General features: G+C 40.7%; 3 protein-coding genes across 5 annotated transcripts in view; 1 reads left to right on the top strand and 2 right to left on the bottom strand.

Moving 5' to 3' along the window:
* Positions 1–246: 246 nt before the first annotated feature.
* ddah1 (dimethylarginine dimethylaminohydrolase 1) lies at positions 247–87,311 on the top strand. Of its 2 annotated transcripts, XM_085252802.1 has the most exons (7): positions 247–2,513; positions 2,651–2,977; positions 60,452–60,551; positions 66,350–66,423; positions 73,068–73,187; positions 78,490–78,633; positions 83,763–87,311. In XM_085252802.1, exons 2-7 carry the CDS (start codon positions 2,684–2,686, stop codon positions 83,877–83,879), a joined length of 849 nt encoding a protein of 282 aa, XP_085108928.1. In that variant the 5' UTR covers positions 247–2,513; positions 2,651–2,683; the 3' UTR covers positions 83,880–87,311. The 2 variants fall into 2 exon arrangements, with proteins under 2 accessions (XP_085108928.1, XP_085108927.1); XM_085252801.1 differs by having other exon boundaries at positions 248–2,977.
* Positions 87,312–88,141: 830 nt separating this feature from the next.
* On the bottom strand, positions 88,142–95,135 carry mpl (MPL proto-oncogene, thrombopoietin receptor). Its single transcript, XM_085252771.1, has 12 exons — positions 94,965–95,135; positions 94,593–94,710; positions 94,088–94,257; positions 93,475–93,626; positions 92,467–92,602; positions 92,264–92,375; positions 91,863–92,032; positions 91,279–91,421; positions 90,734–90,914; positions 90,417–90,498; positions 90,166–90,253; positions 88,142–89,487 (listed from the first exon to the last, which is right to left on the bottom strand). The coding sequence occupies exons 1-12, from the start codon at positions 95,056–95,058 to the stop codon at positions 89,029–89,031; spliced, it is 1,905 nt and encodes a 634-aa protein (XP_085108897.1). The 5' UTR covers positions 95,059–95,135; the 3' UTR covers positions 88,142–89,028.
* Positions 95,136–99,914: 4,779 nt separating this feature from the next.
* tie1 (tyrosine kinase with immunoglobulin-like and EGF-like domains 1) overlaps positions 99,915–121,896 on the bottom strand; it is a 24,356-nt gene continuing 2,374 nt past the window's right edge. Inside the window, exons 5-24 of one of the 2 annotated variants that reach the window (XM_085251595.1) lie at positions 121,524–121,655; positions 119,632–119,772; positions 119,370–119,498; positions 118,763–118,908; positions 116,048–116,192; positions 115,802–115,966; positions 115,116–115,256; positions 111,884–112,186; positions 111,177–111,467; positions 110,665–110,861; positions 110,436–110,582; positions 110,286–110,349; positions 110,018–110,128; positions 107,526–107,716; positions 107,163–107,276; positions 106,380–106,450; positions 105,325–105,365; positions 102,423–102,519; positions 102,230–102,329; positions 99,915–102,046 (exon numbers count right to left, since the gene is read on the bottom strand). In XM_085251595.1, coding sequence (XP_085107721.1) covers positions 101,975–102,046; positions 102,230–102,329; positions 102,423–102,519; positions 105,325–105,365; positions 106,380–106,450; positions 107,163–107,276; positions 107,526–107,716; positions 110,018–110,128; positions 110,286–110,349; positions 110,436–110,582; positions 110,665–110,861; positions 111,177–111,467; positions 111,884–112,186; positions 115,116–115,256; positions 115,802–115,966; positions 116,048–116,192; positions 118,763–118,908; positions 119,370–119,498; positions 119,632–119,772; positions 121,524–121,655 — 2,798 coding nt within the window. In that variant the 3' untranslated portion in view covers positions 99,915–101,974. The remainder of the gene's footprint in view (positions 102,047–102,229; positions 102,330–102,422; positions 102,520–105,324; positions 105,366–106,379; positions 106,451–107,162; positions 107,277–107,525; positions 107,717–110,017; positions 110,129–110,285; positions 110,350–110,435; positions 110,583–110,664; positions 110,862–111,176; positions 111,468–111,883; positions 112,187–115,115; positions 115,257–115,801; positions 115,967–116,047; positions 116,193–118,762; positions 118,909–119,369; positions 119,499–119,631; positions 119,773–121,523; positions 121,656–121,896) is intronic. The other variant, XM_085251596.1, reaches the window with a different exon arrangement.

The following is a 121,896-nucleotide window of genomic DNA, read 5'->3' as shown; positions in this document are numbered from 1 at the left end:
GCTTTCACCATTTTGATTATATAGCTGCACATTGTACCAGCCAGGTGTGCCTGAAGTATGAGGGCTTTCCTTCGTCTAAAGTAAGCCAAATTCCTCAGCTTGGAGAGAGAAAAAAGAGGCTTTCTTTTGTGCCACGTCCATCTGCGATCAGGAATGATGGGGAAGGGGAAAAAAAGAAGTCTGAGTGGGGGCAGGTGTTAAAGCTGGGCAAGTGTGGTGGTGGTTGGTGATCCTGGCTGGGGTGGGGAAAAAAGAAGAAGGAATGCGGGGCTTCTGGAATGTACTGGAATGTTTAGAGCAGTCGAGGATAATTGAGTGAATCTGGAACAAGAAAAGACAAACCCAGGTCCCGCAGTGGAAGAATGTGCTTCTGGGACGTCTGAAGAAACATTCCATCCATTCAGACAGCTTCACCGGGCCCAGAACCTTCCTTAGATGGCACCGTAGGGAATACAACTCCACCAGCCCACCTCCACCCATGCACCATTCCTTCTATACATACACATTTAACAGTGAGCTTCCTTTCAAATCCTTCTTTCCCTACATATCATACAACAAACTTCTCTTTTTATATATTTATAGTCTTTCCCTTTGAGTTATGTGTGCAGTATTTGTTTCAAGTCTGCCAAGATGAAAGCAGATACACGTCTCAAGAATATCAAGTTCAAGAATGAAGGTGTGCACACGTTTCCTTCATTTCGAAATGTATTTTGACCCAAGTTGGAATGGTGTGGGAATCAAATAGATATCTGCTACTCATCTGTCTTTATGTTCCCAGTTTTATCAAGATCCACACGCTATTCTTTTTGTAGTGAAGGTCTTTTGTGAAATGTATTTCTCAGGGATACAGTTATTTTTTCATTACCAAACTTAGTGTTGAGGTCAAGGAGATTCCTTACTTTGTTGGCAGCTCCTCTTCTGACATTACACTGTGGAGCTGTTTCACCTAAAATGTGAAGATGCGGGAATACTTATTATCAATCTGTCAGTGCAATCTCATCAGTGTTGTAAAGACGCTTGTTTTTCTTCATTCAAGGCATGATGATCAACTATTTATTGCTTTTTTATTGATGACAAGTAAAGTCAAGTAAAGTTTTGTGCTTTTAATATTTCTTCCTACATTTAAATTCCAAATTAAATGCTAAATGCTCTTTTTCAGTGCAACTAACTAACCTTCACTTTCTGCTTGTTCCTTTGATAAGCACCACCAAGAGGAGTCATAAAGTAGTTACTGCAGGTTTAATATAAATATCGATTTACCACAATGAGGATCATAATCAGAGGAAATAACACCACATACAGTGGTGAACAATGACAGCATTTCCATAATTCAGTAGTTCCTAGAACCAATTTTTACGGTAATAACTTGGAGTAATCGTTTTCTGCGTCTCACGTCACTGTTACACTGTTTCTTCTATGCGTTGAGGTTTATGTTTATGGACAGCTCTCTTAAGGTCCTGCCAGTCAGGTTGATGTTTGAACACTGTAAAACCTGTCGGTCTCTCAGGTCAGCTGACCAGCTGCTCCTGGAGGTACCGAGATCCAGGAGGAAGCTCAGAGGGGACAGGGCCTTCTCTATTGTGGCTCCAAAATTATGGAATAATTTGCCCATGCATGTTAGAGAGGCCCCTTCACTGTCCACTTTTAAATCACGTCTTAAAACCCACTTTTATTCCTTGGCTTTTAACCTCAGTGAGACTTAGTTTCTTTTTTTAATGCAGTAGTTATTTAATTAATGATTTCACTCTTCTTTTATTTGTTTTTTATTTATATCTCATGTAATTTTATTTTACAGTTCCAATGTACAGCACGTTGTGTCAGCTGTGGTTGTTTTAAAGTGCTTTATAAATAAAGTTGATGATGATGATGATGATAATCATGTGATTCAGGTGTGTTGACCCAAGGTGAGATCTAAAACCTGCAGGACACCGGCCCTCGGGGCCTGGAATTGCCCACCCCTGGTCTAAGTATTCCATTTATTAATTTTATTATTTATTTATTTATATTTTTATATTTCTATGGATGATGCACTGATCGCAGACCACTTTTAATTTCGTTGTACCTGTGACAAAGACAGTAAAGACATTCTGATTCTAATTGACCAGCCAACAGTCCACAGCATTATTTACAACCACATATGAAGGGAAATGTATGTCCTTCTATAACTGAAAAGCTACATCCGGGTAGTGTTTTGCATTTTCCTTGGCAAAAAAAAAAATCTAACAAACCCTTTTTGTTTTGTTTTCTGATTTGTCCCTACAGAGATATGGAACCTGTATTTTTCCTTGTTAATGATTTGAATAGACTGTTAACTCGGGTTTTACTATCAGGTTTTGCTCTGTTGATCCAGTGGATAATGATTGAGCCATAGGCTCATGGGGTCCTGGGCTGAGCGCCTGGCTGAGGGCTGACAGACTCAGGCTACACGTGATGGTCGGTGCGCGTCACCGAAGCGCTGTCGCTCGCCTGGAGACTGGAGCAGGGCTGACTGACACTGTGTGCAGCAGGCTACTGTAAATAAAGAATAAAAGCCCAACAAACTAACAGGGAACAAATAAGCAAGCCAGGAATTATCGAGTCAGCTGACTCTAGTATTTTTCTCTCTCATTCATTCGCCGAGTTGTCTCTCAGGGTGTTTTTTTTTCTCCAGATTTGAACGTGCCAAGTAAAGGGAACGCAAAACATGGCTGGTTTGATGGCAGGTTTCGGTCATTACACCCACGCCGTCGTTCGGGGAATCCCTGTGTCCCTGGCCAAAGAAGCGCTGCGGAGCAGCCAGACGGAGGTGGACCTGGCCAAGGCGGTGAAGGAGCAAGAGGCTTACGTCGAGGTCCTGAGGACGAGGCTCGGGCTGGAGGTGGTCGAGCTCCCCGCGGACGAGTCGCTCCCGGACTGCGTGTTCGTGGAGGACGCGGCCGTGGTGTGCGGTGACACGGCGCTCATCACCAGACCCGGGGCTGAGAGCAGGAGAGGAGAGGTAGGGCAGTGTCAGCATGATTCAGTACGACGAAAATAAAGTTTGATGTGAAAGTGGAAAGGAAGGCGTCCTCCCGCCTCCTTTGTCCGCTGTGCTCACTTGGCATGCAGTTAAGCTGCAGGAATAAGCAGCTGGATGCACTGGCATCAAGATATACAAGTGGGTGATGAGGGTCACAGCACGTAGGTGGGTTATAAACATATATTTTTACCAGTTAATAACATCAACGAAAACGTAAGCATGAGTCAGTTTCTAATTAACTTAAATAAAATCGGATGTGTAGTATTTAATTCATCCTTAAACAAGCTTGGATTCAGATTTTGAATTTTACAGCCTGGAAAAGAGCTGCACTATTCAAAGCTATACGTGAAACCAGCTGTATGTATACTAGGCAACACATATTAACCCAGTGCACTGTGCACCAGCCTTTAAACAGGAATTATGCTCATTACTTATATGAGGCAACGCCCATATTAAAGACAATGCTGCTTTTGTTTTTAACATAGCACACTACAAAAACTATATAAAAAAGTGACAGTTTAAAAAGAACTGAGATGCTGAATGTTCATGCACTTTTAGTATGTGTTTCTGTGGTATGGAGAGCATTAATGTCAGAGCATCCTAGAAGCCAAGTAGCTCAGATTCTGGCTGATTAGGAGTCTGATGAGATGTCAAGAGGAAGAGCAAGGGGGAGGTGAATTTAGGACTCCACAGAAATGAATCAATCAATCCATTTTTTCTGAAACAAGACAACAGTATGAGTGCACTTGGTTGCCTAGTGAGGCTGGCTGAAATGTAGGGTGTGTGTGTTTATGTGTGTGTGAATGACAATGAGGGAAATGGTAGGATGGTTTCTGTGAAAGCCCCTGTCATTTCACATCAGAGTTACTTTGCTTGGCTCACTGGTGCTAATGGTCCCCGGCCTCACTGGCGGCGGGGATATTGATTGAAAAGCTCGGCGCTGCTACCTTCAACCACCACATTTCATTTATGTTGAGCGCACTGCCCATTATATTTGCGTGAACATGTTCCAAAGCCATCAGCGCACTTTCACTGTGATACTTTATAACCTTTAAATGTGATTTTTTTTTTTCTTCTAGATTTCATACACAAAATTGCAGCGGTTTGGTGTCCAGCCTGTGTTCAGCTCATGGGAAAGTTTCATTAATTAAAAGAAAAAAGCAAAAAATTTTGGAAACTTCTGAGATATAAGAACATAAATGTTTGCAAAACAGCCACAGATGGATTCTAATGAGTAAATGACTCCTGTCTTGGGTGGAATTATAAATGACTTGGCTGAACTGGATACTTATATTCGTAATGAGATATAATTTTCAGCGCAAATGACACATCATTATGATTGTGCGAGTTAAAGCCCCGTGGGCCGTAGGATACGCTGTGAAAAATCAACAAATGGCTTTCCACACTAAAGGGAGCAGAAAAGCTTTTGTTCCACAGTTAATGTTATGTGGCAGCTTGGCAGTGAGTGATAAAGGAATGTTTCTGCTTGTTTATGTGTGCGTGCAGAGATGAGAAGCTTTTCTGTGTAATGTCATTTTGGGACTTTATATATACATGGAGCTGAACAACCGTTCCCAGTGTAATGCTCTGTTTTTAACACAGCTATAGGGTTTTAAAAAATGGACAAAATGCTCTGCTCCTTGTATCTCCTGCACACGTATCACCAAAACATGTGTCATCAGCTTGTTTTCCTGCCTTTCATTCAAACACAGTCCGGTTTTCTTCACGCTCTTATCAAAGTCAATGCTTACAGAGCTCGACTACAACATATTCATGTCTCTCCTTACCAATTATTGCTGATAATTTGCTCAGACGAGACAAGGGTTTATTGATTTTTACTTATTGAAGATGTATGAAGGAAGGCTCAGTGCAGGTTTCAGGAAAAGCCTCGTCGCCGCTCGCGATTAAGAAAGTAAGCGAGCCTCTATCATTGATTCTTTTGAAATAACCATTCAATCAATCAAAGCTTTATTCGCCACATGCAGGTTGCCCTGCAGTGAAATGGGACCCCCCCCCCCCCCCGGGGTACACGTCCTTTGGATTGTCGAGGGAAAGCAAAACTTTGTTCCGAATGTAAAGTGTGTTGATCAAGCGCGTTAGAGAGCTCGTGTGAAATGACACGAGGAAATTAATGTGGGAATTCAAAGGTGTCACTTGCTGTGTTGTTATTATTTTAGTCTTGGTTATTGGTTTCTGGTCCATTAGATCTGCATCAAGTTTCATTTGCTCATGTTATTGCAATCCTCTTGTCACTACATGGCAGATTAACAAGTTGGTTTGTGTTATCTGACTTTTCCTCTCTGTTTTTCAGGATACTTTTTTTTGCATTTGATCAAATGCATTGTAGATTTTAAAATTGTTCAGCTCTGTAATTTCTCAAAGATTGCTAGAATCTTTTCCATTAGGCTTTTGCTTAAAAGCTTTTCTATGAGGAGAAATGTTAGTCTAAATTGATTGCATTATTGGGTACTACAGCCTGGAAGAGCCGAAGCTATTTTTCCCCTGAATGCCGAGCATTAGTATGAATGCTTAACTGACAGAATTCACTGAAAGAGGAGCTGTGGATTGTCATATGACCTTTAATTTCTTGCTTATTATGAACCCATTTATGCGTCATAATGAAAATGGCTCTGTTTTGTTGGCTTTAGTTACTCCGTGAGGAGCTGGGATGCCAAACCGTTTGCGTATAATGCCGAACATTTTCGAAAAACAGAGATGGAAAATATTTACTCAAGGTCCCCAAGAACATACGTCTGAAATACAATTTTCAGCTTTGAATGCATTTTGTTCCCAGAAAAGTAGTAATTATAAGATTTTGCTTTGACAGCTTGCGAGCTTCCCTTTTCAGATTGCAAACAGCCACCTTGTGCTGTGTTATTACGGCAAATTGGTTAGCTTTTCGAGGCCAGTGACAAACATGAGCAGAGCTTTGTATTAAGGATGACTTTCTCTTTGTGACAGATGTTTTTATCAGGTTTTTTTTGGTAATTTTTTGTCTGTTTCTGCTATTCATTGAGTCTTTTTTTTAACCATCATTCTTGTCGCTTCACCAGAGCTGTTGCATGTAAAGTCCCATGCCACCATGGCCCACTTGGCTCATGACTGGTGTTGACCGCTTGCGAGCTGAGGACTCACACAAAGTACTGACAGCACAGCAACAACAGGAAGTCTCACTGAGCTGTGCTCTGCATGCAAAGAATGAATAACAATAAATAAGGAAAAGGAAAATACCCCCGTGACCCACTGACCACATTTCAGCCTATAATTTAATGACAAGTGAATCCAGCAGAAATGAGCGTGCTGCAGATGTGCTGTGGATGAGCCTGCATGATTGTGTTGTTGCTCCTCTCTTCAGAAGCTCTGACGCAGGTTTTGAACTGCTGGCGTCCTCGTGCCAATCAAAACTCGCATGTTTTCGCTTGCGTAAATACTTTATTGATCCTGCTTTCAGCAGCAGCTCAGGTTCATCTTTACATGGAGGACAGTTTTGCAAAGGATTTTTAAAGGGATTTTAAAGTACAAGCTTATTCAACTGAACTGAAGTTAACTTTTGGATAAAAAGGTCACAAGTTAGAAATATGTCTAGTTTGTCCCCCAAGTACAAGGTGTGATCAGTTCCATATTTGGGCTGGCTCACATTTTTTTTTTTTTAAACACAGACAACAAACAACAGATAACTCATTTACAGCATAACAAAGTGTAAATAATCATGTGGGTTTAAAATTTTTTTATTTTTATTTGGTTGATTGATGGCTGCTGGAGCAAAGCGTGGCTTTTCCTGCATTTTGGGACTAAAGGCCGGCATCCAGAAAGCAGAAACTGACTGCGTAAAGGGTGTGAGTCAAACCAGCCAGCCACTCAATGTGATAGAGTGAGTTTGTGTTTCTTAGAGATAAGTAACAGTGATAACAAAATTAGGTCAAAGAGAAGTCAAAAGGGCAATAAAATCAGGTCGATGTGGAAATAAGAAAAGTTCTTTAACAGTTCAAAAAAAGAAATACCTGATACAAAATGTTCCTCTTTGGGGGTTCTGTCTTGTGTATGCACATATGTGATTTCATTGAGGGTACCAAAGAAAGCGTATATGTGTACCAACTTTTGTGCTGTGACCCAGACCGAACAGCAGCTGAAGAGTCAGTAGCTAGAAGCTGGAAGGAGAGGGACATGACGGCCTTAAACTTCCCATTCATGTTACAGACGTGCCCCCAACGGGCAAACTGTCGATGAGGAGTTCTGCTGTAACATCCTGAGTTGTCCAAGTGAGACGTTCCCACTGGAATTGAGTAGCACACAGTGGACTGCTCTTTTAACTCTCTGGGGAGATCCAGGACGCATCACGGACACAAAAGTACAAATGAGACCTGAGGCTAAAAAAAAAAAAAAGAGGAAAAAAGGCTCCCCAGATCAATATAATATAAAAATGTTTCTATGATTTTTATGCTCGTTCTCATTATTGCCAGTTTTTTCTTTTACATTTATCCCAAACATGTTGGTCAGGGTATAAAAAATGTCTTCATTTGACCCTTGCTGTAAGAAAACCACACTACCAAACAGAATCTTATCATTTAGTCTCCACTCTCACTGTGGCCACAGCCTCGCATTGGCCTCTGAAACAGGCAGCTGTTGGACATGGCACAACAAAATTAGTTTTCCTCCAGAGAATAACTGGGTTCATTCTCTGTGACAGAGTGCAGAGCAGAGTAATCACAGTCAACCTGCTGCTCTTCACATTCAGTCCAGCCCATTAGTGCACATTAGAAAAAATGGTTCCTTTGCCCTTGGTGATCTGCTGTCTGGCCACAAAGATGCCAAAGTTGAACATGTGACATGGATTGTGTGTAAAAATGTTGTTTCGAGTCAAGATATGTTTTTTCTTTTTTCTTTTTTTTTAGATTCAAATATTGCTTTTTGTCTGTTTTCAAGCTGGAGATGAAAGTGCAATTTCACGGCAGAACAGTTCTAAAATTACACTGTAACCTCTAATCTGCTCGAACCATAACCTCCGTTTCATCACTTCGCCTGCTGCCGAGCGAGCAGGTTGTTCAGACTTTCATAATTACGGCACAAGCACGGAAATGTGGCATTTCTGTCTGTGAGAACCCAAAGGTAGATAAAATTTGGGTTGTAACTTTTGCTCGAGAATTAGCCAGCCGTAACAGTGTTGCTTCAGCAGACTCGTGGTTTTCAAGCGTCTCACTCTGGGATTGCTTCCTCTCGTAGGGTGGATGGAGATGCTCTTCAATCCTTGGGAGTGACGCCTTGGTGGATAGAAGGTGTTTTCACAGCAGTGATTTCTGCTGAACTTTTGAACTGCGCCGTATAATTGTAACTACAGACAGCTGACTTTTTTTTTTTTTTTTTTTTCGTATTCTTACCTGGAGCATCAGGTTGTGCTGGCAGCCTCTGAGTCTGACAGCAAAGTCGAGTTTAATTGCCTAGAAAGAAAATCCCTTCTCTGATCCTCGACCCTCACTTTTTATGTTTTTGCTCAGGCAAAAAAAAAAAGACCTTAACTTGCAGCAGCTAAGCAGGCAGGCGTGCGGGATTTAGTTTTATCAAGTAGAATTCAAAGCTTCAGTGAGGTAATTACTGAACTCCTCCTCTGACACTGATGTTTTAAGTGTGGCCCCTAAATATTTAGAGTGTGCTACTTGAGACCTACTGTATCTTGTAATAGCACACGGCTTAAAGGGCGACTGCAAGTTGCCTGGAAAATAGCAATCATTTAAAAAGTGCTAAAAATCTGTCATAACTGAGTGTACAAGACTTGGATGTCTCCAGGTGTGGAGACAGGATGGAAAATCCTGCTCCACAGACACAATATTTAGGTCATGTTTTTATAGACGTAATATTTAGGTTCAGTCCACGTAGTTTATGCTTCCACGTGGGCCCCCTTTTCCGGTCATGCTTCGTGTAGCTACCCCCACAAGCGAACACCAGACAGCACATGAGCCTTGTTTTGACTAGACGGCCTTTTGCAGATGCCGATTCCTCGCTGCCCTCCCCTGCTCTTATACGACTTCCCTAACAGAACCGAACTGGCTTCCTTTGCGGAGACTTAACATCCGAGTGCGAACATCGGAGAAGGGCGAGACATCTGAAATCCGCCAGCAGCGTGTGGGACGGGGTCTACGTGCATTCCCCAACTGTCTGTAACATTCCTACCGCATTTAACTTGCCCTTCCTCCCGCTGTTTGCCTGTCTGATTTCCTCGTCTGGATCTTTCATTCGTAACATCTTGGTGCCGCTGCTTTCTCCCATCCTCATTCATTCTTGAGACCGTCAAAGCATTAGCTGTACAGTCTCGCTCACATAATTGCCTACATTTATATTAATGGACTAACTGTTGTGTTAAATCACCCACTTAGTAATGTAGCTTGTTCGCCACTCAAAAACTATAAGTCTCCTTTTGACTGACTTGTATAGGATGTGTAGAAAGTGCTATAAATGTTTCCCTCGCTGACTTGAAATGAAAATACACACATTTTACTAGATAAAATAAGTTAATTTGTAAAGGTGTAGTAAATCAAATCAAACCACACCGAACGTTAAGTGATCCACCTCTTTAGTTTTCTGCATGGGTCAGCCAGCACGTGCCGGGGCTTTGCCTCTCATGTGGGTTGTGCAAAGATGGAAGTGGGTGAACAGCCTAGACAACCCTCCCCAATAATCTTGGACCACGCCCACTTTTAGCCCCAGGTTCACCCACCGCAACCCCTCCAACTCAGCATCAGCGCGGCAGCCTGGGAGACAGATGTGGGAGACTCGTGAACAGGAACTCCTCTCAGCCTCGCGGGATGACCCGGTCACACTCGGCCGTCACCGTGGGTGTGCGAATGTCTGGTTTGGTATGTGAGACCAAGCAGTGGAAGACATAGGAAGTAGGCCAGGCATAGACAGCCTTGCTGAGGTCAGAAAGGGTGCAGAATAAGTAAAGAAAAAAAGTTGTCCTTTTTTTCACTTGAAGTTTTGGTAATGTGAGAAAGGCCCATTTAGTTTAGAAAAATGATGTGCTGTGTAGTTTTCTCCTTACTTTTGAACATTTTTCTACTTTTGTCTACTTTCTGATCTCGGATCCATCAGACTACAAATTCAGAGTAAAGTAATACTAAGTGGAGATTGATACATATTTTCACTTTTCAGTGGGCAAAGAATTTTTCATTCTAATTTAATAATTTAAATTTCCTTTAAAAATGTCCTTGCCCTTGCAGTCTTAGCAATGTTTCTCTTGTGATTTGAAATATTTGCTTTAAGCTTTGAGCTGGTGCATTGCCGTTTTTACCACATCTAAAGGGAAGTTTCACTGACCTTTGATTCCAGGAGTGCCAATGAAAGTAAATATGTAAGCTCACAATCCCTCTTAGCACCTGTACTTCAAGACTTTACCATTTATAAGTGGAGCAATGCTGGCTTTTGGGGATTTGTACTCTGAGGCATGCATTAATATGGAAAAAGTGTTAAAGTGATGTGAATTCACTGACCATGTATTAGTTACACATTGCTAATATTGGGTTAGCTGCCATTTTTGCTTTCTGAACTGTCTTAATTCATCAGTGCATCGATTACAAAGGTGCTGGAAACATTGAGAGATGATGTGACTCTCCTGTTCTATCACATCCCAAAGGTGCTCTGTCCAAGTCAGATATGGAGACTGTGGAGGCCATTTAGATACACAGAACAATTTGGCATGTTCAAGAAATGTCATGCCGAATTCTGACCCTGTTGTCCGAATGTCACTGAAATCGAGACTCATGAGACCAGGCTATGTTTTTCCAGTCATCTATTGTCTCATTTTAGTGAGCCTGTGCAAGTTCTGTGTTCTCAGCTGATAGGGGTGACACCCCGTGTGATGTTCTGCTGCTGCAGCACACCTCCTTTAAGGTTTGACATGCTGTCCATTCAGAGATGCTCTGTGTGCTTTGGTTGTAGTGGGTGGTTATTTGAGGTTCTCTTGTCTTCTTATCAGCTTGAAGCTGTCTGGCTATTTTCCTCTGATCTCTGGCATCAATGAGGCCTTTTTAACTTAGTTGTGTAGGAAAATCCCAGCATGTCAACAGTTTTTTGAAATACTTAGATGAGCCTGTCTGACACAACAACCATTCCACATTCAAAGTTACGTAAATCCCCCTTCTTCCCCATTCTGACACTTAGTTTGAACTTCTTTTTTTTTTTTTTTTTTTTTTGCCTGTCCCGTTTGGCTCTTTTGCCATCAGAATTGTTGTCTAAAGGCAAAGAAAGATGCCCAACGGATTTACTTTACCAAACTGACCATCCCAGCCTTGCCGTAATGGTCCATTTGATTCACCTTTTATTGTTTATTTTATTTTCACTTACTGAATACGGGACAGACTTGACTGGGGGAAAGAAGGGGAGAAAGAAAGAGGGAAAGAGAAACAGCTGAGAAGAGGGACGGGGGAGAAGGGCAAAAGACAAAAACCAACAGAACGGGCAGAGAAAAAAAATGCATATATCAATCACCTGGATCACCTGCTGAGAAAGAAAAAAGAAAACAAGCAGAAGAGAACAAGAGTAATAGAATAAACAACATCACAATGATATATGGGAATATGACAGTAAATACTAAATGTTAAACATTATTGTGCAGCACATAAGATCAACAGAACACAGTGTGCTTTGAGGTAGGAGCCAAAAAGGGTGTAGTTTGTGGGTGTGATCACCCGTGTGTACACCTGTGAGCATGGACGCGCTTGTTTTTTGTTTTTTTAAAAGGTTCCTTCATGTAATAATCTGCTAGAGGGTGTGGGGGGGCCACAGCCCCGTCCTCCAGGGCGTGAAGCAGGTGTGGAGGAGATCAAAACTCCAGACATCCAGAGGCCCCCAGAACACAAGAGACCAAGGAAGACCAACAGAGGGGCAGCTGCGCCACTGTCCCGGAAAGAGCTGAGGAGAGTCCCAGATGAGGGCTCACTCAGCAGCCGCGGAGCAGAAGCCAGGGGGAGTTGCAGTGACGCGCCCGTGAGCTCCGCCGGCAGCCAGCTGCGCCTGAGTGACCGAGCCCCAGGCCGAGAGGCCGGGGGCACCCCACCTCCTAAGTGGCCCGAGCGAGCCCCAGGCTCCAGGCCCCGATAAGCGGCCGCCAAGGAGTGAGCCGGTGTGTACCTGGACGCCCATCCCCGGACACAAAGAACCACCAACGCACCGATGTCTGAGGGGGTCCGCCACTGGCAGGGGAAGTGGTGGTAGGGGGAGATAGGCCTCCAAACCTTGGAGGGCCTGAGATGTCCCCAGAGAGGTGGCGCCTGACACCCAACCTGACATATAGACACAGACATACAGGCACACACAGATACAAACATCCATTCCCACCCTCATGCTCTCATATGCACTTACTCCACACTCAACCAACGTGGAGACAGACATAAAGAGACGTTGTACACACGATCACACTCCCCAAGCGTACTCTACAAACCGGGTCTAGGTGCCCCCGCCCCTGGAGGGGGGAACTGCACCCAGACCCAGGTGGTGTTTCCCTTTTCCCTGCGGTGGGGGGAGGCAGACCGCCCCGACTCCGCAGCAGCAGGAAGGCTCCACACTCCAGACCGCAGTCTGGCCAACTCCTCCTCCTAGTCCTAGCCCCCCTGCTCCAGCAGGTCGCAGAGAACGGGGGTGAGAGAAGACTCCGAACCTCCCTCCACCCGTTCATTGTAATGTTGATGCATGTGTGTTCTAAGGTGCATTTAAAACCCAGGAGGGCTTGGAGCTACCTGCCAGAGAGCAGCAGGTAAGCGCATGGTCCCTCCTGCTAGCCCTCAATGTCTACGTGTATTTAAAATTGAGAGGTGGGCAACGATGCCAGGGGTGGGGTGTACACCCTGATGGTACTTTGGACTCCGTGTATCGTGCCCACCCCCAAGATCCTATATGTATGTGTAATGAGAGTGTGAGTAATGTGAATGTCTAAGTTGTGGGATAAAATTGAGGCAGAGGCAGCCAGAAGGGGACAGAGGGGGGGGGGGGGGGGGGGTAGCCTCCTCTGCACCCTGGTGACATACCCCTACTCCAGAGATGGGGAGGGAAGGAAGGGAGGGGCAAGTGACCCCTCCCTGGGGCCAGCTCCCCCGCTGACCCCAGTAGGCACCCCCATACTCCGCGACCCGCCAGGGAAAGGGGGCCCAGGCCCATCCAGACCGGACCCAGTGCAGCAGCGCCGCCCGGCCCCACAGAGCCCGGGACAGTCCACCCAACCCCACCACAGAGAAAACTGCACCCACCCCACCATCCACTCATCTTCCAGACTACATAAGACAATAAACACCCAGGCTGAGATCTTCCTCCACCTCTCCTGTATCTCCCCCTCCTGCAGAGGCAGCTCCTGAGGAGAGGAAAGCTCCTGCAAGATGTGACAATCTCCCCCACCAGTTGAAGAGCCCCCCAGGTGGCTCGACGCACCGGCGGCACCCTGCTCCAGGGCTGGGCCCCCATGCACCCACCCGCCCACAACCCCGGCAACACACCAACCAGGACCCAAGCCCCCGAGGCCCGGTCCGGGTCCCAGCCCAGAGACGGAGCGCCCCCAGAACCTCACGCCCATCCCGGACCCACCCAGGGGCAGCCAGGCTACCAGGTCAGTAACCCACGTCCGTCAGCACAGACCCTCCCCTAGCCCCGCTGCACGCAGCCGCGAGGAAACAGTCACCGGAGAGCCAACAGAGCCCCTAACCGGACATGACCGCTACCCCGGGTTGAGCCCCCCAAGGAAGATGCCTCCGGGGAACCCCCCGACGCCCTAAGCCTGTCCCTACCCCCACACCAATCACAACAGTGAAGGCGGGACCAAACTATGACCCCCCACCCCCACTAGTTTGAACTTCAGCGGGTCGTCTTGACCATGTCTATTTTTTTTGAAACACAACAAGCATCTCTAATACTGAAAACTCCAGTAAGCATTTATCTTGGTATCCCGTAATAAACTAAAAGCTGCTGATGACAAAATGTTTGCCTCTGCCACATTTTACTACAGTTAGTAAATCAAGCTGAAGTCAGAAGGCTAACTGAAATATATTAATGCTCATTTTATTATCTTTCTCTCTGCTTTCTCTCTCAATGTTTGACTTTTCACTCTCACACGTATCTTTTATTCTCAATCTTAAAAACAAAATACTCTGAGAGACACAAAGGGAATATCTCAAGCCTTCCAGGCTACAGCCTCTTGTCTGTCAGGCTATTTGACAGTTGTGTTTAAATGCCGAGTTTCCTCCGCTGTCACTAAACAACAACTTCATGCACTGGAGCTGACATTCAAAATGCAAAAGGTTAAAGGTCATCTTCACTGAAACACCACGATATTCTGCATGTACATTTTTCTGGTCATTAACCTGTAAAACTAATAAAAAAAACATATGATGCTAAACTTTGTTGTTCTGCTATTAAAATCCTTCAAAGTCTTTTGCTTGGTGACTATGAGATGCTAGTTATAGTTTTGATATATTTATTTGAATAATTTTAGGACAGCCGGAGATTTACTGACCCTAGTTTGCTTCCTTTCTTTTTTATGTGAAGACAAAAGTGATAAATTGAGGGTGAATAGCCAGCAATAGTGGTGAAACAATTGTTTACTGCTCTCTATGTTAGCATGCTAATAAGCATTAACACAGAGTGCTGCCCATCAGGCTGAATGGAGTCCACAGACTGCGTTTAACCAGATGAGAATGTTACAGACTGTCGGCCTGGAGCGGAAAAACTTTGGAAAGCTCCCCCTTTCCCGCCTACCTCTTTGGACACTATTATTTAAGTTTCTAAATTCAGATTTTCTCCTTCTTTGTTGCCTTAAAGGTGCAGGCTTCTCTCTTATATCTTCATATCGACTCTTTCCACTTTACCTCCAGGTAAACCTCTTTCCTTATGTAGAAAAATGGGGGTGTGGCTGTATGCACATAGTACGCAGATTGAGCCTATTGATTTAGAATAACTAACATGTGCATGTTGGTAAGAAGATAATCTGCTGGTGCCCACATGCCTTAAACCTGATATGGCATGCAAACAGACTTTTGGGGCGTTTTTGACACACTTATTAATAAATGAGGGTCAATATGAGGATTGTGTTTCTATACTGATTTTTGTCACCACCACAAGTGTTCAGACAAATCTGTTCCATGTGTTTGAAGAAAAATTGGTGGATATTCACTGCTATAAAGATTTACTCCTTCAGGACCATGAAAGTTTGCAGTTTCGAGGCAATCCAACCCAAAGTGGTGGATAAGTCAACAGAGCGACGGAATAAAATTGTCCACAAAGCTAAGCAGCTAGCATGCTTAGAACGTATGGCTTATACCTTCTCTGGTAAAGAACTTTCTGCTGTTGTCTCTTTATAATAACTGATCATTTGCTGAAGCTTTAACTGCTTTTATTTTTTCTGGATTTTAACATTCAGACAGATGACTCTGTGTTGATGAAAAGAGCGTTCAAAGTACCCCAAAAAGCTAAAAATGTGTCTCCACAGTGGGTTTACAGGTGTGACTCTGTCAAAATACTGCTCATATCCTGCATGTAATTATCACCAGGCGCTGACGTGATGCTGTTTTTTCCTCAGTTGGCAGTTTAAACCGACAAAACATTAAAGGAAGTCTGTATCAGGCTACTAACTTAAATAGACTTTTTTTTTTTTCCAATGAGCTCATACGAGCTGAAATAATGTAATTCTGCACATAATCAGTAAGTGTTGTAAAAGCAAGGTTCATTATAGTGTTGATAGAACATGGTCGAAACTGTTTTGCTTTTGGCGCTTGGTTTCTGTTCGAAACAGTGCCTCGCTCCTGGCAACCTGGAGCCACCAATAGTGAAGTAAGTGATGAAACATTGAACTCAACCAATTAAAAACAAAAGTAAATGAGGCACAAGTTGAAGCTTAACTTCAAGGATTTTGTAACTACTTTAATTTTTCCAAGTGCTACTGTAACTTTAGGCCTTCTGTGTCAATTCCACTGGAAGTACACACGGCACAAATTATTAACCCTTTTATTTCACGTGCTTGTGGTCACATCAGAAGATTAAGCGTAACCAAGCCCTTGATGGCAGCTTAAACTAGGTAAGCCTTTCACACTGTTGTTAGCAATTAACAATATAACTACTCTTTGTGCGGACCAAAAACAAAAAGGTGGCACTCACACAGAGCTGCATATGCTGCTTATGAATGTGTGTGTTCAATTCCACCCATAGAAAAGCACCTCCGCCTGCAGACACGTGTATTTAAGGCCATATTCCCCATCTTATCTTTTGTCTCTGATGTGAACAGCAGTCGTGTCGTGTAGATTTTGTGCTTCATTGCTGGATTGAGTCCTGGGTTTAGTTCTGTTTTCTACTTCGTTTTAGTTGAATATGCAAAGCCTCCAGAGCACTGCCCAGGCAAAAAAACAATGTTTTTACATCTGCTCAGCTCTCAGATCACAGAGCCAATATTGTTTCAAAATTATCTTTCTGACGGGAACATGAAGCCATTGTTTCTGCAGCACGTTCCAGTTTCCCCTTCATTCCTGTCATCATATCTCTCCTGTTGTCTCTTGTCTGCAAAATGTCCTTTTTCTTTTTTTCTTTTTTTTTCTTTTTTCCACAACAAACATGTATTACTGCTGGAGATTTGTATGGAAGATCCACGACTGAACAGGAATGCATCTTTGCACTTGTTGAAATGTTCACTAATCATAAACTGATGATAATCATCACTCTGTCAATGATGAATGCTTCACGTGTCTTCGCTTAATTTTTGGTTCATCCATCACAGCCTGGAACAAATACTTCTGTCTCTGTATGAACTTCTCCTGCTCTCTGCCTCTTTGGAAAGGCCCACCCATTGGTCTTTGATGAAAGTGATATATCTCAGGCGCCCTTTTTCCTCCAGAGCCGCCCTCTCTGAGTTAGCACTTTTTTGGTCTCCATTATTTAGTCTGACTAATGCGGTTTGCAGAATACTTTTTAATTGTGCCGCCGTACAAGGCACACTAGAAATTGAATTTAACAGCGAGTGAATCTTGGCCGATGTAATGAGATAATCTCAGCATTTGAACAATATGTGGCCATGTTGCTGTGCCTTATTGTCATGTTTCTGAGTAGAATGATACCATCACCACTCCTATTCCCAAAAGAGGAATTGCATGACACTCCTCAATTGTGTGAGCAATTTAAAGTAAGTGGATGCCAAGCTAATGATGCAGTTAATTAGAGGATTCAAGAAGATGACATTCATTATGCACTGGATGCTTTCTGAGCAGAAATGCTGTCAGCCAATGAGTTCACGTGATTCCATTCCAACCATGAGACAATATCAAAATTCTGCTTAGAGCCACAGAGGTTTAGGGTGTCAGAATTAATTGGTAATAATTTATGTATTTCACAAACGATTTGCTTAAAGTAGATCTGCATTACCATTGGACTTCAGTTAGCTGAATCTGCTTTGGCCTTTCACTATGAGTGTTTGATTTGTTGTGTTTGCACATCTCTTGTTGTGTTTGCACATCTCTGTTGCTTGTGGGGCTCGCACACAAGAATTTCACTCGCATGTGCTGTGCCAGTGTGCCTGCACATGTGATGTGACAATAAAAAGTGATTTGATTTGATCCTTTTTTGGTTGACATTACTGTACCGTCCAAAAAGTCTTGCATTACACCTTATTCCTTTGTATTTTGCTTCCAAGCTGCTATATTGGTGTAATTTTTGAAGTGGTCTTAAAAATATGGGGTTTTTTTTCTTTGGACTTTGGCTGTTTTTCCCCCCCTTATTTTCAGTCCAGTCTTGTATCTGAACAGTTTCAAGGGATCCTTTTAAATTGTAAAGTCACTGACCTATGAATCATTTAAACATAAACACCAATTTCATGGGATCGTGTCAAAGGTAAGACAGTATTACAGGCATAAAATAACATTATAGCACCAGCATTGTGATTCCCAAAGAGCTATTAGCTGTAAGGTAAAGTAAAGTAGGCATGGTGTGTAATTTGTCCTTAAAAAATCTGAAGAATCTGGACAAGTGGAGAACAAAAGAAGACGTGCCAGACATAAAGAAAAAACCTTGTGCATCTTCAGCAGATGAACAGCATCTGAAAGTCATGTTCTTAAGAAATGGATAAAAATCCAGCAAAGAGATGCATCTGGCCCTTCATTCAGTAAATCTATTATTCAAGAAAGCCATTTTTAATGAAAAGAAACAGGGTAAAGCCAGAGGAATGCCAAATTACACAAGAACGTAACTGGAAATCAACAGGTCTTGTGGAGTATTGAATCCAAATTGGGAAATTTTGGTTTAAATCATCACCAATATGTGCGGAGGAGGTCAGGAGAGAAATACATCAGCAAAGGTCTTTAGCCATCTGATTAACAACTTAATTTTTCAAGATGAAAATAATCTCAAGCTCAATGCCAATGCTGCAACATTATACGCCTTTCCCGTTTCTCTAGCAAAATATATAGAAATGAAGTGTGGTTCAAGGATTCTGCACAGTACTGCATAATATCAGGATGTCACATAGATATGCTGGAAAAATAAGACTGGTAGCACGCATCTTTTTCTTTTTGAATTGAGCTCTTCGCAATAACTGTGGCTAGGTGCTGCTAGTCCCGTTTCTTACATACTCAGGCCAGAAAGCTAGCACAGCAAAGAATCTAAATTACAGAAATGTTTCTTAAAGGAAAGGCCTCAGCTGATAATTAGAGTATAGGTTCACCTCCAATTTCAGCTTCTTTCTTTAGTTAATCATATGCACAGTGCATTCCAGGTCATGTACTAGCTGTATAAAGGCTAGAGTGACTGAAGCAGACAGTAAATGCTGTTTCCTGCTTGGTGGTCTGCATGAATTCTTATTATTTGTCTTTATTCAAGTAAACATGATTATACCGTGTGCATTTATTCTCAGACAGAGGAGGTGATACGCTGGTGTCTGCCGAACACGGGTGAGTCAGGAGAGGGTAGGAGGGTAGAGGACATGATGGGTGAGATCGGCTGTTAACTCTCACACTGCGTGTTTGAGTTTTATCTATTCTTTGTGCTGCTATTATACATGCTGCATTTATCTGTGTTTTCTATCCTATAGATACTGATACATTAGTGGATGTTTATATTACATTACATTAAATTGTTAAAAATTCTAATAAAGTCCTCAAATGTGTAAGTCATCCATCCTGTTTCAAACACTTAAGAGTTTAAGTTTACTCTTGCATGTAATTGAGAACAGATATCTCTAATACGGTCATACACACATAGCTCACGTCTGTGGATGTGGGCACTGAAGCGCCATCCAATTCTTATTCAAACCTTTTGTTTACAAGGGGCATCCAATCAGAAAAGTAATGAATTAAAAGTAGAAAAAAGTTTTTTTTTTTTCTGATAATGGATAAACTGAAGGGTCATATCAGGTCCCAGTGTAAGGTAAACAAGGATGCAAAGTTCCTTTTCAAACCATGTAGTTTTCATTAACAAACCTTTCTACAGAAAAAATGTCTTAAAGAATAGAAATTTCCCACTTTAGAAAATGCCATTCATCCCTAGGTTTGAAAGAAGTACTCTGTAAAGCTCAATTTCTGGAGCACAAGTTTGATCGTAGTCCTGTGGCTCGGGGCTAAAAGCATGTCTGTACTCACCTTCATGTTCACTGGTTTACTAAACAGTCGCAGTCACTGTTTCTGCCAACACCTCTGATGTCATATTGCATTTATGTAATTGAAAATAGGAGTGCACAGACTTGAAGAAGATTTCTCAGCCAAAATAATCATTAACAGTTCTTAACTATGTATTTTCATAGATGCTTGATTTAACGTCTGGTAAGGTGTGGTAATGTCTGGCTGCAGTTTCTTTCTCCTTTTTTTGGACATGTTCACATACTGCACCTTTGTGTGTGAGAAATCTGTGTAATCTGTGCAAATTAGGTTAAGCAAGTAGTAGCAAGAGTGCTCCTATAGCGCACCTATGAGTTATATAGATAACCCATATACCACAAGGCTACGCAGAGGCCTACATGTGAACACCCCCTCCCAGTCTAAAAATAAACGAATGAATACTAGTAGCAAATCTGTCTCAGTTTAGTTAGCCTAGAGTTTACACCCAGTTGTAAACTGTCTGTATTTCGATTCATGAGGGTGCCTCTTGACCTTGACAAAGATACTGCGCCTACCTCCTCTAAAAGTGTTCTTGACTTGGCTAAATGGTTTTAGTTCTGTTTTTTAACCATGGAAATAATTCTGTCATCATCCACTTCAGCTGTCTTCTGTGATCTAGCCGACCTTTTGGTGTTGCTGAGCTGGCCGGTGCATTCCAGATTGTTAATTTGGCCACTCCTAAAGTTTTTGCTATGTTTACTTTGTTTGTCTCTTGTGCTAACATCTCTTCAGGCCTTATATTGTCAATTACAGTGAAAAGCTATAAAATACAAACACCTTCAGATATCATATCTGCTTCATTTGTCACAAGGGAACAATTGTCCATTTAGTTTTCAGCCTCTGACGATCGGAGAGCACGTATAAAAGTTAGTGCAAACTTTTGGTAAAGGCTTTGAATTAAAGCTGAAATCCTGCACTGTAATCGCTTAATGAATGTTTAAAATCCACCCTGATAGTGTAGAAAGACAGAAATACTTCAATTGCGTCTTTTTCCAAACGATTATGGACCTAACTGTCTGTATATGCTTGTATTCACATGTGTGGCTGTAGCTCATGTGGCAGAGCAGGTCAGCCACTAACCAGAGGTTGGTGCTTCGATCCCAGGCTGCTCCAGTCTGCATGCCAAATATCCTTGGGCAAGATACTAACCCCATGTTGCTCTCTGATGCGTTCATCGGAGTGTGAATGTGTATGAATGGTAGATACTTAGCACTTAATACTCAGAAAAAAGTGCTTGTGTGAATGGGTGTAAATGTATTAGTTGTATAAAGCTTTGAGTGCTCAGAAAGAGTAGAAAAGCGCTATATAAGAACCAGTCCATTTACCACATGTGTATGATGGTGAGAATTTGTATGTGCGTGGTTGGTGTGGCGAGTGACGAGATGTGTGTTGCCTCTTCTGTCTGCCCTCAGCTGTCACAGTGTGGTGTGATGTCCGCTTTCAGTCAGTTCTCACGCCAAGGATCATACTGAAAACACACTCTTCTTCTATGTTACCCTTCACACACACAGCACTCGCAGCGGCAGCCAAACTGTGTCACTGCTGAAATGATTTGTCGAATAATCCAGACAGTTAGCAAATAATTGACTCATTAAATTATTTTTCTGCCAAACATTTTCTAATTGTCGGCTTCTCAAATCGGGGGAATCTTTCTTGTAGAATTGAAAATCTTGGAATACGATGGATTCTTGTTTATTTTTTATTTCATATTTAAAAAATGAAGGACATTTTTATTTCTTGCTACAATTATTAAACCTTACACTGTCAGATAAAGTGCTCTTTACATTTAGACCCCTTTCTGTTGTCAGGCTGGGCGGATGTTAATGACACAGCCTTGATTGCGTAGTCACACTGATTGTATCGCCTACTGCAACAGCCACAGTTATGTGCAAGACAATACAACATGAAGTATTGTATGTTGTGAGTTTAACTGGTGTTCCTCCTAAAGTCTCTTATGTTAATTCTAGAAAGTAAACTCTTATCAGTCTGGTCTCAAGCACTGAAGTATGTGAGGTATTGTGTCACTGCATAAAACACCCAATTAACATCAAGAATAGTTTAAGTAGGGGTTGGAGCCAGCATCAATATATTTCACACGGGTCCTTAAGCAAGATCTAAAAATGTTTAAAAAAAAATGTTTAAAAGCAGTCAGTAAACAACTTCATCTCATAACTTTATGCTGGGGTCCGCCAAAGAGAAAACATATTATTAGATGCTGAAAAGATGAACGTGACTGGAAGGAGATTTTATGTGCACAGTAAATTTTAGCAGTAACCCCCTGGTATATTGAATATTAGCTTGTTGTGAATGGGTCTGCACCTCATTGTTCTTTACGTAAAATCCGCATTAGCTGTCTCTCTGCTCACATAGGTCTGCCCACCTACTGTTATTTCTCAATAATCCCTGCAGATAGAAAAGAAAAGAAAAGAAAAGAAAAGCACTACACGCTACATAGCTGGTTAGCTTCCTATGGGGCAGTGTGTGTGTGTGTGTGTGTGTACGCATGCTTGTGTGTGCAAGAGAAGGTGTTCAAGTTCAGAGCCGTGAAAATTGTTACATTTGGGCCACGGCATGGCCAGTGTTAGTTACATAAGACCCCCCTTTCCATTGTGCAACTGTGTTTATTTGGTTTTCCAGCAAATGCTTTGGTAAAGAGGTGAATCTCGTAGAGAGGCTCAGGAGGATACACAGGCCTCTGAGGTGGAGCAGATGAAGTATTTTGTTGGCACTGCACTTGGAAAAAAGACATCAACAGTGTTGGGAAATGCTCTGGGGACTGCATGGGGAGGTGCTGCATTTTCTTTCTTTTACATTCATGTAGAGAATGCTATGCTAGTGCTCCTATTGTGTATAATGTTTTCACTTTCCCTGTGGAAAGAATTTTCGAATTTCACTCCTGTGTCAATCTGTGGCCAAATACCTCACCTTTATCTGATCCTATATTGCCTCTGTTGGGTTCTTTTGAAGCTGCTGTATGTTTATACAGACTCCCTGTGCAGCCTGTGAATACCTACACCCTTGCACAATACTTGGATTATATGATGATAGACACAGTAAAAATGACAGCAGGCTGTGGTTCACCGCAGCTGATGCTCCTTAATTCATGCGTGCATTTTGGTGCGCATATAATTTGTATCTTAATGTTGTTACCAAGTATTAAATACAGCTGCCCTCAGCAAGCAGCAGGCATGTTTTGCCTTTTGAAATCACCTAGCAACAAAATGCAGCTACAGGAAGTAAAAGTTGATTGACTCCAGGGTTTCAAAAACATCCTTTTTTTGTTGTTTTTAAATCTCTGCTGTGGCCCGCGTCCACCCTTGGCAGCTCGGAGAGGTCGGTGTTTAGCGCGAAGGGGAAATTGGCTCTGACAGAATGACAAGGTTCTCCGCTTCTTAGTGCTTACCATAAACTCATCTAATTGCTCTGAGGCTCCAAACCCACAATAAGAAGTCATCTGCTGGGGCCCACAGCAGTGGGAGGCTCCAGGAGACTTCCGGAAAACTGGGAAGAAAAAGCCTCACGCATGTCTCACACACACACACACACACACACACACACACACACACACACACACACACACACACACACACACACACACACACTGAGCTTGTAAGTTTATCATTGACAAACAGAAACTTTTCCTCATGCAGCTCCTTGTACAGACCCACGTTTGCTATTGGCTAATTCTCTTCTCCTTTGCAGACTTTTGATGGGATAGACTTAAACATATGTATTTGCTTGTGTGTTTATGTGTGTGTGCCATCTTATCTGTGTCATTAGACCAGACACTGTGGGGGAGAAGTCACACCAGTCTGGCCGGTCTCTCTGCCTTACTGGAAACAGTCCTGGCAGGTGATCACAGATCAGGGGCTGCAGGGTCAGGAGGCAGACTGGGGAACTGGAATCCTGTTGGCCAGCAGAGGATGTTCATAGCAGCTGGTTATTCGACTGGATCAGCACATTAACCCTCCAGGAAGCATGATTGCCAGTATCAGCTTTAAAGGTCAGCAGCAATAATTGAGTGCCTGTGTGCTAGTGCGGCAGGGTGTCTTTTCTAAATTTGTAGTGATTTCCACAAGATAAAACCAAAAGATAACCACCAGTTCATAACCCAAAGGTGTCAAAGTCTTATGTTCACATTCTCAAGAAGCAAAAATGAAAACTTTTACAAGATTGTACAAAAACTGTTTTGCATTTGGTTTCTTGACTACTGTAAATTTTTATATTACACGATATTACATGAAGGTCTTGATACCTTTAACCAGCTGTTAACTGGTAACTGGTCATGGCCACTTTAAATAGATAATTCAAGTCTCTGAATTGGACCCTCATTCTGTGCTGTTGGTCACTTTTATTGAAATAAGTTGACAAATAATTTAGTTTTCTGTGCTGCAGCAACAGATTGCCCAAACCTAATTCATTCCAATCCAGTCCAACTATTCTTAAAGCACTTTAAAAACACATATTAGACAAAAATAAATATGTCACGGCTGCGGCAGAGGTCGTGTGGTATGTGGGAGAAAAGGACCCAAAATGCAGGTACTGGCTTGATGCAAGTGAGGGTTTTATTTACAATAGGTGAAGCACAAACAAAAGCGAGGGTGGTAAGGACAGCACTAAGAAATGAACCTAAACTGGGAAAAACTAATAAACCTGGAACATGCAACATACAGGGAGAAACACAGAACAAACAGGGAGAAACACTGGATGAGGGCAGAGAGACGCGGAGAAACACCAACTAACGCAGACGAACCGACAACGAGCACAGGAAAACACACACTATAAGTACAGATGGAGGGGAATGAGGAATGGCAAAACAGGAGCGAGGCACAGCTGATCCTAATTGACATGACGAGACAAGAGACACAGACCTTCAAAGTAAAACAGGAAATATACGCAGACAGCGAACAGAGGAAACACATGGGACGGGATGACTCGACACTAAAGAGAGGGAGCACAAAACCAAAATCTAATTAGGAAAACCTTAACAGAATACATAACCAGAACACAAGATAAGAGTCATTAATACAACAGCCCTGAGTCAACAGACACAGGACCATGACAAAATAGCAATAAAACATGGAAGAATACAAATAAAAACATTAAATTTACAATAAATAAAAAGTCTAACAAAAAAGATTAAAAAGTAACTTAAAACTGACTAGAAGCTAACTCTGGTATTAATCTTGAAAGGACTGGAGAAAAGGTGTTTTTAATGGAAGAAAAAGTGCAGCCTGGGGCAACTTATTCCAGGCCACAACAGTAAAAGCTCACCCTCCTTTTTTTTCTAAGCTTTCCCCCCCACATCAGTAGCACTAGTTTCCCATGTTTAAATGGTACTTCTATGTAGTCTATGGAGGCTTTTTTGCCAACCAAAGTCACTTGCTAGCTGATAACGTCACACTCCACTCTGATCCAAATGTGGTCACTCTGTCTCCAGAAACAAACGACGGGAAAAAAGTGACGACATAAGGTCAAACTCAAATAGGCCAGGAGTCGACATTGAAGTGGTTAATCATGTCTTTCCATTTTGCTTGAACAGTCTCTGCTCACATTTGAAAGCACCTGAATCAGACACACGTAATTTACTTTTGACCATGTCCTTAAAAAATCACTTCAAAACAGTGAATTATTCAAACAGCTCATAAAGTGTTGATTAAATGATTTCCTACGGAGGAACTGAAAAGTCAGTGTTTACAGTCACGTTCCATTATTTTGCTCCAGTGATGTGCTGCTGTCTTTGTTGTTAAAAGGTATATATCACAGGCACGTCACACTCAGTCACTGTCCTAGTTAAAAAGCCTCGCAGGAGGATTTGTGATTGACTTGAAAGGTGGTGATTACTCAAAAAGCCTGAAGGCAAATAAGCTCGAGAAGAACTAATTTAGGTTTGTTGTGATCTTTTATGCATGTGGGTCGCCTTATCAGCGCATTCACAATTCTCAGCGGAGACCTAGCGGGGCTGATTGATAGCCAAGTAGCTCTAGTAATGTTTTGGTGACATCACAATGCCGTGTGTCATTACAGCAGAGCTATTAGGAAGATTCTGCCATCCTTTCCACGGTTGTAATTGGTCCATTTACCTTTAAGCATGCTCTGCTGCAAAGGTTGAGGCACATGGATAGCACCGGGTTGAATACATTTTAAATTACACTGCAGAAATAATCTTCATCCTAAAGCAAAGTCTGGTTGATGATTCCATGATAATTGCATAATATTGGCAGATGCATGACAGTAGTCATGCAAAAATTGAACTTTCATACGTAATAAAAGAGAGAGTTGCTGCCGGCACCTGCTGCAGTCAGTCCCAAATATCAGACTTTAGCTCTGCTGCAAAATTTATTTATTTAAGATGGAACATTGAGAAATCTGTTCACAAACAGTTGTTGAAAGTCATTTATCAGCCTATGCAGTGAAGTGTGATTTCAAGGGAGAAGAACATGTGATGGAGAGGAGCACACAAGGTCATGTTTTGCGTCTTGTTTGCCAGAGATAATGAGAACAAACCACCGTGAGAGGTTCACTCAGCAGTAGCAGCTGCGAAAATAGAAAAATGACTCAGGAGTACCTCGGTAGTTGTCTTCTAACCACCAGTCAGACAGAGGAGTGCAGCTCAACATACAAATAGAAGGAAACAACGTTATATTCAGACCTATATGTACTGTACAATATAGACTACATGTTCTCAGACATCTGAGGTCTGATTTGCCCTCCTTATTAGGATTTGGAACAGTTTTACCAGCTGTGACACGCAGCTAATGAAGCAGTTCCAGTATTTTAAAACCCATAGTGCTGTCATGTGAATGCTCAGTGTACTAACTCACTCATATCTGAACACACCCACATGATGGAGCTCAGCTGATACTGTATTTTTTTTATGGGGCATTTTTGTAAAGAGTAACAAAAAGAGCACATACAGTTTGCTTGAATTCAAGTTGAAACACGTGATAGGATAGACCAGGGTAGGTTAATTCAATTCAATTCAATTCAATTTTATTTATATAGCGCCAAATCACAACAAAAGTCGCCTCAAGGCGCTTCATAGATACAGAGAAAAACCCAACAATCATATGACCCCCTATGAGCAAGCACTTTGGCGACAGTGGGAAGGAAAAACTCCCTTTTAACAGGAAGAAACCTCCGGCAGAACCAGGCTCAGGGAGGGGCGGCCATCTGCTGCGACCGGTTGGGGTGAGAGAAGGAAGACAGGATAAAGACATGCTGTGGAAGAGAGACAGAGGTTAATAACAGATATGATTCAATGCAGAGAGGTCTATTAATACATAGTGAGTGAGAAAGGTGACTGGAAAGGAAAAACTCAATGCATCATGGGAATCCCCCGGCAGCCTACATCTATTGCAGCATAACAAAGGGAGGATTCAGGGTCACCTGGTCCAGCCCTAACTATATGCTTTAGAAAAAAGGAAAGTTTTAAGCCTAATCTTAAAAGTAGAGATAGTGTCTGTCTCCCGAATCCAAACTGGAAGCTGGTTCCACAGAAGAGGGGCCTGAAAACTGAAGGCTCTCCCTCCCATTCTACTTTTAAATACTCTAGGAACAACAAGTAGGCCTGCAGAGCGAGAGCGGAGCGCTCTAATAGGGTGATATGGTACTACAAGGTCAGTAAGATAAGATGGGGCCTGATTATTTAAGACCTTGTATGTGAGGAGCAGGATTTTGAATTCAATTCTGGATTTAACAGGAAGCCAATGAAGGGAAGCCAAAACAGGAGAAATATGCTCTCTCTTTCTAGTCCCTGTCAGGACTCTTGCTGCAGCATTTTGGATTAGCTGAAGGCTTTTCAGTGAGTTTTTTGGACATCCTGATAATAATGAATTACAGTAGTCCAGCCTGGAAGTAATAAATGCATGAACTAGTTTTTCAGCGTCACTCTGAGACAGGATATTTCTAATTTTAGAGATGTTGCGCAAATGGAAGAAAGCAGTCTTACATATTTGTTTAATATGTGCGTTGAAGGACATGTCCTGGTCAAAAATGACTCCAAGGTTCCTCACCGCGTTACTGGAGGCCAAGGTAATGCCATCCAGAGTAAGAATCTGATTAGATACCATATTTCTAAGATTTTCAGGGCCGAGTACAATAACCTCAGTTTTATCTGAATTAAGAAGCAGAAAGTTAGCGGCCATCCAGGTCTTTATGTCTTTAAGACATTCCTGCAGTTTAACTAATTGGTGTGTGTTATCTGGCTTCATGGACAGATAGAGCTGGGTGTCATCTGCATAGCAGTGAAAATGTATGCTATGTCTTCTAATGATACTGCCTAAGGGAAGCATGTATAATGTAAACAGAATTGGTCCTAGCACTGAACCCTGTGGAACTCCATAATTAACCTCAGTGTGTGAAGAGGACTCTCCATTTACATGCACGAATTGGAGTCTATTAGATAGATATGATACAAACCACTGCAGCGCAGTACTTGTAATACCTACAGCATGTTCTAATCGCTCTAATAGGATATTATGTTATCACACTTCCTACTGTTGCATGAATTGCTGATCATGGAACTATCCCCATAGTGCAACCTAGCTCAGAACAATCACCAAGTAGTTGTGTCTAAATACTTTGCAATCAGGAATTCCTCATACTGAACTTGGTATTATTTTAGCAATGCCCATTTGCCAAAATGTGAGCAAATATGAGCTGAAAATGAATGGGCTGCATTAGTGCCTGCAGGTTAGGATTGTGGGAACTGTAGTTTCAAACTTGAAGCTTAATCCCTTCAGTTGTTCTCATGCTGCATTATCATTGTTTGAATTTTACTATAGTCAAGAATGTCCTATCAATGTGGTGCTTATATATTTGTAACACTGACATTCTCATAGCTTATCCCCGTGAAACCAGTGTGACCGTATAGACACAAACCTAAAATAATGCAAAGCTGTGTCTGGAGGATGCAGGTGTGTCATTTTGTTTGAGGGAAGTTGTCACTGTCAGACTTTGAAAGCCAGTGGTGTAGACTACACAGACAGTCCTGACATAAGCAGTCTCAGGGGAAGTACTAAAAATGTGCTGAGCTCAAGACTGCGAGCCTTCGTCTTTACATGGTACTGGAGTCTTCTACACTTGCACAGACAGAATAATACACAAATGCGCTCAAAACCAGACAGACACACACAAACGATCAGATAAGAGACCAATCTCCAAAACAAACGTCCAAAGAACAGCACACACTTTCAAAAGCTTCCTCCAGTCACTGAAAAAACAAACCAGTACACACAGACATCCCTTCCAGACACACACAGGTTGATGTGTCCCAGCATGCACCAGGGAACGCTTTGTTTCCTCTTGGCTGAAATCTGCATGTACTGTCCAGCCATAACAGACTGCACAATTCCTCATCGTTACTGCTCTGGAATAGTATTGTTTGACCTATTAACCAAGAGCATCAGGTCAGCTGCTGCTTCCATCCTTATGTATGTATGTATGTTTGTGTGTTTGTGTGTGTGTGTGTGCGTGTGTGTGTGTGTTGTTACAATATGAACCTGAATACCAATTTATCTGATCAGTGGCTTCTATATATGTTCCTGTCAGAGATCTGCCCTGAGGCGTCACGGCCCTCTGCTAATTTATCTGCCTCATTAACTCTGGCTATGTAATATCATCAGCTGCAGTGTTGGACTGCATTATATAATGTAAATGCTGGTGTAGTTGACAGGCAACCACGGAGCAACTCGGGTGACGACCCGCGAAAGACAGGGTAACTGGATGCAACATAGCGTGATTAAAATAAAAATCTAAAAATCTTTTTTTTGAAGCCTTAAAAAGTGTTTCAACAATTCATGTTTATGTAGCTTGTGGGAACATTAGGGTAAACTAGCAATAAGCTGGACTCTTAAGTGTCTGTTGTTGTTTTCACATGGTTATGTTGAGCTTTTAATGTTTAACATGCGTATGCTGCAGTATTTCTGATGAAATTTCTTTTTGATGATGATGGAAATTTAGCCCATGGCATGATGATATTGCACTTATGGAACAAATACTTTATGCTGACTTTACTAAGTCAAACCTGGAAGATGGCTCTCTGGGAGACATTCAGGCTCACATATTAAGATTTATCCCCAAGACAAGAGTGTGAGTTTTCTTTCATCTCTGTATGAGTTCTGGTATATCATGAATGTTTCTGACAGATGATGGAGTTGGGAGATGTTTACTGTGGCTTTTCTGCTGGTCTCTGCAACATTTAGACCATTAAAAATATTCTCTGTGTGGCCCATCAGATGCATTTACCTGTATCTGACAGAATTGTGATGCCATCTTTAACTATTACAGTAAAAATACCTTCATACCTGGTTCCTGCCAACTCTCTGAATGCACTTGTGTTTTTGTTAGCTTTTTTTCCACAGCATATAGTAAAGTGAACTTGAACAAAACTCTTAATACATATAGACATATAACAATACAGTCTGAGCCTTGGGAGTGGTTATTGATCACAAAAGCAGTGTCCTGGATACTTCATGAACTTCAGCTACATTTTATGTAGACTGCCTTGAGCCTAATAGACACTGTCTACACATCCAAAAGTAAAAACTGAACAAAGTCTAAATGCTTTCTGTTGCCTGCTACATAATGGTCTTGCCACTTTTCACTATAAAATGTTATTTTTGTTAGAATCCTGATATCGCATCACTGAATTAGCCTGCCTTATTAAACTAGGCGGGTGTACGAAACATCCATTGAACTTTCATTCTTCCTGCTTCAGACCTCTGAGCAGTTGCTGTGCCAGCTTTCCTTTCATCGCAGCATAATTAAAGCCCCCCAATGTGACTTTGCCGCGTCACTCAGTATTCACTTCGCAAATCCACTATGAATAGCAAGGAGAGTAAAATGTATAAACTGAATGGCTTTGGTGTCACTAAAGGCTTTACATTCATGAATGCTAAATGAGAACCAGCGATGTTGTGCGCCTAGCTGTGACATTTTTTTTGTGATTGAGGTTGTAGCACTCAGAGTTTGTTTACAAACTCTTATTTTCTGAGCTGTTAATAATTGTGACCCGAACTAATGACAATGATTATGCCTGTTTTATCTAGTGATTAAACTCTTGTCACATAGCATTATGTAATGTATTATTAAATCACCTGGTCTTAATTGAAATAGGAATCTGTTCTCTGTTGTTACTGAATAGCTGGATGTAAATGTGTGAGGGTCTGCCTGTTGGCTAAGATTAAAGGTCATTCCTTGAAATGCTCACCTGAGCTTTGAACTCACTCACATGCTTTGTGTCATATGCACACGCATTCAAGCACATTCTTTGCACGCAGTCATCAACTGTAAACAGTGCTTCTCTTGGCTTGTTTTTAGTAGAGGTCATCAGTAAAGTAACATGACTTTGCCCTCTGAACTCATCATCGGTTGAGATGTTGTCATCACCCCTGCACCCCCCTCTTTTTTTTTTTTTTTTTCTCCTAATGGATTCCCCTTTGCTCATGCATTGATTGTTTCTCCAGGCTCCAGGAAGATGACATCAGTCCCATATCTCCTTGAAGGCAATTCCTCCCTACAAAGCGCAGACAAAATATCCCCATCCTCCTCCTAGTTTACTTTTCTGTGTACCTACACATGAGCAGACTTAACCTAATTAATTTTGTCTCATCCATCCATTAGTTATATGGTAGCTCTGGCAGGGAGGCAGACTGAGAAAGCAGGTAGTTGATTTCCCTACATTTCATCTGAAGAGAAAGTAATACAAATATATATGGCCATGTCAAAAATAAAGTTTCCATACGATTCTGTGCAGGCCTGTGGAAAAATAAGTAAACACTTGGTGCTTCCATAGGAACCAAGAGTGTTAGTAGCAGCCAGGTGCTGCCAATGAAATACAATTGATTAACCAATTAAAAGCCATTGTGAGCACCTCTATAAACATGGAAAAATACCCAAGAGCTAGATCTCAGACTTTACAGGCCTCAGTCAGCACATTAAGGGTTCATGACAGTATGATTCGAACAAGTATTTTTTGGTTACGGGAGCTTTTTAAAGTTGCATCTGAACAAACCACAAGACAAGATTAAAGTGGAGACAGTCCCACGTTTCGTGAACACCAAGCACAGCATATCAGCACACCTCATGCCAGCTGTCAAGCACGGTGGTGGAGGCGTGATGATTTGGGCTTTTTTTCAGCCATAGGACCTTACAGTCAACCATGAACTCCTTGTATACCAAAGTACTGCGGAGCCAAGTGTGAGGCCATGTATCCAACAGCTAAAGCTTGGCCTAGATTGGGTCAAGGAGCAGGACAATGATCTGAACCACAACCACAACTGGCTGAAAAAGAAAAGAATCAAGTTGTTGCAATGTCCTGTCAAGCTTCCGACCTCAACTTAGTGGAATTGCTGTGGGACCTTAAGAGAGCTGTGCACGAGTGAATGCCCACAAACCTCAATGAACATTAAAAGTCGTACTACAACCTGATGAATGATGAATGATGAGGTATGCTTAGTTTTTCCCTTTCACATGACTGCTTGAGTAGCTTCTTACCAGAAGTTGAGCAGCTAATTGTATTTAACGTGGTGTATAAAGTTTTTTTTAAACAGTGTGTTCACAAAAAATGGCTTAAATATGCCTGGCAGGTGAAACCTGATGAGATGCTCTTAAGAAAACCTAGTAAAATGTAGGAAAGACCTGATAACATTGTTTCACATTTTCTTTTGTTTGACCTCTTCAGCTGTGAAAATGTGGATTTTTCCAAGCAGAGTCAAGTGCAGATGGTTTTGGTGCTGGCTGATATTCCAGTCTGCACATTGATCAATGCATCAGTCTGGCAATATTGTAAACATCCAACAGAGTTTAGCCAGTTTTTCTAATACTTGCGTGTTTCAGAGTAGGGGTGGTTTTTGAAGACCCTTTACTAAATAAATGATCATTGTCTTGGTGTGTACGACCCATAATGATGCACATGTTTAGGTGGTTCTTTTGCTGTACTCATTGAAGATGTTTTTAAGGCTGATAAGGTCAAAGTGCAAGTGTGAGCAAAGGAGCAAAAAGGCTTTTGGCATGACTGCATCTCTTTTTTCTTTTTAAGCTTCCCTTCTCTTCATTGCTACACAAGTCGACAGGCGGATGTATCATGTGCATGGTAGGTGAAACCAGCCGATCAGATAACAGGGGAAAGTGGAAATAAAAAACTAATCAGACAGAGATGTATTCCAGTCAGAGCAATAGGGTCAGAAAGCTCTGACTGTTGCAGCTTCTGCCCCTTGCTCTTTATTTCTCGCCGTCTCTTTTCTCACTCTCTGGCGCTAGAGTAGCTCCAATCATAGCACCTGGTTTCCCCATTATCTCTTCCCACTCGGTGCGGACTGAGCGCTGTGCTGTTCTACAGCCCGTTGACTTCAAACATGAGCTACTCCAGGAATGATAATGACAGAAACATGCCTGGAAAAATAGAATGGTCCTCCAAAAATACACTCTACTCTTAGTGTTGTTGGTCTTTTTTTGTATGTGTGTGTTTAGCTGGCAGGAGTCGGGTATCATCGCACAGAATTATTGATGGATGTTCTCTTCTACCTGTTTACCATCCAACTGATTGAGTACATGGTGGTAATTGAATGCTAGCTGGGCAATAATGGGGGATTGTTATGTCCCAAGGAGCACACCTGTCCTGCGCCAGACCTGTGGAGTTACACACACGCCCACACACACCAGAAGCTGAGAGACATTCCCACTGTGCTCCATTTCACATTCCAGTCCTCTGACAGCATGTCTGCTTTTATATGATTATATTCAAGAAAAAAATGACACCTTTGGTTTGAAAAACTTATTTGTTTTGGTTTGACTGCCATTTGGAAAAAACCTGATGATTTTTCAGGTAGTTATTAGCTGTTACTGTTTCATAGCACACTTGGCAGATCAATCTGAGGTTTGCTATTGATCGGTTTTGATATTGATTTTTTATTTTTATTTTTTTAAGATTGTTTTATGTCTTCTGTGACATTCTGTGACATTTCATTAGGTCACTCATAGAAATCATATGCGCACTAAATGGAAAACTGGAGAAAGTCTAGTAATAATAAATTACAATTAAATGCACAATTTCACATTATAGACTCAGGCTCAATTGCTTTTGACTCTTTTAGTGCAGAGTAAAAGTAAGAACTGTATGACATAATGACACAGTGGGCAAAACCGCACAGTTTGTCTACTACAACAACGTGACTGTGATACACAAATCCACTGCAACGTGAAAACCACCTGCCTCATATTATGCTGGTAGCTTTTTTGTCACCAAAACCCATCAGGGCATAGATATAGCACCTCTGTGTGTGTGCTGTGGTGTTTGGCAAGTGGATGTTGGCAATGGATCCTTTGCTTCTTGTGGGTGGCGTTGTTGGATATGGAGTTTGCATTGGGATCTGGGGTTAACATCTTAAACTCTTTGTCATGTTCCTTGAGCCATTCTTGGACAGTTTTTGTGGTGTGGCAGAACACGTTGTACTTTAAGGACACTGCCATTTGGAAGTGCCATTACCATGGTGGAGGGATGGGGTATGTCTGGAACAGTGCTCATGGGTCAGTCAGACTAAAATAAAAATAGGACGACAACCTTCTTGTGAGTCGGAGAAATTGGTGCTTGCCAAGTGATTGCATTGAATTTTTTTTCACATTCGGAAACTGATTGCAAGTAGCTGAGGTGACCAGCTCTCTTGATCATTATTCAGGTCACGTGATGAGAGCCAACCTGTCTACAAATAATCGACGACAATCATCCTTAGACTTTTATAAACACAGTCAGTCTGCACTAATGAGCTCATCATGTGTTCTGGTTGTATTCTTGTGTAAAAGCAAAGGTGCCAAGCACTGTTTGTCCTATTTTACAATTAAATTGCTGTCTTGGAGTAATTATATCAGTATTTTCAGAGAGATTTCTGTTTGAAATCTTTGAGACACTCGCTGAACTCTGAATGTAAGTATTGAATATTAATATCTGTGTATGGTAACAATCTGGCAACCATTTTCACAGTTAATTGCCATATTATCACAAACAGGCTGTATTTAAATGCCAATTGGAGCCCATTCAAATGCAAACTAATAGCAGTCTTATTAGTAAATGGTAAATGGCCTGTATTTGTATAGCGCTTTACTAGTCCCTAAGGACCCCAAAGCGCTTTACATATCCAGTCATTCACCCATTCACACACACATTCACACACTGGTGATGGCAAGCTACATTGTAGCACAGATTTTATTTAGTATAACTAAATCCAAAAAGATTATGTGTAACTTTGCTAAATTATGAGACTTCTGTCTTTGACAGTTACACAGTTTTCAAAGTCAATGTGTAGCGAAATTCATATAAGAAATGAGTATCTGTAACAGATTTGTTTTTAATAGGAAAAAGGTGTTTTTACTTTTTTAAGAGAACCCCATAAGCTAGGGGTGACCAACTCCAGGCCTCAACAGCCTGCAGGTTTTAGATATCACCCTGGGTCAACACACCTGAATGAAATGATGTCCTCGAGGCCTGGATTTGGACACCCCTGCCATAGGCTGTTACCTGATGATTTGTGAGTTTTGACAGACTTTTGGTATCAACAGCTGCTGTTCCAAAAGAGAGAAGCCGGTGATGCTAGCTAGACCCCTCAGTGGGCCACCCACAGAGCCGTGAGTATGCCAGAGCTGCCACTGACTGAATGAAAAGAATAAATGAATACACATGAATCAGTGGTAAAATCCCCTTTTACTGTAGAGGGGAAAAAATAAACATCTTCACAGGTCGTAATGACTATGACTTGCTCCAGTCAGTGTGCACTGGAGAAGTTCACAGCTCATCTACTAAGTGCTGCCATAGAAGCGCTCAAAATGTGCATGCATATAAATTTCAGTTTGACTTTAAAATTTATGTAAATTCGAAGCTCAGAGTTGTGTCAGACATTTAGGAGGAGCGCTGAGTATGCTTTCAAATAAATGAAAGTATTGTCTTTGCCTCACAGATCAAATAGGCTTATGTTAAATCATCTGTGCTTGAACCATATATAAGCCCTTAGATCCCACGCCCATAACCCGATTTCTACAGTTACCTCATGCTTTAAAAGTCATGCCTGAGGCCTGTAGGAATGATTTGTCATGGCAGTGTGGCATCAAGGTCTCTTCAAGAATGTTACAGAGCTCTTGGCCTTCACCTGCTCTGCACAAGCCGGCATTCCTGCGAGATGCATAAAGAGACAGATTGACCATGTAAGGTTCTGGTGCTAGAATGGATCATGACTCAGTGTTGTATCTATGGCCTCCTCGTACACACTCATAGATTAGGAATGAATGGTGGGTACACCTACTGTTTCCTTGATCATTTTCATCGTGCAATCCCTGAAAACAAAGCTATGTGATCTTGGAATACCTCGTCAAAGGTGGCACAAGTTACACTAAATAGTGATCATTCATTTTTAAAGAGTTTTAGTCCATCCTTTTAAGACACATGCACATCCACACAATCTCACCTCAAACTCTTGTTAAATGTTGGTCTCACAAGTTTAACCTTGGACTCTGAGACTTAACTGTACCAGAAACAGTTTAGCGTTACGGCCTTGTTAGAGGGACCATCCGGACATTTCTAAGAAAATTTACCTTCATGTTTGCATGATAGAGCTGAAGCTGGACTAAGAGCTGCTTAACTTTCTATCTCAGAGCCAAAGAGGTAAAGCAGACACTGAGGTATGATTATTCTGGTGATTTAATAATGTCACATACTGATTACACTTCATCTTCAACTGTGGCCCACAAGTGGCTCTTCAATAATTAAGAATTAGTTAGGATTAACGCACACTAGACTGGCAATTTATGGAACGGGTAAGGAGTAAAGACTCAAGATGCTGGAACAGCTACAAGCTGCAGTGTACCAAACACAAGGAATGTAAAACGTGATTTTACACCTAATGGCAAAATCTGACTTATATGACTGTCATATAATTCCACATTTCATTGCTCACTTTTCCCTTGTTGTTTACCTAAGTTTATGTGTAATGGAAGAGGAACTGCTTTAATGAAACGGCAACGTTCTTCCTCTTCAATTGTCATTCCCATTCAGACAATGACTAATGGAACATAAGAGAGCACGAGTGCCTTGCATTGATTGTTCTGGCACAGAATGACTTTCTGCATGCAACCCCTTCCATCGTGTCTGACTCATTCTTTTTGTTTCTTTGCCAATGCCTTTAGAAAGAATCTACTTTTGTTATGAGAAATACAATAACAACGCTGAGCATTTACAATGGAACAATTTGGTGTCCATCCAAAGCTTCCAAAGCAAGAGGAAGAGATTAATGTGAAGCCAAATTCCTTGTCACTCTTCCCATACTTTGTCATAGGAATCCACATTTTCCTTTGGCTAAAACACAGTTCGCTCCACCATTTGCGTAATCATCTCAGATTAGGCCCATGACATCATTCAATGATAACAAGACTAGGGCTGATGGCTTCGTTGGGGAAAGCTCCTAAATAGATTGGGGCAAAAATCAAAACAAAGTTTAGAGGATGTGGAAAGGTTTTGCTATGATGTACAAATAGACGTCAGATCTTTTTCCCTTATAGTAACTCTTTGCAGGAGAACATTTGGTCTTCGTTTCCAGTGCTTATACCAGAAGGACTGAGCTGGTCATGCGTGGCCCATTAACTCAGAGCAGAAGTTCATTTAGGGTTCTTTGTGAATAGAGAACAGCCTCCAGGTTGCACAATCTCACCATAGAAACTTTCCATTGAATTCACTGTGTCATCAATTGCTGTTAGCACTCAAATTCAGATTTAAAACCTTAAATGTGTATTCAATTTTAAAAAAGCATGTTGTGTCTACCAACAGTTAAATTGTCAGTTTACTTTATGCAATGTGGTTATTCTGTTTCACATTGTAATCTGCTGCATTATGCAACTGTCTAGCGGATTCTTCAAGCCACTCAGCAGGGGTTTCTGGTGTCTTTGGAGACAATGATGGAATAAGTGGAACTGAACCAGCAGGCTCGTGATTAGTCACAGGGATAAGCCACGGTCTGAACTCATCATTTCAGCCATCTGAACTCAGAGCTTAACTGCACAGGAATGATAAATTAAAGATGGAGAGGATAATACAACAGCACAGACAGGTGTTCCAGTCGAAAGGTCCCACTGTCCGGGGACCTCTAGACGGAGTCCACGTGTTTGTTGCATTTTTCCTCAGATTTCCTGTCATTTTCTGCAAATCTGGTATCTATACAGTTAGGACAGAGAATGGGAGTGAGGCTTGTTTTCAGTGCTACCACTGAAATACTTCACAGCCTAAACAATGATTGTTGATACAAGTGTTGGCAGTGATCTCTTACAGTGGTGCAGAAACATAATTTACAGCTGTAGCAACATGTCAGCCAAGAAGTTGAAGTGTGGAGATTCTGGAAATTTATTTGACAAAAAATTTCAGTTTGGAGAAAGCAACATTTTGTTGTTGTGAAAAAGTCTACGAGTTAAATATTATTAATACATATGAACACTTTAAACATTTTCTGTAAAGTGCTTTTTATTGCATGAAGCTCAGGGGAGTGTCAAGAAGGGGAACAGATGGTAGTGTGTGTGCGCGTGCCTGCGTGTGTGTCGCCCGTTAATCTGACAATTCCCAACATTACTGGATGAAAGCTATATATAATTATATCCCAATAATATCGTGTATATGATTTCAAAAAGTGTCATTTCACATGAGCACATTTACTTTAACTATTTTCAATAAATTTGAATATGCAACCTGTGAACTTTAAGCTAATTAAAAAAAGAATTAGAACTTGTAACTCCTACTTTTCACATGATAAATCTCCAATAGGAGGCAAGGTTGCATAGCTTGGAAATTGTGGCTTATAAACCAGTTTTCTATACTTATTAAATATTTTGGACTGAATATTGCTAACTATGCTAAAAAAAAAAATCCCGGAAACGCCCCTGATGAAGCGGCTCTGCTATGCATCAGCTTTGCGTCAGCTGTTGCACTGCTCTCCTCTGTCACTCCAACCATCTGAAATCAAACACTGTGAGTCACGTGTGGTGTCACTGCTGGTGAGAGGGTAGAAAAAGTATGTCAAATGTGTGCTACCGTGCACGGAGGTGCTTTTAGTCCAATGGCCGCATGCCCTGAGCAGAGGCTAAACTTAGCTGGGGACCCTAAATGAACAGTCTTTGTTCATCACTCACCAAGCTATTTGTCATCATGTCTGGCTGTGACCGGTGACTCCAAAGTGAGATATTACTCTTATGATTGGCATGAAGTCAGCATACTTGCGTATGTAGCTCAGCAGCTGTTGATAGGGCACTTGGACTGTATATTGAGTCATTATAGGAGCTGTGTGAGCTTGCACTGTTTCTCTGAATTGCTGTTTGTCTTTTCTGCACGTGAGTTTAAAGTCAAACTGTCGGCCTTGCCCCATAACGCAGTACTCTGTGCATGCTTTGACCTTGCATGTTTGTGGTAATGAAGGAACTTTAGGTTTCTCGTTCATATGTTGGGTTTATTAAAGCACTTGGGTGGCTTAATCAGTATTCAGTTTCAGCTCTGCAGCTGTGTCTGAACCACCATAATTAGATCTACATTCTATAGGTTCACTTTAGTTTTGCTCTGCAACAGCAAGGAAGAGTGATGACATCTGAATTTTCTAGTAGTCCCAGTCTTAAAAAGAAAATGCAGATTTTTTTCTTTTTGCAATGTTTTTTTTTTTTTTTTTTTTTTTGTGAAGTCACCTTGTCTAAAGTTTGTCAGCATTGAATTACTGCTAATCTGTGGCAGTTTGCTCTGTCTTTGTGTAATTGACTATAGATAAGACAACAAGACAAACAGCCAAGGCCAGAATACAAGAAATTGAACTGGCAAGGTTATAACTGAGAAAGTATGTGTCAAGACCTCTACGCTAACAGATGTCTTTATTGGTAGCAGCACTTCATTTAAACTTAATCATGGACAATATATTTTTAGAAAGAGGAGTGTGATATTTAATTACTATTCTGAGCATGTTTGAACCCCTGATTTTAGCCGGGCAGCCTTTTAAAAAAAATTCCCCTGCAAAAAACAGAAGCGATGGTGGCTTGTGACAATGATCAGAGAAGCTTTTTTTCCTGTGATGCTTGGAGTGCGAAACTGTTTTCTCAAGCAGGGATGGAGCAGACAGCTGTGTCTATATTAACTGTAATGGTGCAGAATCTTCAAGAGTTGCAGACGAAAAGAGGCTTTGGGTTTGACGCTGCTAGAATTACAACAATGTTCCACTTCAGACCTACCACCAGGCGGTCCTGTTTGTGTGTGTTGCTGGCATAGACCGGAGCAGTGGAACAGTGTTAGACCATGTGGTAACCGTGGAATTGTTTTTGTTCATCTTCTTAATGCTTTCCCAAACCGCCCCTGAAGCAGCCAGCAGCGCCATCTCAAGATGATAAGAGACTCACCTGCTGTGCGAAATGCTCTCACCTGAACTTAAACCGAGCTCTCGGAGCACACTTTCACCCAGACATACACTATAGACACAACCTAGCACTAAACATTCAATCCCTTATAAGGTAAAATCACAGGTTGGGTTTTTGTGAATCTGTTTTGCAGCATCCCAGGCTAACGTCGGTATTTGTGGCTGGGAAATGCATCAATTATGCTGAAAGGACATCCTGCAGCATTTGTTTTCTCTGCTTCCCTGTATGGAGTGTGAGATTATTTTATTATCTTGTGCTACGTTATACCCCTAATTAAAGATTGGGAAATTATGTAGTTTTAGTTTGCATTATTCTCCTGACTTATAAAAAGGTGATAACTATTACATTTATTAAACTGATTTGTATTACATTAGACTGCTGATTTATTGTGAATGGATGATATTGTTTTATGATACTGCTGAGTTATAAGAAATATTGTTTTCAGAGAATCATGGCTTTATTTGTCTGATTAGAAAAGAACAGAACATACTGCACAGGAAGCCAAGGTCATAGCTTAGGCTCACTGAGAGAGAGAGAAAGAATGTGGATGTTTAGGTTTTATGACTTTGGAGGGGGGCTGAGGGTATAAGAATGTGAGAAACGCTCAGACACTTTGAGATCAGGCGGACACCCTCCCGCGCTCAAAAGTGTTGTATGGAATAAAATGATTGTTGATTGAGCATTTATACACCGAGTGTTGTCCTTCCTTCAGCCCAAAGGTCAAAAGAACTGAGAATTTAACAGGAACCTGTGGTTCAGACCCTCTGGCTGCTCATGTTACGTAAAAGACTATATATATTCCAAATTGTGTTTTTGCTTGTGTATGTGTACGCTGCACACTTTAGATGACGTGACGTGTTGTGTATACATACTTTCTTAGATATTTTCTAAGCATTTTCACATCGACTTTCACATAACTTTGTACACATGTCGCTGTGTGGAAGAAGCATGTGCCTGTGTGGGTTTGTGTGCGCACATGTGTGTCAGCATGTGTGTCGGTGCATACCTGAGCTTCCAGCTGTGTAGTTAATCATGTCCACCTCCAGCCATTCAATAAGCTCTGGTAGAAATGGCGACTCACACCACAGCTATCCCACAATGCCCCCTTCTCCTCTTTTTATCACCAGCTAGTAATTACCTGCTTCAGTGAGAGGAATGCAGCTCACTCACCACGTGCATACACAAACAGACACACACGCACGGGGACGCACACTCGGCTTGATTAGTAAACCTAATGGTTGCTCTGTATTCCATAAAGATTCCATAAAGCAGAGCTCCATAAAATTGCTTTCCTGCCATCAGAGCTGCTCAGCTACCACTGCCTCCTGCTCATCCTCCTTCCTTTCCTATTCTCATTCATGCACTTGTACTTCCTACCACCTCCATCTGGGTTCAATCCCGTCTCTTTTAATCCTCATGTCAAAGCAGCCACAGGCAGGATACTGAACACTAAAACTGATCCCGGTGTCTCATTGTTGAGTGTGACAGAAAAAGTGCTGTGTGAATGAAGCTTGCGGTGTAAAATGTCTTGACTCTAAACACAATATTTAAATGCAGTGCATTTTCCATACGCCATTCATCTTGTTGATGTCACATGCCAGATGTCCAAAACTGCAGCTTGGATTTCTTCCTAATTAACTCTTGACAGCAAGAAGAATGGTTGAATATACAGATGATCGGTGATCGCTACCAAAATGGGTCTGGTTGAGGTGCAGCTTGTTAGGGCGCATGGTTCAATCCTCAGAGTAGAGACAGATCTCTTTTTGGGGGTGCACCATAAGGAACAGTCGGTGTAAAAATACAAGTGAAACATGTGGACCGTCCCCTCCTGACGAGACCTTGTGAATAAGGTAGCTGCCGAAAGTAGCTGCTGCTTCTCTCAGTGCCAGTTTACAAAAATGTAAACAAGTATCGACTGACATTATATTTCCTACAAGCTGGTGTATTCAAAGAAGTGACGACGCGTTCTCGGAGGAAAGTGTGTTGTTTTCACTCGCAAGTATACCTCAGTCAAGTTTGCACATAGTCATGCATTCTTTGTTAGCTTAAGTCTCCATGTTGAAGCAAAGAATCTGCCCGAGGCTATTTTCCTACCAGCTCTTCTCACCCAATGAGGTCACACCATTCAGAATCTCGAGAATGTGAAATATGGTGAAGTTTAAGAGCTTCCGAGCAGCTCTATATGTTATCAGATTGAAGGGGAGCTCGAAGAGCTATCGACTTCTGTAACGGAGAGTGAAGGAGGGGGAGAGAGTGACACGCTTCTTTACCTTTAAGCTGCTTCTCTAATCTGCAGTCAAGCTGTAGCACATGTCAGGTCTTCACTTCCAACACTGTTTTATTTACATTGTAGTTTTAAATCTGACGTGGGTTCTTTAGTGATCGGTTCATTGTTTAGTCTATCAAATCTAAAGTGTTGCTATGCCAACCCCTCCAAAAAAAAAAAGAAAAAAGAAAGTAGTATATTATTATATAGGAGAGAGCGATGTATCACAACTTCTGAGAAGCTTAAACCCAAGACAACGAGAACATTTGGCATTTCTGCTTGTAAATTCACTTGAGCAAAAAACTTGCTGCCTATGCTGCATGATTATGTCAGCTGTTATTGTTATGGAAGCGTCCCTTGGATCAGTAAATCCAGGGGACGCTTATTAATCAATCACAAGAGAAGTGTTGCAGAACATATCCTGTCAGGACGGGTGATTAAACAGGTAAAAGATGGAAGTAGCCTTCTGGTGTAAAAAGTAAAGCAAGTGCTTTAAACCTGCAAATCCTCTGGTCACAAAAAGAATTGTGATTATTGAAAAATCCATAAGAGAATTAACCATCTTCTCATTTGATTTACAGACTTAGTGAGTTCATGGTCATATGTCTCAAGTCTCATTACATACAGCATTTTATAAATTAAACCGAATGTTTTAGGGCTTATCTAGACATGCTTAAAAAGAGAGAGAGAGAATCTGAAAGCTACACAAGAAAAGTATAGAAACCAATCGGTGACTTTGTGGTGGCTGTCTAAGGTTAAACCCATGTTGGGGGGGCCTGTCTGGTCGGCACAGCTGACGCTAATGTCATCAAAAGTTGAACATATGTCACCCACTGACCAATAATTTTTACTTGGCAATTTTTCTACCATCATAGGCAGAGAAACTGCAATCTCAGATATTAGTAAGAACTACACAGACAGATGTCACAAAAGACACATTTGCAGTTTACACAAAATAAATCCAGAATGGTCTATTGTCTGAAAGTGATATTAGCAAAAAGATGATTAGAATTTATATATTTGTTCCACATCTCTTTGGGAAGTTAAGACATTTTGAATCCCCTTTAATCACACGGTGATCAATATGCAACACAAAATTCGGAAATGAGTGTGAGGAATGTCTGTACGTCTCAAGTAAACTGTGTAGTAATAACCTAACACTAATAAACCATGCCATAATATCCTGGTTGCTTTTGAAACAATCTAATGAGTTTGTTATTTTTATTATGTTTTTGTTATCTTTTAAAAATGCTCAGACTTCACTGTTTATTATGTGTAATGTAATGTAATCATTGTGAAACCTGCCCGTTTATATCGTGACGGATGAGATGTCCTGTTGTCCAGGACATGGAGATGTTTGCTATTCCCTGCGGTGTCTGAAAAGTATGCTGTTTCCATTACTGTCAGTCTCACTTCATTGCATTGCAGCACTGGTGATGTTTTTGCACTGAGGCCCAGGGGCAAGAGTTGATCTCTGTGGCCTTTCGAGCCCATGCCTCAGCAGTATTAAGGTGAGGTGGGGAGTGGCTGTGGCTCTCCTAGACAGACACACACACACACACACACACAGATGGGTTACATGTGGTGCTTCAAAGACATAGCTAGTCAGGCTGACTGCTGGCAGGCTGTTATCTCTGACAGGAAAGCAGAAGGAGGCTGCCAAAGACTTGGGTCTAACTAGCTAGCTAAATAACTGTGGTGTCTGTGAGGAGAAATAACAGGATTACTGGTCAGCTAGACATCAGACTCACTCTCAGGGTAGCAGGCAAGTGAGTAATATCACAAAGTAAGTGCAACGTCAGCTGACAGTTTCCATCGAAATGATTTGCTTTGATTATTTTTTTAGTTTCAAATGAATAAAGGCCTCTAAACTCAACAACTAAAGTCTGGGACAGTTTTATTTTGTTTATCCAGTATCAGCTTAGGGGGCAGCACGGTGGCACGGTGGTTAGCACTGTTGCCGCACAGCAAGAAGGTCCTGAGTTCAATTCCACCATCAGGCCGGGGTCTTTCTGTGTGGAGTTTGCATGTTCTCCCCGTGTTTGCGTGGGTTCCCTCCGGGTACTCCGGCTTCCTCCCACCGTCCAAAGACATGCAGCTTGTGGGGATAGGTTAATTGGAAAATCCAAATTGTCACTAGGTGTGAATGTGCGAGTGAATGTGAGCGTGAATGGTTGTCTGTCTCTGTGTGTTGGCCCTGCGACAGACTGGCGACCTGTCCAGGGTGTACCCCGCCTCTCGCCCTATGACAGCTGGGATAGGCTCCAGCGCCCCCCGTGACCCTGAAAAGGATAAGCGGAAGCGAATGGATGGATGGACAGTATCAGCTTAATTATCTTTAATTAGCTAGAGCCTCTATAATGCCAATCTTAAACAGAATCAGTTTTCTGATTCGACATTTTTATTCTTGGACTACCGGTCTAGCTTTGCATGATTCAAGGTTCAGAATCTTCATTTTTATAATATGTAGCTTCTTTAATAAGTCTGGTTAACATAAAACTTGTCATGTGTGTTTTTTTTCCCTTCAATCAAGTGGATTTATAACAAAATTCACATAGTTGTTGCGTAGTTGTTCATCCATCCACCAAACACGAGAACATGCAAACTCCACACAGAAAGGCCACTGGCCAAACGGGCTGAAAAGGATACACACTTAAGTGTAAGTTGTTGAATTTGATACAGTTTGTGCATAATTTATTACATTCACTATAGAAACATAAAATTATTTTGTTTAAATTACAAGTTAGACCCTTTGAAATGTAACAACCACCAACTTTCACTTTTTTGATTGTGGTCCTATTTAGAAGCAGATTCCAAATGTGCAAAGTTGTCTACTGCTCTCGACTGTGTTTTGATGAGTCAAAGATCAAACGTACAGTGCATAAAAACTGAGCTGGCACAAAACCTGTTAATGAATAACAAAGAAAAGGATTTGACTTTAGCTAACTTTCCACAGTTTCCTGATTCTACAGAACTGGGAAACCTCAGGTGAACAGACTGAGCTGTCCTGACCACACACTGTTACACGGGTTACATTACTTATACTACTTTGTAGACTGAAAGTGGATTTGTGGGGTTTTTAAATGTTAAAAAGAAGTGCTCGACATTTAATGAGTATAGCTGTCTCTGTAGTCTCCCACTGTGATGACATTTAGCTGGGAAGTAGATCCTACATTTCATTTCTGTTACTTCATTGTGAACTCAATATGAAAGTTATCACAACAAAAGGAAACGCTGCTTCTGACATTTTTTGGCTTACTGTGTCTGTAATCTGTCCGTCTGTCCACGGTTCACAAGAATCAATCATTTTAGTAAAAGTTATACACTTATATTAAACTTACATGATCAAACTGTGCTCAAAGTTGAGACCACATTTGTATTTTATTTATTTAAATGAGAAATAACCTGTGATTGACCACGTTGGTTGGTTGTCAGTATCCATTCCATGCATTTCCTCTGATTTGGTTACAGTTTGATTTCCTTGCTATTCTTTAGGCATAGTTGCTGTACAATAACTCCTACATTGATATGCACAGAGATGAAGACATCACATTTTTTCCAATGCCAATTGGAAAAAAAAAAAAAGGAAAAAAAAAACATCAGGCTGGTGCAACTTTGCAGACTCATAGCCTGCAGGATCATATTTGTGCATATATTTTCTGGCTACGCAACAGAATCCACAAAACACAGATGATTTGTTGGATTTAGCCTTCAGCTGTTTCAGAGAATTGATATGTAGAGCTTTTCTGTTGACAGCAGAGATGAGCTGAAGTTGCTTTCACTACATTGGGCCTGCACTTGCATAGTGTTTGCTTGAATAAATCCTGAAGGCGATATTGACTATGACAAAAACTGAATTGTAACTGGCTAAGCAGTTATGGACAACAGAAAAAGTCATTCTTGATTGATTTCTGTCAATCTAAGATACCTGCACATACCTGCAAATGCACTGCAGCATACCTTACATAAAGCATGTTTGTTGATGGGCAACAGACAAACTTAGTAACAATCTTGGTGTCATACGCTAGCATAACACCTCTCTCACAGACCATTGTTTATTAAATTAGTTATTTATCTTTGATTCTCTTCCACAGTGTGTCTTTTGTCCTGTCTATTATTGTAGAGTCTTTACTCTAGGTGCTTTTTCAATGTATAAATTGAATCGAAAGAAGTTTACCTTTGTGCAAAAGGCTTTGTAAATAAAAATGAGTCGGTCGCATTGATTTTCGTCAGACATGTGTGCCTCTATTGGTGAGGCCTGTCCTGTTCTTTTAGCACATCATCATGCATGCAAAGTTAACTACCTAACTGCTAAATCCCTGCAGTATGTTTAATTCCACATGGTCTATTACACTTGAAAGGCAGTTTCCTGGATCCAGCCCTGCTGGTTAACATTAGCACCTGACCTCTTGTTTCATGCTGAAAGAAGGAAAAAAAAATTCTGGGAAAGCCCTTCATTAACATTTATGGGAAACCTTTTGGCCCATATTGTCTTTTTTTCCTTTTTAAGATTAAAACACATACTCCTTTTCCTAGTTTTCCATACCAGCCCCTCCCATACATCACATGCTGTTGGCTGTTTTGGGAAATCCCTTATAATGGGCAGTTTGTCTATAGTTTGCCTGGCAAACTGTAATTTTTTCCCCTTTCGGATCACATCCATTGCATTCTTTGGAAAAAGTGGGTGTAACTGTGTGTATGGTGTTTTCTTTCTGCAGAACGCACTGTGTTTCCAGACTCTTTTTAGTATTCTGGACGGAGCAAAGAGGAACAACCGCTGGAACACCTCAACAATGCAAAGAATGCAGAAATGAAAAGCTATCAACAGATTTTCTTACAATCTAGACAGTATGCGTCAGACAGTGGCCAAATATTGTGGTTATATAAGTTTGCAGCTAAATTTGGCTTTAGTTTCATGCAAATATTCTGAACATTAATAGCCTGAACAAAAATTAACAGTATCGGCAAATGTGTGGAGGAAGGATTTTTAACGAACCAACTCTTGTCACTCAGGATTCTCATGTCCAGCGAGTTTCAAATTCTCTGACTGCCTCTATCCTCCCTCCTCGCGTCTGTGGCTTTCCTGACCTTTTAGCTCGGGTTTCCTCTCTCCCAGTCGGCCAGCACCATACACTAAGAGGACTCCCTGTGTGGGAGGAAAGAGAGCGAGGGGAAAGCCTTTGCAATAGCTTCAACTAAACATGAGTCACCCAAAGCATCTTTTCTTGACTCGTCCGCGGCCGTGCACTCCTAAAGCACCATATGCATTTTTCCTCTTCTGGAAAAGGCAGTGGTGGGTCAAGTCATTGGCCACATAAATTCAGACAAACCTTCACTGTGTGTGTGTGTGTGTGTGTGTGTGTGTGTGTGTGTGTGTGTGTGTGTGTGTGTGTGTGTGTGTGTGTGTGTGTGTGTGTGTGTGTGTGTTTGTTTGTTTGGACATTCCGTTCTGTAGCGTACCACGGGCCTCGCAAATGTTGAAACAGCTTAAATATGTGGGAGCTCTGGGTATTTTTACTTTGGCTTTCCATGAGCCTCAACCCATGGAACTAAAACAAACTCAACGGTGATTCCTACTCAAATCATCTCAGCTAAATCATCTCAGCTGAATCATCTTTGGTACATGTAAGACAAATGCCAAGTTTTGATTGTCTAAGGGTAATGAGCTGCGGTTATACCACAGAGCTCGGAAAGCCTGGCAGGTTATGGGAAATGATTTCTGGTGACATTTGTCAGGCATTATAATTTCCACTCAACTTTTGATCCATCTGTACTTCCACAAAACCTCCATTTCACATGACTACTGACGCATATTACCATAATACGTCAATTCATTGTTTTTGAATGTCCTTCATAATTGTCTGATTTAAATGTTTATTAACAAACTCCAGTCAGTTCAGGCAGCTCGCAATACTTTCCAGGTGGTTGTAGGAGCATACTGCTCTGTTTTTCTGTCTGCATTTTGCAACCTTTTGAAATTTAGATAGTAATGTATTTGTCCTGCTCAATATAATACAATGGTAACGCAATGATATTGTACAAAGAGGCGTCCCTTTTGGTCAGGATAGAATTCCCTTCCAATAAAAGGTCTTGTGTCTGTGGTTTATCTTCTACAGGGAAATAGTTTTTATAACCTTCATGAACCCCACCTGTACTGGGTTGGGTAATACTGGCAAAATGTGTGTTTTTGTTGAGAACTCAAGCCTAAACTGCTAAACTCTATAAAATAATGATCATTCACACTGTTATAGATATGAAACAGTTTTGCTTCCTTGATCCTTCCGTGATACCTTTACATTATTTCCAATGATATTGTGATTGTAGTGAGTTTGTAATATCACAGACTGGACACACAGAGACAACAAATATACTCCAAAATTCAAATAAAAGATTGTGTGTTTAAATAAAAAGGAATATAAGAGAGGAACTTAAACCAGTAACAGTGCGTATAGTTAAGTGTGTGAGCAGAAAGGTGATGAAATGTTGCATAGCACAGAACAAAAATCAAACTCATGCAAACTCATGTCTCAGGGAGCAGAGCACGTGTTTTGAGATGTCACTGACTCAGATGTCCCAGCACAGTTTCAAGAGCATCGAGAAGCTTCCAGGAGCCAGCCCGTTACTCTATGAGAGCTGGAGAGAGCCAAAGAAGCCCCTTAACCCATCAGCAGGATCAGTATATTCTACTTTGTACAAGAGCCGGGGCAGGATGAGCCGTGCCAGAGCCCTACAGAATGACCTCCAGGAGGGCTACTGGTGTGAATGTCTCTGACCAAACAATCAGAAACAGACTTCATTAGGGAGTGAACTGAGAGCCAAACATCCTATAGAGGGCTCACAGCCGTGGATGATGGAGTCCGATTGGCATTTCCCTTACAATGCCATAATTACAATACCGCCACAGAGCAGGTTCACCCTGAGCACATGTGAAAAACATGAAAGGATCTGGAGAAGCTGTGAATAACTAACATTATTCGGTTTGACCAGTTTGGTGGTCTGTCATTAAGGGACGCACAGACTTCTACAGGCTAGGCACAGCACCCTGACTGCCATTAGGTATCAGGATGAAATCCTTGGACCCATTGTCAGACCCTACGCTGGTGCAGTGGATCCTGGATTCCTCTTGGTGCATGATAATCCCTGGCCTCATGTGGCGATAGTATGTAAGCAGTTCCTGGAGGATGAAAGAATTGATACCACTGACCGGCCTCCATGCCTGCCTGACCTAAATCCAATAGAATAATCTATTTTTATCTCTTCAGGTTAATATTACTATACTATGCATAAAAAGATCATCAGCAAATGCAAATTGTACTCCGTAAAAACTGATTATCATTTTGGCTTTTATTTTTCTTTCTAATTGATGCCAGTTTTATGATCTTATTCATGTATGCCATTCAGCTGGGGAACATGCTGCTGAGCCCAGTCAGCCATCACTGCACTCAGACTTTAATGTGTAATTGATCTTCTCTGTGGTAGCTGCTTTTGTCCTTCAGTTTTCAGTGCTGTTATTTTTTTTGATAAGATACTGACCACTTTAGCTAGGGAAGGGGTAAAGTGTACTTGCCCCTGAGGTGGGAAAGATTATTGGGTTTTTTCCCTTGTTTGGGTGTAGAGGTCCAATCAGTGGGGGTCAAACCCAATAAACATGGAGGAGTGTTGCCAAGTCAAGATGTATTTACTGAAGGCCCCCTCTGGTTTACCCCAGAGTGAAGACTCACGTAAGTTTGTAACCAACCACGTCCATACTGCTGCTTTCCAATAGCCTGCAGCTCTCCTGTATTTGTGGAACCATCACAGTGAGAGGTAGACAGCAGATTGGAGCGAGTGCTTTATTTGCTCTGAGACAGACATTGGACTTGTCAAACGGGCTCTTATTTCTTCTTATTTTTACAGTACTCAGCTCTGCTTCAGTCTCTCTGTGAGATTGCACTGTGACCAGCAAGGTGTCACAACACAAAACGCTAATTGAGTCAAACCTTTTTTGTGGATGAAGTTTCTCAACATTTCCTTTTAGCGTGTTACTTCACCTGAGCAACATATTAACGTCACATTTGACAGGCTTCTAATCCCATCGATGTGTTTGCTCTTCTGCAGACAAATGTGCTTGGCCCTGTTCCATGATAACTTCAGAGGCTAAGAGTGTTATCTAAGAGGGATTCTTTATTCAACGGATGTACTTCTTAATCTCCCGTCATTTCTAGTTATACTGCTTATCAGTTACACTGAACAAACCTTTGAGGATGTGGAAGAGATTTTGTAATCACATTGGCTTTACAGTTCACTTGGTGAAAAGATCCTTAAATCTTCTGTCGACTAGAGGTAATTCAAGGGATGTATTTATTTTTAATAGACACTGTGTTAAAAGTCCATCTTATTTATTATTAGTTATTATTATTAATCTGAAAAATAATCAGTGTATCATGTACAGTCACTAAAGCATTAATAGAAAGCTAATTGCAGAAAAGTCTCAGTTTATGATCAAGAGGTTCCTTATACCATATTATGCTGTTTTGAACTATAATGTGTAATTTTATGAGGATTGCTTTTCTCTGCTCTTCAAGCGTAATTATTTTTCACAGAAACCATATGCTTTTCAAAAGCTAAAGACACCCAGTTTAACAATCACACACATTGCCCTGCGTTTTGACCCTTTGAAAGAGATTTTTGTAATGTTGGCCTAGCTTTAAGGTCCCACCTTTTCAATTTACTTTTTCTTTTTTACACCAATCTCAGCCCATGCCCGACTACAGTGTGTCGCTTTCTTCCTCAGAGCTCTGACATTTTGGCAGACCCAAGTAAAAGCTATCTGACAGTGGAGTAGGTTTGGCTGCAGATGCTTTTTTAATAAGGCAGGCTGCCAGAACCTTGTGGTGGATGTAGGGCAAGGGTCTCGTGATCTGCTATTGTTAAATGTGCAAGCCTTTGTGTTGACCTACTTTTTTTTTTTAGCATTTATGTAATCCTAAAGCTAAAGGAGAGTGGGTTGCAAAAAAAGAGAGAAGATGTCATGGCTTGGTTAACCACAGGTATGTTCCAACATACATCAAGGATTTGTTTAGGTAATGCAGAGACAGGCCACAGAGGATTTGTTTTCTTGTGGCTGCACAAGAAATGAGTTTTTGTCATTTCATGCTGTTGTTAGCCCTCAACGTTAGCTTCCTTTAAGAATGTGCCATTTGACCACTTTTGCAGCATCAGAGTGGGCACATTTTCCCATGTATGCACCCATCTGTGATGCTCTGTATGTCTCCTTTTGTCAGTTTTGTCTAGTCGTTTGGACTAAAAGGCAGTCATTAGTCCCATTTTGTGCTCTGTTGTCTTTGAACATCTCTCTGTGTTTGGCATTTGCTATCTGCCACGATCGTCATCTGCGTCCCGGATGTCCAGCCAAATTTTCAGCTGTGACGCATAAGGCTCCCTGTTCAAACGCGCGTTCATATGTCACTGCAAGCAATCCTCATTTTTCTTTATTGACTTTTTGTATTGAGCTATTTGAATTAGAGACTGGTTGTTTATTATTATGAATCCTTTCAGGTTCCAAGAGAAATGTTAAGGCTGCTCCTATTGTATTGATGGATTAAATTACATCGTAATCATCTGAGTCTGCAGATTCCCTAAGCTCTGTGGAACTTTTCAGTGATTTAACTGTACTGTCCACTCTCGATAACTTTGCAGCTGGCACCTGTTTTTAGTAGAGATGGACCGATCCGATATTACATATCGGTATCGGTCCGATACTGACCTAAATTACTGGATCGGATATCGGAGAAAAATAAAAAATGTAATCCGATCCATTAAATATCACGAAAGCACCTCACAAAACTTGCAACACGCCGTAACTCGCCTCAGAACGTCGGAGCAGTATGCATCACGTGATAGAGCAGCTGTGGCATGCGGGACCTGTCGGTGGTCTGGATAGCATTTGGAGCTTCGATGGCAACCCGGCATTTCATCTCCGACAAAGTTATCCCCGAGAGAAGTAAAGCAAGTGTGTAAGTCCATCTCTGAATGTTTGTAAAGCAATCCCACGTTAAGCTTAACGAGCGACTGCCTCTCGCTCTCCGGCTGCTACTTCAATCGTGAAACTGCTTAAATCAGCTGATCGGCTTTTCTGTCGCGAGTCTGTCTCTCGTTTGTTTTTGGTCCACTTTGCGCCAGAAAGAGCAAACCAGCGGCTGAACAACAGCAGCACGTTTAAGCTTGATAAGCTGTTGTTACAATTTATTTAATATTACTTTCTACACCAGGATCTTTTTCTACGTAGCTGACGGCTGGTAACTGTGCAGGGGCGGATCTAGCAAAGTTTAGCCAGGGGGGCCGATAGGGCATTAACAGGGAAAAGGGGGCACAAAGACATACTTTTCTTTCTTATTCTCATTTAAAATGTCAAGCTTTTAATAAATAATTATCTGACACCCAAAGTTTTAATTTGATGTAAAATGAATAGAAGTCAATTACTGTATATAGTGACTATTAAGTCTAATATATATATCCTAGTAAGCTATAGTACATTTTCCTTTGGGAAGGTACCATCTGTGCAGTCTGCAATTTTGTTGAAGAAAGATGTTGAATCTATTTAATATTTCTTGAAAAATAATTGATTTCTGTGCATTTTTTTTCCACACTGCATCAAATTAAGGTTGATTACGTTGATTAAGCATCATGAGGTGGAGCGTGAGGGGTGGTTCCCTATTTTTTATTTATTTATTTTTGTTGTTGCTGGGAGTTGGAACCCTATTAGTTAGGCTGCTTAATATTTACGCTAAGTACTCTTTAAAATACCAGAATAGGGAGGATGGTGTAGGTCTAAGTTTATTAGATTGATCAGTATTGCTGAACTATGAAATTTTTTTTTGTATACAGGTATAACAGAATAGCTTTAGTGTAGTTGTTGTTTTAAACTTGAGTATGAACTTGCAGACTTGCAAAATGCAGCAAGATATTTTAAAAAACAGTTTTGTTGATTAAAAAACACTATATCGGATTCATATCGGTATCGGCAGATATCCAAATTTATGATATCGGTATCGGTATCGGACATAAAAAAGTGGTATCGTGCCATCTCTAGTTTTTAGTTTACCTGATAAAATGCCAGCTATTGATGAGGTCAGAATTATTAACTCCAACTATGAAAATGTAATTCTTTTTAAGTGTTTCCCAAGTGCTGTTAAACGGAGCGAGGATTTTGTAACATATTTTGGATTCTTACATTATTTTAATTTGCACACAGAAACAAAATTATTTAATAACAAACAAAACCTAACAGTCAGTTATGTCACAATTCCAGCAAGCAATCCAAGCCATTCTCTAGGTTTGGTGGTCTACTGGAATGGACCTTGGTCTTCAGTTCTCAGATTTTAAAATGGGATTCAAGTCAGGGCTTTGTGCAAGTCAGTCAATTCACTTTGGGTTTCTGGAGGTAGTTCTTCACCAGGAGTGATATATGTTTTGAGTCAATGTCATGTTGGAAAACAAAATGACAGTCTAGACCAGGGGTCAGCAACCTTTAACACCCAAAGAGCCATTAAGACGCGATTTCCACGCAAAAGAAAACACTGGGAGCCGCAAATACTTTTTGACATCTAAAATGAAGATAACACTGTATATATTGTTTTTTACCTTTATGCTTTGTGTGAACCACTAAGGTCTATTGCTTGTGAAATCCATGAAGTGCTACAGAGAAAATTACATTTTATTTATGTAATTAACATATTTTGAACTCTTAAAAAAATATAACAAAAGGAAAGACACCCAGTGATTATATATATATATATATATTGGAAACGCGTCCTATGATTTATTTTGATTATGCCATAATGCTTTCTAACGTGGCAGCTCAAACCTTTGGAAATTCGAAGATAACCCTCAGTTTTAACTTTTTTACAAAGTTAAAACATATGATTGCATAGCAGTGGTTTCTGCTAGGGTTCAATTAAAAGGTTTTTCAGGGGGCTAATAATATTGACCCTGGTAATTTTTGTTTTTTTTTAATTAATTCTGTTATTTTCTAAAGAAAACTGGTATATTTAGAAACAGTTTGATGAAAAACATTTCCTCTTCTAAAAACAGCATTTGTGAAATTTCTGACAACTCTAAATTCAGTAGGAGGGGTAATAACTTTCATCGTCTCTGTATATCTTCTCTGAGATTGTGGTCACCCAAACAGAGTTAAACTACAAGAATATCCTCCACCAGTGTTGTATTTTGGACTTTAATGAAAAATGATCCACATCGAACACTTATGTTTTTTATGGATTCTTTTACCCATTTTCCACCATGTTTCATAATCTTCACCATTTTTGATTTTGACTAACCGCAGACAAGCAACAACAGCTTGATATTGATCATAAATTGTCTGACCACAAGAGACAAACTGAGTGTATGTATGTGTTTTTGCTGATTATTTTGCCAGTTTGGAAGATTGCCAGTGTAGTGTTTAGCATAGTTTGGTGTTGTGCTTGTTATGCCTCTCCTAAGCAGTCAGAGGTAGAAGAATGAAGATAAATATTTTTCCATTTGTTATTTTTAACTGTTTTAACGGAATCTTCAACTATGTCAAATTCATCCAAACCAAGATATCAGAAAAATAATAGTTTGTAGCCAAACCACAAACCACCTGGCACTACATGCCAACTTTTTTATGTGCGTTATAAACTGACAAACAATACCAGTTGACTGTCACTCCACCTCCTTGTGTGTTAGACTCTCAGGAATGCTGTATCCCTATTATACTGGAGCGTGGGACTCTGTTGCCTGGTGTAGGGAGGCTAGGATGACCCTCAGGAATGCTATTGTTATGTACTCAATTCCCTTTCCAAATGCACTGCGCTCTATCAGACTGATGGTCCTTTTTAGCAGAATGCGATATCCACGGGTACCAGGGGCGAGAGAAGGGAGAATTGGTCCATAAAAAGCCTCAAATAAAGGGCTGTTCTCTCTGCTCCGTCTCCCCTGTCCTGTGCAGGAACGGCAGGAATGTGGCAGGCAGACCGACTGGCCTCGGAGCCTTCAGCCTCTAATGAATTTTAAAAGGCCTTTTTCATTCAAAGCAGGGTGCTGGCTAACAGCATGCCGCTTGGCCAAGCACTCTGGTGGGCAACGGGGAGTAGGAGGAAGGGGGAAGGGGTGAGGAGAGAATAAGGAACACAGGATGGTTTGCGGGAGGGAGAGGAGAAGGAGGACTGGCAAAGCGAGTTGGCACCTAGGCAGGACGGGTATTGGATGTCCCTCACAGTGAGAGATAATAGGCCACTCTGCATGAGAAGTCACTGTAGGAGCATTCTTGACCCTGCCACGAGGGCTTAAAGAGAATAGAGGGAATGTGAGAGACAGAAGCCCCTTTCACAGAGCCCGTTTAAGGCGGGACTGTTGCACCTTTATTCTGCCTCGACAGTCTGTGTGAAAGGTACAGAAAAGGAATGGGGACGGCATTATTGTTACGCCTTTCAACCGGCTGGTCACAGAGCCGAATCGACATCTGTCTCAAAGGGAGAGCCAGCGTGGCAAGAAATGGCACACCAGATATCAATTATGATTTTGCTGTGTGTACAGTGGCAGTAAACCTTTTTTTGGCGGGGCTTCATACTGAGTTAAGCGCTGAACAACAGTGGTGTGAAAAGTGTTTGCCCCCTTCCTGATTTCCTAATATTTTGTCACACTTGCATGTTTTAGGTCATCAAAGACATTTTAATATTAGACAAGGATAACCCAAGTAAATACAGAATGCAGTTTTTAAATGATGATTTAATTGATTAAGGGAGAAAAGTTATCCAGAACATCCTGGTCCTGTGTGAAAAAGTATTTGCCCCTCTTGTTAAATCATGAATTAACTGTGATTATCCATGTTTTTTGGAAAGCTGGGTTCAGTTTCACTAAACACTCAGGTCTGATTACTGGCAGACCTGTTGAATCCAGAAATCACTTAATCAGAACCTGTGTGACAAAGTGAAGCAGGTTCAAAGATCTCAAAAAGAAACACCTCATGCCACTATCTAAAGAAACACAAGCAAAATTACAAGGTGAATAATTTAGCTGTGTTCCAGTAGACCTACAGCAGACACAGAGATTTAAGATTTAGAAACCGCTTAGTATAATGTAATCATGTGTACCACACGTGTTTTAAGTTCTAACGTCTCAGAATACAGCTGCGATGTATAAAAATAAAGCCTCGAGACATAAATTGCAGGTTACCATATCAAAACAGAATCCTCGCTGCTCCTACCAGTCTTTATGAGAGCAGAAAAAGGGATTTTATACTCCTGGTTATGCACAGATATATACACAAATATATTACGCAAATGAATTTGTTACAACAGGCTGAAGGGAACCTCAAAACCGGCCATCAACAATAAGCAGAAGACAGATGGAGATGTGAAAGCGGGCCGCACATGAGCCAAGAAAAACTTCCTGCCGCTGCCAACAGAGAGGTGTTTTGAAATACCAAAGCTCATAGAAAATCTATACACACACAAACACACACATGTCAGGTATTTCATATCTGGTGGGGACATCTAACTGACATAATGCTTCCTCTAGCCCCTTACCCTAACTCTAACCATCAAAAATGAATGTCTAACCCTCAACCTAACCATAACCTAATTGTAACCCTGATGCTAAATCCACATTTTGAGTCTCAAAAATGCCTTCAAATTGTGGGGACCGGGATTTTGGTCCCCACAAAGATATGAATGCACGTTCACACTAGGGCTGCCACAAACGATTATTTTGATAGTCGACTAGTCACCGATTATTTTTGCGATTAGTCGACTAATCACATCATCATCCATTGGACATACAGCGTACAGCTTATTGCACCAGCAGCATCTGCTCTTATATAACTATCATTAGCTTACAGCTTTAAGTGTTTAAGTTAAGTGCTAATTAAAAATAAAGACAAGATGATAGTTTATTAAAGTTTAATGAAGTTTGCAGATTGTTTCGGTGAAGTTTAATAAACTCCTTGCTATCTAAAATATAACAGGACACCGGAGTAAATTCTCGAGCATCTCACACTTCTGATAATCAGCTGTCTGCTTGACGTTTATTCAGCTGTGTAAAAACTATAACTTTAATCTCAGCCAAACCGATTTACTCAGGAACAAATAAAATACTAAAAAAAAGCCAAACAATAACATTTTAAGCTAAGTGACGGCAGTGGGTTTGAAAACGATTTGCCGGGAGTCCGGTGTTCTCACGGCTCTAGTTAGCCTAGCCCCCGGCTAGCTATCGAGCTAGTGGGTAACAGACGTCTCCGAAAACGTCGGAGCGCTTTTGAAAATATGTGGTCTTGATAAACTGAGCAGATATTTGAGGTTTACACAGCTACATTCTCGCCTGAAAATATGTTAAACGTTTATTTTGTGACCAGGAAAGAATAATAAGAGTAATATAAAAACTAACTAGCTGCCGCCATTGTTGACAACAGAGCTGGGCTGCGCTATGAATTCTGGGACGGAGCTACTTCTTCTTCTTCGGGGTTTAACGGCAGCTGGCATCCTTGTACATGCAGTGCTGCCATCTTCTGTTTCAGTCCGTTATTACACTCTTAAATCCTGCTACTTATTCCTGCGTCTTTTGTGATCTTACAAAGCTTCAAACGACGCGTCGACTATTAAATCAGTCGTCGACGATTTTGATAGTCGACGTAATCGTGACTAGTCGACTAATCGTGGCAGCCCTAGTTCACACAAACACACACAAACAGGTGCATGTGTTTATTGTCACTGTAGTGCTTCTTTTGAGAACGGTACTTCTAACCCAAGCAAGACTGAATCCAAAGGACCTGAAATATTTATTATTATTTGTAGAATATGAGTGATTGATTGATTGATTGATTTAAATGAGTTGCAACAACATGTTTGGAGTGTTAACTACACTTTTCTTTGTATCTGAATGTTATGAAAAGCATTTCGTCAAAAGTATAAGCATTTTGCCCAAAACTAGTGGCTAAAATCCAGAGCATCCCAGTTTTACCTGTTCAATTTTTTTATGTTGCCAGGGGCCAATCTGTAGTGTGGGCTCTGTGATGCTCTCCACCTGCAGATATTCTGAAAGCCATATCTCCCAAGTCACTCTGGACTTGTAAGCAAGCCTGCTTCTCCCATCAGAGAACCTCACGATTCAAACCCCATTGTCCCAGACGGCAGTCCCCTTTTTAATCTGCTCCTACATAGAGTTGTTTCCCTTCTTGACTTGGTAATACTCCCCTAATCTTGACTGTGAAGATCTGTGATTGGCCAAAGTCTCCAAATACAGAAAACATTTGTACCTACGCCACTGATTTAAAGGAAAACATGTCTGTAGCCTGCCATCTTTGGGTAGGAATATATCTGTGGTGACATGTTACTAATTCATTATATTTTTGAAGTCAGATTTTTCTACAAAACCACTTTTTATTCTTGTTTTCCATTTGTACTGAAATGTAATTCAGTCATGTGAGCTTCTATGTCCACATGTGCCACACACAGAACAGCACAGCCCACAGGGCAGATGCTTTCACTTCATGGGGGCCATTATGGTTCATGTGGTGATTGGGGACCCTTTGGGTCAGGTCACATCATCTCCAGTGATTCCAGAGGAAATGCCAGAGTACTGAGGTAGTGGGATGCCTTATATAAGAAGGAAACACTGGCTGGTATGTGAGGCCCAGTAGGTAAAAAGTATGCCTGCTTACATATATAAATAGTCACTTCTTTTCAGCTTTGGTGTGCAGACCTGGCATCACTAACAGGGTTTTTTCCAACCATATCAATCAGTGTCTGAATTGACTCATTTGACTGAAGTTTTATTATGTGTGATGAATTGGTGATGGCACAAGGAAAAACTTTGCCAGGACATGCCAAGACTCCAACGCCATGACACACAAAGGCAGCATAACACATGAACTGAATAAACATCAAAAGCACAAGATGTCTCTCACCCATCTGGATCGTTCCTCGGGACCTGACTCAACCTTTTATTTCTCACATAACCTATCTACAAACCTAATTAAATAGAAAGCAGAGTGTGGCTTGGCAACGCACAAAGAAAAATGAATGGGATTAACTGTTACCTATACAGCTCTTTATGTACTGCACGCTTTTGCTGTCAGAGCTTTTAAGAAACCACTAATGAATTTGTGAACCCCAGTTTCTTGGAAGAACGCTGTGTTCCTCCTGGTTAACTGAGATGAACATGCAATATAGACGAAACACAGAGGATTCCACAGTTTTACTTCTGGAAAGTGAGTGGATTGGAAGTTTGCCATTCGGGTTGTGAATCACTGGGCCATAAAGCCACTTAGTTGTCCAAATGTCCTGCTAGGTGCTAGCGATTCCAGTACACCTGCTTTGGATGCCTTTGTGCACCACTGCCGATGTATGCGCAGGTGAGAAGGTAAATCTGTGTATTTGCAGGCCTCCCCAGTGTTATCTGGAAGCACATGGCAGTCTACCTGGATGACCTCATGCTTTGGCCTTCTGCAGTTGAAGAGAAGCAAAGGCATTATAGTGGCCAGGCTGAGGTCATAGTGAGATAGGGCCTGTGGAAACACTGATGCTCCTGCTAACATGACTGGCCTTGGAAACTACTCCCGCAGGAACCCCAAAAAACAAGACAGTAAAATCGCACTGGGCGGTCAGACAAGAGAGGAGATTAGCTGAAGGTTGAGCCAAAAACAGACCAGCTCTTTCCCCCAGGTTTTGAGTTCAGCAGAGGGGACATACAGGTGAAGTGTGGATTTCCCGTAATATTCCATGAGGGAGATGTATTCCATTATATATGCTAATAATCACCAGGTGGCAGCCATCCTTACATTCCCTTCCTTTTAAGCTTATTAAAGACAGATGACCCAGAACAGAAGGACAGCAGGAAGTATTTGTGCTAAATTTGTGCTGGTCATTCACCGTACCTATTTTTCCACAACTTCTGCCTTGTAAAAGTTTTAACGCACTTCTTACAAAATGACATCATTTCATGGCTCACTGTAATGTCACCATAATCTGTTGGGGATAAAAGAGTTTTTTTCATTACAAACAATCTCGTGAACCAGTATTTAGATCCTGGATCATATCATAATATTAGGAAATGCTGAAGTAGTTTACTGTAAGTCATCACAGTTCTGTTTGTTTTTTTATGTGCACACATGTTTTAACTTTAATTCTGTTTGTGTCCTTGTTTTTCTGCCAGACGGAGGCAATGAAAGGGGCTCTGAAGGATTTAAATCTGAACATTGTGGAAATGACTGATGAGAATGCGACACTGGATGGAGGAGATGTCCTTTTTACGGGTACGTCACTCTGCCTCTTCAATCACTGTATTTTATTGATTATTCATTAACCTTTGTCTGGTCATTCCAAACCAGCAAACTGAGACTTCCCTCTTATTTTTGAGTCCCACAACATCAATAACACCACTTCATAGATCTGAACCAGCCAAGATATTAATATATTGTGGGGATTAGAAAAATATTTTGCTGCTATTGGTCATAATCATCATCATTACCATTGCATTAATAATACAATCTGCAGTATTGTTATTGCATTCAGATGTTTAAACATATTGGCACCCAATTAGCCTTTATTACAGGTGCAGTGATAACCACTTTAAACTGTTGAATTGAATCTATAATCTTAAATGTTTATATGCAGATTACATTGCATTATAAAAGAAAGGCCTAACTCTGAGTACGCTCTGTGCCAAAGTAGACAAGAAGCGCAGGCTTTTGCAGAGCGTGTTTGTGAAAGTGAAACTAAAGCAGAGTCTAAGTGTGAGTTACTTTGAGGAGCTGTTGGGAGGATGCTATTTGAATAACCAGGTTATTCATTATTGTCTTTTATTCATTTATATCTTTTGATTAAGCTTTTAGTAGAGGTTCTTGATTAAAACATTTATTCAACATATTACAGATATAGTTTCAGTTAGGTTATTATCAGTATTGGGTAAGTTACTTTAAAATAGTAACTTAGTTACATTACTAGTTACTTCTCTCAAAAGTAACTCAGTTACTTCAAGTTACTCGTTACTTTCAAAGTAACTAGTTACTAGGGAAAGTAACTTTGGTTTTACTCAGAATTCTCTTGTTAATGTGTTGCTTCCATAACTTTGCCAGTCTTCTAGCTTGCTTACTTGCCACAAGTGCACTGTGCCACCGACCAATAGAAAGGAAAAGATAATGTGCATATTTCCACGAGAGAAATCCCACGCCTGGACCGTCATTGACTGCTGCCATGATTCTAGCCTACGTCACAGTCATGTGCGCCATCCAACACATACATCCAACACAAAAACTGCAGTCGTGGTGCTTTCGATTGTACTCAGAACTCAGAAATTCTGCCTTCTGAATAGGAAGATGTAGGCAACACCAGACTGCAGATGAGCTGCATACAGGGCTGGACTGGGACAGAAAATTGGCCCGGGCATTTTGACTAGAGACCGGCCCACCATTATAGGAAAAATCATAAAGCCCTTGAATGAAAATAAACACTGTTGTGACAGTGATGTACACTGTTTTGATGGTATGTTGTAGGATTCAGATAATTATTTTTTAAAAGCTAGACATTTTAAATGAGAATAAGAAAGAAAAGTATTTCTTTGTGCCCCCCATTCCCTGTTAATGCCCTACATGCCCCCCTGGCCACACTTTGCTAGACCCGCCCCTGCACAGTTACCAGCTGTCAGCTACCTAAAAAAGGATCCTGGGGTTATTTGTCTCTCAGAAACAGTTCATAACTTCCCTTCAACTCATTCATGTCACCTAAAAGGTAAACCTGTTTCTCCATCACCTGTTCAGCTCTGATGATTCAGTAAGGACATCTGGTTTCATCTTCATGTTTCCCTCTCACCAGATAACCAAACCATATCATGACCAGCAGGTTTACAGCTGTGGCTCCAGCAAACATCAGCTGATACTAGAAATTAATATTAAATAAATTCTAACAACAGCTGATCAAGCTTAAACGTGCTGCTGTTGTTTAGCGCGACATCCGCTGGTTTCCTCTTTCGGCGCAAAGTGAGCGATAAACAAACAAGAGAGCCGATCAGCTGATCATTGATCAGTTTTCATGATTGAAGTAGAAACGGGAGAGGGAGGGGGGAGAATGAAAGAAGAAGAGGCAGCTGTGCAGCGTAAACACAGAATAACTCCAGCTTTGTGTCTTTTCCATTGTAGCTGAATTACGGGACAAACTGTTCCTTTTCACCTCAATAAGAAACGCTTAATATTTTCTCTGAATACCAGACGGGACGGTTGGCAACTCTAATAACTTATGAACAAAATAAAGTTCAACATCATTAACATCATAGCACCACCCAGCTGTATAGAAACTCCGTCATGCTAGCTAGCACGCAGTACGGAAAAAGTCAGAATAACAAAAATAAACTCCACCTAAACTTGGTTCATATCTGACCCAGAGAGACTGCAGGTCATAACTTCTTACCTGAAGTTCAGTTCACACTTGGACCGTCGGCCGCCTCGGGTCTCTTTTCCTTCTGCCTCCCTTTTCCTTCATCCACCTGCTGCCTCCACCACTTGCTAATGTTACTGAATCTGTGGAAGCTCTGCGATGCCACCACACGAAGTAACGAGTAACGACCCTATCTAAATCCCAGTAACGAGTAACGCGTTCCTGATTTTGGCATAATAACTAGTTACCGTGCTCGTTACCACAATAATAATGTAGTTACTGTAACGCGTTACTTAATAACGCGTTAGTCCCAACACTGGTTATTATGCACATGAGAATTGGCCTCTCTTCTCATAAGACAAAGTTTGTGTGAGGTCGAGCCACACACACACATACACACATACACCTGCACACACTGTAGGTAGGCTTATGTTCTAGGTGAGAGTTCAGATATATTTGCTTGCAACTAGGGTTGCCAACTCCCTGAAAAATAAATAAGGGACACCTCGTGGCCAGGGCCGGGCAACCCAGTTCACCCTTCCCAGTGTGGTAGCTCTTTTTTTTGTGTGTGAAATTATTTTTTAACCATTTGACTTGAATTTGATTTAAGCAGATGCATATTCTTTGTGATATGACCATATGGGAAACAAATGATCATTTAGCCATTTATTTTTAGCTCAAAATGACAACATTAACACAGTAAAACAGGTCTCTTTCTTAAACAGAAGCCTGTCATGCTTAACTTTTGAGAATATAAGTAAATCTTTCTTTAAAAGAACTGTCCTGCTTAACTTAAAATTATATAAATTAATAGAAAACAATAGAACGAAAAATATTCTTGTAACAGTGCACATATGCATTTAGTACAGTTGGCTTCAGTTGAGGTATTATTTCAGCTTTTCTAATGCTAATCAGCTGCTCCTGTTTGTAAACCCACTTGTTCCCATGATTACACATCATAACTCATCATCATTATTAATCTATGTATTACTTTTATGTATTAGTCATCTATTTGTTGTAATCATTTATCCTTGCAGTTGTTTATTACACAAAATAAATTATATTATCACACTTCTGGCCACATAGCGCTGATATTCACTGCACATGCCCATATTAACCTTAACCAGAGGGTTTAAAAAAAACAAACCAATGTTTACATACCATATCTGCTTCTGCCGTGGCCTGGCGGACAAAAAATTGGTAAAGGGTTCCCCGAGCTTTCATGCCCCTCATGTTCTTCATGTGCCCACCAATAGAAGCATGCCTATGGAAAAAGTGCGCTGGCACACAGTGCAGTGCGCTTTATATGTGTTATCGTGCACTTTTCCAGCCAGGTGTTTTCCTTTTCCCATTCCTCTCTGTACTTTTGCAGCCTTTTTTTCTTTCTCTGAGCGAACAAACATTGCTGCTCTAATGCTGGGCTTACACTGTGCGATTTTTGGCCCATTTTGAGACGATTTTTGAGTCGTGTAACCGATTTGGTGATCGGCCCGATTTTGGCCTTCATCGTGCATCGTTTAGTATACGTGGGGTAACGAGAAGCGGCTGTGGTGACACAGCCGCTCACACTGCTCACGCGCAAACACGTAAACGTCTGTGAAAAAGACGGAGCAGCACGGCTGTGCAGCGTGTGATCTGGACACCAGCGATGGAGGCACAACTTGTAGAACTTCGGAAAGCTCATCCGAGCCTTTTCGATGTGGCATCACAAAATTATCACGACCACAACAACCGTGAAAATAGTTGGATCTACACTGCTGCTCAATCACAGCTGCCTTATTAATGTTTTTCATTAGCAATTTAGCAAAGTTGGTGGTGGTGTGTCTGTGTGAGTGAAAGAGAGAGAGAGAGCGAGAGCGAGCGACAGATTTTCTGTTATAACCTTCATTTTATGGAGGCACAGTGTGAGCACTCAGGTCGCATCAGAGCATCGGGTCGTATAGTGTGAAACCCTGCATCGTGACCTACCAACGTCTAACCCCTGCGAGTCAATCGTGCAGTTTGAGCAGGAGCTGAATAACGTGACTGAAAAAAATCGCACAGTGTCTGCCCAGCTTTAGGTGTACTGTCGTCCGAGACTTGCACCGCAGTGTTTCTCCAGTCTGCGACTATAAATGTACAAATTCAGCAGGAGATCTAATACTTATTTCATCCACTGTAAATATCAGCATCCTGATATTTAATCTCTTGCAGTTCATTCATGAATTGCATTTTAAATAACTGGGGGTCATGCAGTCAAATGGTTCACTGAGCAGTTTGAGGAAGTTACTTTTTTACTTAGACCTGTACAGGTTAAAAAAAAAACTTCACAAAGAAACCCAAGTCCTTAGTTTGTAGTTTGAATTCATCGAGGTTCAGGAATGGCTGTTTTGCTACAGATTAATGTGTATGACCAGAGGCCAACCTGTTGTGTCACAGAGAGAGGTAAAGAGGAGTCATGTGATCCTTTTGTTTCCAGAAATATAGTATAATGCTATCATCTGGAAACAAATAGTGCCTTTTACATGCTGGACATGCTTTTCAGCCATTCACCATTTTGTTTAAGTTACCTTTTTAAGGCCACCTACATTTTTGTATACGGTGCAATTAAGTATTTAAAAAGTGTTTAAAATAATTACAAACACAAATTTGACAGTGAGGCCTTTATCTTTATATTTAAAACAAAGTCTTTGAAAGCATGAAATGTCTCATATCATGCAAATTTGAAGTCATGACTGTTGGAATAAATATCTTAAGGGATGAGGAGAAACTCTGTAGCTAACAACACATAGTCTAAGGAGCTTGGAAAGAAAAGTGCCTGGACTTCTTTAAGTTGCTTGAAGATGTTTCACCTCTCATCCGAGAAGCTTCTTCAGTTCTAAGGTCCTTCAGTTCCAGACCTTCAGTATCTTCTACTATGATGAGCTGGATGACTTTGAACCTTCACAGGCATACTAACAACACATAGAACTTTGTGATTTGCTGTGTTTAGGTTGTATGAGGACTACTCTACTTGTTAGAAATGTAGTGAAATGGCAGAGGGTAGCCTCTAGTTCATACTCTGTGAGCAGACAGTTGCGTGTCTGTAAATATGCATCTGTGCTTTGAGATCCTCCACACAGGCATTCCTCCATGTGACCTCGATGACCCGGTGCCTCAGTGAACCTAGCTGTACATCCCACCGACAAACAAAACCGTCATGTGCCATTCTGCACAGTAAGACCACGGTGCAAGCAAGAGCATGGTGGTCTTTTATTCGATTTTCTGTATGTTCACTTACAGTCGTGAGTTAAAATGTGGGTCAGTATCTTCTCCGCTTCACAGACCACTAGGAAAATGCACAGTACAGTTAATTGGGTTTCTAGACACTGGCTCTGTGCTGTTGTTCCTTCCAGCTGAAATTGGTTTCACATGGCAGAGCTAGAAACATTTCCTGTTGGCAAGGCATGTGCTAATGGCTTATAGTGTAAAGGCTCAGCAGCAACATTAGGAGCCCATCCCTTAGCTCAGTGTGCTGCTCAATACCTCGCCAGGCATTCAAGGCTTTCTGCCTATGTGCCACCATACTAACCACAGTTGGCCCCCCTTCGCAGGCATGCATAAAGTACACGGTGTGCTGTCTGGAGTATTCTGCTACTGTAGCTTCTCATGCTTGCTGTATTGCTGGTTTTCTGTTCACATACTTAAAAGATTCTCTCTACAGGTCGAGAGTTCTTCGTGGGACTTTCCAAACGGACCAATCAGAGAGGAGCAGAGATCTTAGCAGATGCATTTAAGGTGAATTTATGTAGCAAAGTAGTGCCTGCATTCTTGCATGGAAATGCAAATAAGTTGGTGAATGTGGGCTACACTTGTTTGTTTGTGCTGCTGTTGGTTCTTTAGCTTGTAACGTGTGGCCACTGAAGAAGATAGAAGTCTCTTTTCGTTTAAAAAGTCTTTGTCATGGACTGAAACAAAGTGTCAGGAATAATGTTTAAGATCCCGAATGCTCAACATTTGTTCAACTACAAATGATCGGGAAAGAAGGGAAGTGGCTGAGGATGAATTGTACCTAAAGATAATAGGCTGAAAAGCATCAAATGTTCTGTGTAGGTGAGGGAAGCTGTAGTCACAATTCTAATTCAATCCATTGTTTCAAGCAAAAGTAAAGGCTTGTCACTGGAAAAGTTCACAACTGATCCATTACATAAGAAGTAAAAGTAGTATCTCAAATATATTTCCTAAATATATTCCTGACCGGAAGGCCTCAGTCAGTACGGATCGGGAACTGCACCTCCAGCACCACCACACTGAGCACTGGGGCCCCACAAGGCTGTGCGCTCAGTCCTCTGCTGTTCACACTGCTGACTCATGACTGTGTAGCAACACACAGTTCAAGTCACATCATTAAGTTCGCTGATGACACGACCATGGTGGGTCTCATTAGCAAGAACGACGAGTCAGCGTACAGAGAGGAAGTGCAGAGGCTAACGGACTGGTGTAAAGACAACAACCTGTCTCTGAATGTTGACAAGACAAAAGAGATGGTTGTTGACTTTAGGAGGACACGAGGCGACCACTCACCGCTGAGCATCAACAGCTCCTCTGTGGAGATCGTCGACAGCACCAAATTCCTGGGCGTCCACCTGGAGAAGGACCTCGGCTGGTCCCTCAACACCAGCTCCCTGCACAAGAAAACCCAACAGTGTCTCTTCTTTCTGAGAAGACTGAGAAAGGCCCAGCTTCCACCACCGATCCTGACCACCTTCTATAGAGGAACTATCGAGAGCATCCTGAGTGGCTGCATCACTGTCTGGTTTGGGAACTGTGCCATATCGGACCGCAAGACCCTACAGCGGATAGTGGGAACAGCAGAGAAGATCATCGGGGTCTCTCTACCCTCTATTGAGGACATCTACACCACACACTGCATTTGCAAAGCCACCAGCAATGTGGCTGATCGGACACACCCCTCTCATACACTCTTCACACTCCTGCCATCTGGAAAAAGGTACCGAAGCATTCGGGCACACACATCCAGACTGTGCAGCAGCTTTTTTCCACAAGCCATCCGTCTCCTCAGCAAAATGGGACTGGATTGATAAACACACACACACACACACACACACACACACACACACACACACACACACACACACACACACACACACACACATTATCACTCAGCTTAACTCAACTACCTCAAAACATTGAGACTGGACTGACTAATCAACACAAGCGCAAACACACTGACCTACACCACCAAACCATCATACACACCAACCTGTAAATGCTCTTTTGCACAATATTATTACTGGACTTTTTGCACTAACTTCTTTACTTCCTAATTTTTGCTGCTGCACTAAGGAATGTTTACTGTTCCTCCACTACCTCAACTCATCATCACAAAACCTTATTATTATGTTACGTTGTGTTTTTTTTGTCACACTGTCACTTTGTTGCTCTTGTTTGCACATTTGCACGTGCACTTTGTTGTCTGCTTTCTGTTAACAAAAAAAAAAGTCTTCCTTAGATAGTTAGTTAGTTTTTGTTAATTTATGTTGTAATTTATGTTAGGTCAGTCTGTCTTGTCTCTGCTAGCCAGCTAACTAGGCCTCTTAGTTAGCTAGTTTAGTGTTTTCTGTTAATTTATGTTGTAAATTTATGTTGCATGTAGCACCTTGGTCCTGGAGGAACGTTGTTTCGCTTCACTGTGTACTAGCTGTATATGGTTGAAATGACAATAAAGCCGACTTGACTTGACAATATGAAAACATTCTTTTTAATAATCTTTTTCTTTAAAGCCTTCTGCAAGCAATTATAAATCTCAAACAAGAAAGGAGGAGATAAATATGATATCAATCATGGAGGCTTTAGGCCAGGAGGGTAATAGTATCATCACTCCATCTTGTTTTTGTTTTTTTTTCATTAAGCTCTGCTGCCCTTTTTTTCTCTGATTCCATTTTGTTCTCCATCCATCTCTGCCTCACTCCTTCCTTTTGAGCCATTATATATCTTCATCGTATATAGTCTTCCATCTCTGCTTTCACTTCTTCCTTTGCTGTATTCACTTTGCAAATCCCTCTGAGGACATCCGATGTACCAGTCAGCATTGAGGCTACTTTGTGGACATAAAAAATACCAGTTGTTGCTAGGAGATGTGAAAACCCTTTCAGGACATCCCACTGAGTGTACATGGAGGTACATTAGCCCTTTTTATTGTAAGCCAGCATTAGCATTCAATGAGTTCTGAATCCCAAAATATATACATAAAGGAGGGTGTAACACTGAATAAAAATAAATAAAGTTTTAAAAGGTCTTTCTACTTTTTATTATTAAGCTCCACTGCGCTCTGAGAGTATTGATTAGTGCAGCTGTAAAAAGTCCCTGTAGCAATTAAGAGTTTGATCCTAGTTCCAGATTTCATCTGCCTTTGAGGCATTTTTAATCGAGTGCTGGTGCAAACTTCTGCCACCTCTGTATATAATGATTAAAGAAAGTAATTGATGACACAAATGAAGCTGATTTGGGTGAGTAAACCTCTTAATTAGTTCACAGGCACTTTCTTCCTGTCCCATTATTAACCTCAATCATTCCATTCACTCATCACTGCAGTGATGACACACTGTTATTCTCATACTCAGCATTCTCATGTCAGTGTCATTACTCAAAAAAGCAATGTATCAAATATTACTCAGTACTCTCTGAAGAAAGTATTTTTTACACTTCCCTTTACAATATTTTTATGCTTCTCAGCAAAGTGGCCTGAATCACACTGCCACATAATTACCAACTGACAATATAGACGTATCTGGGGTCTGCATACACTCAGCTTTAACATTATTCCGCTAGCTTTGTGTTAGCCGTCCAGATGTTTACAAAGAGCTGATGCTATGTCCAAATTGAGGACAGTTACGTGTTACATTACTGGAAAACTGTAATCCCAGTTTTCGGGCAATCATTTTTTGTAGGACATTCACAGTTCCATCAAAAGTTTTATCACAGGTAAAAAGAAACTTCCCGGCTTCCTCCTGCAGCACAAAGACGTGCAGCTAGTTAGGTTAACTGGTGATTCTAAATTGCCCAATAGGTGTTAATGTGAGTGCGAATGGTTTTCTATCTCTCTGTGTTTGCACTGCAACAGATCAGGGATCTGCCCAGGGTGTACCAACCTCTCGCCCTGTGACAGCTGGGATCGGCTTCAGCCCCGCTGTGACTCTAAAAATTGGATAAGCGGAAGAGAATCGATGGATGAAGTTTAATAAGAGATTAATTTCTTTATGCCAATTAAATTTCTCAGAGAAAGACATGAAAAAAACACCACTTGTTGGGTGTAATGTGTTACGTGGTATGAGGTTGTTTCTGTTTGTTATAAATAAATCCTAATTAGAAAATGCTGATGTAAATCGATAGTGCCATCATCATTAATTGTGCTTCATTCTAGATACTTAATTCATTATTGTGTTACTGAGCTTTTAGATAAATAACATTGGATTGTGCTAATTGTGGGCTACGTTGTAGTCAAATTTTCCCCCCCAAACCTTTAGTTTTCATTTATTCCATCAGGTTGTGCATAAAGTGTTCTGAGATATAGCTGAGGAAACATTTGTCCTCTTAGACAGAAGTGGAGTCCCAAGCAGCTTTGTTAGGGCCAAATAGTTACGGCCAGACAACATTGTCAAGATACTCCTAGATCAAAAAATGCTGCTTTAAACTACTCGGTGCCTTTAGAGGACTTCTAGAGATTCACTCAGTTTCCATGCAGATTTGTTAGCCATGGCTTGCTTTTCACTACTACATCCATGGGGAAAAAAATACAACATAAAAGCAATATTTCAAGCTAAACCAAGAGATTAGCTTCAGGGAAGACTTGGACAAGCAGGCTGCAAACAGGATCACAGTGGTTGGTCACAAAGGTTGAACCTGTCTATCCTGCTGGCTGTTCTTTTAAAGTGAAGATGTTCTGCTTGACCTATTCGTAACACTTTTGGATTCCCTCTGAACAGTCATGACAAATCCAAAAAGCTGGCTAACACACAAGTTCAGAGGTGGGTTATACTGTTCAAGAGTTGAACGCATTACCATAGCCTGAATGGCCTTACTGTAGTGCTTCCATCTTCCCATCTGTATCTGATTTGAATTCCTCATTATGGATTCCTCTGTGTTTTCTGTTATCTCTGATAAGACAGGACTTAATGATGCGTCTCTGGCAAAAGACAGTAGGAAAAATCACTTAAGCGTCAATTGTTGTTCTTTCCGTTTTATATCAGATGGATTTCTCCTGTCGCTGTTGTTTTTTCCTTTCATTTTCAAATTAAGGATCACTTTGTTGCCAGGTTATTTAGTAGCCTACTCCACAACTGCATACAGATGTTGATTATCTCTTTATGGTCCGCACAGAGGTCAGAGTAATTGGTGTTATTGATGGGGTCCGTTTATTTTGGAAGTAATATAGAGGTTAAACCGCCTCTTTTCTGCCATGGGTAAGAAGTGCTGACCAGCTCAGCTTGCTTTACCTTTTTTCTTCAGTCAGTCATGTTTTCAGCTAATAACATGGCAGCTGGTGAAGATGAAAAGCAAGCCTTTCTTCCCTTAAGGATTTATCTTGGTAAGGACGAATGCATGACTTGCATTTCCAATTTTGCGCAGAAACTTCCTGTTTATGGATAAGGAATGATAAAAAGATTATACAATTCAGTTGTTCTCACTGGAAATTAGGAAGACATCAGCAAAGGGGGTAATTTAGGTCTTTCGTGTGATGAAGTCACAATAACTGGGTGAATTATGGTGTCGTTTTATTGGTGCCATACAAATATTTACTTGAAAACTGTTAGCATATAGTTGAAAGAAAAAATGGGGTGTAATGATGGAAAATGTACACTTCCTTTGTAAGTTTTATGAAGCTGAACGCTATAAAAACCCCTTCAAAACACATTGTGTGATTAAGAAAACACATGGGTGTCTGTTGGAAAAGTTCTTTTCTTAGGTGCGAAGTTGAATTTATAAGGTCATCCAAATGTATTCAGGAACAAAAGGTCTTAGAAAATAAGCTTCGAGTCTCTTTATCCTGTCAGATTTTAAATTGCATCTTGGTCTCACTTCAAGGTTTACGAATCACAGTAGGATCCGTCTCCGGCTTAAGAAGTCTCTCCCACATAAAGGCCTAAGTCCTTGCATCTAATGTTTAATCGCTCGATTCCTTCTGCTGGGTAAAACAAAACAAAGTCAGGGGTAAAACAATATTTCCGTTAAATATGCTGCAACTCCAACGTGGCCTTAAGGCTTTAATCCTTGCAAAGAAGGCGGCTTTCAACGGATGTTTTAATGAGAGTTCTTAGTCCAAAATCAACCGTTAAAGGCTAAAGGTAAATGTAAAACTATAGGTTCCAAAACAGTTCTGTTCATCTGCAAAAACAAGCCATATAGCTGTCAGATAGGATTTCTTTAATCCTATTTTTATTGTTTTTTTATCCTTGGGGTCGGAGCTTTAGAAGCCTGTATGATTCTTTTTCTCATTAGAAGTGGTTGCATGAACGCTAAAGTTCTCTGCCTTAGTTTAAACAGCTATGGTCACTGGCAGGCAGGGCCGAGTTTTGCATTTCTGTGCACCAATCAGGTTTTAAAAACGTGTAAAGAAAAATGCGATGGCAGTCACGATGTCGCTATAAATCCAATCAAACCCTCCCACACAGTCTTAACAAATGAGGATGTTTAGCAGTATCTTTAAAGCGATTCTTACGTAAGACACTTAACATTTGAAACGTTCCAGGGGTTCTGTGAAAACCAACCAGCATCCAGGTGTTAATAAAACTGTTATCGCTGCCAGTTCTTCTAAGTACCCTTTATGTAACGTGTGTTTTTGTAACACTTTTAATGGCAACATTTGGTTTGCAGACGTCCCACAGCCAGAAAAAGCCTTTAAGAACTGGCTCCTACAAGGTGCTGCGTAATCTCCCCATGAGCCCTGAGATCAACAGCATCTCTCAGACCATCTTGCTTTTTCCGCTACTGAGCTGTACAATACTTTATTTCAATGCCACTTTAGGCCCCATGATACCACACAGATCACTGCTGAGCTTTTACAATCTACAGTAAAACTTTACACACACATGTACATATAGCCCTATATTATAATGAATGATGTTTTAGCTCATTGTTGTACTGTAGTTTAATGGATTGAGAAGTATCGTTGCTGAGTAGTAACGTGCTTTTGTATCATTTGTTTAAAACCGTTCGTTCACCCACATTCAGATAAAAAGCTCTGTCTTATCAGTAAAGAACTACTTGAGGAAACCTGTTAGCAGGTGATGAGAAAGCCTGTTAAATATTTAAAGCTACAAGCCCCAAATGATTAGCATTACCTGACCCTGTCCTATCATCATGAAATGAAAGTCATGTTATTTGAGCTTATTAAGCGTTTGTAATGATATTGTGTTTTACAGGACTATGCTGTTTCCACTGTGCCTGTGCTCGAAGGCCTGCACCTGAAGAGCTTCTGCAGCATGGGAGGACCAGGCCTTATTGTAATCGGCTCCAGTGAACCAGCACAGAAAGCCCTCAAAGTATGGAGCTTGTGTATGTGTGTTTATGTATGTACACCGTAACTATGCTCTCCCTAGCTGTAGTCATGGAAACCTGTGAATTGATGTATTGGCAGTCTTTTCTTTACTTTGACGCACATTGAAGTAGTGGATCCTTTTTCCTTTTTTTTTTTGTTTCATCGTTTGGTTGACATTCTGCTTGATCCGTTAGTATGAACAACCCTGAAAGAATAACGCGACAAGACAGGACATTGCACGTGTTGATTCAGAGCAGACTCCCTTACTTACAGTTTGTTGGCGGCTTCCCACTCCAGGCACATTGAAACCACCTGTCACCTAAATCCATCCCCATTAATTCATATTCTCAGCTAATCTGCAGGGATTGCCCCTGGCGCTCACACTCCAGCTTCAATTACGACTGTATTGTCCTTCCATTAAACAGCTTGAGCTCATTACTGCATAAAAGGCTCCTGTATCGATCGAGCTCCAACAGCAGAAACCCGGGGACCGCCAAGACCGAACAGAGGAGACTGCTTACACCCCGACAGAGACGGATCGCTCGTTTGCACCGACAGTGCAATAAATCTCGGCCCATCCCTCCCATGGAATTATCCCCCAAAATTCCCAAACATTAGCATGTGAACTTTTGCAGTGGCACAAACAAGAGAAATTCAGCGAAATGTGTATTTACACAACACAAAGGCAGGCAGTGTATATATAATTACATAAGTATGAAGACTTACAGGCAAGCACATACACCTTTGGGCTTGACAGGTTCCCTCTGGCAGTATTCCTCATTTGCCTTCTAGTATGATATCTCCCCCTGCTGGCTCAGTACTAAACAGAGTTACTGTAAATCAAGCAAAAGTCGTTTAGTGTATCTCAGAGAACATCAGGCAGCTCTTCCTAAGAAGGCTGAAGTACTCGAGAGAAGCACAAGGTTGGCCCTGTTGGTTTTGTAAGCATGTTTGCATTGCTAAAGTGTTCCCAGGAACCTATGCATCATTGCATAATAGAATTAATTTATAATCCAGTGCCAGCTCATTAAGATTCCTGCCTGTTTGATCACCCCAGTAATTAGCTACTGGGGCGAAGAGTGGCCGCTAGCGAAACTTAATGACAGACTGCTCGCTTTCTAATTATGGCTTACGTCACCCTCTCTCTCGCAGCAATTAGCTCCTGTTTTAAAGGGCCTTTAACAGCCCTGGATTTGTAATTAGATAATGTTCTTTGTGTGAGGGAGAACGAGATCTTATGAATGCAGATTTAATGAATCCAAACTGTTCGTTTGGGATGTAGATGCAGCTCTTCTGGCGACGAGGCTCCTTGTCGAATGCAGCAGACACTTTGTGCAAATTAAAGTTGGAGCCCAGCTAATTCATTCTGTCTTTAGGGAGCTGCGCTTTGCTGGCGTTCAAGAAAATTTGGACCTGCCCTTATTTTTATTACGGGGTTGAGTAACGCATTACTCATTTGCAATCACAAAATAGCATCGACGATCTGTAGTTTGTATTTCGGCTATGCTCAGGAAGGCTGAGCGCACCGCGTATCTGTGTTTAGCAGAATGACCGGATGGATTTCATCATCCATCTGTTGCTGTCACTGTCAAGCTTTTCTCATGAAGTCATCATCCCAAAATACAGCCTGTGTCAGAGGCTGCAGCACCCTTTCCCTGTAATCTCGCACTACCCCCCTCCTTCCTACAGCAGACTGCCCGGCAGGCTGTAGATCATCAGTGGCCCCTTCATCCAGCCTAGCTTGATTCATGAGCTCATTGCTCTCTCTTGGTCAGAGTCTGATCTTCACCTCAAGGATGCTTGCACGCTTGAATTTTATAGATAATGAGGTGACGGCATGGTGAAGGTTCTGTTGGAGATTTTTTTTTTTGATGGCCAAATCCAGTGTTGGAGAATGTAGGTTCCAGATTTGGATTATTTATATATTGAAGCTTTGTTTCTTGTTCTGTTTCTCCCATACTACATACTTACTCCATACCACTGTTACCATGTAAAACAGTCATAGATAAAAATCTAGAGCTAAGTTGACTTTATATCACCTCAGAACCATGATTGTCCGAACAACATTGAACAGCAATCCACCTGATAGCTGTCGCAATATTTTAGTTTGAGCAAATATAAAACTTGGCATTACTATCTAGTCCAGGGGTGTCAAACATAAGGCCCAAGATCCAGAATCGGCCCACCAGGGTTTGGAAAAAGTGGTTTTATAGCTTTTCCTCCCCCATGTGCATATCAAAATAAATAAGTAAAAAATCCAAAGCAAAAAACCCAGATTTTTACTCAGTAAGAAAAAACAAAGAAAAACAAAAATGTAATAATTACAGGACAGTCTGCGCCGTGTACTAACAGAACGTTTTCTGTAAATTTAAACAATTATTTCTTATTCTTATTCTTATCATGTAGCGAAAACAAGACATATCAGTGGAACTGTACTTCTTTTTCTGGCTGTATGTGGCCCATAATGTAAAACAAGTTTGACACCCTGATCTAGACCTTCACAGCATGTTCTAGGTTTCCTCTTGTGATACCACTGTGTCCCTGAATCAGCTGTAGAGGCCGATAGCAGCAGCCTTAAACATTAGATAAATGTCATCTGAAATTTCCTGCATCCTCCCCCTGCGTTTCCTTTTTCTGTGTACTTTTCCACTGAAAACATTACACTGCAGCAATAAAATACTAGACCAGTAATACCAAACATTTATGGTCCATCAACAGGAAGCAATTTCAGTCTCATTTCCTGTCCAGATCTGGAAGCTGTATTGCATAAGTTTTAAGCAGTTTCTGGGAAGGATTGCTAAAGTGAGCATTAGAAATGTTCACACCAGGTGCCAAGATAAAGATTCTGCTGATTCCCACATAAGGTCCTGGAAATTGTTGGTGTTTTTCTAGACTGCTCAGGTTTGTCATTGCCCCAGAGGGATTTTATTACCATCCAGTAAATATTTAGTTCGAGTAGCTTTTGAATGACTACATTTTGCTGCCCAGTTACCACTCTTGTGCATTAGCTGGACCTCAGCCATTGTTCGAATTAAGTCTGTGTCGATTGACTGTAGTTTAACACTTGGTGAAGATCCAGAATGACGACGTTAAAAGCCACTATTGTGTAAAGGTATCTAGGATAATTTCCCATACGTTTCAGTTCTTTAGGCTTAAGATTTGATTCAATTAAAGAATCTTTAAGTTTAGAAAAACACAAAAGAGGTCTGCCCCCTATATTGATTGGCTGCAGCGTCTGGCAGTGAACAGAAAACCAGCTGTTTCATTAGTCAGGTGAGGATTTAATTGAATTTCATGGATCAAAATTTTACATGAAACATGAGGAAATCTTGCTGTATGTCATTTCCCTTATGCGCATATTTCCCCTTGAATTTAATGAGAAAATGAAGAGTAAAGCAGGAACAACTGGGATCTTAGGTGGAGTCGAGATTTTACTCACTCTTAATACTCGCGTGTGTCACAGACCGTGTTGGCCCTCACCCTATGGACTTGAGTGTTTTCATTTAGGGCAGTTGCAGTCACATGACACTCCCACGAGTGACCTGGGAATGTCTGATTACGCATCTGCCGACATATGTGCGCACACTGCTGTGCTTCGTCCCGCAGCCCTGCGCCCAGGAGTGCCATTTGTGGCTGATGTTTTACCATTTGTACCATTTGTAAATAGAAAAACTCGTTATAGCTGATAGATGTACAAAAACAGTAGCTTTGCTGGCAGTTTAGTGTACTTTTATAATGCAGCAGTCATAATATTACGCAGTGAAATCTTTTTTTATACCAACTCTGTTGATATAAACAGTGGTTACTTAATGTGTTTGCTTTACATGCTGCACCTTCTAGAGATTTCATGTCCATTTAACAATGAATCTCTTAAGTTTTCTATTGGCTCTTACTAACTGCACACTTGTTTCTCTCTTTACCCTGACCAAACAATGATGGTGCTGCCAGAAACCCTAACATGTGTCATTTCCTGTGTCCTGAATACTTTCCCAGGAAAGCACTTAGAACAGCACATTTGCTGTTTGGATAGGAATAGGTGACTATTCACACTGGAAAAAGGTTGATTTTCTTTTTCTGTGAGTAGTGTGAGTATATTTGACTTATAATGCAATGGACATAATAAAACGTTCAGAGTAATGTATATTTCTATATAATGGTCTTGCAGTAATTGACCTTTTCCAATTTCTATATATGCCTTTGTCTTCCCTGGTGCAATGGATCCTGTCAGTGGGAAGTGAAATGAAAACATCTACAGCCACAAAGCCCACTGTGCTCACAAAGCACCAGTTTTTCTCCCACATTTGTAGTAGTGTGTCATCGCATTTTCTCACAGTCACTCCTCTAAACCTTTATGTACGTCAAGCAGACGTCACACTTTTTGGATGCAGTGCAGTGGCCTGTATGTAATTGGAGATTATCGAAATTTCAGGAGCAGGACCACGCCTCCAAACACACTCCTTCCGGTTCTCATCTATATAGGTTCCGCCAGTTCTGCCAGCTGTTCATCCTTGTTTACGTGCCCCTCCCTCCCCTTTTCAGTTCTTTAACTTCTTCACTTCTATTTAGTACATGGGGATCTGCCAGGTCCAGGAGCCGTCGCCAGTCCTCTTCGAGGCCTTCCCCAAACCGCAGCTCAATTCATGTCCAAGCTTTCGCCTTTACCTACTAAAACGCTGCCAAAACTAAAATGAGGACGTGGGCCCAGCTAGTGATATAGATAGATAGATAGATAGATAGATATGTGTATGTGTATATATATGTTTGTGTGTATGTATGTATATGTATGTATGTTTAATTCAGGGGAAAAATCTCCCTTCTCAAAATATTTTTTCTGAATGTTGACATTTTTTTTTTCACTAACCTTCCCTCCCTTACCCGTCTCCGAGGTAACCATCTGCAGATGTTCTGCTCATAAACATTAAGAGGCACCTGCCTCTCCTCTGGTCATAACATCCTCACCCGCCGACTTCCACCTGGCAACGCGAGCGTCTTCTCAGCCCCCACCGCCGGTCCCACCTTCAGCTCCTTCAGATTACATAAATAACATGACATCTGCTGAGAAAGAATGTCTATCTGCTCCTGTGTTCTCCATTAACCCACCCGGCCCCCTTCCCCCCCAGGCCCCTGTGGCGGTTTGGCCAGCAGAAGGATGTGGCGCTGACTTTTGGTATTGAGGCCTCGCTTCTGAATCAAAATCTCTCATGGCCTGGCTTGTGTCTGTCTTTCTGAACATTATGTGGACTTTCACTTATGCATTTGCCTCAAAGTCTGTTTCCTGTCATGTCTTCTCACTCCCAATTGCGTAGATAATGCAGCAGATGAGTGACCATCGCTACGACAAACTGACAGTACCCGACGACCTCGCCGCCAACTGCATCTACATGAACCTGCCCAGCAAGGGACACGTGCTTCTACACTGCACAGCAGAGGAGTTTCCAGAGAGTGCAAAGGTGCTTTTCCCCATCCACATTCAGCAACTTTGTATCACTGACGATAAAGCACATTCATCCACAATCCTGGCAGGAAGGACCACCGTCAGAACAACCAAATTGGTTTAGCGATTTAGATTTAAGGAGCACTTGTCTTTGTTGTTGTTCATCTTGTCCAGGCCTCTGAGAAAAACAACTGGGGAAAGAAACCCTACAAAAGCTACATGGTTGTTTTAGTGGACCAATGCAGGCTAACCGCAGCCAGAGCTGTAATTTCTTTTTAACAAAAGAACCTGCAGTTTGATGAGAAGTGTCCTTTGTGAGCATCAGACCACAGGCTAGGAGCCAGAGACATTGAGGTCTTGTTTTTCTCAGAACTTGAGCAAAGTTGTTCAAATCAGCTGCTGTAACAATTGGTTTAATATCATTGACAGGTTCAATGACTTCCAGTTTTACTGTTTTGGTTCACTCTGGCCAGTTTCAAATGTAAAGTGTTAAATCCACTGTGGCTGCCCAGCAACAATCAGCACAAACAGCATAATATGCAGCCAGCTGGTGAGCGTCGCAGACTTCATAGACCAACATTTCTCTCCCGAAAGATCAGGACTAATTGCCCTTTGAATATTAGACTTCTATTCATCAAATATATTGCAAATAAAACGTCTTTGACAAACTTGGAGAAACCGTGTGGGCTCAGCGGCTGTCTCGCCGTGTACATTTTCACTACACGGATACACACAGCTACGTGCTTTCTCAAATATCTCTGAAACATGCAGTGACCTACTTACATGCTGTTTATTTTTCAAGATGTGCCTTTCACCCGTTACACGTACTTGCTACAGTCGCTTGACGTGAATGACATGTTATTGTCTCACCTCCGTCTCTTTGGGGTTTGGACAGGCTGAGCCGTAACTGTTATTTAGATGCTTTGGGGTCATTCCACATCACAACAAGTCAAAAGAATTCTCACTGGATTGAACCTGGCAACCTGCAATCTGCAGAGACAGTACTCAAACCTCAAAATGTACTCTGTGGTTGAAACCTCAACCTCCGCCAGCTATTTTTAGAAGGAAAAATTCACCAAATTATGCGTCTTTGGACTAGAATCCACAGTGAAGACTTTTGTCAACAAGATTAACTGAGGGAATTCAACTTGAACATAATAAAATCTTGAGCATATCATACTTCCCTTTTTGAAAGCACATATTAACAGAACATTTGGAGCACTATTTGAGATATGTATGCTAGTTCCATGAACCAGTTTCCTTTCAAAGGTTCAAATTCTTCAGAAATTGACCTGGAACACAGTTTTGGCTCCAAAAACTGTCTTTTTAGAAATTGTAGCCTGAAGAGAGTGGAAAAATATTAATAGCACAAGATATAACTTCTACTGCTTCTTCTTTTGGCTGTTCCCTACAGCAGATCATTTACGTCCATCTCACGCAATGTCTAGCATCCTTCACTACCACACCAGCCCTCTGCATATCCTCCTTCACGGCATCCATGAATCTTCTTTGTTGTCTTCTTCTTTTCCTCCTGCCTGCCAGCTCTATCTTCAATACCCTTTGTCCACTGTATCCACTATCCCTCCTCTGTACATGTCCAAACCATCTCATCCTTGCCTCTCTGACTTCTAAGTAAAATCTGAGCATCTCATCCTCCTGTTTTTTGGGTTCGCCACAATCTCCAAGCTATCCATCAAAGCAGATCTCACTACCATCTTCTAAACCTTTCCTTTCACTCTTGTCTTGCTTCTACTGACTTTCATCCCTCTTCTCTCCAGAGCATACCTCAACCTCTCCGGAATCTCTTCCACCTGCTCTCTGCTCTCACTACAATCACAATGCTGTCTCTAAACGTCACAGTCCACAGAGATTCCTGCCTGAACTTATCTGCTAACATGTCCATTACCAATGTAAACATGAAGGAGCGCAGAGCTGAAGTAATCCCACACCCACCTTAAACCCATCCGTCACTCTTACTACTACACACCTCACCACTGTTTCACTCTCCTTATAAATGTCCTTTCCAGCCTCACATACTTCTTTGTCACTCCTGACTTCCTCATGCAGTACCACAGTTCCTTTCTTGGCACCCTATCGGTTGCTTTCTCTACATACACAAAGACATAGTGCAGCTCCTTCTCTGTACTTTTCCATCAACACTATCAAAGCAAACATCGGGTCTGTAGTGCTCTTTCTCAGCATGAAGCCATACTGCTGCTCACTGATCATCACCTCTCTTCTTAACAACTCTTCAGCTTCAGCAGCTCTTTCTCATATCTTTATAGTATGGCTCATCAACTTTATCCCTCTGTGATTACTACAGCTCTGCACATAACCCTTGTTCTTTAAAATGAATATCAGTACACACCTTCTCAAATCTCCATTCATGCTTTCAGTCTCCGAGAGATAATACAAGCCGTAATATAGCAAGGGCAGTTTTATCTGAACTGACTATCCTGTCTAGTACAGTTCCCAGGGGAACTTGTTGCTTGTTCCCTCAGTGAGATGTAGAGATTTGTCAGCACAATTACCAAGACACTGCAAGATGTCTGCTGCTTTCTGATTCTAAACACTGTCTGGCCTGATCTCCGGTCTATTTTTAGTTGGCTCGTGAAGTTACATAATAGTTCCACATCAACAAAGGCAGGGGGTCATGAGAGAGGATTGGTAGGGTCGGATGGGGGTGGAGATGGGGCACCTTCAACGGTTAGTGCTGGCAGCTGCTGTTGAGGGCTCTGTTTGGACACATCGAAACTAAGCAGACAAAAGGTCCGGTGAAATATAGCAACTACTACTTTGCTGAGACCATGCCACCCTGACCCAGCATATAAATCTCAACTGAAGTAATGAGAACTCAGCTGGAAATGATCAAAAAAAGAGAGACTTTGGTTTCAGAGGTGCTATAAAGAGCAGAGGATTTAGTGATGTTATGTTGGGAGAATACTGTGAAAGCTTAATTTTCCCTGAGTTATGTCTGATTATATGGTCTAAACTTAAGATGTTTTTGAGAGGCAGTTCTGCTTGGTTACTCCAGGATTGTTTTCCAGAGGGAAAATCATTCTAACTTTAGTGACCTCAAATGTATTTCTTTATCACTCTCTTTCCCCATGAAGCTTTTATTTCATTTTATTTTTATTTGACTTTGTCTTTATTTCTACCTTTACAACTTTGGGTCAGGTTTCCAATAAGTGCACCCATTCATATTCCCCACAATTCTAGTGCATTGATCAAACTGTATTATTAGCTTTAGCAATAGGCTAAGTTGTCTGTTGTATTCACTGACGACACTTGTCAGCATGTTGCTTAGTTTAAAGCATTGCTGCCATGCCTGTAGACCATAGACTGTATATAAAAGATGGAGCTAACCATCATCACTCCCTGGGTTCTGAGCCTTTACTTCAGCATTTTATCTGTGACAATATTGTGGGTTTCTTCTTTGTTTGTTTGTTTGTTTGTTGTTTTGGGGGATGGGGGTAGCAATGTTTCATCAAAAGGCTAAAGTGCCAAGTTATCAGCTAATGTTGTCAAGTAAAACCTGTCTCGATAAACTGCAGATACTTGCTAAATAGTCCTAAGTAAATCCGTAATTGTAAAGCCCTAGAGATGGGTTGTCCACTATTTGGCAACTAGTGATAGCACGGAAAAAATCTGTATTCCCTAACCACTTGTTGAATGGGTGCTGGAGGTTGCTGACAGTTGATAGATAATTGTTCACAAAGAGCACCAAAAACCTCCTCATGATTACTTTGGTCACAAGCAGATTCTAGCTGTTGTAGCTTGCTTGGAAGATGCCGACTTTATGCTTGCTAACTGCTACCCAAACAGTAATAAAGCTTGAAAAAGTGCAATACAAGCCAAAAATGAACAACAATGTGAACGTTTTGAGTCACCATTGCAGCCACCATGTTTACTTTGAAGGGGAACTGTCTGTTTCCAGCTTTTGCTGCACTTTTTGACAGCAGTTGCTTTACAAACCACTCTGCCTCTTCCCTGCAAACCATGAGCAACCTCGGCAATCTGCTAACGACCAAAGCAACAGGAAGGATGTATTTAGCACAGAACTGTATGTTTCATCTAGTGACTACCAGCATACTTTAGCAACTCACAGCCAACAAATTGGGAGATAGAAATTTTTCTCATGTGGTTGGCAGATGGTTACAGACTGGTCTCTATTGGAAATAAGTGTAATTAGGGCCCAAGAGACTAAGAAAAAAAAAAAACAAGCAAACCTGAACCTGAAGCACCTCTTGGACAGGCCGAGCATGCTGCTTCAGACCATGTTATTTCATTTATTCAATTAAAATGCCCTAAAAGGCACAAATTGCACAGTTTGGACCAGACTGGCCACTCCCCACACTTCAAGCCCTGCGGATCCTTAAAAAAACAGCAAATGGCAAGCAGGTTTTCTCAGTTTGATTCTAATACATATAAATAAGAATTAACATATTTTAACAAATAGTATATAATTGTTACAGGAGTCCATAGCTGGTCAGCACCAATGTTGAGAATATTTCAGGAAAGCTCTGATTTGTGCTGCTGGCCGTGTTGCACAAAATGTCCCAGAAAAGAATCAAGACTTAGACAGAACTTCAGTGAGGTGAGGTTACACATGGCATCTGGTTCAGCAGAGGCTTTATCAGCCAAATTGCATCATGAGATAAAAATTAGTTTAGTTGGTCCCTCTGGCTGTGCCATAAGGCCTCACTGAAAGTCACAGCAGGGTTGAAGTTAGAGTTTATAGAGAAAACTGCCTTGGTTTGGAAGTGTGGTAGGAAAACGCTAGTTTTTTTCTGGAAGGTGTCCACACAGTGACACACTACTTTACAAGGGTCTTTTGAGAATGTCGTCATAGTTCTCACTCCCTTCTCTCTCTCTTTTCTTCTTCTTTTTTTATATTTTGCCGGGAGACCAGGAAAGCTTGAATGCTTGTTCTTCACAATTTGCGTCTCCCTGCAGAGTTTTTATATCACGGAGAATTACAAGTTGACAAGCTGAGCAAACAAACTTAAGTGTTACGTATGTTCCACTTCCAACTTAACTACTTCACATTAGATTGTTCTTTAGCCTTTTCTAATTCTACTGAATTGAAATGAACAGAGAAAATTAGCTAATTCCTAGCTGCGCTCCTGTCTGTGTGTCCTGCAGGTGTTTGAGAAGCTGAAGGACCACATGCTGATACCCATGTCCAACTTGGAGAAGGTCAAAGTGGATGGAGCCCTAACATGCTGCTCTGTACTGATCAACAAGAAGGCAAACATCTGAGCGGGGTCACTCGGGGTCTCTCAGTGCATGGTAACCACGCGGAGCCTTTAACTAATCACCATGGATCCCAAAGTTTGACCATCCTGGTATACAGAGGAGGTGTAGGGAAGTTTAATGTTGCTGAGGGGCAAAGGGAGTAATCTGTCTACCCTTTCACTCCAAAACACTAAAATAAAATTAAAAGTTTGAAAGAATAGTTCAGTTGATTTAAAATACAATATGTTCGTCAAATTTTCTCCTTATTAATTCATTTGTATTTTCCAATAGCATATGCTGCTTCACTTGTATACAAGCTGTTGTCATTAATTACAAGTGTATCTGATAAAGACCTGATCCCAGATCAGATTAGTCAACCATGTGCCATGTTGAATTTCCCCTTTAACCTGCACAGCAGGTAGAACCACATTAGTAGAACCACACTTACTTACTGTCCAGTGTTTACAACTCTGAACCACACAGAACAGAGCGCTGGTGAAACCCAGTGGGACCTGTCAGCTGTTGTCTCTGTACAGTATGGTCTTACCAACATTTGACTTCAGATGTATTAATAATTCAGCTAATTCAGAAATCATTTGGGTACAAATAAAAATGATACAATTGATGTGCATTGTTTATGGTCACCCTTTTAACTGTGATTTAATTTTTCTGTGTGTTTGCTTATGTAATGAATTATGCACTAATTCTTCAAGAACTGTGTTTTGGAGCAAGTCCTGCTACGATGTGATATAAAATCTCAATGTGATTGTTGCAGTTACACTTTTTTTTCCTCTTGTATGTCAAATTGCTTCTGTTCTATGGTGGCCCTGAGAGGCCAAACGGACTGCAACTTAGGAAAACACCAGAAATAAGAAAAATGCTTCAAAAGCACACAAAACACAACGGAAATAGGAAAAAAGAAATAGCAAAGAACAGATTTCCAAAAGCACAAGGGAGGTGTATTTTTGGGGAGACAATAACCCGACGGACTAGTTGCAGGAACCAAAATATGCTAAGATTGCACTGGGAGACACTTAAAAGAAGTGGAGAATCTATTGGTTTTGTGTGGAAAGAAAAGATGAGAGGTAAGTGTGTTAGCCTGACTATTAGCCTGAAAATCCGTCATTAGTATTATATGAATCATGATAAAACACGCCTACCATGTTTTGGGTTCCTGCAACTGGTCCGTGAGGTTATTGTCTCCCCAGAAACACTTCCCTTGTGTTTTTTCCTATTTCCGTTGTCATTTTTCCTATTTCTGGTGTTTTCTTAAGTTGCAGTCCGTTTGGCCTCTCAGGGCCACCGTACTGTTCCTTTACAAGTGGTGCTAAAACAAACTTCCAAAACCATAACATTGCTTATTAATTCAAACAAATATTGTGAATTCTTATTCTGAAAATAATTCTTATTCTGAAAATACAGTTCTTAAAAAACTTGAAAAGCCTTGTGAAGATGTGAGATTCTGGTGTGATTACAGTGATTTTTTTTTTTTTTTTTTTTTTTTTGCATTATAACTTGTTATTTAGAGAAGCTACCAGTGACTGAAGATTATATATAAAGATGGATGTCACCTCCCAGACCGGTGGAAAAAGAAAACAAAAAAATTACGCATGTGTGGAAGTGCCTTAAACCTGCATTACTTATAATGGGCACCAGGGGGCGACACCTCTTGTTAAAAAAAGAAGAAAAGATCATGGATTGTATGGAAGTCTATAAGAAAATGATCCTACTTTGCATTTGTTGTATGACTTCAGAAAACATGGATGAGTTTATAGTCTCAGTTGGTGTCCGATAAAACAATGCCGTCGTATCGGCATCAATTAAAACAATATGGCATTGTTTTAATTGATTTTAAATGATGATCTATTTAGGGTAAAACACGTAAAGGTAAAGATGAAGCAGGATATTCTTTAGCGTCCAATGTTACTTGTTTTTTGTTTTGTTTTATTTAGTCAGATCTACTTCTTGCTCGTCCAGGTTCAAAACATTAAGATGGTGATGACAAAAATGCTCCTTGCAAACCAATGTGTAGCTGTATCCATCTTTTATATACAGTCTATGGCAGTAACTGGTCAAGTGATGCTATATTGCAGTGGTTTTGTAACGTTTTGTTGATGTAAACATTGTATAAACAAAGAGGGGATGACAGACATGTAAGAAAGACTTAGAAACCCTAACCCGACAGAGGTGGAAAATTAGTGTTTTCATTATTAAACTCTGACCTAGACTTTCATTTACTCGAACAGAACACCTCTGCTTCTTTTAATCTACAGTGCCTCTCTGGAAAATCAATGACTTCAATCCTGCTGAATGATTCTGAAGGCAGTGTAGTTTTCTCACATCATTAACTGTGCCAGTGTCGTTAATTACTCTAATTTTTTCTTCTTTTTTTCCCCCCTTGTATGGCAGTTTTCACTCCACTGTTGACTAAGATCTTGCTGGGAAACTCTGTCTGTCTCACAGAACCCAGTAGGACCAAATGTCACTGCAGTCAGAGTTTGTACTCAAATACAGAACAAGCTGTTTGCTGTGTTTCCATGTGTTGCGTCCCAGTAGGAGCTGAAAGGTTGACCTGCCTCGGTGGCCTTATTCCTGTTGTTGCTGAATTCACGTTTTTAGGGCCTGTAAACATGGCAACATAGCATACGTAAACACGTATACTGTGTTACACCGTATGCATGTTAAAGCCCATCAGATTTCAAACCATGTCGTTTCTCACCCTGATTGCAAGTGAAAGTTAAGGAAATGACATCATGAGGTGAGTCAACCTCCCTCCACAGACATTTGTGTATGGGCAAGTGGGCAGTGATGAAACATGGAAAGAATTCTTGTTGGGAGGAGAGGCTTGTACGCCAGTAAACACTGACTCTTTTAAGCTTTCTCTCTTTCTCTCAACTGTCTCCCTCTCATAGCTCGCTTTTCTCCCACCCTCTGCGATTGCCTCATAGACGATTGTGGGCTAATTTATGGCCATGATATCATACAGTCTGGCGAACGCTGTAGATGTGCCATTAAAGTGCGACAGCAGTATATTTTACAGAAGGCGGCTGGCTGGATGCGGGGTGATAGCATACAGTAGTTGCAGAGCCATTTGTGATTCTCAACCAGTGAGTGATAGAGTCATACACTGTCTGATTAGTACTGTGTCAAGAGCTGGCATTATCTAAAATCATCAACCTCCCCGAGTGACACCAAAATATTCAATAAATGTTTGAATGAACATTTAATGCAGTTCTTGCTTTTTGAAGACGGTGTTCCCAAACAGTGCAGTGATTTTGTTAAAGAATTCTTGTTCATTTTCTTGTTGGTTCCCTCGTCCGCACCAGTGGTCGTGATGTTGTGATTTCCCATGTTTCATCTCAGGTCTTAAGTACAATTTGTGAGTGATAATTATTTGAATCATCTTACATTGAGCCTTTCAATTATTTTGTGTAATAAATTAACATCTAGCTGTAATGTGTCTGTTGGTTTTTGTTTGTTTTTTATGACAGAGTTGAAGTGAAACATCCTCACCAGTTTACTCATATTACTACAAAGTTAATATTGCTTACGGGGATATCGTGTGTGTGTGAATGTATGATAAAAATACAAACTTAAGACTCGGCCAAAATCTAAATGTTCTCCCAGTTTCTGTCATGTAGTGTAGCTGCCCACATGTCTGAGAAGGACTTACTGTGACAACAGCCCACCTGCTGATCTCTACCACCACCTACTGACAGTAAAAGTATAACACACAGAAAGACTGCTTGTGCTTTGAAAAATAAAAATAAGATATCTCAAGGTAGGATACTGTAGCTGTTATTTAGGTGGAGGCAAGAAAAGCAAGAAGATGAAGTCTGACGTGAACGTTTTTGTTCTAAAAGCCTTAATAGAAAAAATTTATCGTTGTTATTTTATGGAAACACTTCTTTTAATCATCCGATAAGTCACCACTGAGCCCTAACCCTCATTTTGTATCCTTTTCACAGCCAACTTTACATATTGTACTGTACATGAAATCTCCACCACTGGAAACAAAGTACACTTCTTACCTTGTTCTTTCTTTTTAGGGGAACTTGATATAGATGTTTCTGATACTCCTTGCCGCAGTGACCTTGCAGTTAAACTTACCTGCAGGCCCAGCCAGAGGCAAATATGTAAAATGTTGAGCATCTCCTGGGTTTCGCTTTGAAATGTAATACCAGTCAAAGCCTAAATGGTTCAGTGACTACAGAAAATCCAAAAAGAATATAATTTTGTTAAATTTTATTGTCAAAACTGCAAAACATGAAAACAACATTGTAATGCATAATTAACACTTTTTTCAGTTATTATTGTACTTTCTTTAAAAAAGAAAAAAGAAAGGAAGTTGCAAAAATGTCTAAAAAGTAACACGTACAATCACTATACAACATTGGTAGGACAGTGAAAGGGGAAAAAACACTCGGGTGTCACCTTCACTTGGCAACAATGTAACATTTAAGGGGAAATTTGCTTTATACAGCATACAGAAAGAATGTACATCTTCTACACCAAGGTCCAAAGCAAACTTCGTTGCATTCCATTACTGCGATGTACAAAATTGTATCACAATAGTGTAAAACTCCCCCAAAAGAAATGTTAACATAACAACTTTAAATTATATGAAATATAAGCAGCTGCGGAAGACTCTCTGCTCCATAAACAGCGGCAGTGTGAATGAGCCGGAACGTGTCGCAGAGGGATCCTGTGAGCATATGGCTGAGTATAGCACAAGACTCAGAAATGATTCTTAATTGGTCACACCACTGAATGCAGTCACAGACTCATAGTCTCACCATTTTCTCTCACACAAGATAGAGACAGCCCTGCATACAATATACAATTTGACGATGGAAAGTAAGATGAAAGTCGCTGTAAAATCCTGCCAACCAAAAACTTAAACTCCAAATCTGATACCATCTGATCCTAAAAGACTACATATCAGGGCTGACCGTTGATGACGACTTTGTGGAATCGCTTCTTTACTTGGGCCAAACAATGTGTTAAGGCTCAAATAATTCATAGCTGAGCTCTGTTTTCATTTTGTAGCCTTTTTTTTTTTTTTACAGCCAAACAGTACAAAGGGCAGAGATTACTGTACAGAAGATTTGCACTGATGGAAACAAACAAACAAACAAAAAAAACCAAACACTTGCTACACTTTTTGTTCTTCTTATGGAAAGTTAGTATAGATGTTTCCGGGACTCCTTGCAGCAGTGACCTTGCAGCTGAATTTTTCTGCAGGCTCTGCCAGAGGCAAATATGAATGGTTAAGAAGGTCACTGCATAAGCAAGGTGAGAAGCAGACGGAGCCATCAGAGCAGGAACACGTGGGAAGGTACTCATCTCCTATCTCATGGTTTCCTTTCTCTGTCACATGCTCATGTATGTAAATGTTTGCTGGTGAGCAGAGAAAGATACTGTCTTTGTTGAGAGTCACGTAGTCTGGAAAGATTTCTGTCCCCGGGCTTCCATCTACCAGTTCGCTGCTGGTGAAGCTCCCTTCTGATGACAGGAGCTCGGCGAATTCTTCTGACGGCTTCCTAAACTCGGAAACCTCTTCTTCAGACATGATCTCCACTACAGATGTAGTGTTTTCCTCGGAGCACAGCTTTTCTAGAACAGGATGATCCTATAGTGTACAGGGATTTATTTTTAATAAGGAAAAAAAATGTCATTTGAAAAGTGCTTTCATTTGGAGCAAGCTTAACTTTTGTTTTTCTTACAAAAAAACAAAAAACATACTGCTATTAGTTTGATCAAAATATTTTTTGACATCTAAATGTAAAAAATGCATTTAAATCCTTGCTGACTTTGATGTGTAACACTGGTGATCAGAGCGGAATCTACGGTTACAGCCCAAAGACGAAGCAGCACTTTTCAGTGGAGAAGTCTACAAGAAGGTAGTTCATCAGGTTAGAATCACGAGGGACACGCCTCTAGTTCTCCACCATGAATTTGACTGTCAGTATAGACTTCTACTGTATTAGATACTGTGATGAGTTAAAAGATCACCATTTATTAGTATCATTAATATTAATTCATTTAAAAGCAAGCACTTTTTTATACAACGAGAGTGTGAAACCTTATCATCATGCCACAAAGATGTCACAAAACTAATCTAAATTCATACTGTAGATATTTTCCAAAACCAAATAAAATACAGATCAGAGTATTCCAATAAATAGTTGCTGTTTTTTGTTTTGGGTGGGCCTGCAGGAGTTTTGTGATCCCACATAATATCTGTTTCTAGTCCATTTTTCCAAGAAAACAAGGATGAAAGTACCTGTAATGCAGTTAAATAACTTACCCTTTTCTGCGTGTTGATCTCTGTCAGATAGCCTTGCAAGACTTTCTCAGGGTTTGGAATTGGTGGCCAAAAATACTGCTTGACTTTCCTATAAAAATGCACAAAAGAGAGGAAACATGTCCTTAAATCTTTTTATGTCATAAAATTTAGTTAAAAAAAAAACCCCTTATAAAAGAAAGGGAACATCTTGGTTTGGATTTTCTTATAGGTGATTAAAATTTTGAATGAGCTGTGAGAAAAATAAAATCTACCTGATGTGCAGGGCACACACGATGGTGCTGATGGTGGCTGTTATCAGTATAAACACTGGGATACACACGATGAGCAACACGCCTGAAAATGCAATGCATCCAAGTTTGAAATGTATCATATCTGTTTGTTCCCTTACAGCAACAAAGAACATCATTGTACTTAAAGATAACATTTCAAACTACTAAAAGTTAAATAAACTACTTGCTTCTAGTTCTTAGAAAGGAGTAATCTACTCATCTCTACCTAGTGATACTTTTTATTTTACTTTATGGTCAAGTTTGTATTTATTGAATTTTTGATCTTGCTGGAGGCTTACCTGTGTAACTGAGGGAGTCACGGGGGTTTTCACCAGTGAACACATTGGACCAGTCACTCCAGAAGCCAGAGTAAATTTGCCCAGCGGGTTTAGCTCTGACCCTGACTCTGTACTGGCTGCCTGCTGGAACCTCAACACATGCTTCTGTCTTAGGGCCCTTTACTATCTCTGGACGGAAATACTGAAACAGAAAGGGAACCAAATCACATTATTATATGATTATAGTCTGTTATTTCCTTTGCATTCTTTGACAACACCTTTGAGATTTCTCTTAAAATGCACTCATGCATGTGATTTAAAGGGCTGGCTGCACGTAAACTGAAAAAGTTCAACGCTGGCGCCATCTGCTGGAAAGATCAAGCAGCCTTCACACTGCTTGACACTGCTTAGACCTAATATCATTGGTCCACAAACAGAATATGTGCCATCATGATAATTCTAAATAGTTTTGAAAGGAATCTAAAGGGCAGGAAGGAAGATATATTCAATTCAAACATGGCCCTTGGATGTCAGTAAAGACAGCGCACACATACACAGCTACTTACCTTCCATCCTTCATATTCTTTCAGCTGGTGGTCAAATTCATACTGTAGGTAATTTGACAGTGACGGAAGAGGAGCGTCCCATTTCAAGCACAACTTATCTTTCTTGAGGATTCTTTTCAGATGAGTTGGTGGGGATGTTTTGACTGCAAAGAAAAAATCTTTCATAAGACCTTGTCTCAGGTTTGATCAGTGAAAAGGAAGCCCACAAACCTAACTGAAAGTTTCCTTCAAGACATCCAGGCAAGCTTAAGAGCTAACAAACCTCTGCCTTTCCTCCAAATTGAAAGGTAAACCAAGTCTGAACATGTTCACAACTGACCAGAGGACTGTTGTATATATTAATCACTTATATGACTGAAAGATCTGAGTAAATGTATGAGCATGTTCTTAGAAGCAAAACTTCAGCATACAAACTAAAGTAGCAGTTAGTCATTCATGGCACAGTTGGTTAATAATGGGGACTTTTCTGAGCTGCTTCTTGATTTAAAAAAAAAAAGCAAAAAAAAACAATTTTAGTTTAAACACAGATCGCACATGCAAAATAACCAAGAATGATAGAAATAAAACAATTAAATGCCACTCACTGGAGTTGCTGAGTGTAAATGCTCCAGTGTAGAAAGTCCTCCTTTTTGGACATGAGATGTTTGTGAGCTTGACCCTGACTTCCCTGGACTCTCCTCCATGGAAACAACACTGGTCAATGATTTTCTCATCAGCCACACATTCAGTCCAACTCGTCCACCTCGAGGTCTTGCTACAAGAGTTGTAACAAAGTCAAATCACAGAAAATAAAAGTTTCATATACATTTCTGTTGAATTGACCCGTTCAAAACTCTGGATTAGTTTGAGTATTTTAGTGCTCAAACTGTGTGACAATAAGATGGAAGGATGCTTGGATGGATGCTTTTGTGCCACAACACAGGTGGATGGAAAAATGACCTGTGCGTAATAATTCATGAAGTGATGAATGAGTGTTTTGTGTTACCTGTGAAGGATTTGGTAAAAAAGTCCAAAGTTGTTTTTATCATATTTGCTCGAATTCCAGTGACAGGTGACATTTTTCAGGTCAGAGGTGAAGCATAAAAGTGCAGTGTCATCTGAAAAGCATGGAAAAGATCATTACTGAGCAACCAGGTGCTGTTCAATGGGTACCATTTTATTCTCTCTGTAATTCTCGCTTGGTCGCACCTGCACTTTGGGGGACCACAGCTCGCGCAGGATCTGACCACCTGCTCCAAAGGCCATCAAAAGGTGAATCAGGTTTAATAGCGACTTGCACTTTAACCTCCTCGCCTTCTTTTAGAGAATCCAGTGTGTCCTCTTTCTTAGGTAGAAATCAAAAGCATCATCATAAAGCTTTGTTTGAAAAAAGTAACCACAAAAATATAAGCTACAACGAGATGAGTCAGTCTCAGAAGGCAGAGCTCAGGAATCATTTGGTAATTCTGGCACTGGTTATCAGCAAACTGACAGTAAATGGAATTCTATATTTAGGCAGTCTTTAGACTGACTTTTATAACAACTAACCACCAAATGCATAACTTCAAACCTTCATAGACTTTGGGGAGCTGTATAAAAATTCACATCCAATGCAGTTGTCATGAACAGCAGTTGAGCCGTAAACACTTGAAGAATTATAAAGATGGTCTTAACCCCAGGGTCTAGAAAGGGAAGCTGCTTTGTGAAGCACCCTAAGGCTTCACAATAGGTGACCGATGAAAACACAATAGACTACTCAGTCTTTGTGGACTATGATGATTGCAGACAACATGATCTGTACCGAGAGCATGGAGCAGGTGGAAGAGATTCTGGAGACATGGAGGTATGCACTGGAGAGAAGAGGAATGAAAGTCAGTAGAAGCAAGAATGGACCAGAATGGACAAAATTAGAAATGAGCACATCAGAGGGACAGCTTAGGTTGAGCCGTTTGGAGATAAAGTTAGCGAGGCAAGGCTGAGATGGTTTGAACATGTGCAGAGGACGGACAGTGGATGTATCGGACAATTGAAGGTTAAGATGGAGCTGCAAGGCAGGAAGAAAAGAGGAAGACCACAGAGAAGATTTATGAAAGGAGGACATGCAGAGCGTTGGTGTGACAGAGGATGCTGGGTGTAGTGTCAGATGACAACAGATGATCTGCTGCAGCAACTCCTAAAGGGAACAGCTGAAAGACAAAGGAGAGCAGCTGTGTGTACCTCTAGATCTAACTCCTTGTAAAGGACCTCAGAGGAGTACTCAATTCTGTACTTCACTAGTACGTCTTTTATGTTTGAAGTCCATGAAGGATTCAGCTGTCCCACTTGGCCATTTGGGTGTAAAGACAGATTAACTGGTGGATCTAAAAGAACTAAAAGAAAAAACACTCGGGTTTAGGAGTTGGGGCTGGGACATCATCACAGAAGGAAGAACACAGTATTGGATTATAGGTGGGAAGATGGTGGGAATAATTGACTAGTGCCTTGGCAAAGGTTGAGGTGGCCCCTGACTTTCTAGTTAACTGGTGATACCCACAATAAGTTAGCAATGCTATTTGTGTTTTCTTCTCTCTTTTTAATCAACATAGTTACTTCCTTGCAAATCATCCTAAAGCCTTCCCGTCCTTTAAACTAGGATTCAAGGATGCAAAACCTAAATTCCAGTTCACTGCAACTTATTTTTGATCTAACCCATAACACTCAGCATCTATTCGTCACCTTTATCAAAAGATGAAAATGTTTTAAATTTTGTAATATACAGTATCTAAGTAAAGTTTCTTCAATACTCTTTATGTGATGAAAAATTCAGTTTTGAAAAGACAAGATGTCTTACCATGATCGTTCATAAAGACAGTCCGAGTGTAGATGGTGGCGTTCGTAAAGGATTCAGTGACTGTAAGGATGCAGTCAACAAACCACATAACTTCAGGTAAAGAGCAGATGTGCAGCAAAGTTCCCTTCTCTGTTCTCTGGACGGATAATTCACACCTCTGCGCTGGAGAGCTTGATTGGGATGAAAGAAAAAAACAGCAGGCAGGGCTGCTCATTAATGAGCTAATAAAACAGTTTTAAACATCTTGCCTTGCGGGTAAGAAGAAATGCAATACAGGCGACTATCGTGCATAAACCATTAAAATGGTCAATCAATAAAAAAACTAACTAACTAAGAACTTTCCTAAAAATGTAGTCAGTATACAGCAGAAGCGTGCACATAGAATAATAAATAAATATCAGTAGCATGCCAGAAGTATCAAAAAGTGTCTAAACACAATGCATAAATAGTATTTAATAGTTTTCATAATACAGAAAGTTCAGTAGATTCACAGTGTTTAACATACTCTATAGAGTAGAACAAATTATAAGTCCTGTTGTCTGCAGTCTCGAAGAAGCAGGTGAAATCAAATGTTGTCCGAGAGAAACACTTTGGATTAGGCTCATCCTTCAAGAACAAAACATCTGCTCCAAAAATGACAAACACAATAAATGAAGAATATTGGAAATACAAAAAAAAAAAAAAAAGACATTGTGGGCATTGCATTCAAGTTAACAAGGAGCCCAAAGTTCATATTAATGCCTTATGCCCCGCTAACAAAGAAACGTGCTCTGAGTATCTGTATTGCTCCCATTTTCACATTTTGGCAATAGTGTGTGGTTGCATAGTATCAGTTTATACTCCAGTGTTGATAAATAAACCATCCTTCAAGCCCTACCTTCCTCTGACAGATTACACTGTAATCCAGGCACAAAGAAAGCTTGTATCCACAGAATATTAAGGAATATTCCCAATCTGTAGAGGAAATTCATCTTGAATTGAGGCGCTGTGAAATTCTAAACCACCATGGCCATCAAATTAACACCGGTGCAGGCTTGTGTACGCTGTTTCCTATGCATGGTTTTAAGTAGGCAAGGGTGGGTAAGGATTGAAGGGTTGTGCTTAAAACAGGAAGCAAGCTTTCTGTACAGCAGAAGTAGTCACCAAGAAGAGGCAGATGGACTGATTAGACGTAAATAAACAAAAAGGTTGCGGTGAGCAGAGAATGTGACACCTCGGAAAATGTAGGAAGAACCCGAAGAACACAAATGAGGTTCTTCGGGTGCTTCAAATTCTTTGGTGACCACCTTCAACAGATATTAATTCAGTCTGCCAATGTTTTCCTCCTACTGATGAACAGAGAAGCGAGGTTTTAACCTCTGAAAAAAAAAAACCTTGCTAATTAACCGCTTCCTGACTTACTGCAGCATTGCAGAGCGCAGTGCACAGTTTTGAACTTCAAAAACATCTCAAAAAGTCCATGTTTACGTCTAAACTTCATCCTCCAGCTAACTTTGTTTAAATAATTTTTATTATTTGTCACGATGGAAATAAAAAAAAAAAGAAAAATCTGGCTTTATCCACAAGAAAAAGTATGGATTATATTGTATAGTAGTATATACATTGTATAGTGATGCCTCTGATGTTTGCAACTGGAAAGCGCCGAAAGATCTTATTTAAAACTATATTAAAGTTTTTTTTGGGGGGCGGTTTGTTTGTTTTGCACAGACGTGTATAGAAAAGAAAATAATTTTCACCTTATGTCATTAGAACACAGTAATAATGAAACACGTGAGAGCAGAAAAGCAAACTTATCATTTGATGCGTGCTGACCACACCACAGATATGTCTGATATATCTCTGCTACCATGAAATGAAAACCTTGAGTCTAACTAACTTGCTTTTCAGAGTTTCATTAGTTATAAGCCATAATCATCCAAATTAAAACAAAAAAGGTTTGGATTTTTTTTTTCATTTTATGTGTAATGAATAGAGAATATTTGAAAGTTTACCCTTTCCAGTTGAATTATTTAACAAAAAAAATCATAGACTATAATTTGAGATGCACTAATGGTATCCACATACTTGACTGTGTTATTAAGAAACTATTAACCTTGCGTAATGTTTGGTTATGGTTGATGCCATGCGATTTGCCAGCTACCAAAGTTGACCAATCTCTGAGAGGACTGGCTTTTTGTTTGTTTGTTTAGACACACCTGAGGCTGAGGACCTACCACAAAGATTGTCTGAACTGCAACTAAACACCAAAGCTTTGCTGTGGAGTTGTGTTTATTAGTAAACTTAATCAATATTTAGATAGTAGCAGAAATATTTTAATGTCCTGTTAAAAATATCTTTTCTCTGACATGAATTTTGCATGTTAGCTCTATAAAAAAAAGCTTGTATGTGTTTATGTGTTTGAGAAATGCGGATTATGTGTGTGAAGGTATGTTGGAGAGCGCAGGAACAAAAGCCAAGGCTACGACTGAGACTAACGGAGATCCTGTTCAAGATATTTATCAGATTGTGAAAAGACAGGTTTTACATTTACACTCAACTGCTACTTCACGTGATGCATTTTGTTAGTACCTGGCTTGACTCCCTTTTTCCTTCAAATTTCTGCTCTGACCTCTGACATCAACAAGGGATTTTCATCCAGAAAACGGATGCTCAGTAAACCTCTGTAAACCCGAGACATAGCCATGCATGAAAATCCCTGTAGAGCAGCAGTTTCTGTCATAGTCGGACCACCCTGTCTGGAACCAACAACCACGTCAAAGTCAGTTAAATCACCTTTCTCCTTCATTCTGATGCTCAGTTTAAACTTCTGTTGGCTTGACTGAATATAAAAAAGCTAACTTATGTTGTTGTTGTTTATTGTTAAGGTATGTATGAGCGACTGAGAAATAACAGGTTCTGACAGCTGGAGAGAATTTAAGACTATTTTTCTGTAGACTTCCTGTTATAAATGAATAGGCACTGTGGTGTATTCTGTGGCTTTTGTGGTGATTTTGAAAGTTTTGAATCCTTAGTTAATTTTGGGTTGCTTTTTATTTTTTCTTCTTCTCTGTGTTTAAGGTTTAGATTTTTTTTTTTTTTTTTTACTGCTTGTTTATTCTAGGAAGGAGTTTTAGCTTTTTGATATTATGCTTTAAGGTTTCTGTCTAGATTCCTCCATGTTATTTTTGTAGCATGTTCCAGTGAGAGTTTCCTGTCTGCGTTTAGAAGGTATCTTTTTATTATCAGCACCTGTGTCTCAATTCCCCCACGTGTCTCCACTTCCCTATTCCGCAGAGCAGTCTGTCTACACTCAGTGGATTTTATACTTTCGACTCTGCATTCAACCTCAAGACAATAAATTATGCTCTTGCTTAACTTTTCGCATTCTTAAGTCATCTTCGTCACTTTTAGGTCCTGTTACACTTACAGACACTGCCATTACAGTTGTAAACACTTCATTGTAAAGTTATAAATAAAAATACAAAAGAAGAAGAAAACAAAAAAAGTATTTTTGCTGATGTCTGTGTGCACCTCAAGGAAGAAAGGCTCATATATTTCCTGCCAGGTGTGTTACAGTCTTTTGCTGAGGTAATTACTTTATTTATCATTGAGATAATCCTTTGAGATACTCAAAACTGAAAAATGTGTAGAAGAAAGATGTAAAAAAAGAAATACAGTTCCAGATATCTCATCCACATTATTAGAAAACATATTTCTAAAAATTGGAGTTTTATGTCATCCTCAAGTCAGTTTACCTTAAGGCAGACACTGAAGAATCAGGAAAACTGAATTAAGGGCTAAGAGTATATGAAAGCGCCACAGTAACATCAGATGCTTTAAATTCTTTTAGACATCCTCCATGTTAGTAATAAATTCAACACAAGGAATCAGTGTAAGCAAAATGTGAAAGAAACCTAGCATCAAATATGAAGCATGAGCACTGTAATCATTTAAACAATGGTCAAGTCTACCAACGGCAATGTTGTGGAGACCTTATATAGCCAAGTGTAGCAAGCTAATATCTCAGAGCAAATGATTAAGGAGCTCAAATGAGGTATCCTGTAGCCACTGGACACTGACTATAATTACAGAAGGACCTGTTTCTGAGCACGGGCCAGGTGACTGCACTGATGCAATATAATGTCTCGTCTAATTGGTGCAAACGACTAGTGGTGAACCCAGAGAGCTAGTTAATGGCTGTTTTCACATGGATTCTAAGTATCTAGGAAAACAATATTGAACAAACTGAAAGCAAACTTGGTGAAGCTTTTGTGCACCAAAACATTTGAACAGCCTTCAAACTTGAAGGTGAAGAATCCTTATATACCTACTCATTTTTTTAAATGTATGCTGCAAAGCTATGATGGATACTATCTTTCTGAAAGAAATGATCAGTGTGGCCAACACAAAAGCCACAATCACAAAGTTTTTTTACAAGATGATAGAAAGATGTTTGTCCTCTAATTATGGTTGACTTTAGTAACGAAAATTGCAACACATCCCATTTTTGGGTGTGTCACAGATGACCAATCAGACAAATTTGTTGCACAAGGACATGCAAGGGGAACAAGGGGAAGGAAGAGGAAAATATGCATCACAACTATGACAATATAACAACCACAAATTTTAAGACACAGTGCAGTGAAAAACTCATGCATGTTGGGCAAAACACTAAAATACATAATCTACTGTAAAAAAAATTACAGTGAAATACCTACAAAGATTTTTCCATTGGAAAGGAATGCTGTTTAAAATATGTACATATAGAGTGACTTGCAAAAGTATTCGGCTCCCTTGAACTTTTCCACATTTTGTCACATTTTTGCAAGCCACTGTAAGCAAAAGCTGAAAAGAGAAGCTTCTAGTTTGTTGTTTAAAGCATCCTAAGCTCTTCAAAAAACATGTTACAAGTTGTAAACAATGTAAATGATGGACCCTATGCCTCTAGGACAAAGGGTAGGATGAGCTGTAAATGGGCCAATAAGAGCAAGTACTGCTAAGTAACAAAACTAATACTAGTACCTCTTCACCTAGATATGCCACTTTCACTCTAAGGAAAACCACAGAAGAGAAAGCAGTTGCGCTTTACTGGGATCTAAGAGCAATTTGTACAAAATGAGGTCAAAATAGGTCAGCAACAGCTGAAGTCCTTTCTACAATGCCAAATGGTGTCTTGGCCAATACAGTAAATAAATAAATACATTTGAGGTGTGTGAAAAAGGTTATGTGGAGTTAGTGTTAGTGTGACATTAGTGTGACTCAATAGTGAGTCCAGCACTTTTATTTTTAAGATCACAATCAAAGCGTATCCTTTCTGCTGACAGGTGTTAGCTATTAGTTGTTGGTTCAATTTACAAGTTGTTCGGAATTCTTGCAATTCTTGGTGTTGCCAGCAAAATCTTGGGAAGCTTGAGTAATGGAAATGGGTCAGTATTGTGGTTTACCACAACCAGTTAAAGAGTGGTGGATAGATTGGCCAGGAAAAGTTTGGAAAGCATGCTTATGTGGACTTGCATCACTTTGCGAGTGCAAGTCAGCTACCTGCTGCTGTGAAATGAGGTCCACCGAGTTTATTGCACCTTTTCGAATGGATCCTTGAAGAAATTCAGAAATATAGTACAACAAAAAGAGCCATCTCAGTGGAGCATCACACAAACCGAATTGGAAAAGAAACAGAAAAGCCTTTAATAAGTTAACCGTTTGTTTCAGGATGGAGTCTTGCATGTGGGAGAACTCAGGTGAGCTGGCTTGGTAGTTGAGTCTTCTTCCCTGACATAAGCACCTTATCATTTTGACCAAACACCAAGATGTTTGCTAACTATCAAGAAGGCCAACAATTCAATTCAGTTCAATTCAGTTTTATTTATATAGCACCAAATCACAACAACAGTTGCCTCAAGGCGATCAACATAATCACAAAATATTAACAAGCACACTGGTGACACAGGAAAGAATCAACAAAGAAGACTAATTTATACTGTACAAAAAATGGCTGGGTAGCTATAAATGTTTTAAGCTAACATTAGCACTCACACCACACTCCTCTCCACCAAAACTGGGCATAAAAACGTGGCTTTTTCTCTTCATAATCATGTAGCAGAACAGAAGCCAACCCAGAATGATAAAATATCTGCCCATTAAAGATTAAATCCTGGATTTCAACTGGTAAGAGGGTTCTTCCTGTTAAAAGGGAGTTTTTTGTTCCCACTGTCGCCAAAGTCCTTGCTCATAGGAAGTCATATGATTGTTGGGTTTTTTCTCTGTATGTATTATTGTAGGGTCTACCTTAGAATATAAAGCGCCTTGAAGTGACTGTTGTTGTGATTTGAATTCAATTGAATTGAATTGAAAAATAATAACTTTAATACAGCCAACTGTGCTGCTTAGCTTTGCTTGTTTCTATTGACAACTGCTTAGATGGACCAGATATCTAAAATACGCCTGTCAGCAAGTCAGGGGAGGTCCCATGTTTTTAAAAAGTCTGTTGCCGTGCTTTCTTTTTCAGTTACCTTTTTATAAAAACCCAGTTTAAGGTGAAACCTGCAGCTGGTTAACAAGTAAATATGTAATTTTTTTTCAACACAGGCAAACTATTGGATAACAGAAGTAGCTGTAGACAACCTAAGTTCAAAGGTCAGATTTTTGAGTAATATGGTATAAAAATAAATCTAGGGCCACTGCTGTTCCCTTGTTACACATGTGCCATAGTCAGGAAGCTGGCAGGCTTTTACGATGTTTGACAGTTCTGTGCTTGTGGTTGGTGTGTAAAGGAAACCCAGTGACAGATCAGCTCAGTGCAGGCAGCCAGTGTTCCTGAGTTCACTTTGGTCCCCAGTAGCCTGGCCTCTTCCCATCATCTTAACTATTAAAAGGGCCAGCACACCAAAATAATCACCTCTTTCTGAAGTTGAAAAAAAAGATCAGTTGCACAAAATTGAACTACGACAAAAGGAATTAAACTACTTGTGGCGATGAATCCAGTCACCACATAAAACCTTTATTAAGGAAACCAGTTAATGAACAGATACTGTACATACTCACAGAGTGGATTATCGTCGGTGTTACATTTTTATAATGTTAAAAAAAACTACAAAGGTTACTTCTCTGTATTACTTGTAGGCTTCCAAATAATTTCTCTTGCGATGGAAATTTGCATGCAACACATGAAATCCATCATAGTTTTTAAATCAGTCTATAACTCTGATTATATTCCTATAATAGGAGAGTTTGATCTATTAAAAATGAGGCAAGTATATACAGTTACATCCATATGGCAGTGATAGGCAAATAGTAAAAGCACAAAGATGACAGCGTAAAGCTACTTTTAAGTGCTACATTGGACATCTTTCCATCACAATTGATTGTCTTGACACTTGAGCGGCGTTGAGAACTTGTCGTGTCTTATTTGACAGCACTGTCTTTTTCTTTTATTTTCTCTCTGTGAAAAGATGTTCTCCATTTTGAGAAATGGAGGGGAAAAGTCCAGCACGGACACCCCACAGACCCTGTGGTGTTTCAGCAAGTCACATAGCTCCATATCAGTGCTCAGAGAAAAACTTCCATCATTATAACTGCTGGAAAAGGAAAAGATGGAATGCTGTATATGTTTCTCTAAGACTTTGTGTCTTCTTTCCTTTTTTTGTGACAGGGGTTCATAGTTCCCACAAGGTTAGTAGCAGACACATCTATCCATCAAGGACCCAGCAGTACGCCTCTTCTCCTTACACCTGTAGTACTTCCAGACAGTGTCCTTTCACAGTCCTCCATCTATAGCTGGGTGGTTGAAGTAGAGCGCCTAGTCCTCCTGTCTTGACGCCTAGTTGGTGGGGGGTGGCAGTAACGTGGCAGCCTCCCTTGTGATTTTCTCTTGGAGCTTTGTGGCCTGCGAGGGTCTGGGGGGGCTGGTAGTCAGGCCTCCTCGGCTGTGGCATCAATCCCAGCATAGGTGAAGTTCTCAAAGAGAGCCATGTTCACATAAGCCTGAAAACAGATTAAACCTCATGATTAAGAAAGTGAATGCAAGTGAAGTGTCTTACTACAACAACAACAAAAACCCTGTTTTAGCCCACATTTCTAGTTCTGTTTTTTATGCCCAAATAATAACAACAGGATGTTTTTCTCTATTCTTCCCTTTCTACCAACATAATGCAAATGAAGCCTTACCTTCCTGGCCTCCTGCATCCTGTTGAGCTGCAAAGAGATTTGGGAGAAGGGGGGTCTCTCATAGGGCCGATCTCTCCAGCACTGCCTCATTAGCTCATAACTGGAGACAAACATTAACACAGTGATAAATATGGTAAAACCCAGTGCCATAATGGGCTGTGTAATCACTAGCTATAAGATACAGACTACTTACACCTCATCATCACAGTTTTTGGGCTTCTCCATTCTGTAGCCTTGTGGCAGTTTTTCATAAAGCTCAGCACATGTCATCCCACAGTACGGTGTGCCACCTGAAGCACATACACACAGAACGTCATAGAACTTGAATAGGACAACGTGGGACGATGTGTAAAATGTCAATTAAAAACACTCTCACAGACCCGTATTTTATTTAATATTGTCTCATTTTGAATTTGATGGCAACACCACATTTCAAAAATGTTTCAGGGATATATTTATGTATCACTGTGTAGCATCTCCGCTTCTTTAATTAAACAAGAGTCTGTGCACTGAGTAGAGCAGCTTACTGGCTTTTGGGAGAGGGATGTTGTCCCATTCTAGTCTGACATATGATTCTAGCTGCTCAACAGTCCTGGGTCTTCTTGGTCATTTTTTTTCTTGTCACGGTGCACCAAATATTTTGAATCGTTTAAAGGTCTGGACTGACGGCAGCTCAGTTCAGCACCCAAACTCTGTGCTGTTGTAATAGCTGCAGTATGCGGCTTAGGCTTAGCTTGCTGAAATATATAAGGTCTACCTTTAAAAAGATGCTGTCTGGATGAAGCATATGTTGATCTAAAACCTGTATACATCTTTAATTAATGACACCTTTCAAAATGTTTGAAGATCACAGGCATCCAGCATTGAGTTTTGACCTTGTCCACTGTACACAGAGATTTCTCCAGATTTCCTGAAGCTTTTGTCGATGTACTCTATTGTGTACTGTAAATCAGCGGTCCCCAACCCCCAGGCCACGGACCAGTACCGGCCCGTGAGTCGTTTGGTACCGCGCTGCGAAAGTTGTGGCTCAGGTGTGAAATTTATGGTTTTCAGGGGTTTTATTGGTTTTTATCGTTTTTATCATTAACTCGGTTTCCCTGGGTTTTTTCCCGTGTGTTATAAATAAATCGTCTTCTTTTGTTACCAGTACTGGTTTTATATTGTTGTATTTATCCGTGACACCTTAGAGCATAGGTGTCAAACTCTGGCCCGCGGGCCAAATTTGGCCCGCAGCCTAATTATATTTGGCCCGCGAAGCCATACCAAATTATTATTAGAGCTGGCCTACTGGTATTATACAGCTAATATATATATTGTTTAGTATTAAGCTTTGCTTGTTCCATATTCAGTTTTTCAGCAAAACTTGTTTGAGTCCATAAGAAAAGATTCATTCTTATATCTAGAGGAAGATTTTTTTTTTTTCAATAAATATTAACGTCAGCCCGCGACTTTGTTCCAGTTTTGAATTTTGGCCCACTGTGTATTTGAGTTTGACACCCCTGCCTTAGAGGCTGGTGTGTGAAAATATTGTCAGACATAACCCGGTCCGTGGCGCAAAAAAGGTTGGGACTGCTGCTGTAGATTATACATGGTTCAAAGTCTTTGCAATTTTACACTGAGTGCATTATTCTGAAATTGTTCAACAATTTGTAGACACAGATTTTTACATCTTTACTTCTAAGAAACTCTGTCTGTGTAAGGTCTTCTTTTTACACCCAGTCATGTTACAGTCATGTTGCTAATTAAACTAATTAGTTATAAAATATTCCTCCAGTCATGTCTTTGTAGTTCAACTCAAGTTCTAATATTTAATAAAATAGTAAAATGCTACAGCTTAAAAATGTTGATATTTGTTCTATATTCTACTGTGAATAAAAGATGAAATAAAATTTAAAATGACTGCCTTCTGCTTTTATTTAGATTTTACACAATGTCCCGACGTTTTTGCAATTGAGGTCGTAAAATGTTTTCTTGAAAAAATGGCTGCTGTAAAACTGCACATGTGACTTAAATAACATCACCTGAAGACAGAGGTCCTCAGCTTTGACAATCCCTGAATATGAAAACACATTATGAAAGTTCTAAAGAATTCTGAGTCATAACATTGACGCAGGCAGTAGCGGTTTTAGATACGGGCGACACGGGCGGTTGCCTGGGGCAGCATCCCGGGCATCGGCAAAAAAAATAAAAAATAAATGCTCGTACTCATGCTGCCCCGACGTCAGCCAGCGCATATTGGGAATGGCATAGGCACCGATTGGTTTTCTGTCGCCCATTTGTTGGGAGTAAGGGCATCAGAATCAATCAGATTCAATCAGAATACTTTACTAATCCCTAAGGAAATTTTGTGGGTTACAGTTGCTCCAAGAAGAAATGGTAAAAAATAGCAACAGTAACAGACTAAACTCCAAACAATACATTATGTTACAGATTTTACTATTAATTAGTCATTGTCAATTGTTGATTTGTCCAGTTCTCATTGTATGACGAATTATGATGGCTGTTTGGTGGCCGTTTGCATACTATGCATACTCTCCCTCTCTCTCTTCATATGTGTGTGTGTGTGTGTACAACAGTTTTATGTTAATGTACAATCCTTAATATGTTTTGTGTGTGTGTGTGTATGTGTGTGTGTGTGGGGGGGGGGGGGGGGGGGGGGCAGAGGGAGTGTTCGCCCAGGGCGCCAAACAGGCTAGGACTGCCACTGGACGCAGGTCTATAAGGGGAAGTGTACTGGTTTTGTACTGCCTTTTAAACAGTAACAAAGAGGAAGCATAAACATTATAGTATAAATACAATTGATTATGACTGCAAACTTTATTGTTGACTGTGTGGTTGGTCGTCACGTGTATTTACATGCACATATGTGTTTACACATGTATGCAAATGTAAGTCATCCTGTTTTTCATTTGGTTTTAATTCAGATCATTTATTTTTTTCTTTCCCATAGACCCTAGAAAGAGCAGATGCTTCATTACAAACAGTTTATGGGGATTCAACTTTTGTTAGCCTGTCACAATGTGGCTCTGACATCTGTATTAAAAATATAGAAGTAAATGGTGTAGTTTCTGCACTATATGAGGCTGTATGCTTACCTAAGCTTACAATTTCCCAGAGAAGAACTCCAAAAGACCATCTGTTAGAGAAGATACAAAGTTAAGACACAAAGCTTAGTAAAACTGTAACAAAGCTTAAACAATTTAAATACTGGCTCTTGGAAGCATTTTCATGTTTCTTTTTGTCGATCATATCTTTGTTGATTATATCTGGTGCCTTGCAAAGCAGCTAGCTGCAAAAATATACAGATTGTAGATGACAAAAGATTCTGAAAGATTCTGATTATCATGCTTTTACAAGCAATATAGATACCTCTTACTCAAAATGGAAGTATTTAACACAACCACAAACATCAAACAGAATAACAGGAGGATATTTGATTCTTTAATTGTTAAAATGAAGATTGTTTGTAAAATGAACGCAGAAACTTAAGGGGAACCGAGCGTCAGAAAAACAACCTCTTCCCTGCTATCTGATTAGCAAATTTCTCTTCAGAGAAATACCACGGCTTTCATTTGTCACAGAACAGTGTGGTAGATCATATGAGCAGACAAGTGTTGTTCGTGCCGTCAGCCTGTCCGTTTGTTTTGTTCGATTTCTTCCCCGCAGCACGTTTCGCGACGTCTCACATTGTGTCTCTTACAAATGTTTACAACTCTCTGGCCCTCTGAGCAGCATTCACACTTTTCCGTTGGCCATGCTGCACTCTCTGCTGTGTATAAATAGGTTCCAGTTGACATGCCAACGTGTCTGTCTGCATGCTAAGTTGTACCCAGGGCTTCCTGATTGTGCTTATCAGTTGTGCAGCACACTATTATCACTCCACCAGTGACAGACGGATGATTTGTTGTTTTCTGTGGTGAGGCACTTTGTGGCATGTCTAATCAAAACTTTACTAGGAGTAGTAGCAAATAAGGTTTCTGAAGATATTAAATAAGAAATAGAGGGAGGAATTATGATTATAAAGACCTATGTATTGTAATACGGAAACCATGTTTTTCAGGAAGTGTTTGTGAACCACTTTACCAATAGTTCTCATTTCTGAGGAATAATATATCCCAGCATATTAGTAAAAAAAATGTAAAAAACTTACACATCACTCTTTGTTGTATAAACACTGTAGTTCAGGGACTCAATGGCCATCCAGCGTACCGGCAGTCTCCCCTGAAAGTGAAGCAACAACAGATTCATGTCAAATCTTGCAGCTCTGGTGTGTTATGGCATGTTTTAATCTTGTTCTGACATCATTTATGTTTGAGTATTAAATAAAAAAGATGAATGCATGAAATGATAATAAGAAAAATAGGGTTTAAACTGTATTATAAAGTGGTGCCACATTACATTATTAAGTCTATTGCCCATTACAGTAAGATGGTAATCTGCTCTACAAACACTGCACGTGCTGGAGTTTACAAACCTAAACATGACTGCCCTCTGCAGGCGCTCTATTATTGTGAAAATTAGTGACTGTCTGAACAGTATTATACCATTAAAAACAACAAAAACAGCTGAAATTATAAAAAATAAATAAATAACAACCTCTTATCCCCTTGGACTGTTTCATTTGATCAGCTTGATATAATCTTTTTAGCTAACCATATGTGAGTTAATGCAGATCTACAGATACGCTGACAGCCTAAAGATATGGCTTTATGCAGTCACAGACTGCAGCAGCCTGCTGATAAATGTTTTGCTGTACAGCTCCTTTGTCTTCTGCCGTTTTCAGCATGTGAAAGGTGAGAACAACACATGCAATCCACTCTAATAAAAGGAAAAAAAAAAGGGGGGGGGGCAACATCTAACACTGCTTTGTTTTAGTCTCAAGCAACCGGTGCTTTCTGCAAGGCTAAACCAAAACATAACCCCCACCACTCACCATTGTCTTCTTAACATAGACTTCCTCACCACGGGACAGACCGAAATCTGCTATCTTAGCCACAAGATTGTCCCCAACAAGAACATTCCTCGCTGCCAAATCCCTGTGGATGAACTAGGACCAAGAGAGCAGAGGAGGGGAGGGAAGCGGTGTCATGACAAAGATACAGATACAACAATTTTAAGCAAAATTAAAAATGAACCTGTAAACAAATCTGAAAAAAAAAAATCTAGTTTTAGGTCACAACTTCATGCAAAACTGAGACTTTAATCAGATCTAAGATCATTTGTTCAGAAATAAAAAAGCACCATCACCAACAGGCACAAAACAGCAGCTAAGGTTGCTCATCCTTCCTCCTCCTACCTGTTTGTCACTGAGGTAATGCATCCCATTCGCAACATCCACAGCAAACTGCAGCAGCTGCTGGGAGGTGAGGGTGGAAGCAGTACCGTGCTCTTTGGCAAAGGCAGGGTCCGTCTCCAACACCCGACTCTTCCTCAGGAAGTCAAGGAGGTTACCATAGGGGGCGTATTCTATGGCTATGTACAGATAACCTGGAGCAAACAGAGAGACAGATGGACTGATATCTCTGTCAATAAGAAAAGGCCATGCCACCTGCTAATAAACATATTACCTTCCATCTGTGCAAACTGCTATTGGCTCAGACAGACCATTTTAATGAAATTGTATTATTTTTACAACATACTATGACTTTGACCTTGGCTGACTCGCTTGGATTTGCCTGGAAAGAGACCCAGCTACAGCTTGTACTGGGCTTGACCTTCAACTCTTTGGTCTTTGACACAGCAGATGTACACCAGACCTTTTGTAAAATCCTCACAGAACTCAACCAGATGGCTGAAGCTTTGCTAATAGATTACAGCTTCCAGCCAGAGCCAGAGTTCCTACAGGCATTTGTAGTTGTTGGAAGAGTTTCATGTTGATTTCACTAGGACCAGGGACAGTGCCAACACAATTACTAAGTACCATATGTGAAAGGAAAGAATAACGGGTTTATGGGCAGAGTGGTCAAAGAACTGGAACATAATACAATTATTTTACTTGTGAGTTACAAAAGCGTCTGTTAATCAAGCACATGCCATGTTTCTTGCAAAAGAAGAGTTTCTCAATATGGAACGGTGACAGGTCATCTGCTCCAAAACCCCCATCACCTGAAGAATAACCAAGCTCAGTAAGAATGTGAGGTCATGTTAGTATTAGCACATAGCTGGAATAGAGAGAGAGAGACTGCTATGAAAGCTCTGTGGAGAGGCGTGACCTTTTCGTTCAATCGTTATCTTCTACTTTTAAGAGTATATCAAATATCATCTGAATTTATTCCCTCCTCTTGTGTTCAGTAGCTCAGCGGTGAATTCCTTCCGGACACACCTTGTTTTTCTAGTACAGGAGGAGAGCAAATTTGTTCCAGATCTCAGTAAGACGAGATAGGGTGAGAGCTGAAAACGACACCATAATCTCTCCCTTAAAGACATTAAATGCAAAACTGACAAAATGTCAAGTTTGTGTTTCCTCTTCTAGCCAGCGACTTTTCTTTACAGCTTTCCTTTCAAAGGAAGTGCAGTTACACAGACGGTAGCAATACTTCCTGCCAATTAGCACTTTTTCTTGATGACCATTCGTTGAAATCTTCTTTGATGTTAAAATTTTTACTTGCTCGCTCTCCTCTCTCCCCACTTTCTTGAAACATTCCTCCCTCCTGACCTCTTTTCCCTCGTGCTCACCCCCTCCTTCCTCTGTTGCTCTTTCCATGAAATTAAATGAAGAAAACACTCGAGGTTTTCTTTAAATCTTTTCAAGTATGTGTGCTGCATCTGTGTGCACATGCATGTTCATGATTATTAATCAAGGGTGTAAACAAAGAAGAGATAAGGTCTGCAGAGCTAAGCGCTACTTCGAAGCGAGCGTTTATTTTTTCAAGGTCGACTTGTTTGTAACAAGAGGTGCACAGAGGTGCTTCTCATGTGCTTCCAGTCTTTGATCAAACAGAAGTAATTAAATGATTCAATTTAGAAGACACTGGCGTAAACTGATACTTCGAGGTAGGGATCATGAAGGAAACCTTATACAAATACATTAATGCATGCCACAGCTGTTTGGTTGTTAGGCGCGCGGACAAATCAAACACATGTGATAGCGCAAATGCTTCTGGCAGGCGAAGATTATTTCGTTTGGACACATTCTGGGGTTTTCCAGGTGCAGATGACAGAGAGTCAGATGGGACGGGCGTATCTGTTTGCATCTCAAGTAAGAAGAATTTAAACTGTTCAAGTACAGTGCTGCATATTAAGAAGGAATGAGCTGAATAAGGAATCTGCTGAGGGTACAGTTTGTTGAACACAGGCTTTTGTATAAGATTACATTTAAATCTTGATAAAGATATAAAGATGCTGTATATTAGCACCATATTGTTTACCTATTTCTCTAAAGAAAACCTTCTTTAGGCTATTTGAATCTTTAGAGCGATTCTAGGTGTGTTTTCTGACACATACCAATGTATCTATCACGCAGTTTGGTATATATTCTACAGATGAAATCATACCAACAACCAAACTAGATGGTGTATCTGCTTCCACGAGAAGTGACCAAACATCATCTGCTGAGGAAAGTCATATTGTATGGTTGTTGGGTTTCAGCTGGATTTGTTTAGGGAAACATCAGATTGTTGATGTATAGATTTCTGTAGTATACAGTTTATACAACCTGGTCACTAAACTGTAAGGCAGTCGTATACTTGTGACACTGAAACAGCAGTTTGTTTCACCTGTGAATTACTGTTCCCGAACAGCCAATAGTGCGTCAATGCTCATTACAGCCACTAGATGTTGCTCACTCACCTCTATTTTCACAGGCTCCTATTAAGTTGATGATATTGGGATGCTGGCCTAGTTTACACAGGACCTCCAGCTCTCCTGCAAAGTCTCTGTGGTCATTTTCTGAGGCAAACTCTGCAGGAAGAACAACATGATGGGCATTGTTAAGCAAAGTGCAAGCAAAGCAGTATTTGAAATGAAAATTACACATCAGAATGCCGTACGGTGTCTTAATGTTATGTCTAACGACTATATCTGTATCAGTTTAATGATAAATGTGTGGCTCAGATACCTTTCAGCATCTTGATGGCTGCGCTCATTTTGTTGCCGTCCTTCTTGATCATGGCTTTGATAACCTGTTATTGAAACCACAGTTAGCTCAAGTGTTGCGAAGAGAATGGCAACCACAGGGAACACTGCAACGTTCAGAAAGTCTAAACACCTGGCCAAAGTTTCCCTCTCCAATGACATCTTCAAACTTTATGTTCTCCCACTCAAGGATTGGATAGGTGAGGGGCTCTGGCGTGGGCTTTGGCCTTCGTGTCAGGGTCAGAGTTCCTGAGTTAAACTGCAGAATAGTTTCCTCCCCCTGGAGATATAAACAGTGTATAGTCAGCAAAATAATTTCTCTCAGTGGCTGCAAAGTCAACCGGAATAGAATGAATGCTCACCGATCCAGATTGGTAGGTAAACGTGCGGCGACGGTTCAGCAGCGTCTTCCTGATGAAGAAAAGAGCCAACAGTGCCAACAGTATAGTCACACAGGTGACAGTCACTGAACCCACCACCGCAATTAACAGCTGATAACTGTCAGTGGGCTGGCCAATCACATCCAGGGTGGTAGGGGTAAAGGTTGGAGAAGCTTTTTCTAGCATTGGGAAAAAGACAGAGTGAAAAAAAAGAAGAGGAGAGAAAGAAGATTTAAATACGGGGGAGATAAATATGGAATTTTGGAAACATGGAATCCATGTGTGGGTGGTCTGGTCAACTGGAGGAGCCAACCAAATACAGTAGTGAAGAGGTTGGACATAAGATTATGAGGTCCCATATTTGAGACTTAAAATTTATCAAAAATATCAAACTTAAGAATATAACACAGTCTCATTTGGAACCTTTTGCATGTTGCCGTCTATATTTTTTACCTTCTATGTGACTTGATCATTATGAGGAGCTTCCTGCTTACCATCCCCCTGTGTCTTTGCCTGAACATAGTTGCTCCACTCTCCTGGCACTTTAGAGAAAGCCCTCACTCTGAATTGGTAGACTGTGCTGCCATTGAGTGCCGTCACATCTTTGGTGGTCTTGTTCCCATCGTCTGTGTCCACCCAAGGGTGGGGGCTCACCTGGCCGACTGGCTGGTACTCTATGATATATTTAATGATACCTCCATTTGGGTCGTCAGGGGGCTGCCACTTCACCTGAATGGCTGACATGGACAGAGGCACGGCCTTGACGTTGAGTGGGGATGATGGACCTTAGATACAGAAACATTAGAGCTGTTACAATCAATCAAAAATAATCTTTCTTACCACACATTCTGAAATCAAGCAGGTAATCTAATCCAGACACTTCAAGACTGGTTACTTGAGGAACGTTTGACTATTAAGGATTTAAAAGAATCATATGCATAGATTATGGCTTTACATCTATCAGCTGCTATTTCCCCCCCTTCAATTTACACACAACTTCTGGGCAGAGAGAGAGTTGCTAAGTAAAAGGCGAGCTCCAAATACAGCTGAGTGTTTAAACCAAGGCTAAAACCTATAGGGCGCAATATATTGCAATACACTTAATGTTGTGCCACAAGCTGCGAGAAGTGAATGATGAACTGCTTTACATTTTAAAACTTCTTTGCAGCTTTTTTTTCTCTAACCAGCAGGTTTTAGTTACCCTGGCTGTTGATGTGGAAATGGTAGCGTTTGGAGGGCGGGCCCTGGCTGCCACAGTTGATGAGGCGCACCACCACAGTGTAGTCTTGTTGATACTCCAGGTTGTGGAACTTGGTGGAGAGCACATTGAGCAGGGTGTCAACCTCCTGAAGTTTCTCACTGTAACGTGGCGGCCCGAAGAGCTGCACTAAAAAGCCAGTGGCTCTGCCAGCATTAATGGCTTTGCTGCCGGGTAATCGCCAACGTACAGTAACATTGCGGCCTTCCACCGAGCTGCTGTCAATCTCAGGTTGAATTGTGGGCTCTGCAGCAACAGAGAACACAAGATGAGCTGTGGGGACTACGATCTATTGGTACACTTTTTGGTAACACTTTATATATAATATGAAACATTTCACTGTAATTAAATGGACTTCAAATGTATTGTGTTTGAAATTAAATTGTGATTATATTATATTTACCAACAAATACTTAGAGTGAGGTGCACAAGAATAAGGAGGTAATAAGTTGGGATGGATGTTCTATTGTTCAATTTATAAATATATTATATACACACTACTGGTTTAGGAGCACCCCAATTTTTCCACTTATTTATTGCAATTCAAGTCATTCAAGTCCAATGAATATGCCAGAGGTTTTTTTTTTTTTAAAAAGGTAGGGCTACTCAAAACTGAAAAATAATGTACATTTCAGAATTATACTGTAAGGCCTTTTTCAGGGAGCACAAAATGGGCTACCAATTTAAAACTGTTCTGCAGCAATGATGGTGGATTAAGCACTGAAAGCTGGTGCTACTAATTCCGCAGAAACTCTGACAGGAAGAGGTGTGGCAGACCCAAAGCCACAACTGAATCAGAGGACAAGTTTCTGAGAGTTAAAAGTTTGTGTGATAGACAGCTCACAGGACAACAGCTTCAAACACAGCTTCATATTGGTCGTAGTAAGCAAGTCTCAGTTTCACTGTGAAGAGAAGACTTCAGGCTGCAGGTTTGACAGGACGAGGAGCAAACCATTGCTAAGACGTGAGAATAAGACAAAGAGGCTTGTCTGGGCCATGAAGCACCGCCATTGGACTATTGAAGACTGGAAGAAGGTATTATGGACTAATGAATCAAAATTTGGGCAGCATGGTGGCTAGCACTGTTGCCTCACAGCAGAGAGTTTGCATGTTCTCCCCATGTATGCGTGGGTTCTCTCCGGGTACTCCAGCTTCCTCCCACAGTCCAAAGACATGCAGTTAGTGGGGTTAGGTTAATTAGAAACACTAAATTGCCCATAGGTGTGAATGTGGGAGTGAATGTGAGTGCGATTGGTTGTCTCTGTCTATGTGTTAGCCCTGCGACAGATTGGCAACCTGTTCAGGGTGTACCCTGCCCTTCACCCTAAGACAGCTGGGATAGGGTCCAGGCCCCCCGTAACCCTGAAAAGGATATGCGGAAGCAAATAGATAGATGGAAGGATGAAATTTAAAATTTTCGGTTCATCACGCAGGATCTTGGTGTTCTATCAAGTAGGCAAAAGGAGGGTTCCACAGTGTGTGGCATCAACTGTCAAACTTAGAGGAGGAAGTGTGATGGTCCAGGGTCGGTGAGTTGTACAGAGTGAGAGGCACCCTGAACCAAAACGGCTACCTACCCGAGTGGTAGGCCATGCAGAATCTATCTGTGCCATGCAGAACAAAGCTGTGTGTGTGTGTGTGTGTGTGTGTGTGTGTGTGTGTGTGTGTGTGTGTGTGTGTGTGTGTGTGTGTGTGTGTATATGTATGTTTCAACAGTGAAAAGTTAAAAAAGGAGAACAGTTTATGCACAATCATATTTGTAAATTCAAAGGGAATATTGAATAATAAAACATCTATCATGCAACCAATATAATGAATATTAAATAAAGATGTAAAAAGGCAAGATTAACCCCCTCCATAATATGGCCCGTGCCCTTTACCTCCATACTTACAAGTTAGACGGGGATATATTGTTTTGTGTTGGATTTTTTCACTACAAATGAATTTGAACCCCCTAATTCTAGTGCACCTGCTTTGTAAGTAACATAATTACATTATAATTTCAAATAAAATAATTTAAATTCCATTCCATCACAAGGGAATTAAGCTGAATTAAGTTGCAGATCATATTTTAGTGTTACCCATGTATCCTAATTGATGGATGATTTTCTTGATGTTAATTTGAGTTTTCACAGAAATGGGGTGAGCAGCAGTTAGTTTACAACAGCGCTAGCTTTAAATAGCGCTGTGTTTGTCTGCTTTCCGCCCCTCAGTTATATTATATATAACAGTTCTGTAACTGTAACTTCGGTCGTTGCTGTGCTTTTTTTGGAAGTCGAATTTCCCAGAGGAACCCACCCGAGGGATTAATAAAGTTCTATCTTATCTTATCTTATCTTATCTTATATGGACCTCGTTACTCTGTCCTTTTGTCTGTGATTAACCAGCTCAGAATGCTATATTTTCCCCAAAGGTAGACTTCAAGTCCCTTTATGGCAGTACATTTCAAAATAAAATGGACAAATGGCTAAGATAAATCCAGTATTTGTTGATGCACAGTTTTATTTATTTCATTTTCCATTCCAGTTTTTGACTTAAACATTAATGGAACGTCCTCAGTCCAGCCAGGAGAATCTATTTAGTGTTGCTTTTCCAAAATTTACACTAATGTCAATAGTTTATGTTTGTGCAAGAGACAGGCATAAACTATCATCAACAGATCATTTTAGATCCATTTCACACGCGGACCTCAGACATTGTAAGAGACTCAAGCTTAGTAGAACTACGATTAACTGCACTTCAAAACACTTTTTCATGTTCTTTTTTCTGCACTTGCTCTTTCTAATATGCTCTCTCCCTCTGCCCAGCCTTCACTTAGGAATAAACCTGCTATTGCTTCTTGAATACAGGTTGTTACTGCTTTAAACGGGGTCATGACTTCTAATAGGCCGATAAAAAAATTACACTTTTTAATACCTTCTATGGTATTCCGTTTTTTGTTGTTGTTGTTGTTGTTTTTAAAAGAAACACCCATAAATCATTCCACTTGCATTTTTCTATATTTGCTCTAAACTTGAGTCAGGCATGGGAAAAACACTTCACTATTACACTAACCAGACTTAAAATAATTGAGCTCGCTTAAGTTCTGTGGTCAGGAAAATTGATATTTTTTCCCAGATAAATATACACATGTCCAAAGTTTGTGTGGTCTGTAAAATTTATCTGCAGGTCTCACCAGGACAGTCGGTCTCCATTATGGCTTGCGGCCCCGGGTCCCCCTCTCCTCCTTCCCCAGGACGACTCAGCTGGACACGGACGTAGTAGCGTGTTGAGGGCTCCAGGTTCATAAGTGTGATAGGCTCTTTGTCACTATAAACTGAAAGGAAAATTGACTTAGGATAGGCTGGTGAGCCAAAGTTTTCATTCATTTTTAGAGTAGGATTATTAAGCAGAAACACAGAGTGTCTGAAGTGTTTTAAATAACATTACACACATACACTTCAACACATATGTTTAACATTTGTTGTCTTTAGGTGGGGGAAAAACAGATGTGAACTCAAACTTAACGGAACACGATGTCCAGTCTCTGAGAAGATCTCTTTTGTTTATAGACCCGATTGGGGTGTTTTTTTTAACAAATACAATTTGTTATTTTTTAACTTTTTTAGATTTTCCATTGAGAACAGTTTTTATTTTAAATTTGTGCAATCTGTTGTCCTAATCATGCTTCTTGCTTTAGCTAATACATTATATCTTTGGCTGAACTGAGAGTGTGTTGAAATAACGGAGATTTACGCAATCTTTGTTTTTGTTGCTGCAATGCAATAAAAGAAAAAGTAAAAAAAAATAATTATCTGTGATTGCTCTTCTTTCTGATAAAGACTGACTGCATGACTACATGAATATGTTTTTCCCGTATACCTATGATGGAGGACCACAAGTCTTCATTTTTATTCTCCACAGGCTTATAGAGGACTCTGATTGAGATGATGGGGCCATCTCCCACAGAGGTGTACACTGGCATCACCAGCAGCTGCTTGCTTCTCTTTTCCAGCAATTTGGGAGCAGTAATGGGCATCGGGGGCACTGAAAAGAAGCAGGATCTTTTTTTATTATTTTGAAATTCACCTGTCTGTACAGAACTTTAAAATGTCGTAAATCACTCACCTTTAACAGTGAGGGTGAATTCACGCGAGTCCTGGCCTCCATCGGTGGACACCCTGCACTCCCACAAGCCTTCTTGTTCAGCGCTCAGGTTAGGGATATCAAATTCAGCAGTGCTCCTGTTTGAGTCCATGACAGTACGAGAGGCCTGCAAATACATGTGTTTTTTTTTAGATCCAACTGCTGGGATCATTTTGACTTTTTCCAACACTTTGAGAAAATTCTGGTGGTCAAATTTTCCTTTTCTTTTTTTTTAAACAGTGTGTGTCTATTATCAAGGAAACAGCGGAGAAACAATAACACAGAAACTGAACATATCACTTAAAGGCAAAACATGGTGACTGCTGCACTGTGGAGTGATACAGCCTTATCTGGTTGGGCCATTGTGCTGCTGACTTCCTCAGAACATGACTCGAGCTTGCATTCATCGGGCTTGACATAAAAACAAAGTTTAAACCCCAAATAAAAGTTCTTTCATTCGTTCTATTTTACACTTTCTTTACTTTTTAGAGAGAGACTTTACAAATTTAAAGAAACAGTTGGACTTGTTTGAAGACTCTTCATAAATTTTTTTGCTCGATTACACTAGAACAGGGGGCAGCAACCTTTAACACCCAAAGAGCCATTTGGACCCGGTTTCCACGCAAAAGAAAACACTGGGAACCGCAAATATTTTTTGACATCTAAAATGCAGATAACACTATATATATTGTTTTTCAGCTTTATGCTTTGTGTGAACAAAGTTGTGTTGCTTAAGAAATCCATGAAGCGCTACAGAGAAAATTACATTTTATTTATGTATTTAACACATTTTGAACTCTTAAAGAAATATAACAAAAGGAAAGACACCCAGCTGAACTAAAATTCTGCCTGAATATGTATTTTACCTGGTTAATGTGTGTGGCGGGGCGTGGTCTGCAGAGCCGCTCCAGGGGAGGCGGACGCACCTGAGTGGCACCCGCAATCACGCCTCGCTGCCTGTGCAACAACGTCTGTTGTTGGTATGTGTCTGAAAAGCTACAGCCGGCTGTATGCGTACAGCAACCGTGTGTGAAAAGTGGTCAATAAAGAGATGCTGAAAAGCGTGTTCATGGAAACATCGTCGGGTCTGCCGTGATAGGTTTACAATGGGACTTCTGCTCCTGAACCTCTGCGCACAGCGTCTGGAAATCGACCGGGGCTGTACGAAGTCACTTTCATCTTTACGCAGGACTGTAAGCTGTCATCTGTGAGGCGTGAGCGGTGTTTGTTTTTAACATAATTCACGGTTGAGAATAGCTGCTGACATAAGGTGGCTCCGAAGATCCATAATTGGCCTATCTGGGGTTGAAAGTCTCTATAAATGCACGGCGTTTGGGCGAGCATACCGGCTTCCGCAAGTGCGACGCTTATTTTGAGCGATGAAAAAAATAATATAATTTTATTTTTATATTTCAATATCACAATAATCTTCCAATTTAGAACTACAAGTTAAAAAAGAAACTAATACAATTAATATATAGCTGGCCAGCTATGTCACTTTCTATCACTGAAGCTATCCGGCCCTAATTAATCTTAGCCTGGCTAACCAGGCCTACATTTTTAGTTAATTTTGGTCCTAAATGAATAAATCTTTCCTTATTCAGTATAATCAGAACTGATTATTTCCACTTGCACAGTCCATATTTGGGAGAATGGCACTTTTTGAGGGACTTCAATGCCTTTTTCCAGAATAGAGCAGGCATTAGTAACATCAGATGGCGATGCCTAGGTTGCGGTGGGCTACAAAGCAGCTTGCAGATGTGCAAAAAATGTGGGAAAGCTAATGCTACAGTCACACTACAGGAAAGTTGTTAACCACAACACAAACCTTGCATCGAGGTCTGTGACCACCCGCAGTCAGTTGCTATCTTCAAAGTGGATTTGGGGTGATAAAATGACACGATAAGACAGAGTCAGTCTGCAGTCAGTCTTTGGGACTAAATGGGTTTGGGTTGCTCTTTATACAGTAAATAACTGTGACAAATTAGCAAAAAAAAAACCCCAAATACGTTACCATCTATTGCAAATCTGCTGCCATCCACTTATGAAGAAATTAATATTAAACAGAAATTCTCATTAACTGCTTACATTTCGTCCAATCAGAATCCACTAACAGTGTAGTGATTTAACTGCGAACAGTTTATTTAGGAATATAGCCACAATATAACCATTTAGCAACTAGTTGAGCTGAGTCTCCTATTGCAGGCAAAAAAAATGGTTTGCAAAGTCTTGGCATGCAGTCTGTGTTTACTAATTAGGCAGCAGTTATTTGCAAATGTTCAACAGTCTGTCCAACAGTGATTGCAGTCACTCTGATTCAAACCATGATAGTTTGGAGGCATGGTTCCTCCAACTGGATGACTATTTAGTTGCTGCAACTACTTGTAATCAGCTGCTGAATGGGAAAAAAAAATCACTGTAATCACCAAGCAAACACATCATTTTCCTGGTCAACAGAGGTTGCTGTACTGCTTTTACCCTAATGTGACTGAGCCATTAAGCAGCTCAAGCAAGAACTTGGCAAATATCATATAGTAACTTAGATGAATGTGTAGAAGGATATCAGGTGAACCATTAGCTGATATGGGCCGACACGGAGGTCTGCCAAGATATTCAGCCTGAACTAACACTCTTGTATTCAGGCTTACTGTGAGGTTTCCTTGCCGGAGTGCTGCTGGCAACTGCTGGTCTTCCTACCTTAAGTACTGTGCTGTCCAACTTTCGCAACTCAATGCTGTTGTGACTGGGCAGGGGGTTCCCTGTGGCTGAGCAAAGGATCATGGCTTTGGAGTTGAGATTCAACTCCAAATGCCTATCCAAGTCCAAAATCTGAGGAGCCCAGTCTAAAGATGTAGAGAGAGAGACGGGACAGGAAACGAAAAGAAAGGAACAGCAAAAAAAGACAAAAAAGTATGCTTCACTAATGAGCACGGTAAAGAAAGAGATCATAACAGCAGCAACTCTGCTTGTAAAAACATTTATATAAGTACACCCGTTGGTCAAATTTTGAAATCACATCCCCTAGTGGTTGTACTTTTTGTGTGTGATGAAATAGGAAAAATACACTTTTGACAAATTCAGGTGCCAATACAAAGGCTGTGTGACCCTTGGCATTAAAAAAGGTTGCACATTCAAGAGTAACTTGTTCAGTTGGATCATTCATTATGGTTTGTGTGTGGTGTGTGCAACAGTTTTATTAAGTTGCATAGCTGGTCTATATACAATATTTCAAGAAGAATGCAAATAATATTGAAATAGTGAGAAAAAAAAACGTGCATATCACTGTAGCTGTTAAGATACCTACCAGACCTATCACAGTGCTGTCCTCTCCACCCTCTGGGACACTGGCATCCACTGAAACGGCTGCAGACGCCTCCGTTCTGGCATTTGCAGCTAAACTTGCAGTCTGGCCCATACATGCCATTATGGCAGGCTGACAACAGAATAGAAGAAAACAAAACTTCATAGTGTGAGACTCGATAAGGTCATTATTGAAACTCCATTAAAAGAAAATGTCATTAAAAAAAAAAGAAAACACATGATCTTATTTAAATTATGTATCATACCATTCTCACAGTGGCTCCCAAACCAGCCACTGGCGCAGGAACAACCATAGGGGTCTGGTAGGCAGAATCGAAGCCCCTTGCAGTTCAACTTGGAACCACATGTCTCCTGGCAGTTTTGACCAAACATTCCTTCTCTGCAGGCTGCAAGTCATCAGAGAAAGAAAAAAATTACAAATCTGTTTGTTTAAATTCCTCATGTTTTGCGGTATCATGCCTTAAAACTCTGAAACTCTTTTTTTTCTTGGTTTCACAGTTGCATTAAATGTTTTACTGTACTGCCAAGAACTTCAGAATTTGTAGAATATGCTGTCTTCAGGTATCTCTAGTGACAGATTTAAATTCAGTGTACCTCATGTGTAGTTTTCTATCTATAACTATAACGGAGCTCAACACACAAGACAATGCTGGGTGAACTTCACCAAATAGAAATGAAAAATGATCATGAACAAGTTAGGAAATTTATGTTTGTTCAATTATGTTGAAAAGCCTGTTCATTTGACCTTAAATGGAGCCACGTTTATGAGGAAATGCATTTATGAGTTGAGCAGCAGAGTTGAGTATGTGAGCTGCTCCCCTGTAAAAACTCCTCTCTGCCAATGCCAGAGAAGACCATCCCATCTTGAAGGACAGACCAAACTCTGTCCTTCAAGATGACAGCGCTCACCCGTTCAGAGTGGGCTTTATAAGAGACTCTAGAACTTGTGAGTTGAGAGGATGGAGCTACCCGCCTGCACTCCTGACCTCAATTGAACAGCTGAGAGATCAGCTTGGGTGTGCTGTTAGTGCCAGAGTGACGAGCAGAGCCACACCGGGACTTGGAGATAATACTGGTTGAAGAATGGGATGACATCCCACAGCATGAGGAAGAGGATTTTTCATGGACGCAGCTCACGTACTCAACCCTTCTGCTCAACCTTTTCCTTCCAAATGTAAAAAAAAGATTTATATGTTTATATTTTGATGATCTACTAGTTTTCTACCAGTGGTTAATGAGTGAACTCATTTTAGTGTGTGTTTACAATATAACATTTAGTGAGTTCTTTTTTTCTGATTGGTTGATGTATGAAATCAGATGCTTAGTTAAAAGCTAATCTACTTCATTCATGCATAAGTAGTATGAACTAATGCTACATAGTTTCAGCAAACTGATGTGCCTCTTGCTAGATGTGCTTTTAAATATAATAACCCTAACAATAAAGTGCATACAGAAAAACATGTAGCACAAAATAGCTACCGCATACAGATAATGACAGTAATGGAGTCTATGGCTATTTGTGCATTTGAGAGTACGTGACCCAAGGTGCTTTCCAGAATACACAATCTTTTGTTAACCAGTGTCATTTGCACAGAGGCTGATTAGTGATACAAACACCATTAAAACATCCATCACTCTAATGGCTGCTTAACTTTCAACTCAGGTAATAAATCTAAGACTACGTACAAGAAATTTCGACTCAAAAGCTTGCATCTTTTCTCTAAGAAGTCAAAGTAACATCGCTTTGATCCTACAAGGAATAATTTACTCAGAACAACAGCGTTTCTGCGCAAGGCTATATTACTGCCTCGGCCTCACTCGATCAGCCTAACGCGGTTGCCAGTGTTTTTGCTGATTCATTTTTCAACCTTAGGCTCCACAGTCTGTCTGTCTCTTTTTGGTAGTGTTTATGTTAAGGAGTCAGACTGCGAGGCTTTGACTCTGATTGTGCATATTTATACCAAATGTGTAAGTGAGTCAACATAATTCATGTGACTTATTAACACTGCTTTTTCACCTTGCACACCCTTTTTGTATTATCCTCCTCTATCTCCCTTTTTATTGATCTCATTCACAAACAGAAAGTTCTCCTATACAATACTGCAGATGCAGATGTTTGCCTGAGTAGAGTACAAACCTGTCTCACAGTGTGTTCCCATAAATCCTGGAGGGCAGATACAGTCTCCGTTCACTTCATGACACACGCCACCATTAAGACACTCTTGACAATCTCTGATACAGTTAGGACCCCACTTCTGACTGGGGCACCCTGCAAAGAAACACATATTCTTTACTTAGAACAGCACAGAGACTTCAAACAGCTTCGATAGCATTTATATGTATTTTGCCTTTTGTGTGTTTTTTAAGCACATGTGACCTATTTAAATGAAAAAAAAGGATACATAGTACAGAATGCATGCTAAATGACAGTAAAATGTGCATCTGGTGGAGACAAAAAAGAAAAAGCCGGCTGCAGGTGGAGGGTGGGGATAGTGTTAATGCTGTAATTT

The sequence above is a fragment of the Mchenga conophoros genome, linkage group LG17, assembly GCF_057382185.1.
Source record: "Mchenga conophoros isolate Kocher_MC1m ecotype Shallow Benthic linkage group LG17, M_conophoros_male_GT1.1, whole genome shotgun sequence".
Classification (NCBI taxonomy): Eukaryota; Metazoa; Chordata; class Actinopteri; order Cichliformes; family Cichlidae; genus Mchenga; species Mchenga conophoros.
Note: the sequence above shows the minus strand (reverse complement) of the source record. Positions and strands in the feature narration are given on the sequence as shown.

Coding starts and splice junctions, on each gene's coding strand:
- ddah1 (XM_085252802.1), top strand. CDS start 2,684: ATGGCTGGTTTGATGGCAGGTTTCGGTCATTACACCCACGCCGTCGTT. Junction 2,978..60,451: donor CTGAGAGCAGGAGAGGAGAG/GTAGGGCAGTGT, acceptor TTTTTCTGCCAG/ACGGAGGCAATGAAAGGGGC. Junction 78,634..83,762: donor AGTTTCCAGAGAGTGCAAAG/GTGCTTTTCCCC, acceptor TGTGTCCTGCAG/GTGTTTGAGAAGCTGAAGGA.
- mpl (XM_085252771.1), bottom strand. CDS start 95,058: ATGAATTTCCTCTACAGATTGGGAATATTCCTTAATATTCTGTGGATA. Junction 93,627..94,087: donor TGTCTTTATGAACGATCATG/GTAAGACATCTT, acceptor TTTTTCTTTTAG/TTCTTTTAGATCCACCAGTT. Junction 92,603..93,474: donor ACAAGGAGTTAGATCTAGAG/GTACACACAGCT, acceptor TTTCTACCTAAG/AAAGAGGACACACTGGATTC.